The sequence below is a fragment of the Brienomyrus brachyistius genome, chromosome 23, assembly GCF_023856365.1.
Source record: "Brienomyrus brachyistius isolate T26 chromosome 23, BBRACH_0.4, whole genome shotgun sequence".
Classification (NCBI taxonomy): Eukaryota; Metazoa; Chordata; class Actinopteri; order Osteoglossiformes; family Mormyridae; genus Brienomyrus; species Brienomyrus brachyistius.
The window spans coordinates 15,810,494-15,954,672 of NC_064555.1; the positions used below are offsets into that span (position 1 = coordinate 15,810,494).

The window sequence follows — 144,179 nt, forward strand, 5'->3', positions numbered from 1 at the left end:
CTTGTAGATGTCCCTGACCTCGCAGGTATCCTTGACCTTGTAGGTGTTCCTGACCTCGTAGGTGTCCCTGACCTCGTAGGTGTCCCTGACGTCGTAGGTGTCCCTGACCTCGCAGGTATCCTTGACCTCGTAGGTGTCCCTAACCTCGCAGGTATCCTTGACCTCGTAGGTGTCCCTGACCTTGTACGCTCGCGGTCCAGGCCTTTTGGCCCGCCTTCGCGCCATTTAATGGAGTGTCGAAAGCTGCCCCTGGTGGTGCTGTAACATTTAATACTCTACATTTTTTCCTTGGGCCCTATTTACTTTCACAGGGTCTGCCTGCACACTCCACACATGGTTTCCTTCCCTGCGCATGTGTGCAAACGATTTTGTTTACACACTACCAAATTGCAGTTGTAAAATTGTAATTACCAGGATTGTAGTGTACGTCTTACATGCCTATTGCACAGAACATGTTTAAAAATTATATTATACCATCATTACCATTTTAATGTTAACGTTTATGAGATTTTTTTAAAAAGATGTGTGAAAAGTGGAATTATTGTTACCATTAATGTTTCTTAGTCACCATTAATAGAGTATTAAGGCTACACTCAATGTATGTCTGTTGGCCTCAGAGAACTTTTATTTTGATCCCTTGCTGGAGCTCCGCATGGTTAACGTTCTTTGGTCCCATTGTGGTTTGTTTCTGAAAAAATTCCTGACTGGAGGGAGCAAAGAGTACCGTCCCATAAACCCCTGTAACTAGACCTAAGCATTAACCCCGTACTTCATTCGTCTTGCCTTTTTTATGCTGCTTTGTCCCCTCTGGCACGCATTAGACAGGACTGAGGTTCTCTTCTTAGCAGAGAGCTTGAAGAAATTTCTTTGCATGTGGCTCAGAATCTGCATAGCAGACAAACTTCGGTCTGGTCTTACCCGCCACCTCCTGCTACTCAGCGCGCCGGAGCTCCTTACAGCTGCCTATTACATTTTTGTTTTTTATTGTGTTTCGCATATTATGGGCCATGATGTCATTTCCCGCTGCCTTCTTATAGAATCTCCCAGCTATAGATCTGTTTCCACTGTTGGAAATGGCCCATCGAAATCGCGCATATAAAACGCCAAAACCATAAGCACACCGCGAATAGCTTTAGAACATTTCAATAATTCAGTGCCTCCATTTTTTATATTTTTATTGCCAGAATTTTATATATTCTTTTATTATATAAATGCACAGTCAGGGCCGTAGCCAGAGTTTGAAAAATAGTGAGGTCCGGCCCCTGGTGGTGGGGGGGTGAGACTCGTCAGTCACATTACTGATACCGTGCCCTTCATAAGCTTTTTATTTTCTTTAATTAATTAGTTAAGTGCAACATTAGTTACCCTAACTTTTTATTCATTCGAATATTTAGTTTCAAATTTTATTTTAGCTCATAAAAATTACTGAGGTGCGAACCTCGGTAACCTCTTAACGGGCTGTGACTGTGTGTACAGTATTTTTAGTTTTGGTATTTTCAGTCTGTACACTACTTTTGGTATACTGGGATGTTTACCTGATAATATGAAACTTATTGTGCAATGGGAGTATTGTGTTTACACAACAACTACCCAGAATCATTGCCATCAACACTTATCGCAAAAGCTGGTTGACGGAAGAACATTTTTCTTCTGTGGAAAATTGTCATTCCACAATCTGAGCTTAATTCTCACAAAGCCAACACTGTGATGTTATGAGATTCTGGTCGTCTAGGCACAATGTGCAGCACCTTGTCATAGATCGGCAGTCATAGCACATGTTAATGAACGCACACGGGCACTAAAACCATCCTGTGTTTGGGCACGACATAGAATCACTCAAACAAAACGTCTGTCTGAAGTGAACTTTTCTCGAGTCCCGCTGCAAAGCAGACGTCTTTAGCAGACGAAAGAACGAGCATGGATTCTGGGGTCTCACTGCTCACACTTAATGGTCTTTCAATCAAGCCTGTTCCTCCTAATTCCCTGTTTCACCGCAGCAGCTGCTAAACTAGTTTTACACCGTAGATGGGTCAACACTCACAATGCACTGGGGGCTGGGTTTTTGAAGACACATTCTTGACACAGGCCTAGAAGTTGCTAATGTTGTTTCAAGAGAGAGTGTGTGTAATTGGGAGTGCAGGGTTTTATATATACATTATTCTTTGCCTCCTGTAGCATCCGCCTTTGCATGCGGTTTTATGATCAGGTACAGATTTGAGACTGAATTAATATCTGCGCTGAAATCCAATGGGATTAGTAGTTATGGGATGCTATTAGGAAACCCAGTGGCCTGTCAGTGATAAATTCAATTCATTTTTTTTATATAGAGCTTTTCTCAAGACACTTTTCATAGGTGTTTTGTGATACACAGTGTTGGAAGTTACTCACAAAAGTTTCATACTCAGTGTGGCTCTTTATACTCAACTGGTTGGATGAAACAAAACCTTGGTCTGGATTTGTACTTTCTGGACCTGAATTTTCCACCTCTGTCTGTAACTCCCAAGCAGGGAGATATAAAACCTCTGGGGCGGGGGGTCCAAGGTCAACTGGCGCGGTCAACCGGCACCCCAGGCATGCTAACATTATACAAAAAGAATTATTGAAAAATTCCATGTTTTTGGTCACTTCATTAATATTTTTATCCTGAGAAATAATTTTTACTCTTTCATTTTTCTAGATATTTTGCTGGGGTTCCTTCTTCCGGGAGCACATCAGTGGGGAAGCTCCGCAGCACTTTTGGTTCTGAGTAGACCCTCCTTCATGAAGAACTGATGTTTCTCCTCAATAACAGGCCCAAGAGAACATATTTAATGTACGTTGAAGAAAGAGGCAGGGTGAGCAGGATGGTCAGGGATAGTCCTACATGAAGCCGGGAGCCTGATCTTAGCCGACGGTAGCTCCATTCGGCCGTGGCACTGACTCCTTCATAAGCTTAGGAGTTGATAGATGGAGGACAATGGCAAAGAATGGAGCCACTTCGAAAAGCAATAAGGTCCCAGGATGATTTCTATTTTACTGTCATTATCTCATTGTGGTTCAATGGGACACGCTGTCTGGGCATTTTCCATTTTGCCCAAAGAGAGCCGCCCCTCAAGATGCATGATAGTCAGCATACATTTTGTTGAACTGCCCCTCAACCCCCAGGTGAGTTGAATTGTGTTTTTCTTACCATATTGTCCAACTCCTAAGTTTTACTGAGGCTATAAACTGCAGATTTACTCGGGACTCCCAATTCCCCCTCTTTACCAACCCCAAACTAAGAAAGCACTTGGAGGTCTTTCCCCAGAAAAGGTCTTGGAGACTGAAGAATCCATCCTACATTAGTACACATAAAAGCACTGGTCTGGAATTTGATATACTGTATGTCAACGCAGCATTCAGAGACTGAATATTATGAATTTATGGACCATAAACTGAGGCTCTGCATTAATTTTTACCATCAGCATAAGTGCTGCAAGCTTTTCATCCTCTGGGACAATTCATGCTCAGACTTACTGCAACAGTTGCCACCTGCCCTGGGTTTTATGGGATTGTCGTGCCTCATGTTAAACCAATATGAGGGGGGCAATATGTGCCCCCCCCCCCCCCAAATCAAAGCTCAGCATATTTTTATTGCCCTGGGGGGTTGGGGGATTTTGGGGGTGTTGCCATTCCATAATTACTTAGATCGAAAGTGGCCACCCGACTTACAGTGTCCTCACTTAGGGAGTTTTGGTTAGACGCCCGCAGACCCACCCTTGGTATTCCCGACTGTGTTTAATTGGGCTGGCTGGCGCTATAAGCCAGCTACTGTCTTAACTACATGCTCAAATTGTACTTTCTGTTCTCCTGCATACAGGACCACCCAACAGGGGCGAGGCGAATGCACCATGCGATCTAATCGGCACGGCGATCTCACAGGGGCAGTCTCCCGAACAAGACACCCTTGTTCAAAAGGGATTAACAGAGGAAAACCCATTGCACAGAGCGAGGGGAAAAAGTATTGAGTTTGCTTGAAATGTGTTTGGCTGACATCATGCTGAAGGGGAGGGGTGGGGACCGAGGAAAGGTGTGTCAGGCAGTCAGAGGCCAGGCAGGGATTCTTGTCTCCGGTGGTCACCCTCGTCATTTTTCTCCTGGTTTATCTGTCTTCTCTTTTTTATAAGAAGCTTACAGATGACCTCATTCAACAGCCATGAAGATGGAGAGACATGGGCCATTAATTTTTGATTGTTGCATTACAGACATTTAGCTTCCTCTGGGTATTTTAAAATGCCAAATATCCAGACCCAGTCTCGTTTACACATATGTGACCGCTAGACTCCTATCCTAGCATCTAATACACACAGTCATATTCACATAGTTGAATATTAATATGATAAAATGAAATATGTACCAACAAACATCTGCATGGGCATTGCAACCAATTGTAGGCAGTGTGTCTGTCAGTAAAGAATGATCACTGCCTTCCACCCACCTGCAAAGGTCAGTTCCTTTCTCATGGCACGGAGTTGCTCTGAAAGTCCCCGCTTGCACACGGCTGGGCGGAGGTGAATGAAACTTGCTGATAACTAACAAATGAGAGAGGGGAAGCGGATGGGGGGGTTCGTGGAGCCGGTTCTGTCTGGCCAGCTGGTGGTTTGTAGCAGACAGGAAGTGGCACTCTTTTTAAACTCTCATTCTGACACACCAGGTTTCGACTCCGCTAGACAGAAGACTCAGTTCTTCCTGCCGAACAGCCGCGATTATCCGGTCCTGGGGAAGGGCAACAGAGATTGACAGACTCGGCTGAATTTCGGCTGCTAAGCAAACATCTCATGATAATCCGGGGATAATTATATAAAAATATGAGAGCTCTGATAAGGTCATCCAGCTAAAACAATTTGCAGCTATTATTTTCATTAGGATTTAAAACAACAAGGCAATCAAATGGAACAGAGAATAATGCTCAATAATCTTCACTCTTCACGCTAGGTCTCGGGATTTCACCAAGAAAAAGCAAGATAATGGTGCAGTACTGATGCCAAATGGCTTGTGAAACTGCTACAGTGAGGTTTTGTTTGGGCTGTGGTTAGCAGTTGGTTACAAGTGATTGATTCTATTCCCTTCTGTAAAATCCTAAAAGAGTCACATTACCTTTAAATTAAAAATCCTTTGTTTGCCAGTTGCACAAGTACACTGGAATTCTTCTCCTTGCCTACCCCATCTTGCTCTCTATAGCTTGGGGGGGGGGGGTCACAGAACAGGGTCAGCCAATGTGTGGAACCCCTGGGGGGGGGGGCAGTTAAGGGCCTTGCTCAAGGGCCCACGGAAATGTGATTATCCTGCCCAGGCTGGGGTCAGAACTGGCAAGTTTCCGGTCCCAGGCACAGAGGCTCACTGCACAGAGTCACTCACCACCCCATATATTATAAACAGGATCTCTTTTTGTCCCAGAGAGTGTGTGTTTTTGTTGTTGTTGTTGTTTATGACTGTTTTTCTGTTCTGACAAGGTTAGCATGGCACACAAAAATGGAGGCCCTGTGTTATACTCTAGTATTGCAGCTGGAGGCACTGGGCTGGAGGAATCTGAGCGTGACCCTGGCTGTGTCCGACGCGGCCTGGCTGCCGCTGCGCTGGGCCCTTGTCCTCAGTCCCGCCGCCGTCTTCTTCCTGCCGTGCTCTTCCATCTGCCTTTCCCAGACCTTCATGCCTAAATATTTCAATCACACAGAGGCTGATTGGTGGGGAGGACCAAACCTGAAAAACAACTAAATATCACAGAGAAGCAGATGTTTCTCTCTTTCAGGCCACATGTTAGTGTTAAATGATCATTTCCTCTCTTTTTTTTCTGTTTTTCTTTTTGCGCCGATTCCAGTTTCGCAGGGAGCAGGATGACTGCATTCGACCCCCCTGTTCAGGTGCTGGATGCTTTATTACACAGTGCAGTTGGCTTAAAGAAAAGGGAGGCTGAATGAGCTTTAGCTCCTGCTCGTTAGGTGTGTTTGAAGGGCCGGGGGCAGAGGGGTGTCACAGGGAGTGGGGGGGGGGGGGTCATGGCAGATAGCCAGGACTGCATGAAGACCCCCAAGGGGGATCCGCAAGTTGCAGCATCATAGTCCCACTTCACTGCCACAGTATTTCCAGTTACATTTCAAGTTCACTTAATTGAGATTTTCGATTGGATTTTTATCTATTTAGCAGATGCTTTTATCCAGAGTAACATACAAATGAGAACGCAGAGTCAGCTAGTGCCTAGAGAGCTGGAGGGTTAGGGTTAGGGCTCCTGCCCATCAGCCTGTCCCCTCTGCGGTGGGAACCCTCATCACAGTCTCCGTACCCTAACCCGCTAAGTTATACAACATCCCACCGATTAGCTAAACTTTTGGCCAATGCAGAACCTCAGTAAACTCAGCCTTAATGCAGAATTTGCCAAGTACATTTTTAACGTAACACTATGTCATTATTAAATTAGCACTGCATTCATTTTCAGAATGTAAGAATTGAAGAGAATAGAAAAGGCATGTAAATTATTACAAGTGGGAGCCAGGGGATCTATATTTCTCAGTCTGGAGGACACACGTATGCAGTCTGTTCCACATACATGTAGGTGTATTCATATGAGGGTGTTCTGGGATTTACTGCTAAAAGAACCATCCCAGAAGCTCTTGAGACAGACTGAATTTATGGGTTTGAAGCTTTTAAGGGTGTTCATTGTTTTTCGTATTATATTATTTTGACCAGCAATAAGTACTGTAATGCTGCTGGGTGGTTACAATGGTCTGAAGTTTTATTATTATTAACATATTTTAGAAGCTGCACCACTGGCTCTCATTCAGGCGTTTCTTTTGTGAACGTGATAAAGGAGAGCAGTGCAGTAAATGCAAAGGCCTTTGCAAGAAAAAGCTGGCGATTAAAGAGTAAGCAGCTTTCTGCTGGCACCCGCCTGCTGATAAATCGACTACAGGAGGCAACAGGAGGTGGAGTTCCTCCGGAATTTTGGGTAATCAAAAAAAAAAATGCTAAAGAAAAGCATGACAAACTCCATTCCTTCCAGCTCTAGTTGTGTGCAAACGTGCCGCCTTCCTGCCGAAGAAATAAACTTTAGAAGGAGGAAATTGCCAACATTCCCCCAGCCCGCAGATTAGGGACATAACACAGTCTCATTTGCAGTATCCACACAGGATGCAAAGGCAGACTGCGTGGTCCAGGGTATCCATAGAGCCTCTATTTATCTCCATATCTGCATGTCTGTATGCATATTGAACCCAAATGAAGCTTCTCTTTCATTTGGATTAAGATGTCCGTTATAAGGCAAATGAAGTTGAAATTTCCGAAACTCACTCAGCCCGTTCTTTGTTGTGTTTGGGATGGGACCATCGATGACCTAACGTCAGGCTTTCTCATCATTTGTTACAGTAACGGGAACCAAAACACACTCAGTCCTCATGTAATCCAGTGGAGAACAAGGCCAGTCAATCCTATAGGCGACAGCTTAGGGCACCAACTTCTTGCCTGTCAATCTCCCTTTCCCACAGACAGGGGGCGCCGGCGGTCATGCTCGCACCACAGCGGCCGAGATCTGTACTGATGGAGAATTTTTGTGAAATTTCCAAGACTCAGTCCTCATGTACTCCAACGAAGAGCATGCATTAAATTTGAAAAACTTGCTGAATCCACAGAAATGGTACTTGCTTATGTACTCATGCTACCATTATGTCTGCATGGCCTGCGATGGGCTGGTATCCCGTTCAGGGACTCTGAGCTTCCTGGATAAGCAGTTATGGAACATGTGCATTTGGGTGGATGGCTGTATGCAGCAGCATACTTAAATACACCAGACAAGCTTTTTTCTCAGTTTTTTTATGTGACAAACTTTAGATCATTTTCATTTGCATTAATCTACTGAATGTTTAGGATGGACGACCAGCCAGATGATGGAGAACCTGCTGTCTGCAAAGAATACGACACCTGCGGGAAAGCAGCTGCACCTGACCTGAACTCCTCTGTAACGATAAAGCATCACGCAGGACATTCCGCCAGACTGACCAGAGTGCATTTTTCCTCCCTGCTCTAATTTTTCCTCCCATTAAAATGATCAAAATAACCTGTTTCAATGACAAACTTTTAAAAGCTTTAAATCTGATACTATGAAAACATTTAATTTCTGATTGCATTCTACCTTGTAAATCTGTCATGGATTCTTTCCTTAACTCTCAAGATCTTAAAGACAATGGCCAATTTAAGTTCAGTTGACAGTCACCGTCGTTGTTTACTATGTCCTATGACCTCTGAGCTATCCAAGCCTAGCCAAGTCTGATTAATTTCTCCCCAAACTGCATGTGCCTCTTTTCAGCATAGCTAACTCTGTGTTAGTCAGTCTGAAATTTCTTGTGACATTGCAGAGGCAAGCATCATGTCACACTTATGCGCCAATAAAAGCTTAGAGCTCAATGCCATCCAAAAAAGCAGACACCCCCCGTTAGAAACCAATGAGGCGGGCAGGGAGGTGCTTGGCTCCTATAAACTTCTGTACACCATGTTCACTGGTATCAAAACCACCACCAAGACTTCACAACAGCACGGGTGTGACCTGTGCCAAATTTAAAAGCCCCCTCCCCCAGCTGATTCTGGCATAATACCAGAGTCATCAGTGGAGACATCGTCATGTTCTCCATGACTGTCTGCTTTGCACTACTTTCTTCCTTTAAAAACCTGCAGAACTCCATAGTAAGGAAGCAGGCCTTTGAGACACTTCTAGAAAATACCACAGATCCATAAGTCAGAACAATGCCACTTGAAGAGCTTCTTCTGTGTGGGCAGGGAGCTCTGAAATAAACACACCCCCTGGCACTCCCCTAAACCTCTGCTCACACTTGGGCCAGATTCATGATTACTTGTGCACAGGTGCATCTAAATTTTAGCTCTCATTTGCTTGTTAACTTTATTTTGGCTGTTCAAACCCAGGCATGAGGACTCTTCGGCCAATTAGTTCTCTAATTAGTAATTAGTAATCTAACCTGAATATGCAACGCCCCTTTCTGGATAAGATTGGCCACCCCTGGTGCAATGTCTTTAATTTCAGTTGTTTTTATCCTATGCAGGGCGAAATGCAAATTCCAAATACTTTATAATATACTTGGCAAAAAACTTTATTTTGGTTCTTTTTTTTAAAAAGTGAAGTTTCACCCTGAATTATTTAATATTGCAGAATATTAAGCTTCCTCCTCAGGCTTCAGGACATAATAATAACAACCCTAAAGCAGGGATGCTGGATCTTCTGTTTGACCTGTTTGCCTGACATTTTGACAGGATCACGGGGCGAATGCCTCTTATATAACCGGTAATCTCCAGACCCCTGCTGTCTTTGCCATCTTTACCATCACACCCTCCCCACTTGGCAACTGGCAGTGGAATGGGAAAGGAAGCGATCTGGAAGGCTGATTCTGATACTGCTAACCAAGAGCAGGTAGGTCAAGTACATCTGCTGGATGGCTGCTGTCTCTGGGACATGCAGACTTTCTCATGGCAGCTCTATCACCATTTCTGCAAGCGCGCAGCACTGCATGTGCACGTTCTCACACCCTCACACCATTCATTCCCTCACTCGTTCATTCATTCATTCTCATCCTCTGCAGGCAGCTGCAGTAATAACACATTTCGTGGTTTTTAGCATGGTTGAAACCAATAAAAATATGCGTCACAATGGCTCAGTTTGTTGACTCAAGCGCTAGTCATGGTTGCCTGACAAAAGGCTTCAAAAAAGAATCTCTTAACTCTGAGCAAGCGCTTCCAACGTGCGCGACTTGTTTTTGAGCGTACTTTCTCTGATGTCCCCAAAACTTCACTGAGATAATATTTAGCCAGGTGCACGGCATCGATTTTAGACATTTTTATGGGGAGTGTTTTATGGAATCCAAGCTTGATTCCTTGCATCACTCTCATCCTAAAGACAAGCTGGAAACTGTAACAGGCAGTTAAAATACTTCTGCAAACTCTGACTAGGAAGAAAAAATTCCTCTGGCAGTGTAGGTTCGATATTATGTTCAGTATTACCGCCTTCAGCAAGTTTGTCATTCGGCTCCATTGCAACAGTGTAACATTTAAATAATATGTCATTCAGACGTGACCTCTTTGCGCTAGAATTTAGATAGCTCTAGCTTGAGAAGATATCTGTGACTTAGCCCCAAATTTGTCACGCATCATAACTCAATGATGGTGATTGTAAAAGTGTAAATGTAACGCTACAAAAGTAGCCCCCACCCCTGGTGCTTCCCATGTTTAAAAACATGATTCATCTGCCATATAGATCTTGGCTTTGTGTCATAGATTATGTTTTTTATTTCCATGATCAGACATTAACCTTGTTTGGGGCATACTGGGAGTTTTATATAACAGAAGGTTTTGCAATAAGCCAGCATATAGTTACAGCCAAACACAGCTCCTCTATCCGAACGCACTGGGGCGGCTCTGATGATCACCTTTCCCTGTCGTGGCAGTTTTTTGGATGCGCAAGCTTGGCAGCGGAAACCAGATGATAGGCAGCAGTGTGGGTACCCTGAACAGGATCTGAGTCGCCTCCCAGGTTAGGCCTGGGGACCTGTGATCGGAAGGTTGTCAGTTCAAATCCCACAGTCGCTAGAATAATTTCACTATTGGATTCTTGAATGAGGTCTTTAACCCCGAATGTTCTAGGAACTGGTCGATTGATCTCAATTGTATGTTGCTTTGGAACAAATATTATGCTAAATTAATGTCATGGCCAGATTTTTCCAGTAATAAAATGTAGTGTAATGTCGTAGTCAAATTATAAGCGCATGAAGCATGATACTTAGTGCAAAAGACAGTCCCTTGTTACAAAAGGAAAAGGAAAATGTTGGTATTTACTATACATGCAGGTATTTCTCCCTTTCTGAGCTCCCAAGTTTTATATCGTCATGAGAATTTACTGCAGCAAAAATAAAAAAAATGTTACATTTTTGCGTAATTCGACGTGCGCTGCCCAAAAACGCTGTCCATAGCCCGACAAAGTTTTCAGATAACTTTGTTTTGTGAAATATGTGACTGCGCATGCCCAATCGGTACCTGACACGTCTGCGCAGGCGCAACATTACACTTTGTCACACTTTTAAATACTGCCTGATTTGTACCCCTGCATTTCACGTCCCGATCCCGTTAATACACAAGGTTCATTTTCAGAGGTGGAAATTTCAGGTCCAGAAAGCACAAATCCAGACCGTGATTTAGTGTGAACCTTCCAGTTGAGTATAAAGAGTCAGAGTGCTCATCTAGTTGGTTGAAACAAAATCGTGGTCTGAATTTCCACCTCTGCTCATTTTACATACTATCTGTGAGCCACACCACCAGTTCAGAATGGGACACATGAAGGAAAAAACTACCCCATCTAGAAAAAATCAAAGGGACCAAAACTGACTGAATGTTAGTTTTAGCAAAAAAGTGTTTTTTATTTTTTCTCCAAGAATTTATTTGTTTTAAATGTGCACATATTTTTTGATTAAATGCTAATTCTAATAATAGGTTTCTTTCATTTGTTTATTTGGCAAAAATTTGTGAACGTTTTTTTTGGCTGGAAGCAAAGTCATCATTTTTATAACATTTCTGTGGGAAAATACCTCCTGCTTTAAGAGTTCTCGATTAACGAGTGGTAATTTGGAACGAATTAGCTCGTAAAGTCGAGAACTACCTGTACATTCATGTTTTTAGAAGTAGGGGGTTAATGGAGTGGTCAAGGAAATGAAGCATTGCGTAATAAGCAAATAGCTGTATAACTTTACCACTCTGGTAGAAAAAAAAATGGCTGAGCAGCCCAAAATATGTATCTTATCTTTTTGGCTAATAGGGCAATGTTACATAAAGTTTTATCATATAAAATGTCATATGGAGACAGAGGTTATGCCTCCTGTATTTTTGTCTCTTTTTTTTTTTTTTGCTAACTATCCTATTGTGTATTCAGGTGCTTTGGCTGAAAGACTGCAGGACATTCGCACATTGTTTTCAAGGCTCCGTTTGGTCGTCATTGACAGGGTCAGTGAATGAGGCTTAGAACAGCTTGTTCTGTGTTGGCTTGAAATTGCTCTGAACAAACTAGTATAGTGTAGGGCTGTCTGGATGGTGTCCTCAAAGACCGTTTTAACAGATTTAAACTTGTATTGAAAATGGAAGTAAAATACAGAACCCCTAGGAGGAGCACCCTCTGGAAGCGTGTTCATTCTGGTCACCAGCACAGCCTGTGGAAACAGAAGTCAGTGGAGTGTGAAAATACGCTGGAGCTTCAGATGAACTTTTATAGAGTGTGGTTATGCATGCCGCATTTGTTGGGGGGGGGGTCCTTCCGTCTGCCGGCTGAATTTATGGCGTAGTGGTAATGAGGATGGTTACTGCTGTTGCTGCTCAGACAGAACAGAAGGATGAGGGGGGCGGGCGTCACCAAACAGCCGATACCAGACTAGCCCCCTCCCTCTCGCTCCTTTTCGCTCCTGACTGTAACCTGATCAGAGGCCACTTATCTCGGTCATTCACCAACAGAACCACCCCCCTCCCCCCCCAAAAAAATAGCCCCCAATCCTACTCAGGACTCTTCCCATTATCTGCCTTATCTCCAAGGCTTTGGTTACCCATTTCTCTGTCTTGTTCATTATCTCCCCTCTCAATTAATAAAATAAATAAATAAACCTGATAAATAAATAAAATTCCTCTCTTCTTTTGAACCAAGTGGTGACTCTGGTTTCCCTCTGTGAGGACAGTCGTTTGGCATGAGTGGGGACCTTGGGTAAGTGATGTGGGCACGGCATGCCCTCCACACACAAGAAAAAAACAGCATCCCTGATCGACCTTTTCAGCACGTCCAGTCTTTTCTTTGGCTTCCCTCCACGCTCGTTTGCCTGCCCCCTGCACCTCTCATCCTCTGCAGTCTTGCAAACATGTCTGGGGTTATGCATGGCAATGGATGGCTTTCGTACAAATATTTCCACTGTAATTTTAACCCAGAATGCGACTGCAAATCATTTTAATTATCCTGTTTGCTGAGGCAGCCGTGAATTGCTGCTTTCCTTGGCTACTAGGCAACAGCCCGTCCAAATAAGTGGCCATTCTGCTGTTTTGAATACAATTAGAATTCAAAAATTTAGAAAGATTCTAACTTGGAATTTAGAAATCTTTGATCAACGCCGAAAAGTAATGCAGATTTCATGTAGGCTACAATCTATAGTTTCATTGTGTACTATTCCACTTTTACATTTATTGTCACCATCACAAACAGTTGATCCTTGTTGTGCATTAGGTATAAACTCATACCACAGGCAGTTTTTCTTCAATAATGCCATGAATATTGTGGATGTTCGGCCATCCCGTTTCATTTTCTCAATGCTTCTTACTATGTCTGTGCATGTATGTTAAACAATGTGTATATGCATGTGTGCTGCTCCAGTTCTGCAAACATTTGATCCATCAGTCATAGAGCCACACCAGCAGTAACAAGGCTGAAGAGGTTGCACAGAATGCAGCAAGTGTCCAACAAGCCAGCAGAGACCCGAAGTGTCTCCACAGGGGTCGGCTCTCATTTTTCTAGAAGAACAATTATGTTCCTCGCTGGTATAGCAGATAGTGCCTGACGTACAGGAGCATGATTGACCGTCTAGGTGGCATGATCGAGGACGTATCGCATGTATTTGGCTGATGATTTTGCCTACACTGACATAAGAGTCATATCAGAGATCGTGGATAGCCAGTCCTGGGACAGCTTGGGTTATAGACCTTGTACTAGGCGGTTGCTGCCCCATCCTGGGTTATTCTCAGCATTGTGCCCATAGCATCCAGGAATAGGATATGGACCCCTGCGACCCTGCATGGGAAAAGCAGGAACAGAAAATGGATGGATGGATGGATGGATGGGCCTTGCTCAAGGGCTCACTGTTGATATCACAATATCAGTGATATGATTTGTAACCAGGGGCACCTTGAGGGGGAGTTTCTTTGAACCAGCATCCTTCCAATTACAGTTAGAGAGGCATAACCCACACAGCGACACTCACCCCTGCGAAGGAGATCAGATTATTTCATAATGGTCTGGAGGCGGGGAATACATTCCTAATTCTAGGAACTGGAAAATTTAGTGGCAACATTAGGACAACATTCTGGAAACATTCTCAGAATGTTCCCAATGACCCTCGTTGGCTGTGTTTACTAACTCAGCCAGTAAGTGTCCCAGTCCTCAGACTCTGATTAAACGGGCATTTACTCCCCCTCAGGTTGACATTGTGTGTTATGAGAACTCTGTAAAATCTTTCTTTTCCTAGACTACATATTTTTTGGTTATAGATTTTTATTTATAGTCTTTAAAAGCATTTTATCCAGTCATCAATCTCACATGAAGTAGAGCATGAGTATGCGTGCTGTGACCGGTAGTTTATGAAATGTTTTTATATGAATGAAGGGTTGAAGTTTAAGATGCCAAAATCGCTGCTTGTAAACATGTTCCATCCACAATGCTGTTAAGAAAGTTTATGTTGCATTCCTGGTTATTAAGTGTCAAATGGGCAGGTTATTAAGATTATGTGATGTTTTCAGACATTTTAAACAACAGTCACATGATTTTATGTCCCAAACAGTGCTGTATTTTCACAGTTATAGAAGTAGTTAAACGTTATGAAAGCTGGGGAGAAAGAAAACAGCCCTGAATATCCAAAGCAGACTGTACTAACCCTGCCAGCTGAAACCCAGAGACGTTAAAGTTGAACATGGATTCGTTTTGATAGAATATTCGTGCAAGGAAGTCATATACCCATTTCCAGTATTCTGAAGTGAGGCACTCTCCCTTTCCGGACTCTGAACTTTTACGGCACCAATGAACCAGTCACTGATGGTCTAACTTTATTATAATATCTGAGGGGGCACTTTTTCTACCAGTTGACTTATGCAGTTTAGCCATTTATTAGTGGATTTACTGAAGCGATTAAGTACAATGTTCTGGAGTATAATCAGCAGAATTCCTCTGGGGACTCGAACCGGCAAGCCCGCATCCTGAGCTTCCCGAACGCCCTGCCCGCTCGCTTCAGCTCAGCTCCTCTGCTCGTTCTCCAGCCGCAGGATGACGTGACCGCAGCCCAGTCCGTGCTTCACCCCCCCCTGCTCAGCCCTGCCACTCCAAGTGTGATGCCTCGACTGATAGTTAGACTGTGGCCACTTTTCTGCATGTTCCCTGCATGGAAAAAGAAAATACTTGCTCTGCCATGAACTGACACTTTATTTCCCATTTGTGCAAGAAGGAGTACAAATGCACTGGAGTAAGAGCAAAGCTTTGAGTCGGAGCGCAGAGTCTGGCCGTCTATCTGACACACCTGCAGCATTTCAGGGGCTTTAAGGGCCTCGCTCAAGGGGCCAAAGGAGCCTATTGTGGCTATTTCGGCAATGACGGGATTTGACCCCATGACTTTGAGGCCTAGCCCAATGACCCTCACACTGTCAGCAGCCTAATTATATACGATTCCCGTCCTTGGGTTGTATCACGCCTCTTTGCCATCCTAATGCCTCCTCAGGTCTGGCTCTGTCACTTTGCTCTCACGTTGACATTCTCCTTTCCCAAGTGCCATGTGTATTTGCCCAAATCTTCACCCCACTGTACTCAAACCAGAGTGAGTCGGATGTCTTCACTTCAGCTCGGACCAGACTTCATTATCAGTCCTTCTAAATCACTTCTCTTTCCTTCAGGAAGGAGCCACAAAGGTACTGGAAGCCGCCCCACTGGATTAACAGCCTGTTGCATGGCGCTTATAACTGGCCTTATCTTACCAGCACGGCCTGGCTGACACATTTATGTCTTTGACAAACCAGCACAGGCATGAATGCTTGTGGCATTATAATTGAAAAACCTGCATTTCATCCAATTAAAAAGAGTAATGAGGTGCCTAAGTGTACTGAAGTATACCGAAGCCTGCTATGTGAATGCGCTGATGAGTCTCTCCTGCAGGGGGAGCAGCGGTTACAGCCCATATTGCTCTTTAGAGCTTGTTGCAGTAATTCCTTCTGTCATGGTCTCTTTGATGTTCTCTCGTGTTCTGTGTAAAACTATTCCCCATAATCACTGGCTTTTTCAAGACATTTTGTTTGCGTACCATTTTCAGTGCCTTGAAAAAAGTCAAATAAAAGTATGTCATTTTAAATATACTTTATATTCCCTCTGGTGTGAGATACAGAAACGATCTGTGGTTTACTATGTATTAGAGCTGCAATCCATGAAACAAAAAGCGTTTTGTTAATTCTTTTCTTTCACTAACAAAAACCTGCCTTTTTTCTTCAAAGCTGAGTGACATTTTGGAGCGCCCCCCCCCCCCCCCATTTCCATTGAATCCAGGGGAATGTGGAAAAGTTCACCCTGCTCACACCGGAAAGGAACTTATGTTTTTCTGCCGTTTCATGGCAAGAATGAAATTAATTTCAGCTGAAATTGGAAACAGACACTAATGCAAAAACTATTAAATGGCCTTGGGTGGGTGTCCTCCTAATGCACCTTCTCTATCATCCCATTTATAACCCATTGCAACCAGGAGTTGGACCTCCTGGAAGTTCATACCTGGAATGGCAGACGTACCCAGACAGACAGAGACTTGACACCTCAATCCAGCCGACAGAGTCCAGCATAACCAAGTATCGTACATGAACTGGTTACATAAACACCAGTATATCTATGGAATGCTGGAAAATACATGTCTTTTGAGTTTTAGTGCATTTTCTTCCCTCATAAAGGAAAACGTTTCGTTTTTAAGGCTTAAGATTAATTCCAGTTGCACAGTAGTTGAAGGTAGTTTTTGTTTCCTAATTCCCGCCTAATGACATCATATTTAATAACAAGTGCTGAGGGTCTGTCTCGTTTTCTCTGTGAGGGGTTTCCACCTTCGAGAGCCAGTCTCTGGCTGCATACTCCGCAGTGCCCCTGTTTTATTCACATTCCTGCCCCTCTCACAGTCATTCTCTCCCTATTTCAGCTTCGATATTTGGTGCTTCTGTCTGGCTCTGGATGCCGCCCCTTGTATGGGCTTTTGCACAGTGGCCTATCTGGGTTCTCGGAGCAGTTCTCTGCCCACAGCCTCGTTACCCAGCCCACACATCTGGCTTGCAGCTGACCGCCCGAATCCAGGATATCTGAAGAGTTTGTAAAGGTGCATGTGTGGATGTGAGACATTGGGGGTTGTGACAACGAAACACCCCCCCCCCAAGTCTATTTCTGCACATGTCATGAAATCTTAATACTTTTGCATGATTTTCTGAAAGGCAATTTTCTGAAAAAATTGTGTGTTGTATGGTGGTATTTAACAAAGCTTTATTTGTTTATTTGCAATATTTAATATATTGAAAAAAATATTTCATTTCAGATATAATAGGTCTACGCCAGAGTGTGACTGTGGCAAGTTAAGAAAACACAGATCCAAATAATTGTGGAATTGTGTAGGAATAGTGCATAGTGGTTTGGGGAATGTCCAAGATAGACACTCGGTCCCATCGCAGAGCCCTGGGGATTACAGAGTCGATTGCACAATTTCACTTCATGTGGGGCATCTAAATATGTTGGGACACTGCTAGGGCCGTTTCAGAGGGGCTTTAGCCCCCCTAAAATGTTCTGTTCTCCCCCTTCCCCAAATAAATACACACTAATAAGTTTATGTAGTGTGTTCACATTCATTTTAATTAAAAGCTTAGCTGCCCTTTTCATAAATCTCTAGCGATGTTCCTGAGTATTACAGCACTGTATTTTCCAGCACCAACAACTGCTATACCCTGGCCACTAACCGCATAGCAGGCCAACTGCTGCTCCATACCGCCTCACGGTGACCGGTGCCATCCCTGACACTTCGTCTCTCCCGTCATTCACAATGTTTAATGTTTCTCACAGAGTTGCCATGACTCGTGTTTTCTCTCGCGCCTCAGACGTGTATCAGTGCAGTGGAATGCGAGCCCCATAGACTCGCACATGTGTTTCAGGCTGGGTGGGGGGGTGGGGGGATTGGTTTGGAAGGTGCATATTTTTTGTGCCTTCGAATCCACGAACAGGCCACCCAATTCATAAGATATGCTAAAGTCTGCTTCCAGATTTACAGCCAGAGACGCAGCCCAGTCGGGCCTGTGCCCCATTCATTGTGGCTGAATCTGGGGTGATAGTAAGGCCATATTTTCAAGACAAAAAGCAGAATCTTTCCAGACCTTTCAGAACCAGAACATTTTCCATTTATGTGTTTGGTCATCCCACGACAAGGCTGTCAGTAAGCGGTCACCAGCAAATCAGAAGCCCGAAGGACACGGAACTGGGGAGGCGCGGAAATCGCAATTCTGTCGACCGTTCTGGGAAATTCCGTGGCGGTGGGAGATTCGGAAATGCCCGTGAGACTTCGAGGCCTCCAGAGGAGGGCACATATGGCGGTGCGATCGGTGAGGGTTGCTTTGCTTTACAGTATTACCCGCTTTATGATGCGTGCACCGCTGATGAGTTATTTAGGGACGTCGTGTTGCCTATAAAGAGCAAGCGGGTCTTTTGAGAGTCACGCTAAAGATCGTCGAGGTTCCACTTCTCAGCTAAGGATCGTACGGCGGTTTCACTGGGTACAGAAGGCATATAAATCAGGCCTAATATGATGTTAATGCTCAGTCTCCACTTATGTGCAGTGTGCAAAAAAACTTGTTTGAAATGAGGGAGAAGGAAAAAAAAATTCATAAGACTCATTATTCCTGGCACTTTGTTCATAAAGCTGTTTATCACTTTTGCTTAAATCACTGCGGGCTGTTTTTTTTTTTTTTTTTTTTTTTTTTTTTTATTTTAAATCTGCTTATAACACATTCTGCCGCAGTGCCCCTTCCTCAGGGTATACTGAGATAACCGGATGTCATGCCCGTTACATTTCATGTTGCCTGGGTTTCTCTTTTGGCCGTTTTTTACTCATTTTGCGCTTTTATTCCACCTTCAAGCATTCAGAATGGGATAAGCAGAAATATTTTATGTATAGTTGTTTAATTTTTAACATTATGTGTAGTTAAATTGGTTTTCGTGTTTTTTTGGCAAAGGATTGGCCCCACACTCTTAAGATCCCTCCTCAAGGATGACAAACCACGGCGGAGGCGCTAATGCTTAATTTCGGACACCTGCTTCCGGTGACATCTCTGCAAGCCCCCTATAAAACCATCCATTCATTCCCTCATCATCTTTTCCTTACCTCCTATATAAACAGGCACCTTTCATAGAGGAAATGCGCAGCTGTTTCCTCAGATAGTTCATCAGCCCATCAGAGACAGGAAATGGGAACCGGGGCCTACCATTTGATGTTTAATAACGTTTGATAGCGCTGTGCAGAATGCAGTCCTCAACTCCTCCTCCTATTTTTATTTGTTTACAGGCAAGACAAAATTGGAAAAAATTCACATAGCGATATTTGAATTTTTTGTAATGCCTATTACAATATTTATAAAACAATAAGTGAGTCTAAAACTGACCCAAAATAAACTATAGTTAAATAGAACTGGTAATTATCTCCCAATAGAGTCTGTATAATAGGTTGTTGCTGTGAATTGTGTCAACACAAAGCTGTACAGACAAATCGCTTACTTTCACTCAATATCATCTCTGTGGAATCCAAAATATTTCCATACAGCAGAAGACGGATGTCTTTCAGTGATTGGTTCTCCTTCTTACTCATATTTGTTAAATTTCTCACAAACGCGCCACACTGTCTCAGTGAGCAAAGACGAGTGATTATGATTGGCTCGAGGAACCTATGCAGAGCTAATGCAAAAGCAGAGGCGGTAACCTTTACACTGATTTCTTTTTTAAAATATATACCAGATAATCTTGAAAAAGAACAATCATTAATATTTCTACGGCAGAATAAGAATGTTTGACTGTAAGTTATTGATGGTCTCAGCCCAGTTGACTAGCACAGTCCTTGCAATGCTACAGTTGCATCTGCGTAGTAAGTAAACATCGCACATCATGCAGGCCTAAATGATGATCTGGAATAAGGTGATCTGTCATTATAAATGCTTGCATATAGTCACAAGGCAAAGGCAGGCCATTAAGGATTTGCCCCCATCCAAGACTTTTTGAAAAATGCATGAGCCGAGATGTGGTGAAACACACCAAAACACGCGGAGTATCTTTTATGGACCAGAGATGCAGAGAAAGCAGGCGGGATGGAATTCCTCCTCGGCTCTGGCCACGTTTGCGTTCTTTACGAGGCCTCGTCCATCATTCCTCAGGCTGCATCGGCCGCTTACCCTAAGCCTCAGTTGATGCACGTTACGCAAGCAGTCTCCGGCAATTAGTTAGGATGACTAACTCTGGTGCTTGCAGTCTTTATAGCACAGTAAGGCTCTGTGTCACATGAAAGGCCAGGCTTCAGTCCCTCTGACTCGCAGACGCAGGGTCCCGCGGCACAATCCAACGGTACAAAAACACTCCTTTTTCCTTTGGCCTTGCTTGGGTTCAGCTATTCAGAGCGAAGTCTGCCATGGTGTAATTTATTCATCTGATAAACGAGTGGTAATTAAAGTTTCTGCCGCACTCCGGCGTGGCCTGATCACCGGATGTGCGTGATTCGTGCAGCGAGTGTGCTGGGCTCGGAGCACCGACCCGGGGCACGCCGATGATGGATGGGCTGGACGCGGCATACCGGCCCACGGTCGCTCCCTGCTCCTCTCATGCGGGAATCAGGAAAACACCTTTGGCAGATTCTTGAGGCCAGCGCAAGCTGGTCGGTGTTGCCATGGATGCCGCAATAGAACCGGCATGTGAGGCATTTCATTGGCTCAGGCTTTGCCATTTTGCAAAGATTAAGGAACAGAATTCAAACTGTTAGACAAGTACGTCGCCCTCAGCAGCGATGTGTGCTGTGCTTTCAGGACTTTGGTTGTTTTTTTGACTACTGCGCTATTAACAGTGCCTTGTCCTGATTCGGCCCCTAAACTGTGTCATTAAAATTGCATTTTGTATTAGTCAGGAGGATTAGGTACCACATAGTGGAAGAATTACCCACAAAAATGTACCCAGAATCCGTTTATGAAATTTGCAGCAGAAAGACACCGTTGAGTATTCTGGATGATGATAGTTTCAGGGATGGTCCGCCTTTGCTGCACTGTTGTGTTTGCAGATTTGGCCTATGTGTGTGTGAAGGAAAAAGATCAAACGGCAGCTGTAGCAGCGGATGCTACACTTCTCTTGGCCCTGGGGTTTTGTGATGCTCTGCACATAGTCGGACACCCACACAAGGATACAAAAACTCAGCATCACACACACGCACGCACAATAGCTGAAACCCTGCAATTGATGGTGTTTGATTTCCATGGTAATTAGCATTCCTTTGGCTATTTGGATTTCCAATCTAGGCCTATCTTATATCAACGCCGCATTCCGACAGTAGCAGGCTGACATACAGCCCCTCTAAAGTGCCCACGGGCTGAGTTGGAGCCCTGGTCGAATGTGCACATCCACACATACACACACAAACGTCCTCCTCGTGGAAAAGAAAACAGCTCGAATGGGAGGATAACAGGTAGGACAGCTGAAGCAGACTATGACATCAGCTGCAGAAGCGTGGTCTTCATCTTTCAGGCAGGGTCTTGAATGTCTGCCAGAATGAGTCTATAAGAAGAATTAAGATTCTTCCTCCTGGACCGATTTGCAAAAAATCTCCAGGAAAAAGGGGAAGCTCCTCTTCATCTAAATGTAATAGATTAACATACCTTGTGTCAAGCAAAGAATAGAAGGCAAATCATATGTAGGCAAGTTCAGAAGGTCATGGTAATGAAGGTAGCATAGGCCAAAGAAGCAAAACGACTCCGGAGACCTTTCACGTCTCCCTGGTTCACAGCAGATCAGTGTGACTTGCACATACCACCTTCCCAGCCTCTTAGCCATGCTTGGATTTACCGTACCTGGGGAAAAGACTGTCTGTTACACTGATGCCATTGACTTACCCCAGGCAAACCTGAAGCTAATTATAAGGATGTAAGCTTAAGGCATTTTCAGATGTAAAAAAGAACGTTACAGAGAAGCTCTCAAACACACCTTCGAACCTTAGCCTTGGGTCACTCTTGGAAGGCACAAGTTGAAGATGGATGTGCTTTTCACATTTGTTTATTAACGAGATTGTTGCTTCTCACAGAGCTTAAGGGAATAGAAGCCAGTCCAACGTAGAAGTGAGCAAACCTCAGATTGCAGACAATTCTGAGCACAGTGCCACCTTTAACTGTGGTAAAAAACTAAGAAAGGAATACAGGTGTACTGTAATGCATCATCGGTATAGTAGGGTTACCCGATAATCCATGACAGGGAGGACACTGAGCTAGGACAAGATTTGCAAACTACCACTTCAATTAAAAACACATGTTTCATTTAAGCAGCATGTTCTTGCTGTGTGCTGATTGGTCAGTCTCCTATAATCATGCACATGTCACTAATGTTAATGTGAAACAGCTGGATGAGTCTTTCGATCAAGGAAACAAACCAGTCAAAGTTAGACTAGAAGAACTGAACTATTTAGCCAATCACAGGAGCCTATCAAGTTTAACAGTAGCTTGTAAAACCTGAAGTAGCTCAAAGTGTCCCTGACATGAATTACCTGGTCACCCTATTTGTAGTCAGAGCAAAAGTAGCTTTTTATGTATTAAGCTTCTGCAGTTTAGCATATTCTTAGGGGTGAACTAAACAGAAAGGATGGCTAATGAGGGCCAAGCCAGTGTAGCTGCTCACGACCGACGCGATGATCCGCACACTAGCTAACAGATATTGTATTACATAATCACATATGATCATTTTTAAATTTCAGTTAATTATGTGACGAAAGATCCATTCCATTTTCATGACTTCTCAGTAGGCAGTAATGTTAGGACAGTATTCTCAGTAACTTTGTAGCGCTTTTCAGTAGCAATGTCGCAGGTCACAGGTTTCGGTCAGCATTTTATCCACCTAGTAATTTATTTTGCCCCAGATGCATATTTTAAGGTGCACTGACTGTTTTAACGACCAGATGTTAGTCTTTGTTTGAAGATAAAAGCCAACCTACTGCTTTATTAATTATATCTTTTTAGTGTGTTGCCACCGAGACCAAGAAGGTTTTAGAAGAAACTCTGCACTGCATTATGCAGTTATCACTTTGCCATCAGATGAGTAGTCATGTAACTTGGAAAAATGCCAATAGAAATCTGAAATGACCCGCGCCACATGATTACATCACTACATGAGTGCAGTTCATGAGAGCATTCCCCCTAAAAGCCACGTAAAAATGTTTTGTTTCTCCTTTAAGTTCTTAAGATTTTTTTTAAGTAAATGATTTACAGTTGAGATCATGACTCTCATTTAATCAGCATTCCCCTTTAACAACTGTTTCACAGTAAGGACACAAGCCCAGCAAATTAATCAACTTGTTGGGATCACTGCGTCTAAGTTCTCCATCCGCCCAGCCCACAGTGACCTGCCACACTGGCCACAGAGCACCCTCGCATTACACACTTGTCATAAATTTTGAAGTTATTGTGCTGTTTACATCATGTCAGATATAAAACTGCCATTATCGTATCACTTTAAGGACTTTGACGAAATAGCCTTTGAATGATAGAAAATCCTGTTGACAAGCACTGAGGAATGTCATTTTTTTAAAACACTTATCTCTAACTCTCATTTTTGCGCGACTCTATCGGTGCTGAGGATTTGATCTTGGCTCCCCCTCTGTATGTGTAGAACTTGCTCCTACTCCCTATTTTCCATTGTTTTCTCTTTTCAGTTTATGATACTTGAAAATGAATAGGATGGATGGTTGAATGGATGGAAGGATGGAAGGAAGAGATGCACCATGCGACTCCCGGTTTTGTTAATGTTGAACATTTTTGAATAATCATAGTCATTTGAACAGTCACCCAACTAAACGTGATACTGCACTAGGGCCCACAGTCGACTGACACGTAATGTAAATCCATTCCATAGCTGACTTTTCTCTTATTACTCACCCCAACACTTAAAAATATTCCAGTATTTTTTCTAGTCGTCTGTAGGGGCACAAGTAAAATATTTAATGTGTCCCCAGTCCAAAAAGTAATTTATAAGGTTGTTGTACAGGGTTTGTAGTCGTGGTGTCCTGCTGTGGTACTTGCACTAAAAATGTTCATTGTGGGTTTAGGTCAGAGATAGAACGTCCTACGTTCTACAGGAGCGACTGTGATATGGGGCCATATTGGAGAAGAAAGCTTACTGACTAGGAAAGCCAGGACTGACTGTTGATTTTTTATACTGATAAAATCCTATTGGAAAATAATAAATGTGTAATATGGGTATACATTTTTATTGAATTATTTCTTTGTTTGTTACTAAAATCTGCTCCAAATTCTCTCTCTTCTGGTCAACCCAAAGTGTGGTAGAAATGTCTATGGTTGATCCCTTGAAGGAACATTAACGATTTTTTTGGAAGCCGTCTTCCATTTAAGAATAAATAAATTCCACAAAAAAAAGCTCCACATTGATCCAGAGACATGTCTAAACTTCTGCAAAGGCATTACAGTTAAATAAATCAGTATGATTCGCGCTACACTGAACAAGCTGTAAAATGTATGTAGGCATCATGAAATACTTGGCTTTGTTGTAGACAGGGTACCTGCAGTTTCTACTCTGTGAAAGTCTGATTTGTCCATCATTTGACAAACATGCCATTCTGAGTCACACAAATAAATATCCCAAGGTCCTTAGTGACTGCAGTGAGGACCTTGGGATACTGGCAGGGGAATCACAGCAGACATAGAGTAGGCCAAGAGCCAAGCTATGTGAACAGGAAGTAGGGGGGAAACGCCCTGACACACTTGGCCCCAGGGCTGGAAACTGGACATATAACAGAGCTGAACCGTTTTTAAAATGGGGTGGGGGTCCTCGCTTCCATTTGCAGAGGATACAGATGGAACTCGTCTGCCTTGTGCATAAAGGTGCATTTTACACACAACTGGCTTGACAAGATCACTTTTGGTCCATCTTTTCAGAATAGTTGGATTGAAAGAGATTTTATGTGAGAACATGGGTTTGCCATCCGCCTAATGATTGATTGATCGATTGATCCATCCATCCATCCATCCATCTGCCTTCTAATTGCTGGTTCTAGTCAGGGATGTGGGCTGAACTGAGCCCATGGATGTAAATTTGGTTTCAGCACTGATGGGGCCCAAAACCAGGCCCACCGCAAACACACCCAGTATTCCCACAGTATCAGTAGGGACATGTTCCTACTGTCCAAACCCAAATCTACACGCCTGATGAACCATTTGATTTTTTTTTCTTACTGGGCTCCATGGTTCGATTGAAAGAGATATATAAATTTGGTATTCATGAATCGGCAAACAGTGATCCACATGCACAGATTGTTTTGCAGGAAGCTGTTTTCAGTTCTCCCCCGCACCCCCCTTTGGGGCAAGTAATTAGAAGGGTCATGACCCATCTATTAGACAGGTAATTGCCTCCCCTTAACATCTAGTACAATAAAACTAATTGCTACTAACCATGATGACCCCACTGTTCAGCAGAGTCAACGTTTCAGGTCAGTCCCCAGAGTCAACTCAAGGTCACACCTCAGAAGTAGGGAGAGGGAATGTTTGCCGAGTCCGTCTTCCGTGTACTGCACTCTCACTATATGTGTTGGGAGTGTACAGTATAGGGCGGTAACTGCCGTTTGTCCTTTTCACTCTGCAGCAAAATTTGCCCTGAATACAGAGCAGTCATAAAAGTAACTCTCGAGCTCCAGGTCAGAGAGAGTTCAGAGTACCAGGAGTTAAGAGTCATCGTGCTTTTAAGAAGCAACTCGCCTGAGTTCCATATGCTTTTCATTTTATAGAACACCACTGTCATTAATTTCTCAAATGTTCATAAGTAATACTGACAATAAACAGCACAGCCAGCATTATAATATTTTCATGCCACGAGGATTGCATCACCAACATGGTGAATGATATTAGATGTGTAACTAAAGGTGCCATTATCATACTGACATATCTCCCAGTTGTAGCAGATACCATCCGACACTCTTTATAACGAAATTCAGTGTTCTCCATTTGGAGTGGCTGTGTCTCTGGGTGAGATTTCACACACTAATGCAGAATGACTGACGCCTTAGCAGTACACAGCTGGCTTACTAGCATTTCATTCCCGACCACATGTCACACTGACTTTTGTGCTACTAGTGAGCATTACGTCCAGTTCTTGTCAGCTGTGCAGTCGCTTCTAATATTAAGCAATCAGTGAAACTGTAATATAACCTGCTTAAATAAAAATACATTTTTTTGTGTATTTTCTGTATGGCTTAAGTAAGTTTGACGTGGAGTGTTTATACACTTGTACTGAAATACCTATTCATACACTATTTGCTCTCATCAGCTATAAGTACTTCTCAATATGAATATATTTATGTCTGTGTGTGTGTGAACTTGGTATTATTTTTGTTATGATGTGAAAGAAAAATAGTCACCACAACAAAGGCTAATGTCTGAGACCAGGGACACCAGCTGTCCTTCAGAAAGCTTGGATCCTGGATTCTTATGGTGTGTCGGTATCTTTTCAACTATTAATAAGCTGACACCCCCAATTCCACATCATCTTAGCAGTTCATACAGTATTTGAACCCCTTCCCTTTTAAGAACCGCGAATCAATTGTTACATTGTATCTAATCATTTTTATAATACAGATGATAAAGCTGATGAAAACAATTGTGCATAATGAAGTAATAAGTACAACAGTCATAGTCAGCTTGCCTGAATGTTCACTGTCTATAGGACAATCAAATTGCCCTGTTGTTCACCCAGCTGATCCAGAACCGTCCTGCAGTGCATCTTCCCTCGCTGAGACTCTCGGGGGCTTCACAAGCGTCATGCCAAATTTGCCTGGCTACCCAATGTTCACAGTATCAGCAGCTCATGCTGAAAACCGATACAATCGCCTCTGTAATTGTCCAGCAACATTATCATGCTCGTCTGGTTCTTTGTTTAGCATGTGTGGTCCAAGCGAATCAGACATATGGTCACGTTTAAAGGTAGATTACTTTCAATAGTTATATGATCACAATAACAGCGCGTATCCTCGATGCCCCGCAGGCATTCTTAAGATTCATATACTTAAGAATAAAATAAAATAAAATAAAAATTCCTGGATTCCTTCGGCATTCCCAGGATTCTTGCGGTGGAGAGTTGCCGTTTCGGCATTTCGCGGGTCGTGGGCGTTTGGCGGAGGCCATCTTTATTCAGACTCCTGGCAGGGAGATCAGAGAGGGTGATTTATTGGGATGTTCTGTCTGCCTCTCTGAGGCAAGAAGGGATGCAGCTGAGACAACCTGCTGTAGATAAAGAAGGTCTCACAGACCTGCGTTCAAGTCTCATTTAGAAGCTTGAGCGCCATCAGCCACATACTCAAGAAAATATTTGGCTAATTATATATAAGGTTTTTTACTGTTGTCTGTGCCTCTATGTCTCCTTAGGTTTGTGTAGCGACAAGTGTATTTCTCCACATGTTCTCCCTCTAAACCATGGACATTGATTCCAAATCCAGGCCATGTTTTCAGTTCTCCCAGGATGTTCGTTTAATAATTACTGATTCTGATTGGCCAGAGGCTTCACACCTGGCTCACAGGTAAAGGAAGGTTGGAAAATCAGCACTGCTCGGACATTGAGGGCTGTAAGTTGCATAGCCCTGCAATAAACAGATGTATTATATTCAGTGAATGGAGTCGCTACATTTTTAATATTTAATCTGTGCTTTGCTACCTAATTGGGATCTGTTCTAGATAGTATTTTGGGCTGCCATTTCATACTGAGCTCACTGTTTTCCATCCCTATTAAAACAGCTTGTTCCCTCCAGAACAGTCAGCACCTGTGATCAAAACAATATCTTCAGTCAATGCCCTTCAGTTCTGCTACGCTCCTGTAGAACAAGGGGGCCGTTGGTTAGCCAAGCCAATTGGCGGAGAGATCTGGAACATTAGTTAGCAACGACCGGGAAGGATTTATTATTGAAAACTCTTTTTGTGGAATCTATACGCTAGATTTTTCCATCCACATCGTTCACAGACATGTCCCAGGAGTGCAATCACGTCACAAACACCTAATTTCACTAAAAGCTGCAGCTAATGAAATGGAGAGATTGGCAAATACGGTTGTAAGGGGGTCATTTGCATATGACTGCCGGTTGCTGTTGCCCTTGAAAGGTGTATCAGAGACAGGAAGGTACTGTAGGTTTGTTTTTGACCAGCAGTCTGCTGGCAATGATTGGAGGTTTGACATGGAACAGAGGCATTGAGGTAAAAGCCAACAGCTGTGACATGCCTGGAGGTACAATGTACAGAGTAAACAGATCGGTGCGAAGCAGAATTTTCAATCAAATCAAGTCAAAGTCAATTTTGTATTATCAAATGCACAACAGTATAGCATACAAGAGTAGGTGTGGCCAATGAAGTGAATTTCCCTGGGCGCCCACCGAAATAAAGTAATAAGTAAAAAAAAGTAAACAAATAAACAGAAATAGAGTAGAATTTGAAGTAGAAAGTAAAGTAGAATTTGTTTAGAATCGTAGGAGTGTGCACATTTTTGTCAGTATACCTGCACAGAGTAGGATCTTCCGTTACAGAAAACATTGCACAGCAAGACAATCTGCAATATGCAGTCAGAATAATGAGCAGCCCTGCACTGGCCAATTCTTAGCAAGGTACTTAGCCTTTATGCAACATGTGCAGCTGAAAATGTATTGGTCGGCACACACACACACACACACACACACACATATATATATATATATATATATATATATATATATATATATATATATATATATATATATATATATATATATATATATATATATATATATATATATATATATATATATATAAACATTAGCGTAAATGTGGTGATTGAAAGATTATCAGGGTGTAAGAACTTGCAAAGACTACGAGTGATTTAATCCTATTATAGAACGCTGCTACTGTACTGTAGATCGGCCAACTACAAAGACAATTAGGCCTAGCAGTGCCACCCCCAGTGTCCCAGCATGACACAAATACATTGTTCTAACAAGATATCCTTGCAACACCGTGATCATGGGAGTAATATGTTCTTAAGCTTTCAGAATGTTCTGCAAGAATCACATTATACTTACCAACTTACTGTCGAAAATGCACATTTATTTTTACATTTTGTTTAATGGGGAAAAAGTTAATGGCCGCATTTGAGGTGTACTTTTATGACTTCTTTCCACAGATTCTATAATTAGCCACTAACTCAGACCCCACACTGTAATATTTTTTTCTCTGTTACTTTTGTGTCATTCTTCCTGCCAACTTGTAACGTCTAGCACATGCCCTTTAGATCCTAAACCACCACTTCAAAAATGCAGACATTCCTCTTGGTGCAAAAAAGACATTTAAACCTTAAAACATTACCTTTGATTTGTTTGTGTGTGTGTGTGTGTGTGTGTGTGTGTGTGTGTGTTTTTTTTTGTAAAACAGAGACATCAAAACTGGAGACAGAAATGGAGCTTTCAGAGACATTTTTGCACCCGCTCCATACTCGAGTCTGACCCTTGTGCTTTATTTTTGATCTACTAATGAGAGAACCTTTTAGGCTCACCACTGTGGGCTGGAGATTTAAGCAAAATTTCGGCTGTTCTGACCACAAAAGTGAGAGCCAAACTTCTCATTCATTCTTTGTTGGCAGGTTTTGAGCGGCATTTTTGCACGGTATTCCCCTCTCTTCACTTTCTTGTCTTTCTTTTGCTACTAACCATAGTCAGACAGAAGGAATACCTGAGTGTTTCATGCATGGAAGCTTTACTAAAGGGGAAATTTAACTCCCTTGTTTGGCCGAAGCATGTGAGATACACAGTGAGAGTACAGTGTCAGCTATACTCTTCAGCTATACTCCTGCCAAAGGGTGGGACTCCCTGTGCAGCAGGGAACCTCAAACATACAGTGAGCCCCAACCACACCAGGCGCAAATTTCCCTGACATCCACTCAAAGTGTCCCATTCTCACTAAGGCCCCAGAACCTGGAGATATTCAGCAAATGTGCTTACAATTTATTATTTGTACAACAGGCTGTCGGGAGACAACGTTCTCCACTCTGCACTCTCCCCCTCTTCTTAAGTTGGCGGAATAGGTTCCTTTCAAGAATATCCACAATGCCTAACAGGAATGCTGTCTTGTTGACTTTGGTGGGAGATGAGAGATTCACCCCCACACACTCTCTGTAGATCTTAAACATGATTGCATTTCCTCAGCAAGATCAGATGTGAGGGGTCAGGCCGCATTACCATCCACTGCTCTTCAATTTATTGTAGGCTTGGACGGGTGGACAGCACAGCGGCTTCATACTCCACTTGATACATGCGTGCCACTTCCTCAGTACTTACTTTCATTCCATGGGTTTCCAGTTTAAATGCACCAGTTCATTCTATTTTGCTGTAATTACTTCCCGTAGTTATTCCCACAACTGTCATGTGAGACTGGCCGTCCTCCAATAAGCCCTTCTTCACGTATACCTCAAAAGCGAGCATCGGAAAATGAATTGCCTCACATTAGCCAAAAATAATATTGTATTTAATCTAGATATCATTACATACGAAATGAGGAAGAACTGAATTCAAGGGAGCCATTGTTTTACTGTAACTGGCTTTTTTGCTTGAAGTAATGAACCGTCTCCTTCAGAAATCCACAACAGTGTGTTTAAAACTTCACAGCTAATGGGAAAGGTGATTATTCTCTCACATAAAGCTATAGTATTATCTCACATATTAATCCACTCAGCCTCACACATCCAGTAACAATAAACAACCAAAGAAAAACAGTTCCCTTAGATTTGCATATGAAAATAACCAGTAGAAAAGGAGCTCGTTCTTGATGGCCAGCATAATAAACTGTGTTTGTTTTCCTGGACCACCCGTTAGCATCACAGAATGTTGGGGGTGTCTCCCAATTGGTCAGTCGCCACCCTGACCTAGACACACAATCCCCGCTTCTGCCGCAAGCTGCTCGCAGACTTTGACCTACGGCCTTATGTTGGAGCGCGTGAACACGAAGGCGGGTCATCGCCCACCCGCCCACCAATCAAAGGATAGAGCACAACTTGAGATTAACAGGATCCTTTACAGCAAAGGGTTTCCCCAAGTCACTACACGTTATTTAATTGCAAAGAAAACCAGCCAATGTAGTGTTCTGTCAAGATGGTGGATGACTGAATGGGCCTCAGAATGGGATAGGAAAAAGGTGAGATGTGCGAATGGCTCGATGGCAACCAATCCAGACCTGATAATCATCATGAGAAATCAAGCATGGGATTGGGTCTCTCACCATGAACTTTCTCAGAGCCTAGTAGCCATGACCGATGGGCCTCAACAGAGAAGGTAGAAGGGCAATATACTGAAAGATTCACATACACGCACCATCATAGTTTTGCTATGCATTTTAATCTCTTGGCCTAAGCTCTGTGTGCTAGTATACAGTACGAACAATAGAAAGAAATGGTTTAAGAAAAAAATACATTAAAAAAGTAGCGTAACATACACAGAAAACAGACAGGAACAGTTATCAAAGTAATAAAAGCAAGGCAGCCGGTATTCACGCATATCTGCTTTTTGTTAAAAATGATTTGTATATGTGCACTGTGTTGTTGAATACATTCACTATTTACAAGAATCTATATACAAACAAACGTATATGATCCAGCTGCCTCGTCTTATTGAATAATAACGTATTTTTGCTCACCTGGTTTTCTGTTTGTGAACATTCAGATAGTTTCACTATTCCTTTGTTGCTGAGGTACTGCTGTTCTGGAGCCTTCTGATCTTAAACAATTATTGTATCTGATAACCTGAGGTTTGTGCAGTATATTCTACTTGTCTGACTGTGTGCCCAGCTTAGCCTATATTGCAGTATGGTGCTACTTGCATAGCAAGCGTTTAGCGTGAATTCTTCGCATCTTTTTTCAGTGTTTCAGTGCTTCACTATTTGTGTTGTGTTTTTCTCTTTGAGGACAAAAGAATCCGTCGAGTAAACAGAATATAAATGCAATTTCTGAATTTTCATGGGGAGGGAAGCTGGTTGCAGGGAGAGGCAGCCCAGGCGCTGTGTGGTGTGATGATGCTTCTGCAGTGGTACCATGGAATGCAAGCATGGGACCATGACAGCACCGTAAGGCAGGTGGTTGCTGAGAGCGGGGCTTTCAGAAAGAGACTCACCAGCAATTGATCAGTGAGACCAGCAGATATTGCAATGAACTTCAGCAGTCAAACTGAGGACTAATTTTAAGAGATTTAAGAATTTAAGGATGGATTATTCTAGACTCATTAAAGTTTAATCAGCACAAACAGACCAATTAGACAACTAATGATGTGAGTAAGTTGAGCTTAAATTGTCAGTGAAGTGCTGGCTACCTAATTGATTATCCTGTATATATTAAGCTGGGTCTGCTGAATTAATAAGGCAATGATGAAGTGGAGGTAGACTGATGTTTGACTGAGGCTCATTTGCTGCCTAAAGCTCCATAGCGTTTTTGAAGTTTTCTGTGGGCAGATCCCAGACGTAGCCACAATACAGAGTCGCGTATGCGGCCTTCTGCCCTGCAGATCAGCCTGCGCCCAGCCCATGTGAATGTTGGTGGCGAGTCAAACCAGGGGTGGTCTCCGCATGATGCCAGGGCTGAGATGGCATACAGTAACTGCTGAGCTTGCATGTCTATGCCAAGCCACACAACCCCTCTGTGTCGTTCCTTCACCAAAGACAGATTGGGCCAAGACTGAGCCTGCACTCCATCAGCTTCACCTCCATGCCTACGTACACAATTAGCTAGAATGTTGTCCATCCAAAAAAAATTACTCCTGGATTTACAAAAAAAAAAAAAAAACATTTTTTTTAATACAGAATCCAGGTGAATATATTTTGAAATGTCCTACCCCAAAACACTTATTACACTTGCTACAGTTACTGTTATATTTAACAAAGTCTTAGCTGCAGTGTTTTAATATGGAGAAATGGAGTGTGCAACATTTCTTCCTGGTCATTATCAAAAGTTTTATAAAAGCCATTGAAAAGTTATAACTGAAATGGCGTATTGCTATGTATGCACTGTCCATGGAAAAGGGGAACATTAACTTAAGAAGGCAAGAATTGTAAAGGTTTAAGGGTCTTGATTTCAGTATATAGAAAGGTTCAAATATCCGGAAGGAATTTGCTGCTGTAAACTATAAAATGTACCGTACAGTATGTCTATACAGTATAAAATCTTTTCCTGTCAGATTGTTAGCTGACATCCAGTCCGGTTTGTTCTTATTTGGTTCGAAGAGGTTTGGACAGACACCAAAAACATGCAACATTGAGAGAATTACACAGTAATTTCCAGTAGAAACAAATAAATGTCCCAAAGGCTTTGAGATTAATTTTTACATTTGCATTGTCTATCATAAAACTGATCTTCAAGTCAGTTAAAACAAACTGCTCGAAACAATTTAATCCCACGTAACAGTATAAAGTCTAAAAGATGGACATTAAAATATCAAATTTGAAATATTAAAACTTAATGCAAAGGTTTTTTTGTCTTTACGCCTGAATTATAAAGTGCTGAAATGTACCCGTACAGTTTTATAAGCCATTTGCCATAACTCTTAATCTCCCAAGTGCTCCGTGATAAATCTCTTCATTCACATTAAATCGCAGTGAAAAGTGCTCATTGATTTAGCTGAAAAAATGCTTACAAAAGTGTTCCACAAACATTCCCCTTCCCACGAGAAAGTGACAGCGAGTAAGAAAAAACAAATGATATACCCAGTACAGCCCAAAATACAGACTGAAAAGCTGCAAGTGTCTGCAGTGAGGATTGAAAACGTTGGACATGGTCAAAGTACTTTGGCCCCCTGACACTTAGCCAAATGCCAAGTTTATGAAAAAGTTTTAGTGTGTATACATGCAATGCATTTGACGTATGGGAGATAAGGTTATTTCTGAATTTAGATGCATTGTGATAGATATTCTATATTGTTAACCAACTCTTATTTACTTTTAGTCTTTGCCTCTGGTTTTGTCCCTGTGAACCATTATTACACAAACAAATGTTTGGCTTCAAATCACATTCAGTACCTAGGCTGAAGATATACCTGCAGTGTTGTAGCTATAATCCATACCTGCAACCTGGAAATCTTTCTGTTTTGTTGGTCTAAAAGACGCGGAAAGGCTACCCCTTCTGGTCTTTATCTGACAGTGAGGGCTGGAGAGCCCCAGCAATACAATACGACAATATAAACAAGCAAGAAAGACAAAGGAACTCCTTGGTGGCCAAGAGAATCCTGAAGGCTCAGGAGAATCAGAAGAGCAGGAGTTCAGGAGGAGCACGGCAATGCAGGAGATGCTGCAAACGATACAAAATGAGAATGCGAAGGGAACTGCAGGATTATGAAAGCCCAGACCGAGAGATACCCATCAAGGAATTTACTAAATCGCAGCCTCTGAGGGATCCCTCACAACCCATGTATGTGGTTTGAAGGCCTCAATTTTTGGAACGAGAAGAACCTGAGTTATAGCCCAAATTTTATTTGTTTGCTTGTTTGTTTTGTTTTCTCTAGCTTATATCTTTTCTTTCCATCTCACTCTCTTGTCAATATAAAGAGACAGAAGCAAGCAAGCTTGGTCCATGTGTCGTTTGGCGGGAAGGCTGATCCAATAATAATGTTTTCCCACTTGTCTCAAAACACTAAAGCTTAGCCAGTGGCTGGCCATTGCGGGAGGCCCATCGAACAAACGTAGGCGCTTGGCCGTCCCATACATATGGCCTCATTCTGTGGCACAATTCAAACAGTCCTTTGAGATCATAGATTCAATAGAGTGGATCTAATACAGTAAAGGACAAAGAAGAACTGAAGGCTACGAGGCCTGAATCAGCCCCACTGTAGGTGGTCTCTGCATCTCACACTTGGCCTTTCTGAGTTCTGGCAGCTAATTTTTGGCATGTAAATCCATGTTTTTTTTTTTTTATTGTTGCAGGCTAAGGTTTTTTGGGTTGCATGAATAGTGTTTTTGGTTAGCACAGCCCTTTTCTGGGTATTGATATATGCTGTTTATCAGCTACGTTACTGTATCATGCATTATGTCACGTACCCTGTGACTGAAGCGGAGGAGCAGTGAATAGTTGATGTTACTTTCACTTTTCTATGATAACTCTGTAGTTCTGGTTTCATATAATCAAGGAGAAAATCTGATTATGAACAAAAGGGATTTTATTTATTTATATTCAGGTCAGTTATCATTTTAATAAATTATTCCCAGTTGAAGTATCACCACCTTCTCTCATGTAATCGGCTTAATGCCAGTATCTCTGTTATGACTTTTTTTAACTGAAGAACTTAAACAGCAGAACACGCTGTGGTAAACATCACACAAACATCACGCAGGGCGCCAGGCTCAGTCGGACACCAACGATTCTGTATTAGATCAATATCCCCAGTTGCAATTATTTAAGATCACAAGACAAAAACCAAATTTTCTGTGTGCTAAGCAGATGTTTATCTAGAGGGGGGTGTTCGTGCATTTATACAACTGGGAGAAGCCAACTGTAATTTAGGTTAACGACATTGTCCAGCCATACAGCTATTGTTCTGATGACCTGTTCTGATTTTCAGTTGTTAGTGCAGACTGGCCCTGAGAAGGATAAGAGGATGGATGGATGGATGGATGGATTCTACACTACCTGCTGCCGTAGTTTTTGTTACTGGACTGTTTTCTTCTCCCAGTTTCAGTTTATTTTCTGTCATGTTCTGTAGCAGTCTGGCATCTTTTTGATTTGGAGATTCGCATCTTCCTGTATCTCTTTGAGGACATTTGGAGTGATTCCTCAGCAGAAAAATGTCTGGCTGGGAGAGGGGATTTTCTGCGAGATGGAAATGGTCCGTGGGGCAGAAAAACAGAGGTAGTTAGTGTCTCCCAAGATGCTTCAGGTTTTATAACCCAGAGAGTCTCTTAAAGTTAAGTCCCCTTAGACACTGCCTAAGTGACCGATTTGCAGAATAATGAAGATGCAAATTGTCTGAAAGCAATGCCGTTCTTGAGCTTTCAACAGTTACTGTCCAACGTTAGAGTGCCTAGGATCTATTATCAAAGTAAACTTGAACATGGTTTCTCGTCGATCCGGTCAATAGTATTTCTTTGGCACGAAATACCTCGTTAATGAGGTATCATTAAAGCTAAAAGGAAGGACTGCAGAATAGATTCTCTCTTGAAAAAGTTCTGAAAGAAAAGTGGATCCTACCCTGTGCTAGTTAAAATACATAATAAAGTGCTGACTGAGTGTATTAATCTCATAGCTATTTATACACATTTGGTCATTCACAGTATTTTGTGCGATCCATTATAACTTGCTCTGATTTAATATTACTTGACTATAAAGCATTAAATTCAATTAGGAAAATAGTCTACTGTTTTCTTTTGTCATGAGACCAGAATATTGCCCTCTTGTGGTGGAAGCTCTAATCAGACGGACTAACAGATGGACTATATTACCTATCAGCCCAACAATCATAGAAAATTAATGTTTGGCATATTTTGAATATCAGTGTTTACTTCGTCTTTAATAGAACGCTCTTGGAATTGTCAGAAAATGATTGTTTGGGTTTACGTTGCGTCCTGCTGTAGGGGAAATTGCTGTCATGCCGACTTGTTTTGAAATGAAGAAAGATTTTAAAATGTTTGAAAAAAAGAGTAAAAGGAAAAGTCTGCCGCCCCTCCCCTTCCCTTTTAAGTTCTGCTTTCCTCCAGAACGAGTCCAGCTTGACAAAATGTGCCTGAAAATGAGGCTGATTTGTCCTGCGTTATCTTTCAAGAATAACAACTCGGTGCCAATGCGTTCCTTATCGTCGCAGCCCAGCCCTTTTTCTGAATGGTAGCCTCTTGGTTTAATTTATAGGTAGGAATGTTATTTTCTTAGTGAAATAACTGACCACGGCTACTGGTTATCCGGCTTCCCTAGAAACACTTGTTTGTGGAGAGATGCTTTGAAAAACGAAGGAAGGGGAGCAATACTACAATGCAGGACTCGATCGGAATTTCCCGCATTCCTGTCTGCCCCCCAACTCCATAGACAAGCCATCTGATTTATTTACCCCTGTCTATCTGCGTGTGTATATTTAATTTTGTCCACTGAAATCTGCTTTTCCTCCGCATAGCCCGGAATGATACAGTACACCTTCTGGAAACAATTACAATGTAATAATCTCCACATTCTTTCATGCCGCGATCTTGGCTGATTAAGTCTTTGCTGGTACACAAAGCCACCAGCCCTCGCCCTTCCTCACTCGCTTCTCCTTCTACGGCACCGCCAGCGGCCGTCAATATTATTATTTGGGAAGCTGATATTAGCGGTAACGCCGGACGAGGAATCTGATGTCTGTCCATGCAGCTGAAATCGAATGTTTTTTTTTATGTTTACTTCTGTTTCAGGCTCGCAGCTTTGGTTGCTAACGCTTCCTTCCATTGTGAAGCAATGTCACGGACATGATCAGTGAAACGAAATACTTTCAAATTGGTCATCGTTAATCTACCTTCTTTTAAAATGTACTTTATATAAAGTAATTGTAGGTATAGATGTTATTAAATACGTTCGTGTACTATGTATACTAAATTGCATAAGACATGAACAACCTTGGTCAGCTGGCTGGCATGAGATTTTCAACTGCACCACATGCACATATATGCATATATATTTTCATATATGCAACAGTTTTATTACCTTGTAAATAATCTGGAGGGTTTGCACACTACCTCAACACTTTTGATGTAGCTAACTTTAGGTTTATAATGGAATAATGCTGATTTGGTGTGAGATTTCTTGCTCATTTGGTGTGAGCTTGAATGTCAGAAAGGATGAGTGTCATGCCAGGTGCATGAGAGCTGGCAGCAGCGCATTAAAGTAGCATGTAAAGTACGCAGCATGTAGTGAGAAGTGTGCATTGTCATTGTTGAATAGTGTTCGCTGCTTCACTTTTATTTCTCTGCAGAATCAGTTACACACCCTGAAAACAAAGGAATGAGACCCTCTGCAGCGCATCCATCCATCCATTTACTGAAAGCACTTATCTGGTTCAGGATTATGGGGGTCTGGAGGCTACGGGCACAAGGCAGGGAACAACCCAGAATGGGGCGCCAGCCTATCGCAGGGCACACTCACACCATTCGCTCACACACTCACACCATTCGCTCACACACTCACACCATTCGCTCACACACTCACACACCATTCGCTCACACACTCACACACCATTCGCTCACACACTCACACCTACGGCAATTTGATAACTCTGATTAGCCTCAGCATGTTTTTGGACTGTGGGGGGAAACCGGAGTACCCGGAGGAAACCCCACGACGACATGGGGAGAACATGCAAACTCCACGCACGGAAGCCTGGTGTCAGAGGTGTGAGGCCACAATGCTAACTACTGCACCGCCGTGCCGCCCCCTGCCACACATCTTACTTCATAAATATAAATATAGTTTATTACATATATTTTAACCACATTAACAATGTATATAATTTTTTTCTCCATGTGCTTATGAGGCAGGTAGGGGCTGTAACTAGAAACTCTGAACCCATGTCAAAATGTTTCCTTTGCAATTTTACGTATAATTTTACGTATTAAAGGGCCCCTGGCAAGTGCGGCCCCCTTGAATTTGTCAGAATATCCATGCCTCCCCGACGCCCCTAGAGGCACATTCCTGTTAAAAAAAAAATAATCTAAATATTTTCTTAATCCCATTTGTGCATTGTGGGTAATATTAAAGACCATTTGATTCTTTGTCTTGATTGGTCCATGCAATATATTGTTAAACTCACAGCCAGATCTAATGTTAGCTTCTCTGCAGCACTGATTGGTTAGACCACAGTTGAATGATGAAGAGGATTAAATATACGCTGCAAGGGGAACATGTGGCAGCACAAAGCACATGTGCAGGGTGGGAGTGTCAGGGTATAATTTCACCAAATTATCTGTAAGGCAAGGCTAATTAAATGGGAATTAAAAATTACTTCAATAAAAATTAATGTTATTGACTCCTCCTTCCAGAGGTCTTACTCAGCCTCGCTACTATACAGAAAGGGAAGTTTCCAAGGTGATTTGGATAAAAATATCTGGTATAGGCAACTGGGTTGTTACATTAGTTAACTTTGATGGGATTTACTTCTGAGGTGAGGCCTGTATCATCGCTCACTGCTGTGGGTTCCATGGAGCACATCTGCGTGGAGATAATTAGCCCCGTGTCACTGCCCTGCCTTTTCTCCGCCAGCTTTTCTCCACATGTACCAGGGCATCTTCTGAAACGTGTGCATGTAATCAGCAAGTAGACATTCCAGCAGTTTTCTCCAATTCCAAACAGAGAGGCCATTTTTTTTTTTTGTTAACTAACTTTTTTCCTTTAATTTTCTTGGCCAAACAGAAGTCAGATTGTACCCTGGATCAGGCATTTTGTAGATGGCGAACGCCACCATCCTCACATTATTGTCAAATGTTCTTCCCCAGCACTGAAGAATTAGCTATTAGCAAAGACTGTGTGTATAAAGCGTCTGTCAGGTGCTTGTGGGCCCAGGCTGGACATTCACAACCTCCACCTCCGCATGGTCCGCTCTACCTGGGCAGCATCCAATAAACGCCAAGACAGGAATTTCTTTCTGAAATTCATATCAATTTCAGCGACAATGTCCCCCCCCCTCCCCTTCGCAAGACCACCAGCACTAGCCCCATTTTGCCCAAATGCCAGACATTCCTATTGAAGGTTACGGCAGATGAAGGCGGGGAGAGATCGTCCACATAAAGCAGCCTATTTAAAGCAGGCCAGAGACTGATGGGCAGCTGCCAGGGATGAGAGGAGCCTGTCGCAGCTCCCGCTGCGGAGCCTCTGTCCTCACAAAGCCCCTGACCTGCCGAAACCCTTCGCTTCCGCCCCATATTCTTCATAACAAAAGGCAGTGGAACTATTATGAAATGATTCTCCCTGTTTTGTTTCTTTCGTAATTAGTTTCACATTCTGCCGACATCTTTATTCAGTTATGGAAATTACAGACAATAACTGTGTGTATTTTTATTCAACATCTGGGCGAGTTTTAATGAACACGGAACTGAAAGCCGAACTAATTCTCATCCTCAAAAAATATCACCCCTGCCGTTGCTTTCAGCCTGAAATGCGCGAGTCGGCGTAGATGATGGAGTGGGAAGAGGCACAGGGTTGTTTTGCAGAGAAACAATGAATTCATAAAGGGTGCATAGCGCCCCTAGTGGAGTACAAGAGCGCTGCGCCATCTTACAGTGGCACTCACAGTTTGTACCTGACATTTAAAGGCACTCACTGGAAATCCAGCTCCTTTATACGTCACTATTTAAGTACTTAGGCGTGGGGTCAGAACTTATTTTCAGCAGCACACAAAAAAAATTCTAAAAAGATGCCAAAGTGTGATGTCAAAGTATAGAGTCCCTTTTATTAAGCATTCCTGTTTGTGGTTGTGTTCGATCATGGAACACTAACGCAGAAAAGACGTATGAGTGAGCAAATTTCCAAGGTGTGTCAATAGAAAAGCTTCCACCCTGTAGCTAAAGTTAGCAAGAGACTAGGGGCCCCTAACCGTCCACACCCCCAGCCCCCAAGTGACGCCTTTTAAACAAAGTCATTACTGGCCGAATGGAACTACCATGACATCCGGTTACTGGGAAATGTACCTGGCAAAACACACAGGCACAAGGCCCCCATTGATGACATCATCACCAAAGGCCTGGCAAACTCTGTCTTGTAAATGTCTAAATGACATCCATTCAGTGCAGCTATTCAGTTATTGCGTATTGGTGGGGCTGACTTCAGTGGATATTTATTTCATTATTGCATATTAGTCATTAAGGATTCTAGAAATAGATACTTGATGTGGCTTATGAAATGGACAAGATTGGGATTTTGATGTTCTATGCTTTATTTCATATATTAAACCCAAACATTTGGAGTGAACAAGGCTGCATTTTGTTCTTTCCATGTTGTTTAAGATCAGATAAATATGAGAGCCACAAATCCCAGTCTGAACCAGTGTGTCCTTAAATATCTCCATTGTTTGAACTTTTACTCACATCCAGATTTCTTAATACATGACATTTCTGTTATTCTGAAATCAATTATGCACTAAACTATCCTATACTACGATATAGTTTGCATGTTTAAAGTAATTCCGATTATGTTATGTATCAACAGCCTGTATTCTGACTGTAACATTTTGGACGTCAGTCCAGTCCTCCAACCAATAGTTTCTGCAGCTTATTCTGCATAAACAAATATCTAAAAAAAAAAAAATCCTTATTTTGTTAGGTTTTGGGTAAGTCACTACTAATTGTGAACAGACAATATTGAATTTAAATCAAATGGTCTGGTTTTCCTTCCATTTTTAAATCTGCTGACCATTTTTATGCAGATGTGGTGCAGAAGACTTGCAGCAGGATGCAGGAAAGCACACGTTCCTGTTGAACATTTGAGGTAATCATGCCTGTCATGGACCCAAGCAAGGCCGTTATGTGAGCAAGCCAGCCTGACACAACAGAGCCCTTGAACGAACAACGGCAGAGTTGAGTAAGATGCCATATTTAATCAGTGATTGAGACTATGTAAAAGGCTAACCTGAGACATTTCATTTGAAGATAAATGTAGATCTTTGAGTGGAAAAGTTAACAAAAAAAAATTACTGCAATTTGGAGATAGTGTGCTAAAATTGGAAAGGCTGAACCTAAACTGTTATGCCGAGCAACAAGAAGCTCACTAAACTAAGAAGCATAACAGTTAAACTTCTGTCTTGTTTTGTATTTTTTCCTCGCTCGCTCAGTCCCTCACTCTGTTTTCCTTAGTCCACATTTCTAACCCTGGCTGGCAATGTACTGCCACATTATCAGATTGCTCAGTCTGCCAGTTTCTGGTCCCAATAGATCCGGCAGTAAAAAGCCGGCCTTTTTCCTGTCGGCGGGCCAGTGAGCTGCTGCTCCATGGTCCATTTCCAGACCACAGCGACATGCGAATGCCGGTGCGGTCGGGCCCCTCGCATACCTTTGGCTCCTCGGCACTCCGAGCGCAAATTAGCGACTGGCGATACGAGCGCGATAGGGACACAATGCAAACGAAGAGGGGTGGTCATCGAGTACAGCGGGAACGCGCTTTGTGCTCAATGACCGGCTTTGTCAGAAACGTAGCCGGTCTGCTAGGTCCAACCCCGGGGAGAACTTGGGTTTTCGGGCGGGGCGGCGGTGAGAGAAGAGGGTTGTGTTCTGTTTATCAGATGTAGCCTTTTTAAATTTTTATGAACTAAATATCACCTGATCTAAGAGGCTGTTCATCCTAAATGGGGGCAGTGACTGCCTTGGCATGGAACGCTCTACGGTCACACAGTCGAGGTCGTCGTGTTCCTCCAGGACCCCATGAGTGAGAAGCTTGATGACTGATTTCCGAGTAAAAAATAGGAATAATAAAAAAAAAATGTTTAAGGCAGGGCACTGCTTTATACCGTACGTATTTCATGTAGAGAACCACAATAAATGCAGGTCTCACAAAACATTATCGTTTGTACTGGGGCTTGGAGTCGAACACACTGATACTTTTATACAAAGAGTTTAATTCTGTTGCAAAATGTTCTGTCAGTGTAATGAGTCAACTGATGTGTGATCTGAGCAGCCGGGAGCCTCCCCAGGCCGGAACGCGGGAGCCTCCCCAGGCCGGAACGCGGGAGCCTCCCCAGGCCCGAACGCGGGAGCCTCCCCAGGCCCGAACGCGGGAGCCTCCCCAGGCCGGAACGCGGGAGCCTCCCCAGGCCGGAACGCGGGAGCCTCCCCAGGCCGGAACGCGGGAGCCTCCCCAGGCCGGAACGCGGGAGCCTCCCCAGGCCGGAACGCGGGAGCGTCCCCAGGCCGGAACGCGGGAGCGTCCCCAGGCCGGAACGCGGGAGCGTCCCCAGGCCGGTACGCGGGAGCCTCCCCAGGCCGGTACGCGGGAGCCTCCCCAGGCCCGAACGAGAGAGCCTCCCCAGGCCGGAACGAGAGAGCCTCCCCAGGCCGGAACGCGACATGCGTGCTGCTGCTTCCCGGATGATAATCAACCCCGGCTGGTGATAATCACGGGGGGAGCGCGGTACCACGGAGCCTCGCTTCCTACTGTAGCTTCCTCTGGGTCTGACACACTATAGGTACGGCTCACAAAGCGTATGAAACCATCTTGGTGTGTTTTACAGTCTGCTAAGCAAATTCTGCTGCTGTCTGCTGCACAGAAGGACAAACCCAGGGGCTGATTTGTATGGCTGTAAACCTCAAGTCACAGGTGAAATTCTCAGGTAAAATTTTGATTTAGCACCCTTAGTATATTACTTATATATTAGTTATCATTTATTTAATCCATTATGTAATTGATGGCTGAAAAGTGTACCGCAGAATCCTATCTTCTTCAGTGTATGTCTGTGTGTATGTGTCTGTCTGTATCTTAGTCTGTGTGTGAGTGTGTGTGTATGTATGTCTGTCTGTCAGGCTGCTTGTGTGTTTAATTTATGTGTGTGTGTGTGTGTGTGTGTGTGTGTGTGTGTGTGCTTAGGCGAATGCGCGTGTGTATGTGTGAGTGCATGTGTATTTGTTTTCAGAGTGTTTGTGTTTGAGGTGGAAACTCCCACCTTATTCACTCATTCACTGCCGCTTACATTTGCTTTTTGTATTAAAGGAACCTAAGAAACAGTTCCGTCTGGGAGGCTGCTCTCTCTCCCGCTCTCTCTCCCCGAAAGGCAGTGCCAGTGAAGGGAAAAGCAGGCACGGGGGACACTGCATCTTCAAGGTGCCTGATAAAGCCCGGCTGAGAGGACCTTTCTCTCTCACTGAACCTGGATCCAGCCTCAGCACCTTCTCTCCGAAACGCTCTCTGGCTGCTCTCTCACTCCCCCTCGCTCTCCTCCTCTCTCTGCTCGTTTCTCTCTCTCCAGTTTCTCCCTCCTACTTTAACCCATGAACAAGTGAGCGCAGTGATTCTGAAGGTGCTTCACAAATCAACTTGTAGTCAGCCTAGAGGACAGCACTCAAAAAAGGTTTTTTTTTTCTCCTTGCAAAAAGCACATGGACTAAGTTTTCACCAGAAACAAACAAAAACAAACAAAAAAAGAATCTTCCACCTGCAGACATAAAAACGTTTTTTTTTTCCCTACATCTGTGTGATATTTTATTTCCTTTTAATTGCAGGACGTTGTACATTTAAGTGTTTTCCCCTCCATCTCCTTAATTCCTGAAGTTTGAAGGAAAAAGCAGAAGATACCTGCCAGAAGCTCCACCGATACACCAAGAAATATTTCAAATTTTTCTTCAGACGGCAGAGAAAGGTAAGAAGTTACTCCTGTTTTCCTTTCATCTCCATTCATGTAATTCTTGAATTTTTCCTAATATCACATGTTGGTCTAGGTCAGTGTACAAAAACCAAGTGCAACCGAAAAAAAGTGTAAGAGAAAGCTGATGCCTTTATTTGTTAGTCATGGGACCTGCATAATTCTCACTGGTTCGGTAATTCTAGGCGGGGAATAATTCTGAGGAGATTAAAAACAAAATACAGCATTTATAACAATGCTTTCGCTTGTCAACATGTTTCATTCTTCAAAGCTCCCAAAGTTGCGTCTGGGAGACAGAGTTTCTGCCAGGGGATGGCATTGATTATGTTTCTGAAGAGCTCACTTTCATCTGTTTTTTTGATTTGGAAAAAGAAAACAAGAAAACTTACTGTATACTTAGAGCACGGTTCTCTCGCGGCGTGATGCAGCGTGGAATCAGAGGACGCTCAGTGCATCTAGAGGAGGGCAGGGAGGAGGTGCTGCGCTGGTATGGGCTGCAGGTCTGGTACCAGACAGCAGAGAGAGCAGCTGCTTTCTGGAACTGTGACTGACAAGTGTGCCTGTGGTCTTCCTCACGCCAGCCGCTCGCTCAGAGTGCAGATTAGTGCTCAGTAGCGTAATTCGGGCTAAGCACTCTTCCCCTCCACCCCCCTCGCCCTCCAGGTCTCACAGGTGCTGCCACCACATAATACACATCCCATCAGACATGCTTTAGCCATGCTGTCATGCATCGAGGATTCCTTTCTCCTCTGCCTGTCCAGACTCAGCTTCCCCTCTTTATTGGTCATATATCCCGGCTTGCTTGCAGTTTAACTTGAAAATCTTTTTGTTGACTTTATACTGAAGCTGTGACAGTATCATCTGGTCGATTTCATGTCAGTGACTGGCTCTACCGGAAACAGAACCCCCCCCAGCCAGAGTCCCTCATGTATATTTTGTCCTCGCACCTCACATTTTTCTCCTCCCGTCCAAACACTGCTGGCAATACAGTCTTTCTCTTCTCGATATTTTTTCAGCATCATAAAATTTTTCATGTGCAGAGGAAGAAGAAAATAACAAAGCCAATTTCATGATACGTTCTGCATCTGAATCTCTGGGCAAGCTCCGCGGTGTTTTTCACTGCTTCATAATATGTTATAATATGTTATCCAATTCAAACACAGGGGGACTGGATTCAATAATACATTTTTTCTCTACTGAGCAGCAGGACTCAGCTTCTAGAATTTGACGGTGCTGAGACCCAGCCCAGAAAGGCTACATTCTCAAAAACACTTGGCATATGCTCTCTCTCTCTTTCTCTCTCTCTCTCTCCCTCCACCTCTCTCTCTCTCTCCTTCACTATCTCTCTGGGCTGTGTGCAAAGTTCCTCTCTCACTTTAGTGCCTCAAAAACCAATATAGGTGAGCTGAGATGCCACCAGGAGGGCAAACAAAGAGGATGCAGTGGAAGATGCTTCATGTTTAGTCTCACTCCTCTCATGGGAAATGTGATTGGTTAGCTAGCACACGGGGCGGGATCTCACTGACTTTTCTTAGGTATGCTTCAGTCGAAACGTGCAAAGTCTGCGCAGTATGCATGTCTGCGCAGTATGCATGTCTGCGCAGTAAAGCCTTAATTTGGGAAGTCCTCTCATTCCATTAAGCAACATGTCCATCCCACCCCCCCCCCCCCCCCCCACTGTCGGTCTGCACATCCAGGCACTGGAGGGGCTGTAATTGCAGGACCGTATAACCAGACTGCTGAAGAGCAAATTTCCAAGACTCCCTCAGTACATGGATGGGATAACTGAGTGAGTTTCGGAATTTTACCGGAAGTTCTTCATTAGATTACATGAGAACTGAGTAAATTTTGTCCATTGATAGGCCAGGTACTGCTAGAGACTCTGGGCCCCATGAAAGCATATCATCCGACCCATTCAGGGTCGCGGGGGGGTCTATACCCCGTCCCGGAAGCCTTGCATGTAAGGTAGGGAATCGCCCAGGATTGGGCGCCAACCCATCACAGGCCCTCAACCCAGACCAATTCAATTATGCTGCAAATGTTTTAGGATTCCTGTGATTTAGGAGCCCCTGGAATCATCCTGACCCCCCGCCCCTTTATAGCACCTCTGATTGGCAGCCTCATCTCAAAAACAACGAAACATGGACTGAGGTTTGGCAATTTACTCTTCAATTTGCCTCTTTGGACGAGCCATTTTCCAGGGATCTCGTGGTGCTTCCTGGTTGCAGATGCTCTAGAGCCCAAGCAGCAGCTTCTCACTGAGACCCTTCCATGCTCCTCAATAAAACTTCACTCATCGTTAGGAAAACCGATGAACATTACAGTTAAAACAAAGGTTTAGAAATACGGATCTGCTTATGGTCAGTTTGACATGCCTGACTGCATTATTCACTGCTTGGACCAGAGTCGGTCTTGAAGCTGTGGAGTACTGAGAGTCTACATTCACAAAATACTTTTGAAAATGGTTGGATTCTGTCCAGTCTGACTGGGCATGGACTTTGGACTTTGAGACAGAATATCAATTTTAATCCAGTACTAAACCTGCAACCAGTTCCGGTTGCTTTTTTAAAATATTTTTCTTCCAAAGGAATGCTATGCTAGAGCATATATGAATGTGAGCTAATGAAAAATTGTTTTTATATTCCAAAAAATTTAAATTCTGTTGTAAAGAGCTTGTCATAATTCCTTATATCCCCACTTTGTGGCAGTTTTAAATCTGATACTCGTGTTCAATCAGTCTATGCTCATGTCTGGTTTGAACCTGGAAGTTTATAGCAAACATTTCGGGTAGTTTAGACAATGCAGTGCTACTAGAACATTACCAGAAATCCTCCTTTTCTCAGTATTTGTGGAAACAGTGAGTATTTTCTGCTGAAAATCAGAGCTACCGCCATATCTGGCTGCAGGTTATCTGTCACCATATTAAAAGTGCGCGTACACACACCGGCTGGGTGCATTTGCACTTCAAAGCACAGTGCTGTTTTAAGCAGAAGGTGTCTGATTTGTTATTGTGTGCATGTGATGATTTGCCTGGATGTTTTTCTTCCTTGGTATAGTTACTGTGATGACTGGTTTGGTTCGCACCCAGTCGCAGCTGTGAAATCCAGTGACTTCCCGTCACTCTCCATTTCATGCCAAACCACAGTACAGGGACACATCTGTGGCAGTGAACACCGCTGTTGTCCCATTACAGCACCGTTTAAAGCATGTATTGGCTGAAGTTTTCAGGCTCATACCATTGGAGCCACAAGAGGGCAGTATTTCTAATGCTGTTCTGCAGTTCTGTGATCACTTACCTAGACTGTGCAGAGCTGGCCTCACAGACAATGATACAACTGATGTGCAAACAGTGAACCTTTATGAAAACATATCGCATTGACTCATAAATTAAACGTTACCAGGATGGTAAATTAGCTAATAAATCTGTAAGATTTTATATAGAGAAATGCAATGCAAACTCTTAAAGTACTTTTATAATATCGGTTCTACTGAGGTGTCCGGTGGAAGTAAGATACGATTTTGATTAAACTGCTGATTGATTTTTCTTGCAGAGAACACACTTTTACAACAAATGCTGGGTTTAATCCTAATGATATTTTAATTACCAACTTTTCTGGCTGTCCTATCTTGTTAGTGAAATTGTTTAAAATGATTATTTAAACATCTCAAAAGTAATTTATAGAGAGATGTGTGTCATTTTGCCTGTAATCTCCTACTGTCTTGCACTGCAGAAGAAATGCAGACTCCGGTTTGCTACGGATCTCTGTAACTGGTACATTTGGTGCACAGATGAAACAGGAAATTAAGTGGAATGACTCCCATTACCAAGGAAACTCAAATGCCCGACTGACTTACCTTCCAAACGCGAAACATTCTAATTCTTTAGCAGGGGCCTTTGTTCTTTTCTCCACACGGAGAGTTTCGGCTTTTCTATACGTGTGTTGGCGGTGAGGCAAGAATCCTGCTCCTGACTGAGACAAGTAATCGCATGGCGGCCGAAGCTGAGCGAGGATGCGGCGGCGCAGGGCGAACGTCCCGCAGGGCGAACGTCCCGCAGGGCGATGGCGCTTGGTGCGTTTCTGTCGCTTACGATTCATTTTCATCAAAAGTGAGAATGAGTGTCCGAAAGCTCAGAATGTATTGTGGGTTGTTTGCAGGGCAGAGGGAGGCATGACCATAGACTGGGGAGGGAGGGGGGTGTATATGAGGGAAAAGTGCAGATTGTGGGTATTAGAGGCAGATTAAGAGCATGCAAGGCGCTGGGAGTGACCTGTGAATGGCGGGGAAACTCTTCATAAGACGGGTTCGGAGGTGATTTACGGCTCTGTTTATGGAAGTATAATGAGCCCTGGTGGGGGGAGGAGGTCCACAGCTATAGGCTTTAGCCAAAGCATGGACACGCTGGTAGGCCAAGTGAACACGGAGGCAACACATGTACAGGAACCTGGTGTGCTTCAGCGGGGTAGCAGCATGAGGCTAAAATAATACATCCAGACAGGCTCATTGACTCGACTTTTCATAGACCACATGACCAGTGCACCCCCTTCAGGGGGAATTTCACACAGCGTGCTGGAGGAGACACTAATAAAACTAACATCTGCATGCCTCTGTGCGTCTCCCCCTTCCTCCTGCCTCCTCTTCCCCTCTTTCACTCCCTCGGAGTCTCCCTCCCAGCCTGTTGGACGCGGGACTGTTTTTCCGTTCCACTGGCGGCGTTGGGAGAGATGGGAGCACTGGGCAGCCGCCTGTTGATGTTTTTTCTTTTGCCCACCATCGGCTCTGTCATCACTGCCGCTCTTAAACGTGTCAGTGGCGAGACCCTAAAGGCTTCCTTATCGCCTGCAGGCCGCTGGGGGGCCCCACTGAGGAAATGCTGTGTCAGCTGGTCCCCCCTCCCTCTGTGTGTGTCGCTCCCAGAGAGCTGGTGGCAGACTGTAGTGACAGACAGTTTGGGGGGGGGGGGTTACTGTGTCCACATGGATCAGGATCCACATGTCCTGGATCAGTGGCTCTTTGATATCACCCTGCTTATTGGACCAATTTTGCTAAATGGACCAGAACCTTCAGTCACACGTGTGGAGGTTCAAGCTGTATATAAACATTTACATTTATTTATTTATCAAGCGCTTTTGTCCAAAGCAAGAGAGAAAGCAGGATCAGCCAGCCCCTGCAGCAGTTTGGGGGTTAAGCGTCTCGCTCAAGGACCCAACTGAAATCACTCCAACTACAGGAACTGAACCCGTGATATAGTATCCGATCGTAGGCCAGAGCCGCAATCCGCAAATCCACACACTGTCGAATATGGCAGCTGTAAAGCTTGCTATCAATGGGTTGTCTTTTTGTGTACTGGGGGAAGCTGCTGTTGTACCTTTGAGCAGGGAGCTTTACCTGTGCTTCTGGAATAAAAATATCCAGCGGTATAAATACGTCTCAAACTGCAAAAGAAATGTGACTTCGCCCAGTTAAGATATAAAACATGCATTGTTAAACTCAAGGGCAGTGCATGTCATCTCATAATAAAATTGGCACACAGACAAACATTCATATGTATATACTCAAATATTTCAGTTACTTTGGTTAAGTTAAACCTCGTTCCTTGGCTGTGTGTATGTAACGAGGGGGTATAATCAAGGACTGGCTGTAGTAGGCAAGTAGATCCACCAGCACAGGTACAGAGAAGCCAGTAGAGCAAACGCTGCTTTGGGTCTTATATATATATTTTTTTCTAATAATAAATATCATAAGGAGCAAGTCTGTCTACCCTTCGGCGTTAAAAGGGTGCTGCTGATGACAGCACTGCAAAGCTATGAACCTCATCTGCCTTTCACCTCTGTTTCATCCCTAAATATTTACTCCAAGAGTCATGTTTGTGATAGCGAATGTTAACATATTGCGCCCTCAGCTGATGTCTCGGTAGTACATTTTTAGCAGCGTTGTCTCATTAGCTGTCTCCCTGGAAGAGCTGTTCGGCTCGTGAACTTCACTCCTGAAAGATAAAGTGGAACGCTGGCTTGAGTATGGGCCGATCCATGAAGTCCAATGAAGCGTGGTGTTCGTGGAGAGTCAGGCAACAAGACAGGAGACGCTGAACCATGGCAAGGGCCGACTTGGACGAGCTACCGAGGGTTCTTCTTGAGAACTGGAGCGGCCAAAGCTTTAATGTGGGCAGTAATATGTGGTTGTGAGGAGCCTGTTGGGTAGCGTGAGGCTTTGTGTGTGGTATGGCTGGGACGGCCGCAAGGGAGAGAGGGTTTGGTTGTTGGCCAATTCCCCCAGAAGAATATGAAAATCACAGCTCCCTCATGTAGCAGATATATAAGGGGACATGATAGCCAGCTGGAGAGACTTCACTCCATTGTTTGGTTTAGTTTTACCTGTTTAAGAAAATCCAAGTGAAAGAATGCAGTCGTGTTGGCTAGAGGGTGGTGTTAGCTGGACTGTGGAGGTTGAGTTTATTTGTTTGAGTTGTTCCTTCTCCCCTGCCTTCTTGTTCAATGTCTGGCACTGAAATCCAATGATCAGATCCAAGACTGAACAAGAAAACACAAAGTTCCTCTTTAGGTCACGTCCTTTGTGTCAAATGCAAATTAGCTTTTTTTTTAACAATAGATATTACAAATGCCATGTTTTATGTCGCTTGTCAGCAGGTGATGAGTAAAAATATTGCCTGGTGTTTTAGTCTGGGTGTGAATCGGCAACAACGGTTATCCAGATGTTTGGGGGGGAGGGTGTATTTCGTGGGGTTGGGGGCCCTGGATTTTTGTAGTGCTGGTGCACACCCCCTTTGTCAGCACCCCCTTTTGCCCAGACCCCCTTTGGCCACACCCGCCAATGTCTACACCCCCTTGGCCACACCCCTTTGCCTACAACCCCCTTGGCCACACCCCTTTGCCTACACCCCCTTGGCCACACCCCTTTGCCTGCAACCCCATTGCCCACACCCCCTTTGCCTGCACCCCCTTTGCCTGCACCCCCATTGCCCACACCCCCTTAACCACACCCGCTTTGCCTGCACCCCCATTGCCCACACCCCCTTGGCCACACCCCCCTGTCTTCCTTTTGAGATGAAACTGTTCTCACACATCCCCATGTGAGTGTTCTGCAGACGCCAAAGGAGTCTGGAACCTAGAATTAAGCGCTTACTGTTGAGGAAGTGCTTTCATATCCACTGTAATACATCTGTCTGGGTTCCTCCAAAATAGAGAAGAATAACGGCCAAGCGTTTTATTCTCCTCTGCTCCTTCTTTCCCATCCACCGCCCCCCGCCTTTCCTGTACTTGCTCCCAGCCAGCTCTTTGTGTTTTGAACTTCGCCTGGCCTGTTGAAATGGCCTTTGTTTTGTCTGAAAGTGGTCTGTGATGTTCTGAACGCGATGGTGCTGCATGGGATCCGCGTCATGGTGTTAAAATCCCACCCGGAATAACCTCTACCTAGTCTGGGAGGGTAACACAGTTCTGCATGTGCTCATCACAGCCAGTTCACAACAGGGGCCTGACCCAAGTCTTTAATCCAGGCTTTATTGTAATTTTGGACAAAGGAACAGTTTTTAGATTTTATCAGTCCAGTTTCTTTAACCCCGACGGCCAATATCAGAATGGAATTTCAGTACATGAGCACATTATCACTTGCGTCTCCTCAGAGAAGAACTTTGTAAAGGTCAAACATATTACGTTTATTTATTATTATTGTTTAACGATGATCACCTTTTTGGGTATTGCTAAACTGAGGTAGATTTGTGGTATAGAGAGTGAACGTTTTGGGACAATATTCATGCATGGGGGCATATGTACCATTATAGTGCTTTTCAGCGTTTAATGTGTGCAGCTTCAGTCTCTTGCTGAACAACAAGGGAACGGAATATTCGTAAAAGCTAATGTTTTGGTGCAGGACCTCAGCCGATGTTCGTTAGGTTAGTGGTAAGATAACACTGTGTATTAGCAGCTAATGTGCCAAAACAACCGAGTTCGAGTTGCGTTCTTTGGTGCTTTGAAAAGCGGCGCGAACACGAGATGAGAAGGACGAGATGAGTCTGTTGTAAGCTGTGCATTGATGATGGAGCTCACTTCAATACTCTGCCTTTCCTTAGTCTACACTGGATGTACCAAGTATTATAAAAATGTTCAGTTTATGAATTTTAGGGAAGGTTTGGCTTCTAAAACCTCCTGTTACTCAACAAGTATAGAACTGGACTAATAAAGCAAAAGTGGTGGGTTCAAGCCCCAGGCAGTACTCTTTAATGTTTGTAGCCCCTTTCTCTACTATACTGTAGATTTCTTTATTCCTTTAAATAAAATCCATCAGATCAATGAGTAAAATGTTAAATTCTCTTGATTGTTTTTACTAATTTCATGATTTTTCTGTAGTGTGTATGGGGGGTAAAAGCTTCCTGAAAAATTCCTGTAAAATTGAGGTTAAGTACAATATCTCATGGCTTAGCAATGACACTTGCTATTATTGACCACCTCCTGTTATTAAATTCAGAATTAGAACCTGACAGTATCACTCTGGCCAGCTATCATCATCATTGCCTAAATCAATGTTTCAGGGGCTGTTTGCAAGTTCTTAAATGACACTGCTGGACATGCAGACCCACAGCTCAGACATCATTACTACTGTACACGGCACATAAAGAGGGTTGGACGTGAATGCCTGCACCCCAAATCCAATCACCATGTGAAACAGCTCTTTATCGCCGTCGCTCTTTGTAGAGTCCATGTAGGTGCAGTGAGCTTTTGGGTTGCAGTGTCTCGACAGTGCAGCATGGCAACGGATTTTGACTGATCGAAGAAAACAAGAAAAGGAGCAAAGGCCAGAAAATCCCACAATACTGAATAAGCTACATTGTAATGCAGACTCTCTTACAGTATAATTAAATCAATTCAGTGTCCTCCTTAAAGTAAACATGAAATCAAGGAATGTTCATGGAACGGAAATCTCAGAAATTACACTGCTTCAGACAGCCGGCCAAAGACTAATCTTGTCTGGATGGATTAATGGAATGTGGTGACTCTCGCAGTCACTCACGGCTTATTCGAAAATATTTCAGTCCTTATTTTTTTCTGGTAAAGGAAAAAAAATGATTGAAGTCTTCCTTTGGTCAGCAAACACTGAGGTTTATTAGTCCAATATTTGTATCAATTAGTAGTGTCCTTCATATGGCTTGCAGATGCTAACACAATCTCCTTTATTCTTTCTCTTTCCTTTCATACATCTCGTAAAAATGCAGCCCTGTTGTTCTGACCCTAATGCAAAGCAGAATCTTACTCTGGAGTGACTTCTCCACCTGCCAGATTTTAATGGCGTTTTTATCGGCCACAGTAGAACAAAACAGCACATGAAGTCTTCTGGGGTGCATCGTCTAGCGAGAGGCACAGGGAGCCTCACTGTTTTCAAAATTGCCAAGATATTCACCTACTGGGGTGTTGCCACGTCATTGTATTCCGGGAACATGACAGCTTTGATCCAGCAGTGGTTTGAAATGGCATCAGCGGAAACATGCCGACTGTTAGTTGGCTGGTGGCATTATCAAGAGGCTGTTCCCTTGAACCTTTCGCTTCCATCGTCAGGTCATGCTCGTTCCATTCATTCCCTACAGCTGACGGGGAAATGAGGTTAGTCTCAGCCACTAGAGTCCCAATCTCTTCCTTTTACGATCCAGTCTGTCAAGCAGCTCTGTCAAGTTGCCGTCCTTGTGAATTTACTGGATTTCCTCACCTTCAGCATTGGAATGAGCTCATAGATCCAAGCAGTGATCTGATATTGGCATTGCGTAAGGGGACTTTGTGGCGTCTGGGCTAATTTAGGAGTACTGTCACAAATACGGTGGTCTACAGAATGGGAAGGCCATCTTTCAAGACACTGGGTGGCCTCTGAATGTTTCAAGGTTAAATTTGAAAATTGCACATGTTTGGTAGTTACAATATCAACTTTATAAGCTGTTTACAATTAGCATTTACATGTGAGCCACTGACCTCATAAATGTGGATAAAATTAAGTGTCTTTCGCTAAGGGACTGCAGCAGAGACTCACACATATCTATATCACACTTAATCTACACCAGGAGAAGAATTTGGCACACTTAGCTGGGCGCAGTGACTGCCGCGCCGCTATCCGTCCTTGTGAGAGCCACATCTCATCCCTGTCCGGGACTGAATTCAATCCCAATGATTTGTCATTTGAACATCGTTAAATTGATGACAAACCTTCACTGTGGGCGGCTGCTCTGTGGTTCAAAGTGACCTGTAACATAAGACATTGTGGTACCCCCAGGAACGACAGCAGCGCGATTGTGCCCCCCACCGCAGTAGGAAACACTGCCTCTTTGAGCTAGGCTGGAAACTCTCTCACGACCCCCACTCTGGTCTCCCTCTAGGACAGAAATCTCTTCTCATGATTAATTTTTAGCTTTTTTTTAATCCCATAACGGGTCTTTTTTGTTCAGTGAATCAGTCACTTTACTGTATCAGCATAAGTACATGTCAGCACGGTGTAAATTTGGGCTGGAGTGGGCAGGGGGAGGCTGGCAGTGATCCACAGAGCAAAGACCAGGTGAGGATAGAGAAACGGCTGGAGATATACCCTCCGAGATGATATTCAATGCCCATCAGACCCTGCCACTGGCCTCCGAGATCTCTTACCCTTTAGTATTTATTTATTTCCTGTGTGTTAATTTGACTCTGTGTGCTTGTTGATGTGTTTGCACCATCAGCGCTTCTTTGCATTATGTGCGCTGACTTTGCACATTGTCCGTCTCCCTCTGTGTCTTTGCCTCTATGTACCTCGCCGCTTTATTCACAGGTATTTCCCCCGTGATCAGTATTAAAGTTTATCTTAATCTTAGCCCTGCAGACAGTATGTTCCATTCCACTACGATACCATAATATGCTAAGAACCTATTATTTTGACTTTGTGAGGACCATTTTTCAGGTCCCCACAAAGATCTGAGAATGCAATCAAAAAATAAATAATGGCAAAAGTCTCATGTTTGTTTGATAATTTATGGTTAAGGTTAGGGCTGGGTGGGGGTTAAGGTTGTCGTGATGGGATTAGAGTTTTCCCTATACAGTACAAATGGAGTGTCTGCACAATGATTTAATAATGTGTGTGTGTGTGTGTGTGTGTGTGTGTGTGTGTGTGTGTGTGTGTGTGTGTGTGTGTGTGTAGGGAAGGGTGTGTACATCAGAAAGTATTCATTTGGTATAGGTGTCTGTTTTCCTCTTATGACTCATTCCAGATACATGAATTTACAAATCTACATCTTATTTAGTCATTTTGTTATCATTAAAGTATATCATATTCATTAAAGCATTGTAACACGAATAATGTAGTAATTCAGTCTTACTTAATGTGTTAACTAGAAACTAAGTGTTAGTTATGTGTTAATCCCATATTAATTCGTCATAACGGTTCATGCATTTCAGTTACTATGTTTGTTCATGATTTCTACTTGAGTAGTGTCACATCGCAGCATGTAGGTCGCAGGTGGGAAAAGGGTGATGATCCACTTGTGGTTCTATACCAAACAAGGGTTTATTAAATTAAACAGAACATACTATGGAAAGGCACAAATTAAAGGAACCACGAGGGATTAAAGACTAATAGGGGAAAAAAACCATAAAGTAAGGGAACAGAGCAACACAGGGAGCAGGACTATGAAACAAACAGAACTCCTAACACACAAAAGTATGAAGATGAAAAATGACAGACTAGACAACAGCTAAGAAACAGACACTTAAATATACACAGAAAACCAGGAAAAACAAGGGACAAGTGTAACTCATAATCAATTAACCAATCAGGGGAGGCACAGGAACAACGAGAAACCAGTGGAAGTAGTAACACTGAATGAACAGAGAAACACTAAAGACTAAGAATACATAGCAAACACTAGAGAGAATGGTAGCATACTACGCAGAAACAGTAAAACACGGCAGAAGTAGGGAAAACTTAAAAATCGGAAAATACACCAAGTAATAAACACTAGGACACAAAAAAACCTAATAAACATAGAACAGGCGAGACTGGTCTCAGACCAGCCTTAAAGCCACAACTGGGGGATACTACCTCTAAGCTACATGCTCAAGCCATTGAGCTAAGCAGCAGCCCAGAAAGCAAAATGACACACGGGGGCTGAGGGCTACAAGAAGGAGGGGGGGGTAACAGAATGGGCAGCAACACATGCTGACCCAAAACACGACATGGAAGACCGGGTCGGACGAGTGCCGGCCCTGACAGAGTAGTAACTGAGTTACTAAGTTATAAGCGAAGTGCTACCGAGTATGATGTTACATATTGTCGTGGTTGTACATGTGTTTGCTGGGAGAAATATCTGTGCTCGGCTGGTTGATTAAAATGTGACATAAATCCTTGATTTTCTCAGGTGCCAAAGTACATAGGTTGCCTATCGCTAATCCATCTATATTACAACACGGTTATATGAGTATTTTAATTACATGGATTATTTTGCAGACTGACTTCCTACAACCCAGAATCCTTGGCAGAACATTTACACACGTTATTTGGGAAGAGTCATTGTGCTTAATGGGAGCCACAGGTGACCTGTACCATAACATCGGGGATTTGGAAGGCCCCAGATGTTTTGTTTGATGCTAAAATTGCATTAAATATCTCTCTTGCATGCGACTAAAAGTAGTATTTATCCAAAACCAGAAGTACCCTTCTGAACATCAGAAGGTTTGATGGACTCCAGATGTTATTGGAGTTTATGTAGGCAGTTTGACAGAAACAGCTGGTTAATTTGCTCTCCTACCTGCCAATGTAATGTTAATTGATTGGAAAAGTTTAAAAGAATACTATGTGCAGTATGTAGATGCAATATAAACACGTAGAATAAATGTCCTCCTGACATGTCTGGACCCTGACGGGTGGATGGCTTTTGTTCTTCAGACATACAGTAAGTCAGACTCTCCACCCTCAGTAAGCACTGAGCTTACAAAAGAGGCCATTTGGACTTGGTGTCCCAGATCGTCTGCATAAATATTTCTGATATTGCATACTTAAAAACAATTTTTGTTTGACTGTGTAGTCTAGACGATTATGAATTAAGATCGTGTCATCAACAGATGTTAGTTTTCAAAACTCACAGGAGTTCATTAGCTGGTGTTTAACCTACAGTAACACAAAGAAGTACATTTGTTATTTTGACCCTTGGATGGAGTTTTTGTCTTTCCAGGGTTCACTGAAATTACTTTAACACAGCCTACAGAATCCTATAGCTTTATTTTTTATTTTTATTTTTTTTTCCAAAATGAATCTCAACCCCAGAGTAATGGATGCTCAAGACAATCATATTTGTCAGTGGAAGTAAAGCAGCAGAGGCTGTGAACAAGTTAGAATTCCGATAACGTGGTGGTCTGCATAATATTAAACAGTCTGCAAATTCAGCCTCATCGAGATTGACGGACATTAGATAAATAATAGAACACCCAATCACTGGATCTGCAATAGTTATATGTCTCAGAACAACCTGGCTGATTTTGAAACGGATTTTACAACAATTGATTTCTAACAAAGCAATTACTTAAGGGTTAATGCACAGCAAGCCTTGTATTATGCATTTTTAATATGCTACTGCGGAGGTGAAACTTCTTTCTTCCAACACTGATTAATTTCCATTAATTTAAGACTGTGGCCTGCATGTGAAATTGTAAGCAATGTTACAATGAAAGATCATAAGACTAGCATTGATTTTTCCACTATGATTCGCCTGACCAGCACCCATCTGACCAATCAGATTTGAGAATTCAGCTGCGCCGTGGTGTAATAGGTGTATGTTTATTGCAAAGTTTATTGCTAGAGTAATACAGCGCTGGATTGCTAACCCAAAAGCTACACTAATCTGCTTCTTGTGACTGTTCCCCCTTCTCCCTCTCGCCAGGCCTTGCTTCTCCTCTTTCACTGCTGTCAATAACATTATTCAGCAAAAATCTACTGAGTTGTGAGACAAAATGCCAGCACCGGGTCCCACTGTCCAAATAGTTTCCGATCTTTGCTGAAACTATACGGCATTACGCCCTTTTTCTGTGCTCTCCAAGAATGTTGGAGGCTGGGCTTGGCTTGTTCCTGAGCTGCACCGCTCCCTCTCATAGTTATAGGGGAGTCGTAAGGGTGACAAAAGTCCCATTAGTGTAATTTTCTGACACTTTTCCATAGCTAATAGGTATGCGGACCGGCATGGTTGGCTGAATGACCTTCCCTGATTTATCCCCTTATTCCCTCAGCTTTTGGCAAATCGCGATGGGAGACACGGAATATTTCCAGAGTCTATCACAGGAGCCGCATTCCAGTTCTGATTGCAGTCTCTCTGTATGATAGCAGTCAAGTCAAGTCGTCTTTATTTATATAACACATTTAAAAGAGAGCAGGAGTCAACCCAAGGGACGCACAATAAAATCAGCTAAGGTATGGGCAAACATTTAAACTATTTAAAAGAGAAAGTAAGTAATGTAAAACTGAGAAACTGAGATTAAAATAAAGCTGTAAATAATTTAAAATTAAGAGTAAAAGCCAAAGTTGCAAGTCATTTAAAACAGTAGGTAAAATAAATGACTACTGGGTTAGAAGCAATTAGGAGGAAAACAAGCAACACAAGACAAAATGAGCCAGGACAGAAAAGGCAGCCTACTGTACTTCGGTGACTGAAACACCTGGTAAAATAAATAGGTTTTTAAATTTGACTTAAAATATTGATTGTAGGGAATGATTTTATGGAAGAAGGAAGATTGTTCCAGAGTCTTGGAGCAGCTACTGAAATGGCCCGGTCACCTTTGAACTTCAACGTGGAAAATTGAATAACATCTGGTCATAGGATCGTAGGACTTGAGCATTAGAATGGAGACTGATGTGGTCAGAGATATAGTTTGGAGGCATGCCATGAGGAGCTTTAAAATAAATCATAAAACTTTAAATTCAGCTTTATACTTGACCAGCAGCCAGTGCAAGGATGTGAGCACAGGAATAATGCTTTGTTCTGGAGTAATGCTTTATATGGCAGTAATGCTTTATACAGGAGTAATGCTCTATATGGGAGTAATGCTCTAATCGAGAGTAATGCTCTTTATGGGAGTGATGCTCTACACGGGAGTAACACTATTTACAGGAGTAATGCTCTCTACAGGAGTAGTGCTCTGTACAAGAATAATGTTCTATATGAGAAGGATGCTCTATAGGGGAGTAATGCTTTATTCAGGAGTAACGCTCTATATGTGAGTAATGCTGTATTTGAAAGTAAAGCTGTATATGCAAGTGATACTTTATAGAAGAGTAATGCTCTACATGGGAGTAATGCTCTATATTGGAGTAATGCTCTATACGGAAGTAATTCTTTATCTGGAAATAATACTCTATATGGGAGTGATGCTCTGTACGAGAGTAATGCTCTTTATGGGAGTAATGCTCTATAGGGGAGTAATGCTCTATACAGTACAAGAGTGATGCTCTGTATGGGAGTAATGCTCTTTATGAGAGTAATGCTCTATATGGGAGTAATGCTCTATATGGGAATAATGCTCTATACAGTACAAGAGTGATGCTCTGTATGGGAGTAATGCTCTTTATGAGAGTAATGCTTTATATGGGAATAATGCTGTATATGGGAGTAATGCTCTATAGGGGAGTAATGCTCTACGCAGTACAAGAGTGATGCTCTGTATGGGAGTAGTGCTCTCTCTTTTTGTGGTACTAGTTAGGAGTTTCCTGCATTTTAGACCAACAGCAGGCGTGACAAGCTTGCCAAGCAGAGACACAGAGTCACAGCATGACACAAGATGAGATCAAAGCATGAAAGTCTTGTCCTTAAAAGTCCTTAAAAAGACAAAATATGTTTGAGTTTCGCTTTATTCATGATTTGAAAAAAGAACTACCACGAACCACTAAGTTTATTTGTCTATGAAACTTAGGAGCAGAGAAAAAATAACAGAGAAAGACAAACATTGTATCAGTAGTATAAGATGCACACAGACATGTTATTTATTTGCAAATGCAAGCCGCTTGACAGCCACCTGCAAACTTTCAGGATTGCTGTTCTGTAGTGCGTAAGCTGTGTGTTTCACAGTGTGTATTTTTATTTGGTGAGATTTGAGGGGACATGAATAATGTCGTAGAACACACTTACTTATTACATTAATTAACCATTAACTAAGTGTTAGTTCATCATTAATAAATGATGGTTCATGCATTTTAACTAATTAGTTAACTATTAGCTAATATAGTTCCTGAATGGAATACATGAATCATCATAATTGATTAATGATAAACAAGCATAGGATCAGTGCATGTGTAACTAACACTTCGTTACTGGTTAATTAATTAAGTATGCATGTACTACTACATTATTTGTCTCCTCAAGTAGCGTTCCCTTTTATTCTGCTTTCGTTTGTGGTGTGGACAGATATTTCTGTTTGTATACAGACAGGTATAGCAAAAGTGGGATTGAGCTAAATCTAATCCAGAGACAGTCAGTCATTTGGACCCCCCCAAATCAGTGGTTTTTACTCCCCAAAATCTGATATGCTGCTATTGACTCGAATACCTACACGAGTGCACAGTGAGTCCCACACACAGTCATTCAGACAGCTTGTTAAAAGGCACTTAATTCATTCCAGTGAAAGCCGCAGGCTCTCTATTAAGGAGCCTCAGGCACCAGGATGGTGATGTCTGAAAGAGAGAGAGCATTGGGAAACAAAACGAGCAAGTCAGACAATGTTTGTTTTCTTGTCTGCTTTTGTGTCTGCTCCTCCTCCCCGCGCTCCCTGTTTGACAGGACTGAATGGTGTTCGGTAGATTTAGTGTGCATGAGGGAGGGAGCTAAGTTCACTGCTCCCACAGTCATTTTTCTTCTCGTTCTCTCTGGGGATGATAAAAAATAAGACGGCATAAGTCATAGGCTGCATAATAGAAGAAGGTACAGCTATATTACCAAAACGGTAGATGATTTTATATGAGACATTAAACAATAACGCCAAACAAAAACAATTAATTATTTATTTAACTGGTGCTTTTATCCAAAGCGATGTACAATTGAGAAGGCAGGGTCAGCCACTCCCTGGGGGTTGTTGTGGGTTAAGGGCCCTGCAAACTCTGGGATGTGAACCTAACCCACTGAAAACAGCAGGTAGCAGTTTCTGTGCCTCGGCAGGTTGTAAAGCTTTATGACCAGCATCATTACGAGGCTGCCCACGATCTCGCTGCCTGCAGACATTACAGACCAAAATCCACCCGCTTACCGGCTTTGACCAGAATCAGCTCTTCAGAGCATGTTTTCTACCGGTAGCTTCCGTCTTGTTAGATAATGTCGAGGTGCAGCTTAGAAAATGTAAAAAGGAAATCGATTAAGTGAAAAGTAAATGAAGTACGTAAAGCGAAAAATATATCCCACATCATATGCTCCAGCGTTTTAATGCTTCATGAAAGTCAGTAACCATAGAGAGTAAAGGCATATATGCCTGTGATCACAGAGGAGTATTCTGTAAGGCAGTGTCAGGCTTTAATGATCTGTGAGTTTGAGACAACCAATGAGTCTGTTAAACTGGTGGAGAAACACTTCACTTGCCTGTAAAAACATATAAACTTTCCCGAAACGTCCCTCGGGTGTGACAGACTCAGGCACTGGGGAACAGGCACAAGGTCCCTCTCTGGGTTGGGTGTGGGGCTGCATTTGGGAAGTGGGGGTTTAAACTGCTTCCTGGTTGACTGGACCCACTCAAATCTTTTCACTTAGCCAAGAATAATGGGTCATCTTTTGCATATAGTCCGTCAGGGGCCTCGGGGGGGGGGGGCTGTTCAATAGTTCTTCTTTTTTACATTGTCGTCACCTAACTTCGGTCAGAAGTGAAGCTCTTGGGCTTGGGGGGGCGGGGGATAGATAGCTGGATCCTTGCCCAGTGAGGCTCCCTTCTTCAGGCTACAGAAGATGAGATTGTGCCAAAAAGTTTAGACGTTTGCGCATTTTGTGTTTGCCTGCAATGTGTCCAGTACCAAGTGCTGAGTGACACACAACAAATATCAGCAAAAATACTATTTCTGAATACAGTACTTTGAAATGCCTTTTTAGATGCTGCTTCTAATTATAAGGACAGTACTGGTAATAAACTATTATTACTGTACAGTAACAGTACTGTTAGGAATGACAGACGGAGAGAACGTGATCTAGGTTTTTTTTAGGCTTTGTGCTTTGTTTATGGAGATATGTTTATGAAGAACTGGTCATTGACCAGAAACACTACATCTATAGTGAAACATTACAGCAAGTATATGAACCAGAAATATACAAGTTACAAATAAAGTTACATCACTGGACTTCAGCTAATGGTTTAATGCTGTCTGCGGACAGTCTGGCCCTCCTGTATGTCCTGGAACTTCAAATCTCAGCAGAATTTCTGCTCCAGAACAGAGCCGCTGTCCTGTCTGATCATCCTGCACCCTTTGGTATCTGCGTATACATTTATTAATGCATTGCAGATTTTTTCTCTGCTCCCAATCTACTGTTAATAACCATGATAGCCCTAGAAACAGCCTGTATATTTTAGCCTTCGCGTTTCACCCTTTGGTATCGTATACACTGTTATTCATCTCCTGGCCTATAGGGGCCGCTAGGGTCTGGAGCCTATCCCGCAAACAAGGGAATAACCCAGAACAGGGCGCCAACCCATCGCAGGGTGCAGACACCACTCATACACAATCTGGCAACTTCAATTCACCTCAGCATGTTCTTGGATTATGAGGGGAACACACAAGTACCTGGAGGAATCCCCACAATGACACGGGGAGAACATGCAAACTCCACCCACGCAGAGTGGAGAAACTGAGTGGTGTCCAGAGGTGTGAGCTGAACAACTGAAGCCCCACGACGCCTGGTATGCAGGTATAGAAAAGGACATTTTATCTAGGCCTGTGATTTTCACTTTCTCTCTCTGGTAATAAAAGCCTGCATGAAGATGACAGAGAGCCTTACCAATGAAGGATTAAACAAATGCCACGCTGTCCAGCTGGCAGAGTCTGTAGCACAGCAGTGTCCTTTTTAGACCATGAATGCTTTGCTTCCCATTCACTGATGCTGCTAGACTGACATATATTATGGCTGCAACAGCAGCTGGGAGCAGGATTTGTGAGCTGAGTGGGTTGTGTTTGGCTCTTAGCTGAGAAAATGCTGTTTAACCTGTAAGAAAGTGATCTGAGTGTCCATTTGATACCATCTGTCAAATGTGTATTTTTATGACTTTCTCCATTCCCACTGGCCCACCTTAATTCTTCTTAGCATCTCCTTCCATGGCAGCTGGACTGGCGCGGTTGCTGTCGTGTTTGGGATTGGACTGCTCTCCCTGGCGCTTATATCTCCGTCTATTAGTGGTTCTCCCTCTGGGATAAACAGGATTACTCATAGCAGTCAATGAGGGAAGCACTTTGTCAAAATACTGTAATCCGTTGGGTTCTTTTTTGATCTATGCCTAAGTAAACACAATATTTTCCATACCAGACCAAAGAGGGGAATTATTTAAAAACAAAGTGCTTTGTCAGCATTAATGAACGATTTCATGGCTAAAAAGGGTACACGGATCATGTGCGTGGGCTGCACATCACACACGCGTTTGACGTCTATGCCGACTTTCAGGTTAATCTCTGCTTCTGAACCCTGTCAAGTTCATCACAAGGCTCAGGATCAGGCCAGTATTTATTCTGCTCCCGACGTGGTTTGATTGGCATCCAAGCCCACCCCGTACAAATATGCGTGCCTCTTGCTTTGCTCACTGCATTTTCTCGTGGGGATATTTTTCAGTATAGCTGAGGCATGGCTTTGCGTCCAGCATCTCCTGCCTCCTCTCCCCATCTGACTAACCATAGACGTGTTCGAAGAACAATGGACCAGCTATTTGTTGTGGCATCAGCTCAAATCCTGTGCCTCAGTTTGTGGACCGGGCCCAAACATCCAACAGCCGCATCACTCAGCCATCTCGGCCATAAAAGCGCCCCCATTTCAGAACTGGGATAACATTTATATGTGGTTGACACATTCCGGTATAACTACGTCACTCCAACATAATTGGGGAGAATAAATGTCATGGCTCACAGGTTAAAAGGACTCTTTGATTATGGAGAAATAGGTGGGATGAAAGAATGTGGTCGAGGATTTTAATTGAGATCCTTTGAGAGCAGCTATGAACTTAGTACAAGAAAACTCTTTGAAGTCCATAGTCTCCTATATGAACAAAAGAACAGTCTGTTCAGTGGCTTATACCTGGAGTCAGGCGTGTACTTTGGCACTATTCAGAAATTTCTATAAAACAGAAATAATCGCTTTAACAGAACTGCCCCAACTGCACCCCCCAACCACACTCTTTGTGCACCACTCCTGTTTGTGCTACCTGTGTTGGTTCTGTGTTGATGGGACAGTCATCATGGAGACATACAGGGTCGAGCTGGATGAATGTCACTCTCAGATGCTTACAGGACTACAACCAGACTGCATTTCCATGATTTTAGCATAACGTTTTCAGCAGTGATGTCTGGTTAAAAAAAAAATGCCAAATAAAATAAACAACATCTATAAAACAGTCAAAGAACTGGGCAGAAATTGGATTTGAGGTGGATTTGAAGTACAGTAGTTAAGCTACATAAGTACCAAGTTTACAAACTAGTAGGATGCCGACTTACTGACAGAATTAGACATGAAACGCTTAAAGATGAAATGTTTGCCTATTTTGGGTGGAGTTAAAGTCTGAGCTAGAATTTAAATAAGTTTCAAACTCAAAGACACTTGTATTGCAGCCACCTCAGTGCTTTCTGTGGCTACCGGATCATACTGCCTTAAGTCAACCTGCATTTTCTTGTGATGTAACATAGATATAAGAAGCCACCAGCACACCTGAGGTCAGAGTTGGAGACAGTTTGGCAGGAGGTCAAGAACACAGCATGTGGTCAAAAGTGAGAGGTCAAGATGGGGGGGGGGGGGATGATGCGTCAAGAATTATGATTGGTATCTGGCTGGCAGCACGAGTGGTGTTTATTCAAAATATCCAAACATTTATAGCCGTCTTCTTTCGCAAGGATAGATCATCATATAAGGATACATCATATTCAGCTTCTCTCTGAAGAGAACAAAAAAAAACACAACTATTGCATGTAAATCTAAATAGCTGAAACTAGCTCTTGTGGTTTTGTTTGTCTATGATCTGTCTTCTGCATCCCTATTACTTCAAAAGAAAATAATAATGATCTTAATCACTATTATAGTGATTACCCTACCAGACTGAGGCAATTCTATGTGTGTGTGGGTGTGTGTTTTTTCTTTCCGTGACCAAGATTGACTTTCCCAAGTCTTGTGCTGACTTCATTTGGTTTGGGGTTTTGTGGCCTGGCATGATAAATTAAATGTTTGTGGTTATTCATTAATGGTGTTTCCTCCTCAAACGTTAAAGTGGGTGACCAAAATGGTGCATATAAAATGGCTCTTGTGGGATAAACTGGGCGGGGGGAAATTAGGTAGGACCAAAGGAGAACGACGCCCACATCCTTTAAAGGAAAGCCGATTGCTTTATTAGGTGCTTTGGGTAACAGTTTTGCGTTTACGACCACAATTCACCTCCAGCTCTTAGCGTTGTTGTCTGTGACTAATTGAAATCACATGACTGATGTCAACAGGCTGCTTTGAAGGGAATACAGCAAATACAGTCGATTCCTAGTCGTTGGGGCCTGTTCGGTATTGTTTGGGTGGTTAGAAAACAGAAACATAGCTGCTTTTTAGGCGAAATACACATTTTCTTATGTAACTCATCTAGCAAACATGTCTGTTATCTGCCGCTCTGAAAGCCTCTGAGGAGAATATTTCGCATGACATCCCCCTTTTTTAGTGTATGGGGGCGTAGGGCCCACAAACAGCTATGCACCTGGCAGGCATGCAGAGGAACGATTTCAAAAGGCCGGTGTGGAATTCACATAAGACGTTATAAATCAAAGAAAGAATTTTTAAAACAAGCAGAAGGGGGGGAAAAGTGGGCTCACAGAATTTTGAGAAGTCAAAGGGAACATTTAAGCGAGAGATCAAACGAATCCTTACCAGTTTGCTGCCTACTGTGGTTCAGCCGAACGGATTTTCAGAAGCAGCAAGTGTGATGAGTCGTTTCTCAGAGTTACTCTGCTCTCATCCAGCCGGAGTGAGAGAATAGTGCCACACTAGTGCTTTGCAGGTACAATTTCCCAACACCAGCCTGTGTTCTTTTACAGAGGAATACCTACAAAATACCTCGTATTTCACCTTCCCTCGAGAGGAATACAGTCACACTGCTGCAGATATCTCCCTAGTGGGAGTGATGTGTGGTTCAGTGGATCAGGGGGCTCTGCCTGTTGTCAGAAGGTTGCTAGTTCAAATCCCCAAGTCAGCAGAGTGGTTTCACCAATGGGCCCCTGGGTAAAGCCCCTAAACCCCAAGTGCTTGCTGATGTTGCTTTCTTAAAAGTATATATTGCTTTGGATAAAAGCATATGATAAATAAAATCTAAAATGGTACATCTCTCATTACAGCTCTACATACCCTATACTCATACACTATATTGACAATAGTCTTGGGACATAAGACTCATAATCACTGAATTCAGGTTTCATTCTGAGCCATTACCCCAGGTGTACAAAATCATGCACTTAACCTTGCAGTCAGGTTTACAGATATTTGTGATAGAATGGATCATTCTGAAGAGCTCAGTGAATCCGTGTGGTACTGTCATTGGACGCCACCTTTGCAATGAGACGGTTTGTGAAATTTCTTCCCTGCAAAGTGGAAGTGTTTAGGAACAATAACAGAGCTATGCTGAGGCGTGTAAAGTGTAAAAGTTGCCAACACTCTGTTGACTCAACAACTGCAGAGATCAAAACTTCCTCTGGCATTATCCCTGGTATAAACCCTGCACACAGAGAGCTTCATGGAATGGGCTTCCATGTCTGAGCAGCTGCATGCAAGCCTCATACCATCAAGCGCAATGCCAAGCATCGGATGGAGTGGGGTAAAGCACAGTACCACTGAACTCAGTGGAAACGAGTTCTGCAGAGTGATGAACCACGCTTCTCTCCCTGGCAGTCTGATGGATGAGTCTGGGTTTGGTGGATGCCAGGAAACGTTACCTGCCTGACTGCATTGTGCCAACTGTTAAGTTTGGTGGAAAAGGGATAATGGTATGGGGTTGGTTTTCAGTGGTTGGGCCCCTTTCTTCCAGTGAAGGGAACTCTTAATGCTTCTGCATACCGAGACATTTTTAACAATTCTATGCTTCCAACTTTGTGGGAACAGTTTGGTCCTTTTCGGTACCAGCAAGACTGTGCCGCAGTGCACAAAGCACGGTCCATAAAGACATGGTTGGGTACATTTGGTGTGGAAGAACTTGATTGGCCCAGACAGATCCCTGAACTCAACCCCATCAAACACGTCTGGGATGAACTAGATCGGAGACTGTGAGCGAGGCCTTCACATCCAACATCAGTGTCTGACCTCACAAATCCTCTTCTAGATGAATGGGCAAAAATTCCCACAGACGCACCCCAAAATCTTGTGGAAAGCCTTCCCAGAGGAGTGGCAGCTGTCATAGCTGCAAAGGGGGGGCCGACTCTATATTGATGCCGATAGATTTAGAATGGGACGTCATAAAAGTTCCTGTAGGTGAAATGGCCAGATGTCCTAATACTGTTATCCTTATAGTGCCTTTCATCCAATTTAGTTGCCCATCCATTTTCTTGAGATTGATTTCTTGATAAATCAGCTACAGCAGAGATTTTAACTTACAGAGAATCCATAGAAACATTTCATTGTCAAGAACAAAGCTGGACATGATGAGAAACATAGGTTTGCACAGAGGGGATCCTGAGTTATAGAACAGAATCATTGAAGCAGGATGAGCTCATTAAAATGAACTTTTCCATTTTCTGCTGGATTGTCTGAGATCAAATTCTGTACGTCTCCAGCAGTGGTCTCTGAGCTGTGGTTCTGCATTTAACAAAATGTTTCCTTTCATGTTGTGTTTTTTCCACTGCCATTTTTCTTCCTTACATTTTGTTCCCAGAATTCTTTTACTGTGGTAAATCTCAATATGAATTTAAAGGTTCGTTTTTCTCCTCGTTTATGTGAAGTTGCTGCCATCCTCCCTGGTGTCTCCTGTAATTCATTGCCAAGCACTTTCAAAGTCACTGCTCGCTATGAAAATTGGTCCCATCTATCATCCAAGCATTGCCCCCCCCCCCCTAATTTCGTTTATTCAGGCTGCTGGCCAACTGACCCCACCTTGCTGGCGCTTGAAAAACGTATGTTTAGCATTGTTAGATGGAGGGGGTTGTAATTATGGAAACTATTGCTCATTTTTTTTTGTCAGTCAAGGTACCAGTGCTGGCTCTAGTAGGACTGGATCTGTATTTGGGCTAAATGGAATGCAAATGTACTTCCTGGCTCGGGCCGCAGTGTCGCGGAGGAGGAGTTCCCTTCTGCTTTTAACAAATCTTTCTTTAAGGAGCTGAACCTGATTTTGACAGCGTCCTTCGAGATTTTACTTTTCCTGCATAACAGAACGGTTACAAGAACATTTCACAGGACTAAAATCGGAGGGAAGAACAGTATTTGAGCGAAACTGAGGCGTCTTGCTGTTTTTGCCATTTTTTTTTTTTTTTACCATTTTTCTCCCTCCGTTTTTTTTTTTTTTTTGGCATGTGACACTACATTTTTTTTACATTCAGAGCCAATCGACGATATCATAGGGAAAAAAAGGTTTCTGAAGGTATATATTTATCATTTCCTAATCAGGGACATGGCTGGGGAGGCTCGCACGTGTTACTTAGTCTGGCTACTTGGCAGTTGATTTTGTTGGGATTTGCTGTTTTTTTTGGGAAAAGCACCCGAACAGGTGAAAGCCGGTCGGGAGCAGTATAATTATCTCGGGAAGGTTATTGTCGTTAAACTTTTTTTTACACGCTTCACTGCAGATTTGGGGTGATGCCCAGGCATTTTAACAACCTATTAAGCATAAATTTGTTTTAATTTCTTTGTGTTTATGACAAGAACAGATGTGAAAATGATTCCACTAGTGCCTATAAAAAATGTATTTTATTTATTAGTTCAAGGACGATAAAACCTAAAGAGCGATCCCTCCGTTAATCCAGTCATACCTCTTATCCTTTATTTCCATTAAATCTGTCCTGTTGACCAGAGAGAGAATGAGAAAACCAGCTTTATAAATAATTTCATTTGTTTGTGGAGGATGGCCTGGTTGTTGTTTTGATGAGCCTAATATCCTAACTCACCGTGCTGGGAATTACCGGCCCAACACAAAAAAGCCATAACTTGACAAACTGGCCTAGCTGAGCATCTGTATCCCCTGCACCCGAAGATGCCCAGTTATGACCTCACTCCCCTAAATGATTATAACAAGCACTTAGCCAGGGGGTGATTCCAGCGTATTTTAAAGGTGGGGGGTGTACAAGAGGGGCCATAATTCATACAGAAGGGCCAATTTTTTAAATAGCCAATGATATGTCTTACATCAGTGAGTGACATGGGAGCGGGCCAATCAGCTTTTGCCTGTGCTCCTGTGGCCTCGCCCTGCACTTAGTAACTCTCACTGCAGCACATTCATGGTTCATTGCCAGCATTCACTGGTGATTCGCTACTGAAATGTGATTATTTGCATTTTTTTGTAAGAAGGATGGCTCTCTTGTGAACAGTAGATATATATACAGTAATTTTAATGTAATTTTATCTCATTAGTAGGTCATACAGTAGATGCTTCTGAAATGTTCGTTTCCATGTCGTTCCATGGAAGATTAATTGTCTGTTTTCTTCAAAAGTATTTATGTAATATCCGTATGTCTGAAAAACATTTTAATGCCTACAGTACAACAGCAGGGACTGGAGGAAAAAATAACAAGAAAAAGTGCTATATAGTTGATATATTACAAATGTGCCAAGTACATGAGACTGTTGAAGCTTGACTGGTAGACCAATAGAAAATGCTACCCATTTTATTGTTTTATTGTATTGCTATGGAATAACAGGTGCACCTTAATCAAGTGTGTTTTTTTATGTTTGACCGTTCAGGGATTTCTCCAGTGATGTTCACTTGCTATAATGAGTGAGGGTTAGCCTAAGAGAATACCTTCTCTTATTTTCTACCTAAGCTAGTTCACTGGTATTTATTTCATGATTGTATTGGAAGACAGAGGAGCACCATTCGACATCACAGGTGACCTCAAGAGTGCTGAGATGTTTCTTACTTCTTCCTGAAGTGTTCTCAGCACTGTCTAGACCAGTATCTCCAAATCTATTCCTCGGGGGCTCACAGCCGGTCCATGTTTTCGCTTCCCTCCCACCTCCCTGCCAGACAGTCCCCATTTTTGCTTCCTCCCAGCTATCAGTAGGAAGCAAAAACGTGGGCTGCCTGTTGTTCCCCGAGGACCGGATTGGGAAACACTGGTCTAGACAGATACACTCTAATGTCATCTGTCAGAATCATTCCATCCATGTGTCACCTTGCGTAGTAGCAGCAGCTGAGTCTGTCTACACCCAGGCCAGCTTCTGCAAATTTGGGCCGTATGAGTCATTTGTCTGGTCGACTCTGACACCTGGATAATTTGTTATATCTATTTACGATTACGTCCCCCAGTTTGGAACCCCTAACTTATTTTAAATTGCCTCTCTGGTCAACATTTGCCTGGAGTTTATGCTTGTCTACGCAATTTGTTTTGCAAAAGGATGATTTTTTCAAATGCAAATAAAAAAAAAAACAAAAAAAACAAGCTGGCAGGTTATGGGTAATGATGACACAAACACCTGCATGTGCTTGACTTATATGTGCAGTATGTATACAGCAGGTTGCACCGCGATCTGGCGACAAAGACCTGTTATCAATAAATTTCCTGGAATGTCCCCTGGCTTTACTGGAACGCATCGCTGTTCCCTGGAACAGCAAATTCCCCGCGGAGGCTGGGCATCCAGATCTCATTCCCCTCGCTATTTAAAATTGGGTTTTACAGCCCTTTCAGCACAGGGTGAGGATGGGGGTAGTGGTGTCTGCTTACAGGGCCTGAGTCTGACGGGCAACAATGCTGAGCAGTGTTCAGGCACTGGGTTTGTTGGCGGTGGGGGGGGGGGAGACCCGTGAGAGCGAGGGTGTAAGCAGCACTTAGTCACTAAATCACACTCCAGTGCAAATGTGGTGAAGAACGAGGCAGCTGGATTAGAACAGGACACCTCAGGATGTCCAGATTGAGCTCTAGTCACACCTTTCTGCAAACGGGCATGTTTACATTTCAGAGTTATTTAGTGGATAGTTGGGGCGGCATGGTGGTGCAGTGGTTAGCACTGTTGCCTCACACCTCTGGGCCCTAGGTTCAAGTCTCCGCCTGGGTTATATGTGTGCAGGGTTTGCATGTTCTCCCCATGTCGTCGTGGGGTTTCCTCCGGGTGCTCCGTTTTCCCCCCACAGTCCAAAGACATGCTGAAGCCAGAAGGATAAGTGGTTTGGGAAATGGATGGATGGGTGGATGGATAGTGGATGATTTTATCCAAAGCAACATACGTTTTTTGGGAAGGCTGTGTCAGACAACCCCTAGTGTAACTGAGGATTAAGGATCTTTCTCAAGAGCCCAATGTGAAAAATTACTCTTCCAATCTTAGGACTTGAACTTGCAACCTTTGGATCACAGGCATACTGTCCTAAGCCATAAGCCATCGCAGATGAAAATTTTGAGAGGGCAAGTGAAAAGTAAAAAACAACAACCTGTGCTTGGACTGTAAGCCCTCAGGGGAAACGGAAGGCACTGAGAGAATTTTCAGTGCAGCGGATTCATTTCAGAAGGTTCGCCTCTATCAAAGTAATATGTCCTGATCAGCTTGGCATCTAACTTGGTGTCTTGCCTTTATGATGACCCATGTTACTCACAGACACATACAAGCATTGCAGTTAAGTAACAAAGTGCACTGAAAAATAGCAAAACAGTCATCTGGGTAATTTTCAATCTTCTGTTATGTGACATGTGTCTATAGCCTACAGGTGAGACCAAGTTTGGGGATCAGAGCAGAGGGTTAGCTGGGAGCCCAGGAGCAGTTAGGGTTTAGGGTCTTGTTTGAGGACCCAATGGTGATGTAATTACCCTGCTAGCCTGGAGTCCCCCACCATGACAAAATGTCATCATGGCCCCCCTACCCTCCTTACATTATATAGTTTTATACAGTCAAAGGCCCCTGGAAAATGCTGACCCCCCTGAGTCTGCCAGAGTATCAATGCCCCTACTGCACCCCTCTGCTAGCTGTAGAATTTAAACCCACACCCTACTGGGCATAGCTCTCTAACTAAGCTCTCAGCTGCAGACCCAGGGGTGGAACTTAAGTGTTTTTGCTTCTAGCCAGCTGGCCTAGTTCAGTTAAAAACTATAGCTCAACATGCAGCATTTAGCACTAGTCAGCATGCTTATGTTCAGGTTTTTAATAGCCAGCATGGTAGTGTTCAGGTTTTTATTAGCCAGCATGTTAATGTTCAAGTTTTTAATACCCAGCATGCTACTGTTCAGGTTTTTATTAGCCAGCATGCTAGTGTTGAGGTTTTTAATAGCCAGCATGTTAATGTTCAGGTTTTTATTAGCCAGCATGCTAATGTTCAAGTTTTTAATACCCAGCATGCTACTGTTCAGGTTTTTATTAGCCAGCATGCTAGTGTTCAGGTTTTTAATAGCCAGCATGTTAATGTTCCGGTTTTTAATAACTAGCATGCTAGTGTTGAGGTTTTTAATAGCCAGCATGCTAGTGTTTTCTGCTTATCCTTCATCCGAATGAGTGTATTTGATTATTTGCTATATCACTGAAGTACATTGGCATTTACAAAAATAATAATCGGATTTTAATAAGGAGGTTGGCAGGATGACACCAAATCTCATTTGTGCTTTGTCATATCATTATGATAATGTGTATTTTCACAGCCTCCACCCTCTTACTTGAGCCTCCTCTAACCTGATTTTGGGGCAAGAAGTGCAAAAACTGCAGCCCATTCCATGTCAAGAACAGGGAATCATTTTATCTTACAGGGGATTGGACGAAGATTTCCTGTGATCGTATTAAAATAAAACCCCAGCCAGCTCTTAATCCCCATTAGAGGGGCTAGGCTCCGCTGCCAGCATGGCCACGAGAGCAAGCGGGGATTACCACACGTGTACGGGGGAAAACGGCAAATGGCAAATGAGGAGCAGGTTAGAATGATGGCAGGGCTCATCCCCAGCGTGCTGCCCCACTGTCCCCTCCATCTGCTTGGAGTTTTGGTGTAGGGAGAACGCCATTAGCACCGCGGAGCCGCAGCCCAGCCACATTATATGGCAATTACTATTTCCTGTTTGAAGACTTAATATTTACACTGGAAATTCACTTCTTTTTTCTCATTCTTTCACTGGACCTTTACGTCCGCTGATTTCAGATTTTCCGTGTCCGAGTTTCTGAGTCAGTGTGGGATGGTGGCTTGGTGGGAAACCCTGGGGCATTATATCTGCAGTGATAGGGGTTCGCGTGCTGCCTGTGCTGTCTGTGCTGCCTGAGTTACCTGTGCTCTCTGTGCTGTCTGTGCTCCCTGAGTTACCTGTGCTATATGTGCTCCCTGTGCTATCTGTGCTCCATGAGTTACCTGCGCTATATCTGCTCCCTGAGTTACCTGTGCTCCCTGAGTTACCTGTGCTGCCTGTGCTCCCTGAGTTACCTGTGCTCCCTGAGTTACCTGTGCTGCCTGTGCTCCCTGTGTAGTGATGGTATCCTCCTGGTGCTGCCGGCCTGTCCCTGCCTGTGTTTTGTGATTAGAAGATGACGCTAAGCAGAGACCAGTAGTTCGGGTCCAGAGTAAAAGTCCACGACTTTGATTTTGTTTCAACTAAGTCTGTCACTAACGACTATTTTTCTATGGATTAATCATCCATCCATCCATCCATTTTCCAAACCGCTTATCCTATTGGGTCGCGGGGGGTCCAGAGCCTATCCCGGAATCAATGGGCACGAGGCAGGGAACAACCCAGGATGGGGGGCCAGCCCATCGCAGGGCACACTCACACACCATTCGCTCACACATGCACACCTACGGGCAATTCAGCAACTCCAATTAGCCTCAGCATGTTTTTGGACTGTGGGGGGAAACCGGAGTACCCGGAGGAAACCCCACGACGACACGGGGAGAACATGCAAACTCCGCACACATGTGACCCAGGCGGAGACTCGAACCCGGGTCCCAGAGGTGTGAGGCGACAGTGCTAACCACTGCACCACCATGCCGCCCCCATGGATTAATCAATCGACCGTTTTACCAATTGATCGATTAGTATACAGGATTAATTTTCCTCCAGAACATCAAATTGATCGTTTAACTTAAGTGAATTTTATCTTGACAAGAACAAACTCTGTGTCATTGGAGGGGTTTATATAATGGACAGCAGCTTTTTGGCACTACACGGGTATCATTCTACCCACGCACATCTTCCTGATTCCCGGTTGATCACCCCGAATGAAAAGGCTCTCTCTTACACTCTTTAATCTTTTGGGTTATCTATAGTTTTACAGTATTGCCATGCTCCTTTGTCAAAGTTAACCCAATACACCATTAAATTGTTTTATTTTCTTATTATTTCGTATTATTTTCTCTTATTAATAATTTTACATTTTGAAATGTTCTTTCACCCCAGCATGCCTCAGTCCTCTATGCTTAAATTTGCTTCCTGTTGTTGCCTTTACTTTTTTCCTCATTGCTACTGAGTGCAGTAATAATTACTGGTTTGCCTTTCGTGGGGTCAGTTATCCAGTTTAGTCATTTCTAGTTTTGCATTGCAGTGCTCAGATTATATGTAAGTATCACTCATAGTTGATAATAGACACCATATTCTTCATGCTCTACTGGCTTAAATCTCATTCTGCAGCATCATTTCCTCCCTAATTTTTCCATGACACAGTTTTGTCTAATATTGGTTCTTCGTCTTGTAGTAACTGAAGTCAAATCGTATTACACTAGTATAAGAGCATCATAAATCCTGGTTCTGAAATGTTTCCTTTCTCGGTAGATCTGATTGGCAATGTCAGCATGAGATCTTAAATTTGCAGTGATGCATTCCTGTTGACATGTTTCTCAGTTACATTTTTGTTCTATCTGTTAACAAAGTTAGGCTAATATGTAAGCAGAGAGGAAAGATCACTGTTGTGCCACAATTCTCTGCGCCAGTAATCTAGAGATTTAGCTGCATGCACCACAGTGTATTCAGCTTAGTTGGCAGAGATGTGGAAACCAGCAGGAGATAAATAGAATCAGCTTCATTTAAAGCTGCGAGGAAAATCTGTTTCCATTTCTTGTCCCAGAAAGATGAGGTAGGCTAACTTGGGTATGCAATGCTTTTCCGCTGCACCCCCATTTGGCAGAAAACAGGAAGCCAGCACCGTAGGCACAGCGATCACAGTCAACCATGATTTCTTGCAGTATGTCTTGTGCTCTTTCGTGATTGGAGGACTGTCTGGATTGTATCGCGCTACGAAGCAGCCATCCCAGAATCATTTACGTATTTGAACGCATTTGCAAAGAAATGGCAAAAGAGCATTTCACCTGCTGGAGTACCAAGGTTCAAGCGCTTCGGATAATCCATTCCGTAATCCATCTTTCTGGAACCTTTCACCCCGTAAAGTATCACATGATACCTGCCGTCTGTCCCAGGCAGGGCAGGTCCTGAGTCTGGGTACACACAGACCAAAGTCATTTAAAGGCACCAGTTCACCAAAGACACATGTTTGAACTGGATGGGAACTATAGCACCTAGAAGAATCGTACATGATCATGGGCAGAACATGTAATCTGACACGCGCAATGCTGGTGCAGGAATGACGTCACAGCTGTAGAAGTTTAAGGTCATGCGTTATCCTATGGATCACTGCTTTACTCTTACAAGGTATGCTTTTTTTGTTTTTTTAAATAACCTGCTTGGTCATTTTATGTTCTTATATCTACCCATCTTCCAGCAACTGAACCTGGTCAGGGTTGCAGTGAAGCTTGTCCCAGACAACATGGGGCACAATCCTGGGGTACAGCCTGGGTGGGAATTTTTATGTTCAATAAATTGACTAATTGAAGCCTGATACCATTGCATTATGCAAATGAATGAGAAAAACGTGATAAGTGATATAAAATCATCTATTTACAGTTTAGCTCTTTGGTAATTTAGCCATAATCAATTTGGGCATCAAAGAAGGCAATAAAATAGTCAAAGCCGCATGTTATAATACATTTTGGGGTAGAGGTTATAAACCTTGTAATATTTAAGGAAGGATTGCGAAGGCATGTAAACAGCCAAGTTTCCACAGCAACGTTAAATGGAAGATTTATTCCTAACGATTCTGTTAAATGTCGGAGTCTCCGTTTCTGAGAAAAAGCCCCACTCTGCAGCAGTTCAACAGGGAGCGTTTCTTCTGCAGATGTCCTCTGACTGAACATCTCTTTTAAATTCGGTTAAGTGTGATTCGCCTAACCTTACATGAATTAGTGACCACTCAAGCGGCTGGTCCTACAGTTTACCCATCATATCAGAGGGATGGAGGTCTTGTGCTTAGCAGCCAAATTCATGCGACTCACTAGTAGCAAGGCGCTGAGGACAGGATGGGGGCTGGACCCCATAACTACTGGCCATTACCTCAAAGTAGTCGCTGACCTCATACTGTACTTGGAAATCGATTTTTTAGATGAAATTTTGTCTTCAGTCTCTTCAAGTCTCGCTTTAATGTGTCTTGAGTATGTTCTATAGTAATGTGCTAGATATTAGGCATTTTTATATCTGCATGTCAGTGAAGAAAGTACACAGGATTAATAAAGGATTAATTAAGTATCTACAGTATCTGTATGTCTGTCTGTCTGTCTGTCTAATCATAGGCGCTCTTCACCACTTGCCTACATGCATAGAAAATGCATTAATTTACCAAACTGATGATTACTGTCCAAAACTCACATTTAAAGGATGGGATCAAAAAATCCTGAATATGAACCGGAGTGTCACTTCTGCTCTGCTGGCTTTCCTGAATTGTACAAATTAGATTAAAATAATGGATTTAACCGGGCAGAACTGAATAAGGAATGCAAAAAAAAAACAAGTAGAAAATGTAAACATTTAGTGTTTCTAAGTGTGTACGTATGGTTTATAATTGCAGAGAATATCGTGTTTTGGAGTGTTTGAAGCTGCCATCGCTTGTCCCCAGCCAAGACTGAAATGTTGTTTTAGTCTGGCAGGGTCCCACTTTGTTCTGCCCCACCTTGACTTGGAAATGTCTTGCCAGCGGTTTTGCTTCCAATTCACCTCCGCCCCCACCGTGGCAGCCGGGCAGATCCAAGCCACGTGAAAGGAAATAAAATCCACCCATCTTCTTTTTCACCATCTCCGAGCGGGATGGTATTTGCTGAAGGGTTTTCGGTATTTGCGGCGAGCCGGTCGCCGCTCCGCACGCTCACAGGATCCTGTCCTTCTTGGCTTCTTCTCCTCCAGTCTACTCCGGTTTTCCGTTGCTTAAGACACGATATGTCACATGGCGCATTAAAGACTTGGAGTGTGTTTTGCACGCGGGCGGATGCCTCTTTAGTTTAAGTCTTTCTCACTCTAGGCCAGATATTAATCCGATGGTAATCTGGCAGCAAGCAGAGGGTTATGTGCTGGTCTCCAATCCTGTCATATTAAAGCAGCACTACTGACACAAATATGTGATGTTTCCAGACCAGCTGAAATGAACTTAGCTGATCAGCTTGATGTGGGTGGATGACTAGGTCAACAGCCTTCAATCCAACAACCAAAAAGTTTATATATTACATGTTTTTTTTGTTAATTTTTACATGTTTACAGTATTTAAATTCTGTTTACTATTTGCTCATTTGCACTATGACCAATGCATGATATTTCATACGTTGGGCTTGAGCTGCTTAAGAGGTCTGCTTATGTTCTTTAAATGTTATTTTGTAACTGAAAAGGCCGTCTATCTATCTATCTATCTATCTATCTATCTATCTATCTATCTATCTATCTATCTATCTATCTATCTATCTATCTATCTATCTATCTATCTATCTATCTATCTATCTATCTATCTATTAAGATCTATCTATCTTGCGATGTTGGAGTTGGTTGCGGACACTTCATTTTTCGCCAGTGTTCTCTTTTCGCTCATGCTGCCAGCCTAATGACTTTTACAGGGAATGTGGCTTTTGTCGTTTCATTTTTTGGTGACCAGGGAACTGCTAAGCCACCTCAGTGTTTATGTAAGCTTGTTTCACTGTTTGTTTCAACAACGCCGTCTGCATGAGGCTGTGTCTCCGGGACCAAGCGTCACGCTGCATACACATTCGCCGTCGCCAGACAGATTGCGTGAGACATTTTAACAGCTTTGAGCAGAATTTTTGGGGGAACACATTCAATAAACAGATTCTGTGTAAAGTGAGACATGTCTGATTCCACTCAGGCAGACTGTGTAGACGCCGTTGGACATTATGTAGACGCTGGGTATCCTGGTAAAGGGCAGATCTGCTTTCTCCACAAAACCACAGCTCTCAGGAGCAGCATAGGAAGCTGGAGGGTATTGAACTCCCACAAATTGTGTTGTTTTTTTTTCTTTTTTTTTAAAAAAAAAGAAAAGCAAACTTCCTTATTTGTTTTCTCTATTGTGCAGCATTCGGGAGAGTTTACCGTACGTGCGATCAGGCATAAGGGAATGATTGAAAGAAGATCACAAATTCAAGTGTCCTTACTCAAGCCTTTGGGTCCTACATTATCACATGGAGAAACAATCAAGATGGCAACCACAAAAATGATTTGCACACCAGAAATGGAATAGAACAAGTTTTAGCACAGGAACTGGGCTTGCATCACGCTTGGACTGAGTGGCTCTGAGATCCTAGAGTCCAGTAAAAATAAAATAACCAATGATTAGGGGCCATATTCGGTGACCCACACAGGTCCTGCCTCTCATCACAGAAGTTCTCCAAGGTTGGCGCCATGGGGCCTGGCTGCCTTGCCTGCTTCTGCGTAGACTTAGGGTCATGTGTAGAAGCTTAGACACAAATGCCCTCTAGCAATCACTAATCACATTTTCCCCCAAGCTTCTTACTTGTCTGCAAGACGGCAATGTGTCAAAAGTGTCAAATCCCCCCTCCGCTTCCCCCAAAAGCGGCATTTATAGCTTGACGCTTCAGACATCAGCCTCTCACTAGGTTTATTTTGATGAGCTTGTTCATGATTCATGACTGGGATCTGCTACAGATACACAGAGTTCATGATAATCATTAAATTGTTTTTACAATTACAATTTACAACCACTTTAAGTTACTGAGCCTTGATGTATGCTGGATTTGTTTAGTCCATGTTGTGCTTGCTTACAATTTTGGGATCAGTATCAATTAGATTAGTAGATGAGTTTCATTACATGATTGGTTTGATAGCCAAGCAACAGCAATAGTGGTAAATGCTGGATGGAGTGGAACATCTCTCACCAGACTCATCCCTGTAACCAAAAAAATCATCCTACAGAGCTGGTGTCTCCTACTTTTTCCTAATAAAAGCAGATAAACATCCCCGCCAGTCTGCTGCGACTGGTTTCCCTCATTGTATATTGCCCTGTTTCATCGTCTGTTGTAGTGTAATCTGCATCTTTGGATGCTAATTCCTAAATGGATTAAAATTGTAGGACGTTATGTAACCCGCTCATGAATGCCACAGATCACCTGATCTCCCTCATCTTAGTAACTCAAGTATATAAGAACTATTTGTTTGTCATTCTTTTGTGGGGCAACGTAATTAAGATGTTTAGGAACTAAATTAGACATTGTGAGGATGGTTCACCAAACATGAAACCCTGTTATTTTCTTGGACTAAAAAAGTGTAATGATGTTTTGGTAACACTTCACTTAAGGGGGCTCTAATAATGTGGCGTTATGCTGTTACGTATGTATTAATTAACAACAAACTAAGTCTTAGTTACATACTTACCTACATACTACATTAATGAATGAACAATGCATCTTTTCTCTTAAGTAATTACTGTATTTGTTAATTCTGTAAACCTTTATGAATTACTGGAGGAACTACTGAAGGAACAAGTCATGAATAACACCAGTGAAATATTGATCTCATGTTGGTTCATCATTAATGATTCATGACGTATCTTGTATCTGCAAGAGCTACTATATTTGACCATGATTTGTACTTCAGTAGTAACTGTGCATCTACTTAGTATTTGTGCCTCTCTGCCCCCCGACCGGCTGCTCGTCAGAGTAAGGTGTACAGAGCCCCGTCAGCCTTCTGAAATCACCAGCCCCGCTCAGCACCTGAACGGCCTTATGTAAATATTTGGTGCGGGTAACATGAGGATGAAATTATCATTCCAGCCTGGGAATTAAAGCAAACAGGCCCGGGGATGGACAGGTTAAACAAACAGCGAGGCAGGGAGCGTGCGGCTAGGCCCGGCCTTGGTGAAGTCCGTCCAGGTGCAGGCAGCTTCGGTAACGGCGACCTGCACGGCCCATGAGGGCGGGGAAGCTGCCCCCTGGCTTTCTTCTGCGTCTTGCCTCTCATGCCAGAATCAAAAACACAGCCCCGGCTCCAGCCGCGGTCTCCTGGTGCCAGGGTTTTGTAGTCCTTCTCCGGTTCAGCCTGACTGCTGCATCTGGATCCATATGCCCGGGAACGATTACAGTCGTTGCAGTGTTTCTTTTTTTTGCGGTATTATCTTTTCCTGAGTGTAATAGCCGAGGCCTCATATGTGGTTTACCAAGGACATGGTTCACTGTTTACACCTGACGGAGGCCCTCGTATTAGGCCCTTGATGTGAAGCTGGGGAGGCCCAGTGCCCAGAGCTGTGCTGATTCCCAGCCGATAATCAGTCTCCACTTACACTGTGTGTCAATGCAGTATTTTACCTCTGCAGAAGCCATGTATTTGCCACCTTGTTCTTATTACAAAATCAATTCCTTGGCACATTTCTGACACGTGACATTAAGCCAGCAGTTGCCCAAAATTGTAAGTGCTAATTCAACACATGTTCCGACTCGAGAAAACAAACAGTACGTGATTAAGGCAGTATGAACACACCGCTGATGCGTGTGCATCTCCTGATTGCATTTTGCACTTTTTATTTGAACAGTTGTATTATTAGGTTCTTGTTATATTTGAAATGTGTTGCGGCTCTTGGTCCAGTGGTGCATGAGTGTGACATAAACATGATGATTCAGCCAGACTTTAGGTCATTGGCATCTCATCTCAAGCACAACAAAGAATGGACTGAGTGAGTTTTGGAGATTAGCTCTACAGTTGGACATCAACATGAACGTGCACTCCTCCTCGCTTATCTCTCATGTTTCTCCTTCCCCCCCAACCCCCCGCACCCCCTTCCCCATAGGTTGCCTGTCCCTGGCTGCGTAAGGCTCCTAACCATGCTACCTGTGTTCCTGCCGCTGTTCCTGCTGGGGGGGGTTCTGGGAGGCGGATACCACCCCATGCCTCAGATGAAGTACGTTCAGCCCATGATGAAGGGCCCTGGGGGGCCACCCTTCCGGGAGGGCAAGGGCCAGTTCTTAGGTAAGCTTCTTTCTTTCTTTCTTTCTTTCTTTTTCTTTCTTTCTTTCTTTCTTTCTTTTTCTTTCTTTCTGACCCCACCTACGATGGTACACATTACATGATATTACCTGTCTATACAGTTTATCCAACACAATATGTTCCTGAATTTTAGAGTATAGGTGTTATGATGAGTGCAACAAACTGAATGCCAGCTAGGACTGAGAAAAGAAGTTAAAGAAAGAGAGTTATAGATGAACAGCGAAAAGCTGTAAAGTGTTTGCTGTTTGGTATAGTGGGGCCATAATTCATACAGAGGGACTGACATTATGATTAGCCAATGATGCGGCTTTGAATCGATGAGTGAAGCGCAAGGGGGGACTCAGGGGACCAATCAGCTTTTAGCTAGGAGCAGCGCCTCTGTGGACCCGCCCCTGTATACACCTTTGCAGGTTCACACATTAAGCATTTTCCAGAAAAATGAGCTCTGTGCTGCTGCGTGTAAGGCCAGGATGGAAGGGTCAAACAAAAGCTGCGATAGTGGAACACAAAACGTGTTTTGTTACAGACGAAACGCAGACAAAAGCCTCGGGTTGCTTTTACCTGAGCTCTAATTTATGTCATGCAGCTCATCTGTAATTTGAGCGGCTCGTTTGCAAGTTTTATGGCAGTAACTTCTGTCTATGAAGGTGTCATTTCGAAGCCCTGGGGGTACACTGGCTGGCTTTCCTCTTCAGCGCTTAGGTGATATGTTTGCTTCAAAAAATTGATAGTTAATCTAAACCTGCCAGTTTTTGACTTGATATTGTCATGCGATCTTGTTAAATGGATTTTCCGTTAGTTGAGGAATACAAGCAAGCTCTGGTAAAGTATAACAAAAAAAAATCCTAAATTTGAGCTGGAACTAAATTTATCCGATAAGAAAGATTGCTAATCATTTAAAATATTAAGTATTTTATTATTTATTACAAATATTTATAGGGTTGAACTTTGGAAAAGAGACTTATTTTTAATAATGCTTTTTGTTTTGAATCAGACATTAAGGCAATAACTGAGATTCACAACCACTGTTACAGTACAAGCTGTACAGCCCTTTTTGTCAACATCTAGAAATATTACTGAGAATATAAATGACTTACACTCGGTGTTTTTACCACTGCAAGCTGTAGCGTTGGGCTCTTTGTGTGTTCGCCTGCAGTAAACAGTAAATATTGGCCACATTGGTTAAACCTTTGAATCAGCTCCTAGCAGCAATGACGTATAGCTGCTTTAATTATATATTCAGTGTATATAAGCTGATGATTGATTCCAGTAAAATGCCTCTCCACATCTGTCTGCCCTTCAGAATAAAGCAACTGCACTGAACTGCGATTCCAGTGCTTCATTAATTCTTCAAAAGTATTCAAAAGTAAAAAAGAAAGACGACAGCACTCAGTAATGTACCTCACTGCTAATTCCTTCACTGTTTCAGCTTTACATGTATTGGTTAGTCCATACTGTACGTTTACTATATGACAAAAAATGTTTGGACCACATTTCATGCCATCGATGCTTTCTTAGTTGCTTGACTTTTAGTGTTGGCCTGGTAGGTAGAGTACATTACACACCACTTATTGAGCATGTGGTTTTTCCTCCAAAGGAACGCATTTTTTCAGAAAGCAGGCTTAGTCAATTCCTAGAGCGGGGGAGCGGGGGGTTAAGGGCCTCCCTCAAAGGGCCCAGTGGGGAATTCACTCTGCCAGCCCTGGGGTTTCAACCAACAACCTTCTGATCAGAGGCACAGAGGCCTGACTCGCTGAGTCACATGCTGCCCCTGTACTGTATGGTGCGTAGCTCATCTAAATGTGATAGTGCCGCAAGGAAAGCGGATGCCGGCGGAAACCGCGGCCGCCGTCGGAGTTGCCACGGCAGGGCTGGAGGAAGCAGACAAAAACATTCCTGGGATTGTGGACTGGATGCAATTCAGAGTGTTTCTGAGAATGGAAACAGGAGTGATCAGCGCATGCGTGTGCCCGAGAAAACAGCTTCTCACGGCCCGCAGCAGCTCTGCACCCTGAAAGGGGCCACGGGCCCTTGCTCAGACTGCTCTCAAGTATTGATTGCTCTCCGTTTGGAAGGCCTCACGAAGACATGCTCCTCCGAAGCATCTGGTAGCTGTTAGTAGTGTTTTTCTTTTTTTTGAAGTAAGTTTAGTCAGGGGCATGTGAGATTGTGCTAAAGTGTGTGAGACTTAACGGTCAGTAATGCTGATATCCCACCCGGCTTTGTCAGCACAAGCAGCCACTGACCTTTCCATGCGCTTCCTCCAAGCGAACGTCTACCCTGGACAAAAAAAAATAAAAAATTAAAATGACGAGCGATTTCGTTGAATGTTTCGTCCGATGTGTCACCCGTACTTGGGCCTCAGAGCGGATGGAAAAAGAAACGTTTCTTTGCTCTCCCAACACGTTCTAGTTAAGTGGGCTGTGGTAAAAAAATGGAAAGGAGACATGGAAAACAGACTCGTCATCTGCTGGATCTTTCCTGAGGCAAAGAGACCACATCCATGAGTGAAGTGCTGTCCTGACCCAAGCTGAAGTTTAGCTCCTTTCGCTGCCGCTGACTATCCATACATCAGCTATAGCAAGTAAGTAAGCAAGTAAGAAGGTACAGAAGTAAGTAGCTTATTTATATAGTACCTTTATATACATACGCATATCTATGTAGAACAAATGTCACAAAGTACTTTACAAGAAATAAAACAAAATATTCAAACATCAATAAAAGTCTGTACAAAAAGTTTTCAGATATCGCTTAAAGAAGCCCACACTGCCGACTGATCTAATGTCCATGGGCAGACTGTGCCTACGCCTTGGGGCAGCAACTACAACAGCTCTGTCGGCCCTGGTTTTAGACTTGGACCTGGGATAACAGGAAAACCCGGATCGGAAAGCCTGAGTGTCCTGTTTGCTGAGTATGGGGTCAAATGGTCACAGATATAATTGGGCATCTGATTGTAAAAGGACTATAAATAAGTAAACAAAAATCTTAAAATCTATTCTATATATTACTGGGAGACAGTGTAGAGAAGCCTGACTGGGAGAGAGATGTGCTCAGTAGCTGGTATAGCTGGTCAGACATCTACTGACTCAAGTTAAAACTGGAGCTCACCTGTTTAATACTGGAAGCAGAAGTTTCCGAATGTTTTTTGATATGGCCTGGAACCATTCTGAAACCATTTTCAGCATCGGCAAGCCCCTGCACCTTACTGGAGGAAGACGTTATTTTAAGGAGAAGAAAAAAAATGCTGTATTGCAAAGACAGACAAACTGTTAAAAAATGTCGCCATAGTGCAGCCTGATCATATGGAAGGCAGCCAGCCCTTGTGAGATGATACCTTTTGAGAAAACCAGCTGGTGCAACGTCCTGTACATCAGGTCCTCACCCAAGTGTCACAATGTCCATCACATGATTCCTCAGACCTACCGCAGAACTCAAACCCTACATCTGTAAGTAAGATTGGAGTCCCTTCTATTTCATAATGGTCCTCTTGAACCTCTCTGTCGTTCCTGGGTGTGTTTTGTTCTCCTGGTTTCCCACCCCGAGTGTGATTGGGCCGCACATAAAGGCATCCACCACAAGAAGAATCCGCTGATTTTCTCTTGGCTAAGATTGAGCTTCTGGATGTTGCTAACACAATGGCGCCTAGTTACGGGGCCTGCTGCTACCAAGAATTTTTATTTTTATTTCGTTATATATATATAGCTTTTATGCGCTGCTTTTTGTAAGCTCTGAACCCAATTTGCTGCCACGATCCTAAACTTGCTGGGGAATGAGATCATCAGTGTCGTGCTGGGACTGGGGCTCGCTGCCTTTGTGAAGGGGGAAGTCCTCTGTATTTAAGACCCATTCTAGAGCCACAGAATTCTTATGTCCTTCTTCCTCTGTGTAGGACCCTTCCAGTGATGATAATGGGGTTTTTTTAACGGCAGCTCTCTCATTTATTTGTCTCTACTCCCACCTCCTGGAATGAATGCAGCATTGCATGTAAAAGTAGATCTTTATTTGTTTGGTTAACTGGCCCTAAATTGCTGGCATTTCTGACACCAGGGAAAAGTGGTTAGATGTTTTGTAAGGATTAAAATTGTTCTGATTTGACTGATTCTGGAAAAAAACAAGATATATTACTTATATACTGTTCACACATAAGGCTTTATTTTCCCAGTATGTACAACCTTCTTCCTAAGATTTATATAACTGGAGTGATTAGCTACCCTTTTCATTATCTAGTGATGTATTGCATTTTCATAATATTGTCAGTTTTATATATTTAGCATATGTATATGATAAATAGGGGCGGCATGGTGCTGCAGTGCTTAGCACTGTACCCAGGTACACCTCTGGGACCCAGGTTCGAGTCTCGGGTTTTCCTCCAGGTACTCCGGTTTCCCTCCACTGTCCAAAAACATGCTGAGGCTAATTGGAGTTGCTAAATTGCCCGTAGGTGTGCATGTGAGTGGATGGTGTGTGAATGTGCCCTGTGATGGGCTGGCCCCCCATCCTGGGTTGTTCCCTGCCTCGTGCCCATTGCTTCTGGGATAGGCTCCGGACCCCCCGCAACCCAGTTTGGAAAATGGATGGATGGATGGATATGATAAATATTTACCAGTGGCAGCTGACTCATAGGGGGCGCTCGGGCACCGCCCTCCCAGATGTCGGGGGAATATAATATATGTATAATTGCCAAATTAAATGGTTTTGGGGCGCTGGAAATTTTGCCCCTACTACAGAAAATGCGGGAAAGTTTTGGATTGTTCTCAGGTCAGTCAGTCAGAGATAGATGATCGCGACGACGACAGTTGAGGGGCAGCTTCCAGCAAGTTCGGTGAGATCGTTATTGAATTACCTTTTTGAGAGAAGGATGATGGTGGAAGACATCCACGTTAAGGAGTTGGGACCCGGCAAGCCCGAAATAAATATCACCCAGCCAACTAAGGAAATTAAATTATGATTGTGAAACTGTTGTAATTTTCTGACTCTTTATTTGAATGTTTATACTGGACTAGGAAGGGAAATCAATTGGTACGTCAGCCCTACCAAGAATTTTTTTCACTAGCCGCCACTGATATTTACACTAAATAATAATTAAATGTTAATCTAATTACAGATTCTGTGAGAAAGACCGTGTGATTTTACATCCTGTAGTAATTTATTTTCATCCAAGAACCACCTGGGGGACATTAGCATTAGCATTAGCATCAATCAATGCCACTGTTCCTCTGCCGGTTGTAACCTAGTTTAGACTCTTCTTTTGTCGACTCTTACTGTGGACACAACGATGAACCCACCTTTAGCAGAACCCCTCATTCTGCAGTATGTCAGGGCAGATTTCTCCGGAGCAGTGTGGCCGTGCACGGCACAGCTCTCTAGTTCTCTCAGGGCCTAACCGTGTGTCACAGATTGACCCCCTGGCAGATACAGACCCCATGGCAGGTACCATACCAGGATGACAGAGCATAGCCTCCAGAAATAAGGCTGGTTTCCTGATGGCCCTGAGGGTCTGACGTGACCATCACTGATGACCTCACATGGTCACGTCACACTTCACACACCAGCCACGAGGAAGGACAAGCCATGCTCTTACGTCCTCAGACATCTGAAGATGGTCTGAATATCACCAACAGCGCCAGCCCATCTTTACAAATAGGCTATTGGGTTTGTTCTCGTGGGCAGAATAACAAGCAGCAGAGTGGAGATGACTGCCCAGAGGAGAACAGACACAAAGTGGCCAGAGGCATTTGCGTGATGCACTTTCTTAAAATGCCGAGCTGGATCATAAATTTGAGCCAAACTAAGTACTCAGATTACATGGTTCAGGGATGGTTTTACCCACCGTCAGTCAGCCTCCTCAACGACAATTGATTGCACGCAAAATCTTGCTACACTTGACACTCTGACACGTTACACCTCAGCTTCTATTTCCAGTGCCGGTCTGGCACACGTATATGCCAAGTGTTTGTTTATCCACCGGGATGCTAATGTCTGTTGTCATGCATCATTGTTTGTCTGTGACTGCCATACTTACCATCTTACATTTGTTGTCTTGTGTTTGGCACTATAATCTGCAGGAAGCATGCAGGTAGAAAAAAAATAAGTTCATAAAAATAGTTTATAGTGTCAAGTAAATGTGCTTAAGTTTTATAAGTACTTCTTTGTTATTTAAAACTTACTATGTAGTAAATATAATACTTTCCAATGATTGTAACTGTAGCACTGTTGCCTCACACCTCTGGGACCCGGGTTCGAGTCTCCGCCTGGGTCACATGTGTGTGGAGTTTGCATGTTCTCCCCGTGTCGTCGTGGGGTTTCCTCCGGGTGCTCCGGTTTCCCCCCCACTGTCCAAAAACATGCTGAGGCAAAGTGGAGTTGCTAAATTGCCCGTAGGTGTGCATGTGTGAGTGAATGGTGTGTGAGTGTGCCCTGCGATGGGCTAGCCCCCCATCCTGGGTTGTTCCCTGCCTCGTGCCCATTGCTTCCAGGATAGGCTCCGGACCCTCCGTGACCCAGCAGGATAAGCGGTTTGGAAAATGGATGGATGGATGGATGATTGTAACTGACCATTAATTGTCTAACGAGGCACATGCAGTCAGTGGTGTGCTGGACATCAACAACACTGTATTTTCTTTGGTTCTGGTGGCTCACAACACAATAGCCTCTTCTGGCACATAGAAAGGAGGACATATTGCCTAGATTACTTCTGTCGTATTTGGACTGTACCAGCAGCCAGAAAAGACAAATTTAGGAAACAAATGTAACACTGTATCTCATTTCCATTCACAGTGACAAAGAAAGAGAACATTTTTGGTTTTAAAAAACCTCAGTCCCTCCACATGTTAATTTTTTTTCAGATACACATTGCATAATTGTGTCCAACACGAAGTGGCATTTTGCTAGTGTTACTGATCTCTAGCGTTACTGATCTCTAGCGCTACTGATGTTTTCACTACAACTGTTGAGATCATTTCCACAAGCAATTGAAATATGGAATTCTGGCTGGGCAATAAATTTTCTATAAAGTTATGAAATATACCCTGTGTGTGGAGTTTGCATGTTCTCCCCATGTCGTTGTGGGGTTTCCTCCGGATACTCCGGTTTCCCCCCACAGTCCAAAAACATGCCGAGGCTAATTGGAGTTGCTAAATTGCCCATAGGTGTGAGAGTGAATGGTGTGTGAGTGTGCCCTGCGATGGGCTACCCCCCATCCTGGGATGTTCCCTGCCTCGTACCCATTGCTTCTGAGATAGGCTCCGGACCCCCAGCGAACCAGTAGTAGGATAAGCGGTTTGGAAAATGGATGGATGGAAATATACTCTAATATCCCATGATTCTTTAACATGACGGCATTCTGCCTGAGTTGATCTTTTGAGAATTTACATGCATCTTAGCAGACAGGGGTATTTGTTAGTCACACCGTCCAAGTCTGCGAATAGCCCCCCAGCACTGAAATGTAGGTAATGTGTAAACCGGCTGAGACCAAAGACTCGGAACAACGGCCAGACCTTGCCAGGGGAGAGACTGAGATGACATGATAGATGACAGCAGCTCGTGCTCTCCATTCCTTCTATTACTAATTGATCTTGACATGTGCATCCATCATCCTGCCCTGACTTCGAAATTTCCACATATATTGCCGCCATTTTGAAATGTTAGTCTACATGATGTGACTTATTCTGACACTCAGATAAACACAGTAGAATGGGGGAAGTATGTGTGTTTTCCCCATTATTGTATTTTAACATTTATTTATATTATACGAGTAATTGGACATAAACTTTATTTTTCTCCTGGTAATATTGTCTTGGGTTTCCCTAATAAACAACATTTCACATGGTTTGAACAACCAATTAGCCATGAATTTGAGCACCAAGCGTGAGCTTTACAGACACGGTTTGTTTCTCTTATTACGTCAGCTGATGAGAAAAAAAAACACTTAATGTTTCTGTCAGTAAATTGTCTCCTTGACTGATCTGCCGTTACGTGAGCAGTATGCGGCCCACTGGGTTTGGATGCTGTGACTGAAAGGCTGTTGGTTCAAATCCCATGGTTAGCCAAGTGATTTTGCCGTTTAACTCCTAATTTCTCCCGGGACTGACTGACCTTGCTTCTCAAAAAAAAGAAAAGAAAGTACATCGCTTTGGTTAAAAGCGTCTGCTAAAAAAAAAAAAATGTAAATGATGCAACTAATGTCGGGCAGTAGCGCAGCAATGCATGCATGCAGTGTGGGCAGTGAGAGACCGGAGCCGTCTGCAGTTCATTCTGTCTCCCTCTGTCAACAATGGCTTTCCAAAGCTGCAGCAGACCCTCCCGGAAATTAAATTCTGAGGAATCATCATTCTTCTCCATTCATTTTCTTTTTTACGTCCTCTAAGGGGATATGAGGCTGTAAGGCAACACCTGCGGCTCCATTTGCAGGGGAACAAAAAATAACTGGGATCCCAGTCATTTAAGGACGATGGATTTCCCATCTGTGTACAAAACAATAGGTCACACCTGAGTCATAACAAATAACAGCAGATAGTTTTGGAAAAATTCCCAAGTTTACTAATCTTTCGTAAAATCCCATGACTGCGTGATGACAGCATACCAGTAAATTCATACAGCTTGGAAACGAGTGTGAAGGTGAAGTATGATCCTCTTTAGGAGCCAAGAAAATATATGAGCACATTGTCGGTGGCCCTTAAATAGCTTCTTTTTGCTTCACTTTGCAGATACACTGCCTATGGTGGACGTCAAAGGAGAACCTGGCCCTCAAGGAAAACCGGGCCCCCGTGGGCCACCGGGTCTCCCAGGTTCTCCAGGGAAGCCAGGGATTGGAAAACCAGGACTCAATGGGCAGCCTGGGCCTCAAGGCCCCCCCGGGCTGTCTGTGATCGGGAAACCGGGGCCCCCAGGTTTTCCTGGAAAGGCTGGTCTGAAGGGCATAGCCGGGGGAAAGGGTGAGACTGGCCTGCAAGGTGAACCAGGCCTGAGAGGATTGCCCGGGCAGCCTGGCCTTCCAGGACCATCAGGCTTGTCTCTGAATGGAAAACCTGGACTCCCAGGCATTAGGGGCCCCTCAGGGCCCAGGGGTGAGCCAGGACTAAAAGGGGAACCGGGTACTCACGGAGAACGAGGGCTAAAGGGGGAAAATGGAAATGGAACTCCAGGTATACCTGGGCCACGGGGCCCGGCCGGCCTTAAAGGTCATCCGGGACTACCTGGGGTCCAAGGCATTGGAAAGCCCGGAATGAATGGGCTTCCTGGGCCTGTTGGGCCAAAAGGTGATGATGGACTTCCAGGAATACGAGGACCACCAGGAGAACCTGGTGCTCCAGGATTGCAAGGTCAGCCTGGACCAATTGGACTAGGGAAACCTGGTGTAGATGGCTTGCGTGGAGCGCCAGGTCCTTTTGGACCAAAGGGGGAACCAGGGCACCAGGGGCCACCGGGACTGCCCGGAGCTGCTGGCTATGGCAAGCCTGGGTTGTTGGGGCAGAAGGGGGATCGTGGTTCCTCAGGACTACCAGGACTCCCTGGAGATAAAGGGGAACCTGGAATGGATGGGCAGCCAGGTAACATTGGCCTGGATGGACAACCTGGACCTCCAGGAATCCAGGGCCCTATCGGTCTTCCAGGTAAGCATGGCATACCTGGCCTAAAAGGAGAAGTTGGGCTTGTTGGGCCCCCAGGAGCACCTGGGATCAGAGGAGCTCAAGGTCCCAATGGACTTGCAGGAAAGCCTGGTGTCCCTGGAGAAAGGGGTCTGCCTGGCCCCAATGGTGTTTATGGAAAGCCAGGTCTCAAAGGAGAACCTGGCCACATAGGCTTGCCTGGTAACCCTGGGTTGTCGGGTGTGCAAGGGTTAAAAGGGGAATCTGGACTTGTAGGGGCCCCAGGGCCTCGAGGTCAATCTGGGATTCCAGGCCTCCAGGGCCCATCAGGGCCTATGGGGCCCCAGGGAATTCCTGGTTTAAAGGGGGAGTCTGGTCCACCTGGCTTACCTGGGATAACCAGGAATGGCAATGATGGAGTACCAGGACCACAGGGCCCCCCAGGAAAACCTGGTACTGCGGGACTGAATGGCATCCCAGGGCCCCCAGGTCCTCCGGGTCCCCCGGGTCCTCCAGGAGCCATCATCAATGGTGAGACGCGAGTGTCTGGGCTTCATGAATCTGACCTTGGCGGGGAGTCGGTTCCAGGTGGCCGGAATGGGAAGCCCCAGTATGGACAAGGGGTGCTGTCTGCCGCACTAGCTCCCGCTTTCACTGCCATCCTGACCACACCCTTCCCGCCCTCTGGCATGCCAATTAAGTTTGACAGGACTCTGTATAATGGGCAGAACGCCTACAGCCCTTCTACGGGGATCTTCACTAGTCCATTCGCTGGCATCTACTACTTTGCCTACCACGTGCACGTAAAGGGAACCAGCCTGTGGGTGGCACTATACAAGAACAATGTGCCTGCCACATACACCTACGACGAGTACAAGAAGGGCTACATGGACCAGGCATCCGGCAGCGCTGTTTTGGAGCTGAAGGAGGGAGATCAGGTGTGGGTCCAGATGCCCTCTGACCAGGCTAACGGGCTATACTCCACTGAGTACATCCACTCCTCCTTCTCAGGGTTCCTACTTAGCTCCACATAACGGCCCTCCCCACATCCGAATCCACGACCATCATCATCATCGGCCATAAAACACCTACAGCATCGAAAGACTTTGTGAACAAGCAGAAGAAGGAAAGAAAAGATTTCAAAGCAGGGGAAGGATATTTTATACAGTCTCTGTGTTTCTCTCTTCCTTTCAATGTTTTGATTTTGTTTTCACTTTTTGAAACTGTTTGTTTTCTAGCATATATTATTATTAATATTATTATTGTTTCATTTGTTGTTTTGTTGTTGTTTTTTAATGTTATTGTCATTGATGTTCTATTGAATTGGATGGTTAAGGACCTTACTTCACAATATGGTTACGCCTGCTGCCAATACTTATCTGTGTGACTGAACACTGCCTGACCCCTGACCCCCGACCCCACAGAATGCTACATCCCAGGGTTCATGGGCATTTCACTTTCTGCAGTCACAAACTTCTGATCACTCACGTGCCACCGCTTACTCCATATATGCATTACTATATCTATATAAACATATACGCAGTTCAAAAGAGTACAATCGATACACTGAGACGTCATATAAACCGGCTTGTTCTCTGATCATTTATCAATACATTTTAAGTATTTTTTTCATCCATGATATTCTGAGATCACGTTACGAGAAGGTTACATCGGGATAGCTCGTCATTACAAATACTGATGGTTATATTTATAATGCATTTTTTTGCTGATCTATTAGATTATGATAGCCTGTTGTCAAAATAGCTAGGTAATGGTTACGCTTCTGGAAGCTGACGGCTGTGATTAACAGCGTAGTATTAGAGGTTGTTGCTTTTTATTTTAACAACTATAAAGACAAAATCAGTCACCGCAGAACCGTTATGCGTGCAATGTAACCCAGTCTACTATTTGAAAAGTCCTAGATAACATTTGCGTAATATGCTGCCAATCGATCAATACATTTTTATATAAGTAAGTGAATATAGATCAGCTATTGGATTTAGCCTGCTAGCTTTCTCTGATCAGAACAGTGGATTTTCTTTCTCTGTGTTGTGGAATTATATATATTTTTGTACTGTAAAGATAATTCTTTTCTGTCCCATGTACTGTAAGACCTGAACATATCATTGTTATTTATTCCCCTGCATTTAAGCACCATTGCTTACTTTACAAGCTCGGATCATTACGAATTCTGAGCAATTCATGTCATGAAGCATATCAAACAACCTTTTTTCTGAGGATTTATCTAAAGTTACACATCACATTTACACATTCAGATCATGTATGCGCATTAGCTTCATTGGCTAAATACTGTCTGAGATTTTCCTCGAGGTTATTTTATGTTTTGATACGTGTTCCTTGTGTGCTGCTTGTGTGCACAGAATTTGTGTACCTTAATTTTTGTCTTAGTGGAGGTGGTCGTCAATGCCCCGATCCCTGGACTAGGTTCTTGAATGTGTCATTCCATGCAGTGTTTCGTTTTGTTTTGGGGTCAAAGTAATCAGCTGCTTCTGTCCCCTGCAAGATATATCCATGACAGATGAATGTCTGACAGCAACACTCTTCTTACCCTTGCTCTCCTGCCTTACTGTGAGCACAGTAGGTGCTAACCTTCACCTACATTTTTCAAAGGGCCACTCCGCTCCAGCTGCTGTAGGCATAGATGGGAATGAGTCTTAGTCTCCCTTTAAAAAGCCTGACCACAATCCCTGCAGTTATACACAGAAAATACCTTGGGGTGTTTAATGGTAGTATTAGTTCATTCACAGATCGAGAAAGAAACAAGAATATTTTGAGAATCTTTCTCCTATAACGGTGTAACAAAACACGTTTGGCACAGTTTTCTTCAGTGACTTTTTGCAGTTCGTCAGGACCAGACTGTGAGTACCAATCCCCTTTATGTCTTGAGAAGTAAAGATGGTGACATGCAGAGTCTATTATTGGCCTGCACCCTGAAGGATGAATAGGTGATCGGTGATCCACACGACTACTTGATGTGTCTGACAGGGCCAACAGTCAGCTACAGCTTCTGCCGGGTCTAAGGGATGGTGTCAGGACTCTTTTGCTGGGTGGTGTCTAAATGAATGCCTTACTTGGGATATTCTGAAGAGCAGTAAATGCCTCAGTAGTAATCCCTTAAAGATAGGGTCATTATCAGAGGAATGTGTGACAGCCTTAATGTGAGGGACACCATCATTAGCTGCAAAAGTGAACAACACAGCTGGGCACCAGCAAAAAATGTCAAAATGGAAAAGTGCTTGATGTTTGCAGGGTGAAAATACTTAAAGGCAGGGATGTCCAAATGAAGCTTCATGAACCACTTGCTGTATCTTCTGACGCCACTAGATGGTGCTTTCTCAAAGGGCTCAAAGCATGCCCCAAACAAACCAAGAGCACCATCTAGTGGATTCAAAGAATACAGCAAATGGTTCGTAAAACTTCATTTGGCCATCGCTACCTCAAGGGTATCAGAAAATAGAGGAGCTTACAGTACATTCACATCATCCCTGAACTTTTGGCTCAAAACAGGCTTCCAAACTAAATACATTCCTCCATCCATTCCTAAGAGGATGACAATCCTGCTAATGGTGATTGGAATTAGTGGTCGAAAGAATAAGATATAAACTTGGGTGTACTGTTGAAGTGATGCCTGTCCTGGAGAGGGCAGATACATAACATCGATTTTCAGGTATCAGGTGCGAGGAAACACCAACAGACTAATGTTAAGGATAAATGTGAACATACAACCATGTAGGTCTGAAACCACAGAATAGAATATAGGGTTAGCATGCTGCCGTACATCGTATGTGTGATAAATATTACAGTGATCTCATATAAAAAGACGTTTGGCAAAGCTGAACAGGATCCTTAAGTGGTGCCTGCCACTAAGTTAGAATCACTAAGCATCTTATCAGACACCTGTGCTTGTTTCTGTGTTGGCTCCCCACTTTCTGCAAGATTTAGGTTCGGCCTGCCTGCATATTTTATTACAAAGCCCGACATTTTTCACTGAGAAGGAGTGCCAGTCTGGACAATGGTTTTTTGTTGGGTGTCTAGTTTTGCTCTCTGCTGGACTGAATCGCAGTGCTGATCGTTTTCAGGTCCATCATCTTCCTATCCTTTGTGCCTGACTATCAGCAAAGCATTTCGAAAGGCAAAGCCTGTTCAGTAGCTCTCTGCACATTATACGTTTCCCAAGTATATATAAACAATGTACCTTTTTTTACCCTGTGCTGAAATGGTGCTGTGTATACCACATTCCTGCAGCATGCAAGCTCAGGAAAAGGTGTGGACTGGATGTATGGCACATCTTAACTTTCTGAAGACCACATTTCTCTGACCTGGAGCGATGGGGGGGGGGATGGCTCCGCTGCCATTTCTGCCAGAGATTTAATATCTAAACAGCCTTGTAGTTTCTGCAGGCTAATTATTCTGTTGGATAATTAATTACATTGTGAATGAACTGCCAGTTGTTTTTATTATGTTCCAGTATGACCCAGACTCGCCAGTATCATTGCTAATAACTTAAAAATATATATATGTCAGCACTGGCGTGATCCCCTATAAACAGAAAGACACTCTTATCTGTTTACTACCTGGTACCCAGAACCTAGATATACACCTCCTGCTTATGTGGGTCAGGTACAATTAAATCATTGACGTATATTTGATACTTTCCATTTTTGGCCATTGCAAAATTTCCAGCTTGGTGCACAGTAAAGAATTTCACTTATTGATTTTAATATCCCCCACCCCGGAAGCCTGACAATAAAGGAGAACTTTGTGCTTATAAACAGTATTTTTGTACAGTTAATGCACTGTTTGACATTTCCTTCATCCTAGTTCTCTGAAATCCACCATCAACACAAAGTTTGTAAATGATGATTGTTGTGAGTCCCATTTGACAAGGCAAGGTTTTTTCTTGTTATATAACATATATATCCTTTCTGTTATGAAAAGACAGGATGGATTTCCATGTTCCCATTATGTATGGTGTTTTATTTTCCAATGAGACTGGGTGCAGTGTTGTATTGTTATACACGTAACACAAGTGTGCATAACAAAACTGAAAAAAAAAAACATATGAGAAAAATTGTGTTTTCGCAAATAAGAAAAACCAGGAAATTAAATCCCTTGCTTGGGTTTTACAGGAAATTGTATTTTTATGTAAAATTGAGTGGAAAATCCCATTTGCAAATTAAATTAATAAAAATGATATTTATACATATGTGCTGAAATAGCAGGAATGCCCAAAATGATTGCCGAAGCCCAATAGTTATATACAGTATTTAACAACAATGACAAGTACAGTGCATTTACATTGATAGTTAGCACTATAGCATTGTTTGTGAAGGATAATCTTTTGTGTGTAGTATTTTTTCCTCGTGTTTATTGTACTATGTATCACACAATTGTTTGTTTTTTTTCCTTTGTGAAGTGTCATTGCATACACTGTATGTAATAGATTTTGGGTATAAAATGCACTCTTGTTTGATTGAAAATGTTTTGTCTGTTTATACTAAATCTACAGAACTTGATAGTATTGATACCACATCAATAAATACTTTCCAGTATATATGTGTCAATTTTGCTTTGAACATTGAACATATATCCAACTGAAAGTATATTTTATGCTTTATATTACATTGCCATACGTTATTAAAACGTTTAGTTTGAGATGTTTGAATTTATGGAATACCTCAGAACTATTTCTATCTCAAGTGCCTCAAGCAACATCTCAGGAACTTGGCATTTGCAATTCTCAAATTCAGCACTAGAGGGAGAATAACGCTAAAGTTTAACTCCTGAGTCAACGTATGCCGAGAGTGAGATAGTACCGTTGGAGAGCCATGGATGCACTGAAACATATGTAGCTGGGCTCTGCAATCCTGTCGACTGTTATTGCGTATTTTAGATTAATGCAATTATGTGCGCCATTGTAGTATAATTTACGCAGCTAAACCTTAAATTCAAAATAAAGCGATTCCTGGGTGATAGACATATATCTTCGTGAGTGCTCACATTTTAGTCATTCATCACATATTGTCTTAAACGCCGTTAATGCAATTCTATCTTGTAAGAACACACACTTGCATAGCACGGGCCACGCCACAATAATTCCGTATATATTTCAATGGTTACAATTTCAATAATTCTAGAATTTGACAACTGGTCCTCTGACTGAACAAACTCTACCCTATGCAAAGCAATAAGACACTTCACGTGATAAGTGCTTTTACAACTGATTTTAGAGCTTGATATACTGTACTTAACCTTGTTTATGAATGCTTCTAAATCTGTTGTCAGAAGAGTTGACATGGCTACTAAAATATCACAGTCGCTAAATTTTGTGAAAAAAACTATGCTAATTCTGTGCTAATGTTTTCCCTACGTAAAAGTAACTCCATTGTCTTACATCCACAAAACCATATATATATATATATATATATATATATATATATATATCGATGCATTTTTTATTTAGCTTCTGGTTCTTCTCTGAAAAAATCATAATACCATCTGTTTTATGTATTTAGTAAAAAAGATGCATTACAATATGCGACATCAAAACGGTGGGATTAAGGGAGGCATTTGGTTCTGATGGTTCTTGGAAGCGGAAATTTACACGTGGATTGTCGCATTTTATCGCGCAAACGGAGGAGATGGAAAATAACCTTCCATGTACGTCATGGTATAGATCCACAATGGAAAAAGGACACAATAGTTAACCCAGTGGAAATTCAAGTGAAATCAGTGCACCATATGAACCGGTTTTAAAAAAGCGTTTGGACAGATGGCTTGCGATGTTCAGGATACATTGGCTGCTTCAGCTAAGGACACAGTACAGTACAGCTACTATATGAAACCAACGGATTTATTGGAGATCAACGCTACAATTTGACCATAAACAATCAGTTTTAAAACAGCTGCAAAGTCTGACGAACATGCATAAGAAATTATTTGAAGCACAGGTTTATTAACTATGGGCATTTTGTCACTGTGGAACAGTGTCATCATGTGCTTCAACTTGCTTCACATTTCACTTATAACTAATATTTATCCAGTCCTTTAGAGTTGGGAGATAGACCAACATTAAAAAACGTAAACGTGCTTTTCAGTTTATAACCAGAAATGTTATTGTATTTTATGACTTCCAAGTTTTATCTAAACATGCGCCTCTTCAATTTCGTGATACAATAGTCAATACAAAAGCTGTAACCTATGCTTAAAACCATTCTTCACGCTTTATTAGAAAATCTTAAAGAATTATTTAATCGCTGTCTCTTTATTAAATTTTGCGTGAGTGAAACAGTAGAAAATTCTCACGTAACAATTGCTATTAATAATAATAATAATAATAATAAAAATAATAATAATTATTATTATTATTATACGCAGAGGTCCATAATTGCTCGATTACTCCGAGTCTATCGCAGTATTTCTATAAAAATTCCACGACCAGCCCCTTCGTCACCGACCATTGCGTCAGAGGCCACGTTGCGTGTCCGTGACGTCAGCGGACGGCGAGACGTAGCGCTCCGCTAACTCCTCCTCGGCGAGTCGCATTGAACTCAAAAGGGGAACAAAAAGAGGCCCAGCAGCGCCCATCGCTGTCTCTCCGCCTTCTCTGTCGTTGTCACGGGATTTCAATGTACAGCCTGCTCTTTGTAAGTACGCGACGCGCTCATTTTCTTAAATACATTCCAACGATCCTAGCCGAACGGGTAAAATGAGTTCGGAGTTAGTCGTGAACTTTAAGTAGCTGGTCCGGGGACGGCGGCTAACCAGTTAGTTAGCGTGCGAGCCGTGAATGGTTGGAGTAGGAGCGGCGGCAGCCATTGCTTTTGATACCAATGTAAAGGATTTTGTTAGCAGTTTGTTGGTCATTCAGTATTTCTGTAGCTTGACGTCTATTCGCAAAGGGCCGTTAAATCACGCTTGGTTACTTGTATTCTTTAAACATTGTTTTTTGGTACAATATAGAGAATTTGACTTGCGGTACTATCCGCACATTGATACTACCACAGGAGCATAATTGGCTAGCTTGAAGCTTGACCTGGGACTTTTGTTCTTAAACAAATGTTAAGTACTCCATATCTCACAGTCAGATAAGACCTCTTTTTGGTTGCTTTCTTTTCAGATGAGCCCTTTGCAGTGATGGCTGTGTGTAACGGCGCCGTGTGTCGCTGTATCCCTCCCTTACTTGTCATTATTGCTAATCGTGCTAAAACGCCAATAATCTCCTCAGGCGGCTTCACTGCCCCGTGACGTTCGGCAAGCGCTGGCTGCCTTTTGTGTCAGTTACTGTCACGCACGTGCCTGTGCTTCTCGCCGTCCTCGTTGCCTTTGTCTTATCTGAGGTCCCCGTGTATGTGACCAGGTAAAGGACATTTCTACGTCCTATACTGGACCAGTTCAGTGCTGGTTAGGCGCACCCCCAGGGATCTCCCGGATATGACTAGCTGACGGTGTATGGAAACGGCCGCCTCCTTTTTTCTCCTTTTGCGTGGTGAAACGGTACGCTAAGTCACGTAACGCCCGAAGGCGGCGTGCTCCTCCTTGGCTTAACGAGCATCTGTAACCCGTTTATTCCGGGTTACAGATCATTATGTGGGACCGAACAACGCTGTAACACGCGCCGGCGTCTCCGACTCTGGAAGTCGGGGCTTCGACGCTCGGAGTGGCTGCCTTGCACGCCGAGGCCTAGTTAACTCCTTCCTTTGCAAAGCCAATTCGCGAAGGCGTGACTGTGAAGTCTCCCCCCCCCCCCCGCACACCACAAGTGCAGTCCAAGCTGCTGACTTGCCTTGAGTGCAAAAGCTGTTATCGCGTCTTGTAATTTGTCTCAGCGGCTTTTATCCAGCGAGACTTATCCGTTTGCGCTGCTGGTTATTTTGCTGAAGAATATTCAGGTTAAGCCCCCGACTCTAAGGTGTAACAGCTGGAACCTCGTGACACTTGTGGCTGCGGTAGAATTTTGGATACGCGTTCTTTGGAGCCGCCATGCGACTGCGCTGGGTTATCAGTGCGCCCTAGGATGATAAAAGTTAATGCTCGAGTCGTTCTGTACCCTTCCATGGATATGGTACAAATCATCTAATTCATTTGGGGAACATAATAATCCGTCTCATCCAAGGCAACCTAACGTTCCCGCTTGTATCATATTTGAGTTATCTTTAGTTTGGCAGCTGATCGTGTTAAAGTTTGAACAGCTATCAGCAAACAATTACAGCTTTTTAATAGTTTGAAAGAGGAGAGGAGAAAACTTATAGCAATAATCATTGGAACCCACTGTACATGCATCTGCTCAAGTAGGTTCTAATTTATTGCAGCTGAACTAAGCCATGGTGGGACTGGTGGTCTTGTCTTGCATCTGTGGAGACCGGAATGTGCAGATCAAGGAACTATGCATGCAGGTTGCAGATGGTTATCTTGGCTCCAAGATTTATTGAAAACTATTAGTGGTATTATCAGTGCCATTTAAGAGAAACAAAATTTGACAGTTAAGGCTTGGGATACTATTTTTTCCAATGTTAATTACTGTAGAAGCACACTTGGTGTTTTTTAATTCACATGTGATGTTTTGTTGTTAAACTCAGTGCCAGTGGCCTAGTTTGTATTTGGTGATACTGAATACACTAAAATCTTACTTTTCTAGTTAACTCAATACAGTGTCAGATAGTTGGCCGTAAGTAGTTTCCCCTTTTTTTGCAATCATTGAGCCACCAAATGTACTTTTTTTTCCCCTTCTTTATATATCTATAATATAGTATGCATGCTAAAATGCATTTGTCACCTTGTTTGTTAGTTTGCAACATATACTTGGATTCTTTGTTTTCTAAACTGCATTTCTAGAGTTTCATGTTGAAGGTTTCTTATCTGTTCATGATCATAAATTGTTTCATCGGAATCTTACTAGACCAGACATGCTTTCTGGGTGATGTGTGATGAAGTTTTTTTTTAGAGCTTTGAGGGGCAGGCTTGTAACAGTTTTGATCGTAAACTGCCACAGCCCTTGAGAGAGTGTGACCAGTATGTGAGTGACAGCTGTGTCTGCACTGTGAGAAAATGCGCCTTGTACCAGGTGACTGGAGGAAGCTCCATGGTTTGTTACCAGACGTGCACTCAGAAAACTGCATCCGACCATTGCATGAAGATGGTGTTGATCTGGATTCTGCTGATGTGGTATTTCTTGTGGTATATGCCCCCTAAAATTCTACCCTGGCCTACTGTGTGTGTGTGTGTGTGTGTGTGTGTGTGTGTGTGTGAGAGATTCCGCTACTTGCAGCAGGGACATGACCCAGGCTGCAAACGATGGCTATTGCCTCTGACATATTTTTGCTTCATGTTGATCTGTTCTTTCAGCCACACTTTACTATCTGCATTGTAAATTTCTAACAAACAAGATTACAGATTCATGTTTGAGTCCATTAAATCATACAGCATCCTTGCACACCTAGCATTTTCAAGTGTATGAAGTGCAAAGCGTGAGAGCCTCCTTTTGAGAAGGAGGCAAGCAAAGTAATAAAATCACTTTTTTTTCCATATTTTCCAAATTAATGTGATTTTCTGAAAAAAATTATGATCAAGTAAGATGGCCAACATTGCGTCATTTTCGTATCTAATTTGTCTTGTATGTCTGTAATCAAATTGTTTTTGCGGAAAGGAGTGTGGTCTCTATGCCCTCTGCGACCTCTAAGGCTTATTGTCCTGCTGAGGGTTGTATATTGTCAGGTTAGTGATGTGGGCTGAAAATGTAGAAGGTCAGTCCATTTTGGTAATGAAGGTGAATCACCTGAATGACGTGACATCATGGTGCTTCTTAAGGTATTATGCATCTACCACTTTTTTTTGTCCCTTTAGCGAGTCAACAATGAAGGAAGCCAAATAAGACATTTACATATTTTGTGATTACCACAGCTCTGCATGAGAAGTCGTAGGCACTTTCCTGCTCCCTTTGTTTTTATAGCAACACAAAAAGCAGCTATATAATTATCTTAGATGAGGGTCAGTCAGTCTTAAATGTTTGTTGATGTGGAGTCAAAACAGGCTTTTGATTTGTGGTCCCTTAGGTGATCGGGTCTGGCAGGTTTAGAACTGCTGGCAGTGCATCTTAGTCTGGTGTGAACACCATCTTGTTGATTCCCCTTGTAGATACTCTGACTTCAGTTCGCGTGACTTCTATTGCTCTTTCCATTCCCTCTTCTGACAGCAGCCCATCTGATTATTGGTTGACTGACCTTGGGGTCAAATGACAGATTGAACTGCACAATTTGAGTTATACAGGACACAGTTTAAAATGCTTAATGTTGAACTTATGAAACATTCTCATAGCTGAGTAGCATTAGCAGGCTGCCAGAAATGCATATGTGTGTTTGAATCAACCTGTTTGTATGTTTGCATTGAAGCACTGCATCAGTGATACTGTAGATGCCTGTTTCAACAAGTGTAGCGATCAAGTAATGCATATTAACTCGGGTCTCTGAAAGACCTTTAGAATCTTGCCCAAGCGTTGCGATGGAAGAATGGCAGACAAGTTTCACAGGTAGTATTGCTGCCTCACATCAAGTATTACAAGGTCAGCTCCAGTAAGATGTGTTGCATCTCTGTGCTCATGAACTTCTTTTTCCCTTCCACTGTCCCTGGCTTCTGGTTTAGGTGAACTTGCTGATAAGGAGCAATTTTTGTTGTCATCTGCAGTGGATTGACCTCCTTTTGTACACAAAGGTTCCTGGTGTTTTTCAAGAATGATTGCATTAAATGTCATATTTTAAATAGAAAATCTAAATCTTTGCTGTTAAAGGATGTATTTGGTTTAATCAAGCTCGAGCAGTCCCATGTTTTTGGGAACTACTGGGCGTGTGTCGTTTTAATAAAACGTGATGTTTCTAGGGATATGGTTAGTTTAAATTGCTTTTGATTAGACATCTGGTCCTGAAACATACCTTATGCTACATTGTAGGTAGATTGATGGGTAAGCCATTTGCTTTTCTAGCTTGAATTTTAACCGGTAAAAAAATGTTTCCTTGATGCAAATTCACTTGACCCTCCAGTCCCTGTATCAGCATGTCATGAAGCAAGATTTTGATCTGCTTTGGAAATGCCTATCATTTGCCATTCTTGCTGAGCTAAGTGTGCCCCTCTCCAACTTGTTGGAGGTTTTTTCCTGCTGTGCTGATGGTTTCTGTTGCTAATGATACCCACAGGCTTGGTGTAGTTCTGCCCTTAATGTCTCCCGAGGATTAAGAGTGATTCAGATCTGTGAGCAGTCTGTGCGCCAGGTGTCTCTGTGGCAACAATGAGGGATTTTAATCCCCTTCTGGAACGGCATGTCACTGAGTAGAGGCAAGGTGCTACTTATGTCCCTGCTCTGGCTGATGTCAGAATTCCCTCTTTCTAGACCACATCATCCTTAATTGATATGGTGGCCGTGATCTTTATAGAAATGTCTGGTGTACAGGCGGTTGGAAAAATTAAGCCTAGCATGTATGTTGTAGAACCCTGATCCAGTGTTTTTGTGTCATTCTAGGTCATAGAGCCCTTTGCATGTCCTCCTCAATGTGATAGCCACCTTGCACAATTTGCTTTGCAAACATGCTGTTGTGTAAATGAAATGTTAGTCATTCTGGAAACTGACTCACTTTCCCGAGGCAAGGACACGTGCGTACAATTGTACGTGGGAGAGCATGAAGGATGTTGCTGCTTGTTGAGACTTCTCTTGCCACAAAGAGCTCTGGCTCCCGTCCCTACATACCACAGCATGGCTGGGGTGTTTGAAGTTGGAACTCTCTTCCTATGATTAGGCATTTGGGTAACGTGAGAGAGACAGGAAGTCGGAGGCAGTTGGTTTGGTTGAGTGGAGTTGGGGCCAGTGTAAACTCATCCTGTACTCTGCCCTGTTGTAGTTTCCTCTGGCATTACTTCCGATGAAGTCATGCCCTTGTGCTCAGGTGTTGAGCAAATGGACTTTGGGACCAAACTACTGTAATGTGAGGGGGTGCTTGTAGCCTGAATGGCATGGAGCCCCCTGAGTATAACCCTGTGCCGACTGTCTGGCTCTTGGGCTTGGTTTGAGTCTGGTTGGTCAGCCGTTTATGGGATTAAGTATTCCTTCAATTTTTTAAATGTTAAATTAAATGAACCCTGCTTAGGGGTTGTTTTTCATAATCCACATTATCCCTCTCGCCAGCAGTAACCATGCCTGGTGAGCCTGTATCATCCCAACCCTCTGCAATGTGACCGTAAACATCAGCCGGTGCAAACTGGGTCAGTCTGCAGCACAAGGGAGTTGCTGCCTGTTTGATCCAGTCGTCAGCCCATTTTTCGTGGAAAGTCTGCTGTGGGGTGGGTGGGGGCATTTGCTGAGCCCCCTATCTCACCCACCCCACCCTCTCTGTTCTCTGGGCCAAGGACTTGGCTGGCTGCCACCAGGTCATCCACTTGTGCCTCTTGGTCTAGATGTAGAAGCTTTTTTTTTCTTTTCCTTCTGCAGGTGGCTTGGAGGTTTTGAAGAGCACGGCACCTGAAAGCTTGCCTCCACGGAAGCTTTAGTAATTTTACATTCAGTATATTCATGAGTGTGGGATCTGCAGGACTTTCCCTGCAGTGTATTACCATCCTTTTCATTACCACCTGCCATTCAAGTTGTTTGCGTAGCTTCTGAAACTGCTTCTGTTGTATAGCATCATCCTCAAGTTTCTGTCCCTGAGTAATTATTAAATACTCATGCTGGAAGGTGAAGATTAAAAACTGCTGTACTGTGTCCTCTTAGTACAGCTGTAGTTTTTGTTTTCAGTTGTATTTTCATTTGTTACTGGTGTCTCATTGTATACACCCTTTAAAAAAATCCTTGATGCATTTTTTTGGGGGGGTAGGGTGGTATTGAAGCCTTTGGGGCAAATTCATTTTTGAATTTCATTTTATCTGTTGTTTGGGTTTCTTTTGTTCTCTGGGTTTCTTGAAAATGCCATTTTTATCATTTTAAATATGCCTCCCCATGCTCTCTGCTTATATTTGAGATAGCTGGTATGCCAAAGGTCTTTGGTGGATCTTGTGTGTTTTAGTGGTGGATGCATAATCACACCGCTCATTAATTAGTTTAATATTATGTCTGTGGTGGATTTGTGCCATATGCTTTTAAGCAAGTGTGAAGTTTGTGAACCTTTTGTTTGATATGTTATTTCTCAGTGGGGAAAATATTTAGGTAGGTTGCTGCATATTCTGTTCAATATGTTATCAGGGCCAGGACCATGAACGGCACTATTGGCTTTTTTTTTTTTTTTTTTTGTAACTGAGTGGAGAAGGATTAGCCAATGAAGACATCAAGAAGTAATTGACACCATGCCTATAAAAATGTGGCCTGTTTGTATCTATGGAAAGGTGACTGCTTTTTAGGAACTGGCCCCTAGGCTGAATGTGCAGTCTCCCTGTTCTTGCAACAAGTAAACAGTTTTATGCTATGTTCCAGCTTTCATGATTATCTGTACAGTCAGTCATGTTCTTGGTGTATTTGAGTGTGAGTGCTTGTGTACATCTGATATTTATGGTTTGGGGCACAGTTTTGCACAAGTTAATATGCATGGGTTTTTTTGTGAAGAATGGACACTACTGTGCTGTTACTTGTTACTTCCTGAAGTGATATACTGAGAATGGAGACCTAACAGATTATGAATAGCATAGTGTATGATCCTTTTTATCGAGATCAAAAACACTTTTTTTCCTTTTTGCTTGAATGGACTTCTTTATATTTTTTGAAGCTTTTGACCTGTAGTTTTTATTATTGTTTTTAACCCATGTACTGGCTGCTCAGACAGGTGCTGCTTGGGGTGAATCTGCTGAGAATGACCAGCCGGTTGCTTTAGGAAGGGCTTCCTACTTTTTTTTGAGGAAGGCGCTGTAGATACTCTGGGGGCAGAAGCTGTCCGGGCCTTGGGTGTGTGCTCTTTTTGACAAGCATGTGAAACGCGTGGGACCGTGAAAGCGGTGCCAGTGGTTTGAAGTTCTGCTCCGGCGTAATCCTCAAATTGTGACTGCTTTTGACATTTCGCTGCAGTTCAAGGAGTTCGGCTGCCAACGAGCTGCATGTAAGTGTGCATGTAAAGGTGGCTGGCTGCACACTGGGGCTGTTCTTGGGCCTTGGTGGGTGGCTTCGGAGAAGGTGTTACCACAAAGGAGACAATTTACAGGGTGTAGTGACTGGAAAATATCTGAAGCTGGAATGATTGTTTCACTTTATGCTAGTATTCGGTGCTTCCGCTTCTGTAAAAGTACCTTGTGGTAATGAGGTTGCCCTGTGTAATTGCAACACCTCCGTATTTACAGTACATGCTGTATCTGACAACTGAGAGGTTTGTGGACTGTGTCCGACAATAAAAGTGAAGTCGTAGCTTTTTTAGCTTTGAAGCTTGTACATCCCTGAGCTGCATATATTGCACACCTTGGTTCTGTGCTTGATTTGTCTCCACCCCCAACTCCGGGTGTCTGTACTGATGCTACCTGATGCAATGAGTTTGAGTTTTGTTTACCCCTCTAACCCCTCTAACCCAGTGTTTTCCAATCTGGTCCTTCGCGACTCACAGTCCACAGTTTTTTGCTTCCTCGTAGCTCCCAGCAAAAAATATGGACTGTCTGATGGAGAGCTTGGAGCAAACAAACATGGCCCGGGTGTGGGTCCCTGAGCACCAGATTGGAAAACACAACTCTAATGTGTTGTCTCTCTTCTCATTCTTGCAGTGTTACTGTGTTGATTTTGGCCGCCCATTTATGGCGTTTGTGAGTGTCAGCGGAGACTTCTGCCAGGCACAGCACGTCGCCTCTGCGGACAAGTGAACTATTGGCCCCAAGGAGGACTACGCCACCCAGAAGCCACCCTGAAGACCAGCACCCTTGGATTGTAGCTGCTTTCTCCCACTGCCCTCCCTGGATTCACACGTTGTCCTTGGCCAGAACTACTTCTCCCCTGTCCCCAGATCAGGCATTAAATACGACCAATACAAAGTTTACTGCCTGCCTTTTCTGCCATCAGCCAATCCGAACACCTCTCCTGAATGGGGTAATCTGCTGCAATAATCTGATTGGATGATTGAAGGATTGACCCCTACCCCCTCCCTGTTTTATCCGTGGAGTATTGTGGAATTTTTATTTCCCTTTTTAACCTTTTGAGTTCCTTTAGCGTTCTAGTCCAAATACCCAAATTTTCCCTACTTGTACGTTTTTTTTAAGTCTAGTAGGAGTCCTTAAACATCTGAGCCAAAGTCTCCCTTTTTAGACATTTTATTTATTTTTATATATACGTATATTTTTAAGACTTCTCGCCAACATGAACCGCCCTGCCGCCGTCGAGATCTCCTATGAATGCATGAGGTTTCTCATCACCCACAACCCTACCAATGCCACACTCAACAAATTCACTGAGGTGCGTCCAACAAGAGTCACCATACCTTAACCACAGTGGTTGGGGCTTTGGGATGAAGTGTACGGTTGTGCAAAAAAGAAAAGATCACATATGACACTTGAGTCTCACCGTCCTCCCCCCACCCCTCTTTTCTTGCTACCCAATTTAGGAACTGAAAAAATTTGAGGTGAACACCCTGGTTCGGGTTTGTGAGGCCACCTATGACAAGGGCCCTGTGGAAAAAGAAGGGATTGAAGTCCTGGTAAGGCCATTTTCCCAGTATGTTTGTGCTTATTTTCTTTTCTTTAATTATGACAGCAGAAAGCAGCAATAATAATAACAATAATATCAACAACGATAATAATGATGATAATGTTACAAATAAGTATTATGCATATGTAGCATACACACGTGATTATACACATAAAGAAATATATTTCAATTCTTATATCTGCGAGTTACTTTAAAAAGTAGTAATGATGATATTGATCGCTCAACCTCGTATTTCTCATTGGATGTGCTGGTAATTCATGCCGCCGGGGGGCGTGACAGTGCTCGTGTTTTAGATCATTGGGTTATGTGGGTCTTGGCTTTTAGGCCTATAGCATTAAGGGTGACGAGTAAATGCATCGGTGCCATGCTCAGCAGACTGGGCTGAGATATGGAACATGGGGAGATGTCTTTAGCCCAGATGCTCTCTGAAACCCCACTTCTGTGATCCTGCCTACGTTCTCACATGGCAGTGAAGCTGAGAAGGAATTTCAGAGCAGTGTTATGGCGTATGTTGCTTACAAGCCATTCAACCAATCGAAACTGTGAACCATGCATGACATTACTAATAGATGCTGGGAGAGTGCTTGGCTTGGTGCCGATACACCTCTAAGCATGTCTGACATATAAGATGGCAATTTTCCATCGTGATCTTGGTGAGGATCTGGATGATTGTCCTTCAGATGTTCCTGAAATGAACACACTCTGCTCATTTAATGAGCCACAGCTGTGTTTTGTGCTAATAATGAAGGGGTATTTTACTAAACTTGATGTCCGTTTGAAATAGGCCTAATTCTAATTTCGTTGATTCGACAAGTAAAGGCAAAATTACAATGCCAATAATTGATTAGATGGGTCTAATTTTTCGTTTAATGTTCTTTCAAATGAAAAGGCAAAAGTTGCCTTCTATTCAATGAAAAATCCACCTCCAGTACCGTGACTGCAGAAACACCTGGATGTATCATTATGGCCAGAATGTGTCCATCATAATCTAGCCCTAAGCTCAGCTAAACTCCAAATACTCAAGACCAGGACTGTGAATAGCCTGTTTGTCACCCCTGCTAACCGAAATGCTATGCTGTCGAAACCTGTGAGTTTCTTTTTCTGTAGGTTTCAAAGCAATGGTACGCTGAGTAGTCATCAGTCTTATTGTTAATTTGCTGACGTTAATGTGCTTTACAAAATTCCTGCATCACGGATTCCACGTCTCCCTTCCAAGAAAAGGTATTGCTTCTTCCCACTTCAAAGTCCGGAATTCTGTTGCTTGAGGTCCCTGCCGACTTCCGGGTCACTGGAGGACAGCGACCGTTCATTCTGCTTTTCTTGGCTGCTGTCCTGAAATCGCACCTTACGAGGAGGCACTGGCCTGCATAAGCGAGACTCTGTGCCCTGGCCCAAGTATCACTGCCCCTCCCTTGTCTGGCAGCCTTTTCTGTGAAGCCGAATGTTGTGCACGTGAAACTAAAGAGGGTAACCTCAACGCTTTATTATGCCGTTTATACTTTATCTTGCGTGCCGACTTGAGGTTGAACAGATGAACAAATTAATGGATGTGCACATACTGGGGTTTTACTTCCCACTTGTAATTTTTATTTAGTTTTTTAATTGGCTCCCTAAATAGTCAATGACATCTTGCCTGCACCCAGGTCACACAGCTCCTGCTCATTGTAGGTGTTGCTCCCCTAAATCCAGATGGAATATCGTGCAGTGACCCATAGTGTTATATCCTTCATATCTTGGCTCCCTGCACTCTTACCCCCCCCTCCCTACAGCACTGGGTTCTTGGCCGGTTCCTGCCCTGCTCCTTGCTGGGTGTCGCTGCGGAGTGATAGCGTGGTGTCATGGTTAGTTAATGGTCCAGGGCTGCTTAGCTGTCAGCTCAAAGTGCTGCTTTAGGGAGGCACTATGAACACCGAATGTCTGGTTGTTAAGGCCTTTCTGCCTACACTGCAGCTTTTAATTTCATGTGCACGATCTCTGTTAGTGGGCACACACCTTGACTTTTGTTTTATGAACATTCTGAACAATAAATGAAATGTTCTGGAGTACGGTTCTGGTATTCATTATGTTGTGTCTTATAATGCCGCTTGTCTTCTGTGGGAGTATAGGAGGGCTGGTTGCTGTTTGAAAGAGGTCTTAATTATGAGCACAGGGTGGCTTTTGTTGCTCGTGGACTTCTATCAAGGAGAGATGGTCTAAGTGTCCTGACCAGGGCTGGAACTTGGCCTGACCACAAGTCGGAGGTCATTCAAAGAGCCTGCTTATTTACCGTAGCGACATAAGCATGGACACAGTGTCTCAGCCTCTCCTATGTGGGCAACCACACCTTCATGTAGGTAAACACGCCGGCAGAGTGAACAGGAGTACTGTTGTGCGCCTATACAAAGTGGGCTCACATTGTGCTGCCCTGTGGGTTGCTGCCCTGTTGCTTTAACTGTCCCATAAGCGCCGATGTCCAAGCAGGGCGAGTTCGGCTGCCTCCCCACAATGAACTTTGACTTGTGGCATTGTAGCAGTTTCACTAAGAGCTGGTCCTCAAAGGCAGGTTATTGGAATTAGTTTACCTGTCATGAAGTACTGGGCATGTTTTGATGTTTGCCTGTTTTACTGGGTGTCTGTGTGTCTTTGAGGTGTAAAGTTCTTTATATGTATACTCAAAGCCTGGGGAGCTTTCGAGAGTTAGCCTCTACTACAGGTAGACAATGGGTATTCCAGGAATCCTGTTTGCCTGGAGCCTTCCTTATCATCCCATTAAAATCTGTATAAAATCGGGGGCTACACTTCCTGGGTGGGAGTATAAGGAAGACCATGTGACATGGGTGTGTGTGTGGGGTGGGGCGCACCCACCCCCATCTTGCTGGTTGGGATCCCTCTAGACCATCACTGCCTGGTTGATTTCGATCAGCCTGAAGTCCTTTATTTATATTGGGCGAATGTGGCCATCACATTAAGTGATGAATGTCAAGTTACAAAAATTATGGCAATTCTGCAAAACCAGCGTGTCTCAATTATGCAAATAATACTCCCTAGATTCTTTTATTCAGATGGCAATATTGCTTGCTTTACTCCATTTCTTGATTTGCCATGTCGGCCTTTATCTCCCCCTCCTGGAGGTCTGTGTCAGTCTGGCATGAGACCAGAAGCTTCTTCCTCAACCCCCAGTGTGGCTGGGTGCCCAAGTCAGCCCCGTGAGAAAAGAGATGTCAACATTGCGCAAGGAAATACAGCTTATGACTTCCAGGGCCAGGCCCCCAAGGCTGCAGCCTGTGGTGTTAGCCTGTCACTGCATGTCACCCACTATCCTCGGGGCCTGTACAGATTATGGCTTAGTTTTTGTTTAGCGACAAACCGAAATGATTGACTTGCAGACGAGGCCAGATGTCTTTGGGGAACCTTCTGAAGGAGATGCTGATCCTTTATTTCTCTCCCCCCCCCCCCCCCCCATCTGTTTCACTTCTTATTAAAATTGTCATGACACTTCATGCTACAAACCTTTGTGGAACACCTCACTATAAATGCATTTTGCATATGCATTTTGATAACCCTTTCACCAGCCTATCGTCACCTGACCTCGGGTGACTACCCCATTGGTTGGATGACTTTGTTAAATGCACTGGAAAATGGTGGCAAACATTTCTGAAAAGAACGATTGCTTCACTAATTTTACAGTCCTGCTTGGTTGGGAATCCCAGTTGTCTTTCCCCTAGATTTAAAGTTTCAGTCATGTTTTTAAACGGCTTGTGAAATTGCTCAATTGGGTCACACATTCTTTTTATACTGTGTATTTTATTAGTCTTATTTGTGACCATATTGAAGCATTTGTCATTTTATTACATGGGAGTTTTCTTTTTTTTTTTCAGTGCCCTGAAATGCAATCTTTCTTTTCTAGGATTGGCCCTTCGATGATGGTGCCCCTCCCCCAACCCAGGTTGTTGATGATTGGCTGAATTTGCTGAAGGTTAAGTTCCGTGAAGAGCCAGGATGTTGCATTGCTGTGCACTGTGTTGCAGGACTGGGCCGGTATGTAGAGCAATTGTACCAGGTGGAGGGAAGTCGGGTGTTTGGGATGACTGCCCCCTGTAGAATGGTGGAGGGTGAATGTGCTTGCATGCTTCCTAAGACTGAAAATCACAAGCTTGAATACCTGACTGTCATGTGGATGGCCGTTCACACAATTAGGTGGTTATAATAACAAGACAGCATTTTAATGTCGGGTGCATCTGAAGGTTTTTCATGAGTCTGGCCCTCCCTTTGTGACAGTGTCCAATATAAAGTACCGTACAAGGGAAACTGCAGGCTGACTGAGTATTTCAGCATTTTTTTAAGTCGCAGCAGGATGGAAGTTAACAAAAAAAATCCATCCATGTGAAACTACCATTGAATCCTCTTAGCTGCCAGATTTTCCTATTTGTCCATGTATAATATAAATTTTCTAATTAATCCAGTTTATGGGACATTTATGGAGTGTTATAACATGCACTTCCTCTTTTCTCATGGATGTCAAGCTTATTTTTATCCAAGGGGCCTGTAGGGTAACTGAGCTTGCTCATATGACAAGCAGGAATGCTGAGCCAAACTCCAACCCACATTCTTGATTCTCACCTTCCTTTTTTTTTTTATTTTTTTTTTTTTTAGTGCACCTGTTTTGGTGGCTCTGGCCTTAATTGAGTGTGGGATGAAGTACGAGGACGCTGTGCAGTTCATCCGACAGTAAGTGGCTCCGGCGCAGAAAGATTCACGGACTTGTGAATGAATTTTAAATGACCCGCTCGCTCCTCATCTGTTTCTAGGAAGCGACGTGGAGCCTTCAACTCCAAACAACTGCTTTACCTCGAGAAATACCGGCCCAAGATGCGTCTCAAGTTCAAGGAAACCAACGGTCACAACTGCTGCATTCAGTAGGGTGGTCCTCAGCAACTAGGGAGCAATGTAAAAGGAAAAACTGCAATTGTAATTATTAAAGTGATGATTCTCATGGCAGTCGATTACAGGGAACAAAGGTCGGTTTTGTTTTTTTGTTTTAATATATGGATTCACCAGCTGAATGAGAAGCTGAAAGCACAAGGAAGGCCCTTTCTGCTTGCCCTAATGTGTAATTGTGGGCAAGAGCCTGACACAGGTTCTGCCTGGTAAACAGTGTAATCATGGGAGGGTTTTTTTGTTAAACTTTGTATACTTTAAAATGAACAATGGTATAGATATTTCAAATGTAATAGCATCTTTATAAATTTATATTTATGTAACTATAAATATAAATTATATCAATGATCCAACCAAATGGATTGAATGCCCCATGTTTTCTGTTAACATGGAAACTCTTACATTTTATTTTATTTTTTTTTACTGAAAGTAACTTGATCTCATGCAGTATGTTTGTTTTTTTTTCTTAGGGTTTATATATGATCTCTCTTTACCAGGCATAGCACTGCTTATCCTGGTTTTTTGGGGGGGGAGGGGAGACTGTCCCACCCCCTCCCCTTTAATTGATGCTCCTGTCTACCTTGGAAAGGCTTCCCTTTGCCGCTTGTCCCACAGAGCATCCCTGTTCCTCACAGGAAGACACCTGGCACTTTTAGGTTCTTATTCATCACTGCATCACAGTTCCCGTGGGGGTTTACAATAGGACATATTTGCAACTATGCTGTGCCACCCCCTCCCCCCAATAACATGTGTGCGGTGTCTAAGGGTCTAATAGCTGGGAAGGGGGAGGTGGAGGATCTACTATAGACCTATACATTTTTCTCCCTTTTTAAAACATCCCCCAATTCTTATTGCTTTTAAATTTTGAAATAAAATGAACTTTTCTGCTTTTAAAATGTGCTTGGGTTCACAGAAATGTCTGTTCTTGGGTACCTGATATCAGAAAGTGATACTCTCTTCTGGGGAAAATGATTATGTATTTTTGTGCAGTGTCTTTGATCACAAAAATGGACATGCTCATGGAAAGCCACCCGGTCATTTAAAGACCCTTGCGCATTATGGGGGGTGGGGGGATGCTGCACATATATAAAATTTTGAAGAAATGTCCCCACAGTATCATAGAAGCCGGTTGTGGGGACATCCCCCCCCCCCCCATCTCCATGAGGGGAAACTTTTTTTTTCCCCCCAGAATTACTCATAATTTAACCCCTACCACGTCCTAACCTTAAGGTAATCATTGCTGGGATTAAAGTTTTTCCAATACAAATGAATGGATGGTCCTCAAAAATATATTTTTTTTCTTAAGTGCATTATGCTTGATTTGAAGGGACTGAATTCTTTATGAAGATTCCACTGCCAAACGTGCCTGTAAGTAACGTTGAACCAGCCTGGACTGGAGGCCCCTAGCCCAGCTTGTTCTCGTAGATTTTGCCCTCCCCACTTGTCCTTGGAGCATGCAGAAAGTGACTCGTCGGATTCCCCCTCCCCATGCCCTTCACTATGTACAGATATTTCGTTTTAGATTGTACCCAGTTATGCGGGTAGAAATTCTGGTTAAATAAGTTACTAAATGTCACATCTTTCTCCTAAGGGTTCACACTTAAGTACTACTCCCAGCTACACAACTGTAGGTCTTACGCAACCAATGACTCAGAGTGGTTTACTTGAGAAGGTGGAACATGGTTCTGTGTGGATCACTCATCACCTTTCCTCATCCAGCATGTCTAAGTGCGGCTAAGAGGAATTTTCCTCCTCCAACCTTTTTATAACTAGTTTGAATACATCTTATGACCCCCATGAAGCCAGTTTTCATGCTATTATTTTGAAATGTGATAACTGAATTATCAGATACCTTGAGCTACTCAAAGCATAGAATTAAAGTCTATGGAATTCTGTTGTGCAGTGAGGTTATCCCCTTCATTTGAAAGGATCTCAGAGCTTACTCATGATCTCGAGGTTATTCCCAATGGCCCTGCTGGCCAGTCATGCATATTCAGTGCAGAAAAAAAAGCTGTCTTGTAATGTGTTAATCTGTGATCTTTGGGGACCTTTCATATAATTATTTGCTGTAGTAAAACCGTTCCGGCTGTATTCTTGACAAAACACAGGAAATGCTCTGAGTCATTTCTGTTGACCTTTGCATCTTTGTTTCACAGAGAGTCATTTACTATCACAACCACTTATCAGAACGTCTAGTTTTCAGTGTGTTTGCTCGCTGAATGAGTTAGGATGTATGCACAAATATAGGATGATATTTCTCCGAGATGTGTCCAATTTGGATTATTTGGTGAGAAACACAATGTATAGAAATAACGGAGATAATCTGTCTTTTTTTTTTTTTTTAATAATCACCTGTGGCATACCTGGGCCAATTAGCTAATAGCCAATGTCACAAAAATAGCCCTGAAACCTGCTTCATTTGCCTTCCGAAATGACGTACGTATAAACTAATATCTTTGGACCCAGCCCCATGCAATGTACTTAAACGACCAGAACAAAAAAACTTATCCTGTTAGAAATCTAAGCTGGCAGCAACTACGCAGTAAGAACATGTGGCAAGCATTTCACAATAGGTGTACCACAATCCCGTCTGTTCTGGAGGAAAGTAAATCAGTCTCAAGAGTAACTTGGGTTTTCCCTTATTGTGACACAAACAAAAAGGGCACTGTTTGTGATTTGAACTTAACGTACCGGATGATTATGACTCATCCACATGCGGCAATGGAGAGCGCTGACGATGGGATACTGCTACCGGCGCGTACGGTACAGCGGCTCATCGGTGTCTTAAAATATTACCCCTTCGCATTGATCGGGCTGGATAAAAGGCCGAGCTTCCACAAACCCGTCGAGCGGACGGATCCGTGTAGCACTGGATGCAGTCGGCCCACCCTGCTCCTTCGTGTTCTGAAACTATCGCTACAGCATTTAGAGATGAGTTTGTTTATTTATGTAACCGTATAAACGAGACAGCTGTCAAACCAGAAAAGCTTAATTTAAATGCTCTTGACTGCTTTTCCAAGTTCAGGGTCATGTCTGTATTGCGACGGAACAGAATTTATCTTCGTCTAGTTTTCAGCAGATCACGGTCAGAACCCCTTCAGTGCCTTTGTGTGATTTTCTTACGCGCAAGCTTTGCGATGCAGCTGGTGGGGGAAAACCCGACTGGCAAATCTACACCGCTTATCGTCCTCTCCGGTAGTAACTGTCGGTCGGGGTAACGCGATCTCCGCCCGCCTGGATGAGTCAGCAGCGCCTAGACGCCTGGGACACGTTTTATTCTGACTCATGTGTTGGGGGGGGGCTACCTCCCATTATCCATAGGATTTGAACGTGAGCTGCACAACACAAATACTGGGCCACGTGCCCCAGTAAAAGGGGTCTAGCGACGCCCATTATGGAACATATGGATACAGCTCTGACATTTCTACATGCCATTTTTTACATTATTTACAGCCACGAAGCAACACCTGGTAGTATATACCCAGAACATTAACTTCTGTAATAGTTTTTATTTTGAATACTAAGTTGTGGTGGGTCGTACGTTTACGGTAAGCAGTTTAATAGTGAGGTGACCTTTTTGAGACTTAACAGCATCGCCCTGAAATTTAATGTTCAGGGTTCACCTTTCGCCATCGGTAATTCGGAGAAACGCTTCCTGTTAAATAACGTGCACGGAAGTGTTTCCTTGATTCAGCACAAGCTGTCTATTTCTGTTTCACGTGGTTTGTAAAGGAATAGCAACACTTTAACATTGCGTGTTTATAACAAAATGTTATGATCCGAAACAACCTTTAGACCTACTAGATAGACAGCAGTTTACAAGTGCAGCAGTTCAATATATTTAATTTGTATCGCAAGAGCGCTTAAACAGCATGGAAGATGTTAGGTCTTTGTGGTTATGAAGTTATTATACAAAGGCATGTAGAAAGTGAAATGCTTTGTATAGCTAGAATTACTTGTTTTGGCATCTATCTATCTATCTATCTATCTATCTATCTATCTATCTATCTATCTATCTATCTGTCTGTCTGTCTGTCTGTCTGTCTGTCTGTCTGTCTGTCTGTCTGTCTGTCTGTCTGTCTGTCTGTCTGTCTGTCCACCTATCTTCAGTGTAAACTATCGCGTCCGTGTTTGATGCCCTTTCAAAATATAGTCTGTTTACTGCTTCGTGACAGTTGCATGCTTTATTATGTTTAATGAAACTAACGGATGGGTTACCGCTCCCTGTCTAGCTGTGATCCACGTCAGTGATGACGTGAGAGACCTGGCTCTTTTATCCACCCACTTAGGTGGGAAAAGCATTTCATATAAAAATACACAAATCATTTTGTTTTGTAAGCAGCTGGGTGTCGTGGTTGAAATTTTTAAAAAAAGATGTTATCAGGTGCTTATAATATGATGTTTGGGTGAAAAGGACCGGAGATGACATCTCGTTTATTATACACACACCTCCGCAAGCAAAGTAGAAAATCAGTCAAGTACCTAGAGAAAAAGCAGAGGCATTTACTCCCTGGCGTTTTAACTCCCCCAATTCACTGGCCGATGTGAAGTTAACCAGGGGCACCAAAAAGTGCACTGACTGCTCTTTGGACCAGAAAAAATAAATGCAGTAACGTTGGATTGCTGAAGGCGCAGCGATGCACGTGTAAGCATTACCGTCTTGTTCCCACGTGTTCCCTGTTTCTTTTCAGTCTTCATTTTCACTAGTCTCTTATCTGATATTGTGGCATCCATTTTATGAAAATAATTCGGTTTTCTGAGTAGTCTCCCTGCATTTTCTAGAAAATAGTTTTGATTTAAAAAAAATGCGTGGAAGTAACTTTTTTGGTCTCGCTGGGACATCTACTGGTGGAAACCGGAATTACAGCAACCTGATTGCATCAGGGAGGGCACTGACCCAATTTCTCATCCGCAATGAATGGATGAAGGAAAAAATAACATTTAGCTTCGGCATCTTAGTGTCTTTTATTTATATTGGTGCTTTTAAAATGGCAATATGCAAAATATAAAGTGAACTTATACGTCATCAGTTGAACTGATATGTTAAAGACGGTCACGTGGAATTCGTTTATTATTAATAGGCAGAAACATCTCTGGAGAATCGTAGGCTGCCCACCAAGATAAAAGTAAAAATCGGGAAGAAGTGGTCTTAATAATTCACTGAAAAGCTAAACATAACTTTTTAACAGAATTGCGTGTCCATTATGAAGCATTTTAATTGAACACGAAGCCGGTTTGAGCATGTGCGTGGCTCACATGGGTAGAGACTGAAACGCGATGCGACTCATTTCAGTAATCGGTTCTTTCACGTTCGTCAACCCGTCAGAATCATTTACTACATCACTCTTGGATGAATACATATAGGGGTGTCTGGATACCAATCTTACAACACGCTGTGCAAGCAGAGAGGAGCCAGAGCAATTTAAGTAGGCTAAATGTTCTTATGACAACTGTGGTAGTCTAAGAAAGTTCGTCTTTAGCACTTTCTTTGCCTGTGAAGTAGTTCTTGGCTTCCAGCACATTTAAAGTTGGGGCACAGTTGCAAGCCTTCGTGGGCTGTTATAATCAATTCTCTTTTATGTCTAACAAGAAGAGCTTACTAGCTCAAACGGAGAAAAAAAAGATAGAGATTCAACATTTATTCAAGAAAAGTGGTGTATTGCTGGTTTAGAAGAGCAGTGTAGTAACAGTTCACAGGCCAAACTGTGGAGCTGTTAAAGCAGTTGTTAAAAGTGTGTTGCTTAATTGCTTTGCAGGGTTGGTTTTCCAAAGAGACCCATATTTGATCAATTTTTGCTATTTTATTTCGTAGGAAATCTCAAGTATATAATTTAAGCCACTTGCTACAATATTGATCGACACTTTGCAGTTTCACACTTCCATCCCTGTCATCAAATTTAATTTGTAATACCAACAAAAATGGACTTAAAGCAGTAGTCACTTGTATGATATCTATGACAGATTTCAGGAAGATGTATAGTCATATATTTGGCAATGCACAAAATGCAGTATTTAGTGAATGTCTTTTGTCTTGCTATTGCCACTTGTGGGCAGTGTTGGTCTTTGTTTCACACTTGAACCTTTACTGGTTGTAGGTAACGCAATCTAAGACAAAGCTTTGCAGAGAAACATCAGCATGTTCTGAACTATAAGTTCATTTTTGCTCCATGTTGCAGATATTTGTTGCCAGATAAGACGATCATAGGTGTAATAGAAATGACAGAACGTTCTACAATGGCAGGAGTAAGTCAAAGTCAGTGTTAATTTATGCTCATAAAATAACTTTAATATTGAGAAAAGTTTATGTTTAAGCTTACCTTGGCACATGGTGTTAGTGTATTGCAGACTAGACTAATCTTGCTGAAAAAAACATGCTACTTTGAATGAACACATTTGTTGGACTGAACAGTGGTTCTACACAGCATCGATCAGTATTTTGAAAATGAAACATTCTTTTTACATTAATGCATTACGTTTGTGTCCTGAGAACAGAACATAGATGAGTTAATATCACCAAATTTTCTTAACTCTAATTAAACCTACTGAACTGGTTGTTAGACTGCATCACGTTATTTAGAGTGCTGAGAAAAGGTGAGAGCTCCCCTAGTGGCCATAGACGTGCATGTTCAGTGCTTTTAGACCACACCTTGGGATTGAAGAACAAAGCAAATCATCTTGCTCCTGTAGTATTCAGCTTTTTACCGAGCTTAATGTTTGATAGTTAGAAGCCCACCGTGATGGAGGATGTTGTGTCATTGATGTTAGTCTTTGCCACACTTTCTTTTTAGTTATTTTTTCCAGCTCTTTAGCATGCTAGATGTATTTGGTATATGCCAGTTGGTCCATTGCCCTTGCTTTTGGTATTGTAGTGGTACATATAGGTGTGTAGAGTCTAAATAACCCTTGTACTGCATATATTGAAAAGAATCTCCATCAGGAGTTCATCAGGAGTACATTAGGTCTTGATGTGTTCTGCGCCCGACAGCTGAAACCAATCCTGCAAGGATACGTACTTACAGCAAAGGATGATCAGTCCTGTTTTTGTTTTCAAAGCCAACCCCCCTCCAGGCAAGCCATAGTGATAGCAGTCATGCATCTCACACAGGGCCCCCCCAACGGGAGGTCATCACAAACCACACTTCCACTGGGTAGCTCACTTGTCTACAGCTTAGTGGGCGGTTCCAGGAGCTGCACAGTGAAGGGGCGTCACAGCTCTCCTAACATCTCTCCACAAATTTAAAGCCCCAAGGCGAAGCCCTGGTAATCTAAACAACCCTACATCAACAAATATACTACCCCTAGGGTAAACCATGGCTGCTGTTAGATTATATACCTAAATTAATTTGAAAGAAAGTGATTAAGCTGGTTTAATTAGACACAGGAAAATGTAGTGAGATTAACTTAACTATGTTCTGTACTCAGAATTGCATCAACTTAAAAAAAAATGTTTCATTTTCAGAATAACCATTCTAGTTGTGTGAAATTGCTGTCCATGATTCAGTTAAGCTGATTCAAACAATTATGCATAAAAACTAATACATTTACATTGTATCAGCACAATTTATTTAAGTAACACCAACAAGTAAGTTGAATCCATTCTTCTGTGAAAGAGAAATAAAATGTGTATTGCATTTTGAGAAAAATGGCTGATAGATTTCTGGTCTAATTATTTTCTTTGAAAAACATGCAGTATAAATCGTACTGGGATTAATAATTAATTCAGCCTTTTTGATTAATTATTTCAAGAAATATATTGGTAATAGTTTCACGCAACTTTGCCAAGCAGTAAAATGGTGATGATTAAATATAGTTTCGGAGCGGATGTGTTTAATTTAGAAATTTGGACTCAAAAATAAAAAGCCTCCCTTTTTGTGGGTGTCTAACTCATACATTTAATGCTATTTCTTTCATTTAAATTGTATTATGCTGACTGCCAAAAAAAATGGATACTAAAATATGCTATCTGCCGATTGATATTTTGTTTCAAAGTTCTTAAACTGGGAATATTAACACATTGTATACCAGATAAGAAGGAAATCGGATTGTATGATCATAGTTGCAATATAATTTTTGTATCTCCTGACATATTAACTCAGTTTTTTTGTGTCTATCATCATCATTTTATTTAGCTCACAGATAACATCTGACTGCACTAATGTGTCGCTATAGAAACCATGGGCCAGTTTTTCTTGGTTGTAAAAAATCGAGTCGTTTTCATAACAGCAGCAGAACAGGAAATGATCCATATCAGTTTTTATGGGAGCTATTTATTTATTTATTTATAATATTTTGGGATTACAAGGAATGCTCTAATCGAATTTTCTGTGAAACATTTACTCTTTGATGGTTAATGTGATCAGGATGACCCTTTCCCCACTAGATGCTGGTACGGTAACTTGAAAAAACTGAAGACTTGAGACTTCTTCAGTTCAGAGGTTGTTTCACAGATTGTGATTTTTAGTGACGAAGCCTAAATTTGTAAATTACCGGAGGTTGTGCAAAAAATAATGTCTCTTGACTGACAGTGAATGCTAAAAGCATAGTGGGAACTGGAATGCAGTTAACCACAGGTATGGGAACAATTTACTCATAATTTTTTATGAATAAGTTAAGTTAATGAATCACAAAGGTACATGCCAGGATTTATAACTTAAACTGCTTCAGCTGATAAATCTTTAAAGCTACTGAGACACAAACAAATGAGTTTGCATTTAGGGATAGGTAGGGTTCCATGTGTGGAATTTATGTATTTTCTCTATCTCGGTGTCCTTCCTCTGGGCAATTTGGTTTCCTCAAGTACTACCAGGTCAGGTAGGCTGGTCAGGTGCACTAGTGAAAAGGTAAATTACCTGGAAAGTGTAACTGCATGCGAGTGCTCTGTCATGGATGGGTGTGCCCTGAACTATACACTATCCAGTGCCCTAAGAATTTGTGATGGCCAAATGAAGTTTCATGAACCGCGTACTGTATTTTCGGACTCCACTGGATGGCGCGCTTTGTTCAAAAAAGGACTCAAAGCATGCCACAGAGCAAACCAAGAGCACCATCTAGTGGGGTAAAAAAAAACAGCAAATGGTTCACGAAACTTCATTTGGTCATCACAACTAAGAATCACAGGATCGGGTGAAGATAAAGAATAATTGGAAATATTTAATTGAATATGGACTTATAGTAAAAAAAATCTAGTTATTTCTAAGAGAAGTTCTCTGCACTGTGCACCAGTGAGCGTTTGTCACATGACTCATACAGTCACATACACATACAGTACATTGACTTCCTGTGGCATTTTGATGAAACGTGGGTGTAATTCATAAAAAAATGACACATTTCTGTTAAATATGGTCAGCACAGTGACTTCCTGTTTGCTCCATCAGCTAACCAAGCATTTTCAATCTTGTGTCTCTTTGGATAAAAGCATTTTGCTAAATAATAAATTAATTTAAAATGTGAAAAGAAATACCTGGTAACAATTTGCATCAAAGACACTTGGAACTGTGGGCCCAAAACACATTCGGAGAAGAGGCCGTGATGTTTCAGTTCAGAGCTGATTTGGCGTTCACCATTCCCAAAGCGAACAGTCATCTTCACCGAAGAGCCGCCTGCCAAACTCGAAACGCAAGCAGTTAAAGATTTCCAGGTAAGACCCACTTTCATAAATATCCAACTGGTGAATTGCAGTATGATTGTGAAACCGCAAGCTCAGTATGTAACTTTGGAAAATGGTGTGATGGGCAGAATCAGCGGATTGGGTCCCAAGTAAGAAATAACATCTCCGACACATTTTCTCAGTGCTGCCCATCCTGTGGTAGCATAAGAAAATTGCTAATGGTTTCAATGTTCTCGCCACGACAAATCGCATGGACCTTGACAGGTAATTGCTTTTATTGTATGGCTGGTGAGGCTGCTTATCCTGCTGATACGGATCCTTCTATGAAACACAGTGTTGTGGGTTTTTTTGCCTCACATTTTGAAATCGCTGTCTGTGTTTGTACAAACGGATATGCAGTATATAGCAGGAAGCCAAATCAGGTCAGGTCTAACATAGACTACAATGATCGCAGAACCTTGTCAATAAAAGAAGACATTAGCCTACAGTAGAAGTGTGTGTGTATGCGTCCCACCACCATGATGTTCCAAGTTCCTTTTTCAGAAACGGTCATGCAAAATCTCCTGAGCGAGACCCCAGGAACAAGAAAATTAACTGAGGGAACGAATCAGTAAAATTCAGCACGTAGCGATGCTATCTGTTTCATTACCATATAATCATGTAATAAATATACAAATGTCAAGTAGATGGTAATCTGCCTGTGACATAAAGAAGAAGAAAAAATTGGTTATAATGATCACTATAAGCAGTTTCCACTATATATGATTGGGTAGTTTTGGTTTGTTGGAGATGTTATCTCATCCCTCAGAAGCTTCACAGCGATCATTATTCCCTCCTGATTGAGTAATTAATTCAGTGTTCGTTTAATGTTTCCAAGACATTGCAACTTGGACTGACAGCAACCATTTTTCAACTGTTTGTGAATCGGTCTTAATGACGTAGGAGTCCTCTGGGCTACTTGTTAGTTCTCTCAGACTTAGGTGCTACTTTTAGTGCTATGGAGTTTTGTGAATTGTTCTTAGTCAAAAAAACTTAGGAGTCCTACATTTAGGACTGACACACCCATTATTTTTAGGTGTTTCTCCTAAATCGGCAAGTTAGGAGGCACTTTTAGCCTTAAGATGCTAAATACAGACCCTGATCTCTACGCGGTGTTTACCTGAACGCAAAGCATGCAGCGAAATTTGCACAAACCGCTGCAGCCTGTAGCACTCCGAGTGCCATGTGTCAGCTTCTGCACAGCTCATAATTTAGAATTGACTTCTTCTTTGTTAAGTGCAGTCCTTAATTGGATGAAATGTAATGTCCTAAGGAGGTTTGATTGTCACCGCGATGGAAGCAACAGCAGTTTGATGGATGTCTGTGTTTCCCATTGACACTGTGCAGTAACTAATAAACTGAACGGACAGCCACATTCGCAACACATGGCGTGGTTGAGTAACAGGTACCAATCTGTGAAAATATAATAAGGACATTCATTATAGGCAGTCATTGTTTGTATATTTTGGCTTTTTAGGTCTTGAAGTGTTTTGGTTTTTCCAGCGTGCTCTATATTTTATATGGGGCCTTTTTGTTGACGGAAGTCATAAATTGGGTAGAAAATATGTAGGCTTGTAGCTCCTGGCTTTTCTCTGGCATAGTAAATATCCATACAGCAGTTTTTTTTCCCTGAAACCACCAGGTGATGCTGAATTCAATCTAAGTAGTTCTCGTGCAGCATGGTTGCTCAACGTCAGGTCATCAGATATCATAAGTAGGTATTAAATTTTTTTTTTTTAAGAATTGGTTTTGCACTGTTATTTGTCAAACCAAAGGTTTCAAAATTCTACCGTTAAAACCATTGCATATTAGCAATGGTTCCTTTCTGTGTTCATTTATTGTATAGCTAGATTTCCTCTGACCTCTGCTGTTCGAATCGAGATTCTCCTTTAAGTATTTCACATTTCTGAGATTCTGAGTTCCGGTTTTGGGCTGGCCCTCTACGATGTTCGCCAATAGACATCAGCTTGAGAGACCAAAGCATGTCTCAGTATGTAGTATGAGATATTTACTCTGTTTTCCTAGCACTCTTATTAATGATTTTACTTGTCATTTAATACATTTTCTAACCCACTCTTCAGGGATCCCCTAAACCAGGGGTGGCCAATCTTATCCGCAAAGGGCTGATGTGTATGCAGGTTTTTGCTGCAACTCCCTAATTTGGTCACTAATTAGAAGACTGATTGGCCTTAGAGTCCTCACACCTGGGTTTGAACGGCTGACCCTCTGGAACGATCCCAAAAACCTGCATACACACTGGCCCTTTGTGGATGAGATTGGCCACCCCTGCCCTAGACAGTCTGCATTTTTTGGGATGAAGCAAAACTGTGGAAAGTGTGGGGTTTGCCAAGGACTGGGTTGGGTAGCACTGAATTTATAGATATCAGCTTTACGGAAAGACATGTACCTCCTGTATGCATTCTCCATCTGCCCATTTTTTAAGCATTTATCATGCTCAGGGTTACCTGGAGCCAATCCCAAACAGCATAGGACTTGGGAGTGGGGTGCACCCTGGACAAGGTGCCAACCCTTATGCACACAGTCATACTCTATGGGCAATTTAGGAAACCCAGTCATCCTGACTGCATGCTTTTGGCCAGTGGAAGCGAAGCGTGAAGAGCATGCAAACCCCACACACCAAGAGCAGATGTCAGATGCATCCCAGCCCTGAGGTGAGTGGCAGTAGTGGTACCAAGTGTGTCACCTGTGCTTATTTAGCAGACACTTCTACCCAAAGCAGTGTGCATTTCAGTGAGCAGGACCAGTCAATCACTGTAGTGGAAGACAGTAACAGGTCCTACGATGAAATCATTATACTGACCTTGGGATTTCAAGCTCATTACAGGCCCAGTATCGTAGCCTGCTGAGCAACACACCGCTAACTATGTACATCTTTTCCTTATGGTATTTATGATGTTTTTTCCAATTCTTGGGAGCCAAGTCATAGCTTTACTTCCTATTGTTAGCATGACCACACCCCAACGTGGGTTTAAGGGCTACTTTTCCTTTGATCAGTGCTGAGCATTTTATGTCCACCCCATGGTGATTACTGTCAGTGAGTGCACTGCGGGCTGCCAGATTCACTTGCTGGTGTGGATCACTAAGTTGCCAGATTGCAATCAGAGCCGCGATGCTGGCAGACCTTCTCTTCACTGGAGGGACAAACCTAATAGGTGATTCCAGTGGGGATGGGGACCCTTTTGGAGTTTTCCTTCTTTGGTCTCCCAGCATTCTCTGACTTCCTCAGCCACAAACCGACACTCGGCGATTCCTGGTTCAATCACAAGTTGCTTGAAATTAGTTTTTCTGGAAGGTACTTTTTGGTGACTTTGCCTGTTCTCTAATGGGCAAGTGGAACGACACCCCCATGGCGCAGTGGCATGGGTGGTGGGCAATCACTAAGTACAGACCTGGGTCAGGTGGGACGACGCCCCTTTGGCAAAGTGGCATGGAGGATGGGCAATCACTAAGTACAGAGCTGAGTCAGGTGGGACGACACCCCTATGGCACAGTGGCATGGGGGGTGGGCAATCACTAAGTATAGAGCTGGGTCAGGTGGGGCGACACCCCCATGGCACAGTGGCATGGAGGGTGGGCAATCACTAAGTATAGAGCTGGGTCAGGTGGGACGATACCCTCATGGCACAGTGGCATGGAGGGTGGGCAATCACTAAGTACAGAGCTGGGTCAGGTGGGACGACACCCCCATGGCACAGTGGCATGGGTGGTGGGCAATCAGTAAGTACAGAGCTGGGTCAGGTGGGACGACACCCCCATGGCACAGTGGCATGGAGGGTGGGCGATCACTAAGTATAGAGCTGGGTCAGGTGGGACGATACCCTCATGGCACAGTGGCATGGAGGGTGGGCAATCACTAAGTACAGAGCTGGGTCAGGTGGGACGACACCCCCATGGCACAGTGGCATGGGGGGTGAGCAATCAGTAAGTACAGAGCTGGGTCAGGTGGAACGACACTCCTATGGCACAGTGGCATTGGGGGTGGGCAATCAGTAAGTACAGAGCTGGGTCAGGTGGAACGACACTCCTATGGCACAGTGGCATTGGGGGTGGGCAATCACTAAGTACAGAGCTGGGTCAGGTGGGACGACACCCCCATGGCACAGTGGCATGGGGGGTGGGCAATCAGTAAGTACAGAGCTGGGTCAGGTGGGACGACACCCCCATGGCACAGTGGCATGGGGGGTGGGCAATCAGTAAGTACAGAGCTGGGTCAGGTGGGACGACACTCCTATGGCACAGTGGCATTGGGGGTGGGCAATCACTAAGTACAGAGCTGGGTCAGGTGGGACGACACCCCCATGGCACAGTGGCATGGGGGGTGGGCAATCAGTAAGTACAGAGCTGGGTCAGGTGGGACGACACCCCCATGGCACAGTGGCATGGGGGGTGGGCAATCAGTAAGTACAGAGCTGGGTCAGGTGGGACGACACCCCCATGGTACAGTGTCATCGACCCAAAAGTAATTTAAAGTTATAATGTAACCAATAGTACAATAGTTACCATTAATCATGTAACTAAGTGATAAAAAGGAGAAGGACTATACAGATAATGGGACGGATCTGGCATAAAGCAGTTTCACAGTTGTATAGTTGTTATTGTTGAATACAAAGTAACAGCATGGCTTATGTATAATGTGAGTGTCAGAACATTAGTAACAGGCTGTAAATAGATTTGTTTTTTTTTCATCTCCCCTCTCTTGCATGAAGATCAGAATGTTCTTAATCACAGAAAAGTCATACAAGGCCTTACACCTCCAGGTCTGAGAGAAATCTTTCAATTAGGACAGTTAATTTTATAATGGAACAGTGTAATTTGCTGTGAATTTACTTTGAATTATGACTTCCGAGTATGTGTGCAATTTGACTGCTTGATTAAAACAGTCTTGTATTTCTCATCACAGTAATTCTTCTCAGGTGGAGGATAATGTAATTACGTTCAGGCCCACAATAAACTGATGCTGGCGGAGTCGCGTCCCGACATTCACATGTGACTTGTGCTTCTCGAGCGGGAGCCCCTGCAGCCAGGCTTCACATGCTCCATCATCTAAGGCAGAGCTGCCTGAGCTTGAAGGGCCTGCTTCTCAAAGGCCTCCGTTCTTGGGAACGTCCTGGGCTTCATTAAATCACTCACTATCTGTGGCTGTGGAGAATCAGGTTCATGCCTTGTAAGTGTGTTTCCGGCTAGAAAAAAAATACTTTTTGTTTGAAATTAAATTACCTCTCATGGAACGTGGAAAAACTCTGGCATATCGCATAGTGAAATCAGCAGAAAGGAGAGAGTAGTAGCTTCCATTAAAATTGCATTTCTAAAGTGCTCATTTTGATCTGACGAAGCGATATTTGATACTCAGTGCTCTGGATATTGCTCATTTAGTTCATTTGGGGACACTTCAGGGTTTGTGTCTCTGCTAACCCCTCTGCTTTATGATCGGGCCCCTTGGCCTCTGGATAAGGGTCTAGCCTGAAAATGTCAGGCCTCCGTATGCATGTGATGTAACATTTGTTTAATTTTTTTTTACCTTGAGGTGGAAGTGTGGGCCCCCAAGGATTGGATGGGGAAACACTGGTCTAACCGATCAGTGACCTACAATCACACCCTCTGCGCCCAGTTTCCTACAGTGTAGCAACAAGACACAGGAAATTAGCTTTTTTTTCCACTCCTGTGCTATAACCTTGACTAATAGTAGTTGATGCAACCATTTGGAAACTCTATCAAGCCGCATCATTTGTTTTGAGTTTTTATACAGTATCTGATGACAGACTGTCTGACCGGTCAGGTAACGTCCCCCGTATTGTACCATGAAGCTCCATTTGTGAAATTTCCTGGAGTAGTGAGAGGCATTTTGTATTCATGCATGTTGCCCAGGATGAATTTACGGCTTAGCAGGTGCTGGTAATTACCCAGTGATTTAATTTTTCTTTAATGCTGCTTTTTCATTTCATTTTCATATAACCCCTTTGGTTCTGCTGCCTACAAACTTTGTTTATTTTTTATTGAGTAGAGCAGTAAATGGTAACGATATGCCTGTTTATCTCTATGTGAATACTTAGAGGTTTGCTAGGTGTTTAAATCCTAACAGAAAGGCAATCTGTTTTGATATCGTTGTTGTTGTTGAGTTCCCATTAAGCTAATTGAATGCAACGGTATATGACCCATCTTTCTACAGTATATATGCACAGTTTTGTAATTTCTCCCGCGGTCTTTTCCTTAGATGTTTTGGCCGCCCGAGGGCTTTCACAGCTGCACATCCGCATCTCGTTCTGATCTGCCGGCCTTCCTGCAGCCGATTGCCTTCATTTTGGCCCAAAAAACGTCCAAGAAGCCGGATATATCTGCTGTTCCTTCCCATTAGTGACTTACTCGCAGTGCGATTAGTCTGGCTCTGTCCTTTTCATATAAAGCCGCCTCCTCTGCTTACTGGGGTTTGTTTAGCCAATATTCAACAGCCGGCAGCTATTGACAGAATGTGAAGTCAGTTGATTTGCTTGGATAACTGCCATCGCTTGCCAAATGCACTGGATGTGGTACTGGAATCCCACTGTCCTTCCCCCATAATTATATATCAGCATCTTGATCTTATAATCTTTTCAAAAAGTTTTTTTCTCTCTTTTAATGTTGCTGTGCTAGTAGTATATTATTGACTATAATATGCCCTTAACTGGGGGTGGCATGGTGGTGCAGTGGTTAGCACTGTTGCCTCACACCTCTGGGACCCGGGTTCGAGTCTCCGCCTGGGTCACATGTGTGTGGAGTTGGCATGTTCTCCCCATGTCGTCGTGGGGTTTCCTTCGGGTACTCCGGTTTCCCCCCCCACAGTCCAAAAACATGCTGAGGCCAATTGGACTTGCTAAATTGCCCGGGTCAGGCTCCGGACCCCCCGCGACCCAGTAGGATAAGTGATTTGGAAAATGGATGGATGCCCTTAACTTTTTTAAGAGTTATTCCTGCAATCCACCATTTTTTCACAACTTTTTTTCAGATGATCCATGCATTGTCAGAGGGTGATGCAGGTAGAGGGTATGTGGTCATGTGGCTCTGTCCATAATTCCCAGTCCAATCTCTCTCCCCAAACTGGCCAGAAAGATAATGGAGGCTGACCTCTCCAGGAGGGTGGGAGAAGTATAAAAAAATATACTCCTACCTTGCTTGCCTACTGTTTTGTTGCACTGTATAGAGCCATGAAAAAGTCCCCACAATGTGATAAAAACCTGTTATTTTGATGTCGTGGAGACCATTAAGGTTAAGGACAGGGCTGGTATTCCTTCTGACCAGGAGTCAGCACGTCTCCAGAAGCGGCCTTCTGCTTTCTCGCCGAGGTTGTGCCGTGCCGGGAGATCGTAGGGGTAATTATGACATCGTAGCCCGTTCTACATAATGCAGACAGTGAGGTGATGCTGGGCTCTAATGCCAATGGGAGTTGAACACTTCACTTCAGAGCCATGTGTGAACCTCGGCAAAGTCTCCTGATGCTACAGATCTGCTGGATCAGGTTTTCAGGAAGGAGGTTTCATCTTACTCTCCGGGGGTGGGCTGCTGTATGGCTCAGCAGGTTAGGCCTCTGTAGCCCATGAGCAGAAGGTCACTGGTTCAATTACCGTCCTCAGCAGAATAGTCACATCTCCGTCAGGCCCTTGAGTGACACCTTAATCCCTGCAAGATGCTCCACGGGCACCAGATAAATGGGCCAACCCTGTACTCAGACCCCACGCTTTGCTCATAACAGTGTATCTGTCGTGCATGAAGAGCAGGATGGGATTCGTAAAATGAAGCATTTCTATACTCATGTACAATTGAAGCATAATTTCATAAAAGTAATCGGATGCAACTATGCTGTGCTCACAAGTAACTTCTTCAAAGTGGATGAGTTAGTAAGTGTCTTTGTATTTTACAATCCAAGCCTTTTATTATTGGTTTACCTCATAAATTTAGCGGAAGAAATATTTTAAAAGCTGGCACTGCTAGTTTCTTTTCAGTGTTAAGAGTCCCGGTGCTCCCTGGCTGCGAGACACGGACACTATCCAGTGAGCTGAGACGAAGACTGGTCTCCTCTGGTACAGTGTCTCTTAGGAGAATCCTTGGGTAGCGCTGGTTTGAGGAGTGTCAGATAGCAGACAGACAGCCATTTCTGGAGAGTGGCACTGGGCCGCCAGTTGCCCTGGTGGCGTCGCCAACTGGGATCGCGAGGTTTTGCATCGTGTGGTGGGTGCAGCAATACGCCGCACCACTGCATGCTCCCTAACCTGACCTGTTTATTGTCCGTTCTAGAGCAGTGCTGTTCACCAGCAGTAGAGAGAAGGTTTGTGGCTGTCACTTCAATATCGACCAATGTGTCTGACACGTCATTCAGTATTGAATAGATGTTTATGACTTACATACACTCATTTCCAGTTCAGATACTATCCCTGGCATAAATCCGTTCCCCACTCCATAACTTTTACTGACTGTTATTGACTAGAACGAGATAACCGGTTTAGTTTTTATTGTTTTCCCTCATAAGTTTTATGGAAGAAATATTTTTTTAATGTTGCCATTGCTAGATCTTTTCAATGTCTAAAAAAATCAACATTTTAAGACCCAACAAGGGAAATAAATAGACTGTGGTTTTAAGACACAGGGAATGATGAGATATGAGAACATTTTGCAGGTCCTAGATAAGACGTGCTGTATAAGCTCAGTGGGTCTGAAGGCCAATGCTGATAATCAGGCTGCGATAAACTGAGTGATTAACTATAGTCCAGGTAATAGATTATCATAGGCTAGATGAGCATTTTGGTGGGTAGTTTGGTGAGGTAGAGGTGGATGCCCCAGAATTTGAAGAGTAAAAAGTTTGAAAGATTTTCTAGACAGTATGTGCTGGGAGAGTTTGAGTTTCGTCATTGCACATGCTGCCAGGATTATTGCCGTTTGCAGATGCTGACACTGTGAACATATGACAGAGCGGGGAAGAGCGAGGGATGGGGGGGCGTTCCCATCACCAGCAGGCTCACTTGCAGGTGGAGGCTGCTCATGCAGATGACAATGGCGCCCAGATATGTAGCGATGAGGGCGGAGACTGTATGTCAAAGAGGGAAACAAAAGAAAGTGATAGAAGAAGCGGGATTTCAGAGTTGACGGAAGGTAGGAGTTGATAAATTGGCATTACAAATTAGAGGGAAAAAGACTGCTGTGTGAAAATTGAGACCGAGTTCTACCATGACAGTTTAAAAGGCCATAGAGTATTCTTCTGTGTCAGCTTTGATGGTGGCATGTGCACAGAAAGGGAATGTTTTATGTAAGGCATGTCCAAAAGGTACGGTGAAGAGCTTAGCAGTCTGGTCAGGTTTATTAGAATGTAATCTCAGGCCAAATCACCTTATTAGGCTTCTGAAATGCAAAACACTAATACGTTATATAGCCGTGGAAAAAATTAAGAGACCACAGCATCATTTTTTTCTCGCATTTCACAATTTAAGGGTGTGCATCTATGAAGGATGTTTATTTTTGCAAACTGCAGCCTGGCTCTTCCCTGCTTCTCATTAATGAAGGGCTTCTTCCTTGCTTTATGGGTCTTCAGTCCTGCTTCCTGGAGCCTGATATGAAATGTCCTAGCAGTGCACCTCACACCTGCACTTAATGCGTCCCATTCCTTTTGAAGGTCACTTGATGCCATCATATGATTCATGAGGAGCTGTTGGATAAGTTAATGGTCATCTCTGGCATTAGAAAGTCGCTTCTGCCCTCTACCTGCCTGCTTCCTGCTCATTCCCAGTGCCTCCTGCTCATTCCCAGTGCCTCCTGCTCATTCCCATTGCCTCCTGCTCATTCCCAATGCCTCCTGCTCATTCCCAGTGCCTCCTGCTTCACCTTATTCTTCTGTACTGATGTCTTAGAAATTTTCCCGATGCTCATTGTAGCCTTCTGCCAGCACAACCGGAATTAAACCACAATTTAAGAATGCAAATTTATTTAAAAATATACAGTGGTCTCTTAATTTTTTCCGCGGCGGTATTTTGGAGAGGCTGCCTAAATGACACTCACGTTTATCTCAGAATAATAAGAAGCGAATTTAGTTTACAGTAAATCAACTGGTTTTCCATTAGAAAACTGTGTAATGACTGACTATCTCACTTAATGCCCTAAGGTATTTTCTTTGGAATTCAACTGCATATGTATGGTTTCATTTCAATACATTGAATAATGGAATAATCCTTTTATTTTGGATCATTTAATTACAGTCCTTGATTATTTTCTGTTGTATTGCACATTGGTAGCAGGAAACAAGCTAATTCCTCAAAATTTTTAGCCAATGTTCTTTTTATATCAATACCAGTAGTATCAATGTATTTCTGCCATACATTTTTTTTCCCCACATACTGTATGCATTAATAGAACCCCAGATTAATTATACATTGGTGGCATCGAGGTCATTATTTTTGGATTTTTTTGTTTTCATTATACCTTTATAAAATGTGGGTCCTGTGTTCTTAGCTTTTTAATTCTCTGACGTAATAGTTAATAACGCAGTTTCATTATCTCAATCTTCCATCTATGAATTTGTGAGTGCCTGTAAAATGTATAATCAGTCATTTCTTCAAGAAGATGCTCTGCAGTAATTACCTATAAAAGGTCTTTATCTGTCTTTATCTGTTAAATACTAATGGACAATATAATATTTAGTGGAGACTTGTAATAATTCTGAAGAAGAATAAAAAGATCTAAAATGTTTTGAAAACCACATTGGACAATATAAGTACTTTTGATTCAATAAGTATTTTTGTGTACCATCAAACATCTGCCTTTTTATATATATATATTTATAGTCCTATATGTTAAAGTAAAAATTTCTTTAACCTTTTTGGAATAATCTAGCCTTTCACAATGTTTTAACCTTTTAAAATAGTGTAACATTTGTAATACTGTAATATTTCATAATGCTGTAACCTTTTATAATAGTGTAACGTTTTACAATACTGTAACCTTTTAATATAGTGTAACATTTGTAATACTGTAATCCTTCATAATGCTGTAACCTTTTATAATAGTGTAACGTTTTACAATACTGTAACCTTTTAATATAATATAACATTTGTAATACTGTAATCCTTCATAATGCTGTAACCTTTTATAATAGTGTAACGTTTTACAATACTGTAACCTTTTAATATAGTGTAACATTTGTAATACTGTAATCCTTCATAATGCTGTAACCTTTTATAATAGTGTAACGTTTTACAATACTGTAACCTTTTAATATAATGTAACATTTGTAATACTGTAATCCTTCATAATGCTGTAATCTTTTAAAATACGGTATTTATCCTTACTTCAAGTGCCATCTTCACATAACTTAAGTCTAAGCTGAAAGCTTATGATTCATAATGGCTTGTATATCACCCATTCAGCCGTTTATCTGCTGTTCAGTCTTTTTACGTTTCTTCTGAGGCCACTGACTATCAAACTATTCATATATATTCACTGCTATGAATAACCATTAATATTAATTGAATCCAAATATCCATCATTACCATAATAAAAGGGTTTATTAAAGGCAATTTTCTATTTGAAAATAAATGTTTAATAATAAGTGGAGTGCTCCATGAAAGTCATTCATTCAAATATTATTTTCCCCACTTTACATTCCAGGGCTGATGAGTAGTTGTGGAACATGGATGGATGGAGTTTTCCACTAACTTATTTCTTTAATTATTGGGGCAGTATCAGGACCCAACAAGGAGACACTGATTTTGATGGGTTCGACTTGTCCCTGGGTAAACAGAGGAGGGGGTTGTGTTTCACTACTGTAGCCAGTTGCAGTCTTCATTGTATTACATCACCGCATTCGTCTGTTTTTCTCTCAATCTCAAAGCTTCCAGCACTCAGGCCAGGAGCAGCATGTAGCTCAGCCTCTGTGATTGTGATAGGAAGGTTGCTGGATCAAGCTTTGTTATTATCGTCATCATCATCATGAAATAAAGACACTCCCTTACATTGCTCTGAACAGCTTAACAGAAAACACTGTTTTTAATTCAGGCTTTGATGTCATACAACGAAGACAGTGATTGGGTAATGAAGTGGAACACAAGCCCCTCCCTTGTTGACCGAGGCACTCATTGAACACCAGGACATGCAACCTAAAAAGCACTAGAGGAGAAAGCCAGAAACAAGGATGCATTTAGCCAAACTGCCAAGTGAAATTTGCAGGCCAAATATTTTCTTTCAGGAGATTGTATGTGGGACAGAAAGTAGCATCTGGTCTGTTTAGTTGCAATTTGGCATCTTGGTGATTGCTCTGGCGCCCCCTACAGGCCTCACTGGTATGGCCCAGTTGGTGGAAGAGGTGTGATGACATGCCAGGCAGGATGTTGCAGCTGCCAGACAGTAAGCGCACCTCACAACGGCTGCAGTGGCACTGTCATGGCTGCGTGTCCTGGTAGACCTGGTAGAATATTTCCCACTGCTCTGTCTGAAATGGGGCTGCTGGACACCTGAGATAATAACGCCCTGTCAGCATGCTGCTGTAGATGGATCCCCTCACGTTTTGGTCTCAGCTAAAATGCTGCTGCCACAGTCTCCACCGAGGTCCCCCATGGCTACAGTTAGTGGCTATTGCCAGTTATCTGCCAGAATCTCACAAAAATACTCATGACTGTCTTTCTTATTCATACGGCTGTATCATTATCAGGAAGTATGAAAGATTATAGGCATCTCAATAGCTGGGCTGACATAGTATTTTCTGCTACAGTCTCTCAGCAGGCGGTGAGATAAAGCATAAAAAAAATTTTGTAGGAATAATAGTGAAAAATTTAAATGAATTATTGAATAAACAAACTAGCTACAGTAATCCTGCAACTGGAGGCAGTTTGCACACTTTGTTTTGCAGTTAATAGATGTTATGCTTCAGAATTCAAGATTTTATTTGCCACGTGCAGTGGTACACCAGCAGGAAAATGAAACTGTGACTATCCATCCATCCATCCATCCATCCATCCATCTATCCATTTTCCAAACCGCTTATCCTACTGGGTCGCGGGGATTCCGGAGCCTATCCTGGAAGCAATGGGCATGAGGCTGGGAACAACCCAGGATGGGGAGCCAGCCCATCGCAGGGCACACTCACACACCATTCACTCACACATGCACTCCTGTGGGCAATTTAGCAACTCCAAATAGCCTCAGCATGTTTTTTGGACTTTGGGGGAAACCGGAGTACCCGGAGGAAACCCCACGACGACATGGGGAGAACATGCAAACTCCACACACATGTGACCCAGGCGGAGACTCGAACCCGGGTCCCAGAGGTGTGAGGCAACAGTGCTAACTGTTGTAATAAACAAAGCAGAAGGATAACCAAATTAAATAACAAAAATTAACACAATAAGTATTAAAAATACAGAAACATATAAAAAGTACGTAAAAGTAAGGATAATATTTATGTTATTTATTTTACTTTATTTAAGAAAATCTAAGAAAATATGGTAACACTTTTTACGAATGCAATTTCTATAAGACTTTATGAACACATTCATATCATTCATATGGAAAGTTCAGTTGCAAGTCCAAATCCAGACCAAGATTCTGTTTTAGCCAACCAGTTGAATACAAAGAATCTCGGTCACAGAGTGCTAAACTGGTTAATTGAAATAAAACCTTGGTCTCGATCTGTACCAGAACTTTCCACATCTGTTCATAGCACATTATAATACATTCATAAAGCATTATAACCATGGTTATACATATTTATAAAAAGGCATAATACATTATAGCCATGTTTATTATGCATTCTGAATGCTTCATGAAGCTCTCATCTATAATGCACTATAGATACCTTCATAATGCAGAACAAAACATCCTTAATGCTTATACCGACCATTATAATGCATTATAATGGTATCTATAGCGCATTATTGATGAGATTGTCAAGTAAAGTGTTGCTGAAAATATTTCCAAAGCAGGTTCCAGTCACCATATGTTCTTGATGAAGGATGAACTCAGTGACCCTTGCTCATTTCGGCTTGTTGCACCTCCCAAGGTCCTGATCTAGTGCTGTGTATCTCTTTCTCTTCAAGGTAACCCGGCAGCAGAAACCCCCTTTATTCATGCTGGGAGCTGCTTTGCTTGTGCCTATTTTGGAGGAGATTATCAAAAGCAGCTATTTTTGCATTTCCGTATTCAGAACACTCTGCGTTGCTAATGGTTTGTTTTCAGTGTTGAAAGGTCAGCATTCCGGCTGCCTGCTGGGAAGGGAATCCCTAACGAAGCGCTGCTTAAATCCAAACTCCCTGTTCACCGAGTCTCCGAAATGTTCCCACAATGAACTTACATGGATTATACTTATAATATGAATGTCCGTGGCATTTACGCAGTATAGGTGCAGTCTACAGTTAGTCTGCAGACTGTGGAAATCTGCATAAAACACATTACAATGTGTGTCTCTAAGGAGCAGCATGACAACTTTTCATGGCGGTCAGAGGTCTGACGTGCAAGTGGCATTTGCACATGAGTCTGCAAAGACTGGGACTAAAAAAGCTTATGATAATTGGCAGAGATGTATACAGAGGTGGGGCCACATGGGGCATTGTCCCCAACTAAAACCTGATTGGCTGCTGGAGTGCCCCTCCCCTGTCAGTCACCGATTCGAAACGTATCATTGACTAATGATAAGGCTGGCCCCTATATATGAATTGTGTGAGCCCTCAAATGCCCCGTACCTTAAAAATCCTAGAATCGCCCTTACGATCGACCCATAAGGAAAAATGGTGGCAAACTATGTATCTGCTACTGTAGGTCCCTCAGGTCTGCCGTAAACTGGGGGAGACAGACAAAGATGTGCAGAGCTGGGTGAACGTATCTCTGTTCTGGATTCAGGGCGTTACTTTAGCTCAAGCATATGACAATGATTCAGGAATAGCAGATGTTCGATTATAATGTAAATGTTTGAAATTATTCAGTAATTTATGACTAATGCGTGACTAATGGGATTTCCCCCCCCTTTATAATTGGGTTCCTTGGTGTTAATAGGTTGGTATTTCGTAGATTTGCAGAGTTTGTTAGAAGTTGCGGCACGGCAGAGGGAATGGCGGATTCAACCCACTTCTTAGCCCGAGGAACTTTTAATTGGCACCCCAGGGAGAAGCATATTTTAAACTTGCAAATTTCTGCTTTTGTAGCAGAGTCAGAGTCGAGTCGCCGTCAGGGGGCCAGGGCTGTTATTTTGACCAAAGAAAAAAATAATTAAAAAAACTTTGAGGGCTTCCAGTGCAGCGCAGTGTGCATTTGTATGCTAGCCCAGCTATGCTATAGTGTTAGCAGATGGAGATTTCCTGAAGTAGGGGTGGGCGGGGGTGCCGGGGGGGGGAATGTGAACGTGTCTGCTATCTGATAGCTTGGGGTTCTCTCCTGGCACATCTATGGCGTGCCCCGGAGACCCTGGGAATGCCGCCATGCCTCCTTCGCATCCAAAAGCAGGGTCGTGCTTGTGCTCATCTCAAACTTAAGTACGTCGAGCTGTCAATAAAAACGGTTAAATGTAGAGAAAAGGTACTAACGAAGTGTGAGATTTTCCTGCAGGAGACCCGCCGAGAGTGCAATTACCCGCCGTGCAACTTCCTTGTCATTATAATTAGTATTATTGTTATTTGACACTTCTGAATTTAAATGTATACTGATCTTTAGTGGTTCCTTACGTCCAGTAGTGGTGTGTTAATTATGCATGCAACAACACACCCGAACCCTGATTAATAATGGCAGGATGTTATTAATGGTTGGAAGTGTAAATAAATTTTTATGGTTTATTTACACCAAATATGTCTCATTAAGGAGTGTTTAATTAATCTTGAGTCAGCGTGTTGTCCCAGAGATTCTCAGTCGGGCCTGTTGACTGCTTCAGACCAGACGATCAGTGCATATGCTAGTCTTCCCAAGCCAAGACAACCAATGCCTCTTATGCTTGGTCATCGCAAATGACCACACTGCAAAATGTTCCACCGTCAAATTGCAAGACGGCTATCGCTTTATGCTGTTCCTGCAAACGCTTAGGTCTTATTCAGCAAGGGCAGTGTATGTCACTGTCCCTGCAGACTCTGGGAATATTCCTGACGGATAATGACTTGCAAGAAGAGTTGGTTCTCTTAGCTTCTTTCGGTGGCTCTGAGCGCCACTCGCAGTACGGTTCACGATGTCCTTAGCCCAGTGCCTGACAGAGCACAGACACCCAGCCCAGTCTGCAGGGTCTCTTCTTAGCTTTCCTGGGCCGCAGGGAAATAGGAGATTGATGGATGGCAGGGGGGCGTCATTAACAAGTGAAATAACGAGCTTCGAAAAGCTCGAAAGAGCTTCGAAAAGCCACCCACGGTACCCGCACCCTCTGTGATGACAGAGGATGCACCGGACTCTGCTGAGATGCCGGGAATCGTCCGCTGGCCAGAATCTGTGAGGTTCTAGGCTCATTTATAGTGTGGCAAACAGAAAGCGTGAGTCTGAAGTCTTTAAAAATGAGGAAAGGATGTGCTGTAGGCATTTTTATGGTGGTTAGAGGTTTGTGCCATCTGGCATACCGGGCCCTGGGAGTGTGGGCTGGGACAGTTTTTGAGTCCATTGCATTCCTGACTCAGAGATTCATCCAGACTGGCCTGGTCAGCTTGGGTCGTACTTCAGGGCTTCTTACATCGTCGTTCAGCTACCCAGCCTAGGGATGTCAGTGATTGGAATCGGCGGTCTTGGCTTTGTAACTGTGTTCACTTACAATGCGTGACCGGTGCAGGTAATTAACGTGACACATTCCTCAGTTTTGGAATCAGGTTTGATTCGACAGTCAGAGATGCTGCTCACAGCCGTGGCATGCTGTGTCACGTTTTAGTGACATCTTCGCTATATCCCGTCTGAAGAACCCAATCTCGGGGGAAACATGCCGGCGCTCCATAATTCTCATCCTTCAGGGGAATGGCGGCGGTTGTGTAATAGTGCCGCTGTAGACACACGGCTCAAAATCAATGGCGGGGATCGCTTTCCCGTCACTTTCCTGTCACACCGTATGATTTGTTACCTGTTGTTTTTCAGTCCCTGACATGCTGACACCAGCCACAAAGATTGGTCTTGGCTGTTAATGCTTTTCGGATCGGAGAAGAGGAGCCGATGCCACAGGAGAAAAAAAACCCAGCATTGTTTGACTTGATTTATGAGCCATCTGACTAGAATACATGGAACCAAATTACTTTTCCTGGGATTCCATGATTTGGTTAATAGTTCGTTAACCAAATGCCGGTGGCGGATTTTTGATTTTACATATTCAAAGTCCGTGTTCATTCTAATAATGAAGAATCATTCCTCATTATTTTCTAATAATTTTGTCTTTTGTTTAGAACCCCAGTTCACATATTACATTTACATTTCATTTATTTAACCGACACTTTTACCCAAAGTGACATGTTTTTTTTTTGTTTCTCTTTATAAGGAAGCAGGGTTAGACAATCCCTGGAGCAAATGGGGTTAGGGTCCTGCTCAGGCCCAACAGTGAAATCACTCTAATGACTTTGGGATTTGAACTCGCAACCTTCGGATAACAGCTGCTCCCACATTACCTGTCCTGGCTGTGGCCCCATTTTATTGAAGCCGAAACAGTGGTGCTTTGCATTCATTCCTAACTGAAAACTAATAAAGTCTCCATTCCATCCTTTAGTCCCTAATTTGCATGGATTGTTCTTCCCAAACTTACTCAATCTAATTGCATTATGTGCAAAATATTACATTATTATATACTTATAATATTGGGGAGGTACGTGCCTGTTTGCTGTGATTGGAAGACTGCTGGTTCAAATCCCAGGGTCGGCACAGTGATGCAACCATTGGACCTCTGAGTACGGCCCTTAACCCACAACATCTCCAGAGACTGTCTGACTCTTCCTTCTCAATTGTACATCATCTTGGGTACTAAACAACTAATATGACATTATAAATCATTTTATCATGCTGTGTGGGGTGAGAGTACAGAAGCAGACCAGGAGTGATGGGTTCATGAGCCGAGACCCCCGAGAGGCAGGTTTTACTGGGAAATGAGTACGGCTGGGAAATGAGTGTGGCTGGGAAATGAGTGCGGCTGGGAAATGAGTGCGGCTGGGAAATGAGTGCGGCTCGGAAATTAGTACGGCTGGGAAATGAGTGCGGCTGGGAAATGAGTGCGGCTGGGAAATGAGTATGGCTGGGAAATGAGTGCGGCTGGGAAATGTCAGAACTGCTGGGGCGGATGGGTGGTTTTCTCCCTCTGCATCAGCTCCTCCAAAACCAGGGGATGCAGAGGATGTGAGAGGGATTGGGATTCTGGGAGGGATGTGGAGCTGGGTGGTGAAAAATGAAAACCAGGGAGGAAGAAAATCGCAAGAAAGCAGGTTTGAGGGGGGGAGGTAGATCGGGGGGATTAAATAACCAGCTGGTATAGGTTGCAGCTACAGGCAGTGTTTGGGCTGGTAATGTCCTGTGCTGCTGTTCTGGCACGTTCGGGCGAGTCTGATCGAAGGCAGTGCCGGTTCCTATGCCATTTTCTGCTTCCAGCTGTGGGTCGGCGCCGGCGTGATCCAAAACACCGGCGCTAAATGGGAAAGGTGCCCGTGGCCCTTTGGCTGTTGTTGTTTGGCTTCAGTAACAATGCGGAAAAATGCCCCTGCCTTTTCCTGAGAGTCCTTAAGGCACAAAGTGCAGGCGAACCCACCTTCTCCTGCCTGATATCACTGGCTGAGCATTAGATAATCAGCCATTCAATGGCTCCTCTGTGAAATGGGAAAAACAAATGAACATAAAAGACAAACTTGATCTGTTTACAAAATCTAGCTGGGAAAAACTTCCCATGGAAACATTATTTGGCTAAACTGAGGGTCATTGACAATCACAGCACATTAAAATTCAGTACCAAAAATGAGATTTGCATTTTCTGTTAAGTGTACATCCATCCATGTAAATTCATATCCTTAGTAAAAATGCTCTTCTTGCCTACAAGATAAACTGAATAATTACTTTCCAGGATTAAATGGGTCTAACTGGCACTAATAACTAGCATGAAGATATCAGTAAAACTTCTAGGTGTTTTCTTTGCTGGTTGACATTGATCTGATCCTATGAAAAGTAATTTTCCGCTTTTATAATCAAACCTGAAACAGCGTGGGATGTCAGGTCAAATTTAATTGGTCAAATAATAACTGAAAACGTGGGCCAACCAGCCGCAGATATCTCTGTCAGTACAGTGATGTGTGACTTACACAAGGAAAACCACCCTTTTTCTCTCCATCCATCACCCATTTTATGGTACTATGGTACTGTGCTTTACATTTCATGTAAGCTGCAAAAATTCCACTTCACCTGTATTTGCTGTTTCTGCGGCTGCCAGTGGAATTATAACAGCATTTTCGTACTTATCCTGACGTATCCCTGTTGGGTGGGTCACTCTTAGCTAGCCAGTTTCTGTTATTCCTGAGATACTGGATCTGAGAGGCCGGAGGCAATCAGCAGGGAACCTGAAGGTGATTTAAAACAGGAACAGGCACTGAGAAGGCAGCTACAGTCAGTCCTGCTATAACACGTTATATCACACTGCAGATCGTTTCTAGTGCAACGTTGTCCAGATGGAAAAGGTAACATGTCCATAATGTGTAATCACATTTGTGGTAACACTTTACTTGACGGGGCACAAATAAAATAGTATTGTGCTATTAGTTATGTATTAATTAACCACAAACTAAGTCTTACTTGCATACTATTCTCATATTAATTCATCTTTAATCAATTGTGACACATTATCTCAAGAAGTTACTATACAAGTATTTGTTACTACATCTATTAATACTGTAAACCTTTGTGAACTACTGAAGGAACAAGTAATGAGTACCAAAACTTTAATGCTGATCTCATATTTGTTCATTGTTAAAGAATTGTGATGCCTTTTTTGCCACATATAGTGAGTATATTTATTCTTGATTTGTTCATGATTTATGCTTCAGTAGTAATGGACCTATTACTATATTATTTGTGTGATTTTCAGTCAGAGAGAAAAGCCCTAAGCGGACTACAACGTGATATGGACTTAGCCAGAAAACAGCTATCCTAGAGAATGATAGTGATGTCTGATTCCTGCACGAATTGTTCCTTTGAACTAGTTTTTTTCAGTGAATCAGTCTCTTAAATTTTGATGGCTGCAATAAGTGCAGAGCAGATCAGTTCTGGTGAATCGGCATCTACTTGCTTCCAGACAATCCCAGACATTAGATAGTTTGCTTATTTATTTAATTATTTATTTATTTTGAGGGGGTGGGGGTGGGGGATGCTGGTTTCATTTCATAGATCCTTTTATGGAACACAGCATGAGATCTCATATTCCATAAGTTACATCATTACTTCGTGTTTGTTGCTCTGAATTTTAATGACTCCTCTGGAAAGCGTATGGATTATATGTACTGTATATGTACTGTATATAAGCTTTGCAAGTATAACAAAGATGGAAAGATGCGAAAGGTTACGCAAATGCAAACAAAATTTCTTGAAGGTTATGAACTCAGTGTTCAGTAATCTTGCCTTCTGTTTGAATAGCGAGGTGGATTTGTCTACTTTGTGGAGACACTGGCTTTGTATCTGCATCTTTCCTTCCCTTGATTTGAAGATATCTTTCTCTAACACAGCATTCATGGTGAGTGATCCTGCACATTGCACTCTGGTCCCTGACTTCCTGGGCCCTGGACTGAGGTACACTGGCAGGCTGTGGCCTTCTCAATATATTGAATGTTCAGTGGTAATATATAATTACCTAAAGAAGCCAAAGAGGAGATACTTGTGTGTGGTGAGTGTGAGCGGGCCCCATAAGGATAGGTATACCCTACATGTGCATGCGTGCGTCTGTGCATGTGTGTGTGCGTGCATGTATGTGTGTGTGAGAGAGAGAGTGCTCGTGTGCGTGCATGTGTGTTTATGTGATTCTTGCTCATGTCTGTTTATGTGATTCTTGCTCATGTGTGTTTATGTGATTCTTGCTCACCCCAAGATCTAATGAAGATCTTTCTGTGAGCCTTTTTATGCTTTATTGATGCAAAGATACACTAAACCCAGAATCGATACCCCTATGCCATTTTGCAAGCTATAAAAATATTGATGGTACCAGTCATGATAAATTTGAAATATTCATCCATCCATCCATCCATCCATCCATCCATCCATCCATCCATCCTTCTATCTGCTTATCCTGGTCTAGTGTCTGAATTCCTTATAAAAAAAAAGTGTTCCTCCAAATGAAAAGCCATTTATGGTGTGTGTGTGTGTGGGGGGGGTTAGAATATAAAATATGTAAAATGAAAATGCTAATCATTTCATTATATCTTTTAACTAATTATAAAATCTGTGTATGTCAGCTTTCCATAATC

At 43.0% G+C, this 144,179-nt stretch overlaps 2 protein-coding genes across 6 annotated transcripts; both read left to right on the forward strand.

The window, feature by feature from the left end:
* Positions 1-43,711: 43,711 nt before the first annotated feature.
* Positions 43,712-97,131, forward strand: col8a2 (collagen, type VIII, alpha 2). Of its 4 annotated transcripts, none has more exons than XM_048993702.1 (4): positions 43,712-43,825; positions 44,224-44,360; positions 81,775-81,953; positions 90,677-97,131. In XM_048993702.1, exons 3-4 carry the CDS (start codon positions 81,809-81,811, stop codon positions 92,590-92,592), a joined length of 2,061 nt encoding a protein of 686 aa, XP_048849659.1. In that variant the 5' UTR covers positions 43,712-43,825; positions 44,224-44,360; positions 81,775-81,808; the 3' UTR covers positions 92,593-97,131. The 4 variants fall into 4 exon arrangements, with proteins under 4 accessions (XP_048849659.1, XP_048849658.1, XP_048849657.1 ...); XM_048993701.1 differs by lacking the exon at positions 43,712-43,825 and adding an exon at positions 43,839-44,072; XM_048993700.1 differs by lacking the exon at positions 43,712-43,825 and having other exon boundaries at positions 43,839-44,360.
* Positions 97,132-99,068: 1,937 nt separating this feature from the next.
* Positions 99,069-114,041, forward strand: ptp4a2b (protein tyrosine phosphatase 4A2b). 2 transcript variants are annotated; one of them, XM_048993711.1, is made up of 7 exons: positions 99,069-99,225; positions 107,291-107,609; positions 107,864-107,972; positions 108,121-108,213; positions 112,111-112,241; positions 112,857-112,931; positions 113,012-114,041. In XM_048993711.1, exons 2-7 carry the CDS (start codon positions 107,605-107,607, stop codon positions 113,121-113,123), a joined length of 525 nt encoding a protein of 174 aa, XP_048849668.1. In that variant the 5' UTR covers positions 99,069-99,225; positions 107,291-107,604; the 3' UTR covers positions 113,124-114,041. The 2 variants fall into 2 exon arrangements, with proteins under 2 accessions (XP_048849668.1, XP_048849669.1); XM_048993712.1 differs by having other exon boundaries at positions 107,291-107,972.
* Positions 114,042-144,179: the final 30,138 nt, after the last annotated feature.

Bases quoted from the DNA above. Each gene is read 5' to 3' on its own strand.
- col8a2 (XM_048993699.1), top strand. The intron at 81,954-90,676 runs GTAAGCTTCTTT...TTCACTTTGCAG, and splicing joins GGGCAAGGGCCAGTTCTTAG to ATACACTGCCTATGGTGGAC.
- ptp4a2b (XM_048993711.1), top strand. The intron at 107,973-108,120 runs GTGCGTCCAACA...TACCCAATTTAG, and splicing joins CACTCAACAAATTCACTGAG to GAACTGAAAAAATTTGAGGT. The intron at 112,932-113,011 runs GTAAGTGGCTCC...ATCTGTTTCTAG, and splicing joins GCTGTGCAGTTCATCCGACA to GAAGCGACGTGGAGCCTTCA.